This window comes from Poecilia mexicana, unplaced genomic scaffold (genome assembly GCF_051168715.1).
Source record: "Poecilia mexicana isolate PSO_F unplaced genomic scaffold, ASM5116871v1 scaffold_20, whole genome shotgun sequence".
NCBI lineage: Eukaryota > Metazoa > Chordata > Actinopteri > Cyprinodontiformes > Poeciliidae > Poecilia > Poecilia mexicana.
Window position 1 is genome coordinate 12,357,573 of NW_028263389.1, and position 129,496 is coordinate 12,487,068.

The 129,496-nt window shown below is 40.1% G+C and overlaps 5 protein-coding genes, 1 long non-coding RNA gene and 1 other non-coding gene across 10 annotated transcripts; 3 read left to right on the forward strand and 4 right to left on the reverse strand.

Moving 5' to 3' along the window:
* Positions 1–36,383: 36,383 nt before the first annotated feature.
* On the reverse strand, positions 36,384–45,860 carry armc1 (armadillo repeat containing 1). The gene is made up of 7 exons (XM_014967012.2): positions 45,565–45,860; positions 44,246–44,457; positions 43,570–43,661; positions 42,277–42,469; positions 41,684–41,800; positions 41,478–41,552; positions 36,384–39,607 (listed from the first exon to the last, which is right to left on the reverse strand). Exons 2-7 carry the CDS (start codon positions 44,405–44,407, stop codon positions 39,416–39,418), a joined length of 831 nt encoding a protein of 276 aa, XP_014822498.1. The 5' UTR covers positions 44,408–44,457; positions 45,565–45,860; the 3' UTR covers positions 36,384–39,415.
* Positions 45,861–48,267: 2,407 nt separating this feature from the next.
* mtfr1 (mitochondrial fission regulator 1) lies at positions 48,268–54,378 on the forward strand. 2 transcript variants are annotated; one of them, XM_014966982.2, is made up of 8 exons: positions 48,268–48,362; positions 49,044–49,159; positions 50,321–50,419; positions 51,814–51,947; positions 52,323–52,561; positions 52,690–52,933; positions 53,027–53,213; positions 53,450–54,378. In XM_014966982.2, exons 2-8 carry the CDS (start codon positions 49,124–49,126, stop codon positions 53,495–53,497), a joined length of 987 nt encoding a protein of 328 aa, XP_014822468.2. In that variant the 5' UTR covers positions 48,268–48,362; positions 49,044–49,123; the 3' UTR covers positions 53,498–54,378. The 2 variants fall into 2 exon arrangements, with proteins under 2 accessions (XP_014822468.2, XP_014822485.2); XM_014966999.2 differs by having other exon boundaries at positions 52,326–52,561.
* Positions 54,379–55,401: 1,023 nt separating this feature from the next.
* pde7a (phosphodiesterase 7A) lies at positions 55,402–87,417 on the reverse strand. Of its 3 annotated transcripts, none has more exons than XM_014966963.2 (12): positions 86,286–87,417; positions 69,304–69,364; positions 62,899–62,985; positions 60,387–60,550; positions 60,210–60,273; positions 58,982–59,178; positions 58,761–58,892; positions 58,559–58,650; positions 58,330–58,474; positions 58,148–58,244; positions 57,938–58,018; positions 55,402–57,316 (listed from the first exon to the last, which is right to left on the reverse strand). In XM_014966963.2, the coding sequence occupies exons 1-12, from the start codon at positions 86,421–86,423 to the stop codon at positions 57,090–57,092; spliced, it is 1,485 nt and encodes a 494-aa protein (XP_014822449.1). In that variant the 5' UTR covers positions 86,424–87,417; the 3' UTR covers positions 55,402–57,089. The 3 variants fall into 3 exon arrangements, with proteins under 3 accessions (XP_014822449.1, XP_014822440.1, XP_014822458.1); XM_014966954.2 differs by having other exon boundaries at positions 62,899–62,988; XM_014966972.2 differs by lacking the exon at positions 62,899–62,985.
* LOC148153389 (uncharacterized) lies at positions 86,958–92,716 on the forward strand. The gene is made up of 2 exons (XR_015761687.1): positions 86,958–87,076; positions 88,392–92,716. It is a non-coding gene; the product is annotated as an uncharacterized LOC148153389 (long non-coding RNA).
* Positions 92,717–97,499: 4,783 nt separating this feature from the next.
* On the reverse strand, positions 97,500–97,585 carry trnay-gua (transfer RNA tyrosine (anticodon GUA)). The gene is given in 2 exon segments: positions 97,500–97,535; positions 97,549–97,585. It is a non-coding gene; the product is annotated as a tRNA-Tyr (tRNA).
* A 1,180-nt stretch (positions 97,586–98,765) lies between these two features.
* On the forward strand, positions 98,766–106,360 carry trim55b (tripartite motif containing 55b). The gene is made up of 8 exons (XM_014966918.2): positions 98,766–99,240; positions 99,704–99,873; positions 101,574–101,754; positions 102,892–102,987; positions 104,727–104,960; positions 105,049–105,071; positions 105,436–105,560; positions 105,655–106,360. The coding sequence occupies exons 1-8, from the start codon at positions 99,121–99,123 to the stop codon at positions 105,813–105,815; spliced, it is 1,110 nt and encodes a 369-aa protein (XP_014822404.2). The 5' UTR covers positions 98,766–99,120; the 3' UTR covers positions 105,816–106,360.
* Positions 106,361–107,967: 1,607 nt separating this feature from the next.
* On the reverse strand, positions 107,968–109,068 carry crhb (corticotropin releasing hormone b). Its single transcript, XM_014966905.2, has one exon. The coding sequence runs from the start codon at positions 108,841–108,843 to the stop codon at positions 108,304–108,306; it is 540 nt and encodes a 179-aa protein (XP_014822391.2). The 5' UTR covers positions 108,844–109,068; the 3' UTR covers positions 107,968–108,303.
* Positions 109,069–129,496: the final 20,428 nt, after the last annotated feature.

Below are 129,496 nucleotides of genomic sequence, written 5' to 3' on the forward strand. Positions count from 1 at the left end.
AATATAAAAAGTTCCATTTTAGTCTCATTGAACCAGAACATTTTAGCAGTAGCTTATTTCTTGCCGACTTTCCAGCATGACTTTCCAGTGAACAACTAACAGATGAGATTCTCCCATCCAATTTGTGGACCTTTGCAGGTACAAAATTACTATAGGCTCTTGCCTGCTTGTCTAATTCTTGACCTCCTAATGTTTGCCGGCCTGTTAGCTTCGGTGGGCAGCCATGACTTGGCAGATGTTTAATCCTGCTATACTCGCTCCGTGTTTGGATGATGGAATGACCAGTGCTTGACAAAATATTCAAGTTTAGAATATTGTCTGAAAAACCAACTTTCATACATTCCGAGTCCATGTCAGGCCCGTCTCCTGGTCAATCAAGTAGAGTGATATCAGGGTCTTGAAAGCAGGTAGGTAGCGGTACTTTTGACAGTGGGAACAGATGCCACACCCTGTTGAAAAATAAAATAAACATCTCCATAAAGCTCGTCAAGAGAGGGAAACATGAAGTGCTCTAACATTTTATAGATGGCTTCGTTGACTTTGGACTTGATAAAACACAGCGGACCAACACTGGCAGATGTCGTGGCTCCCAGAATCACCCATGAAATAAACTAACTTTATGTTTCGGATTTATAGAGTTGTGCCATATGTACCTTATTTTAATGACTGCAGTTTTAAAAGTCAACAAGTAATTGTTCTGCTATGATAAATCAACAAATGCAAAAAAATTATGTTTGTTTGCATTTACTTATTTTTGATTCCCCGTTGTCTAATTGCACTGGGACAAGGTAATTCAACGCATAAAACCATTGAGAGGACGAGATTTTATCCTAGATTACACAGGCTAAAAAAAACATAAATGCATTCATAAAGCAGTTCTAGGTTCTTCACTGTGAGTCTATTTTTTATGTTTTTATGTCTTGCTCCAGCAGCTTAGACAATCTGCACAGTAGGACTGGAGTGGACAGGTTGCTTTGTAATGCCGGTGGCAAATAATATGCTCTAAAATTGGGGCAAAGTAAGTTTCCCCTGTGGCAACGGTCTTTGGTATGATAGGTTCTTACATTGCTGTTCCTAAACTCATTAGTTCAAGTGACGAGAGATGCAACAGCTGTGTAAAACCCACCGTGCAACTGTACGGTTCCAGTAAACATTTCCCTTCTTAGCAGACACACAGCAGATGAGATGAGGGGTCTTCTACATTTTTTGTCATCATGCTCATGGTCGCCAGCTCTATGTGGCCTCATTTCATATGCAGATTCATCTGGCTCGGAGCAGCAGTGGCCCTTGCTGCAGAGTGCCCCTAATCGTCCCCAGGGTCAGGCCCTCTGTTTAGTGTCCCCATGGGCCAACCTCCCCCTTCGCCCCGTTTTACCTGCTTCAGCTCATATGAGCAACTATGGCTGCCATATGTGAGGCCACAGGAAAGCAGATGCTGTTTTTCCATTTGTGAAATCAAGCTTTTGGAAAGCACGCAGCATTTTGATGGTCCAAGAGAAGTCACTGAGAGAGTGCAAAGGGGAGAGGGCAGTAGAGAGACGGTAGTCGCATCCATTTGGTGCCAACACTGCCAAGTTCTGATCAAAACTGTGAGGATGTTGTTCTGACTAATCTGGAGCACGGATGTAGTTTTGTACGTGTACGAACATGGATACTTACATCCATGTTAGTACTAAGACTTCCAAGACAGTCAGTACACTAATGTCTGTCCGCGTGTGAGCAGTTCCTGCTGATACTTACAGACAATACGGGGGTGAAGGTGTGTGTCATGAAAGGAAAAGCCTGAATGAAATGACAGACTCTCGCAATCGTCCACCTCTCACTGTCTCCAAACGTCCACCATCACCCGGAGCAGCCGGAGGAGCTATGACAAGCCTGACACCCGTCAGTCATGCACTCAAGAGACAGGATGGGGAGGACAGCAGCAGTCACTGTTCCACATGTTACAGCAGAGTTCTTCTGCATAAATCCAGAGTCACAGTGCCCCGCAGAAGTATTCACACCCATTTAGTCAAGTTATCAGACTTTTGAGATTGTATCGTCATTTGCTCTGCTCTGCGACAGCCTCAGAAGCTTGCTAAAGAACGTTAGTGAATAAACAGGATCATGAACATGAAGGAATGTTGGAGGCAAGTTAAAGAAATTTAAAACAGGTTTATGTTATAAAACAATGTCCCATTCTAGAGCACTGTTCAATCAATAATCTGGAAATGGAAAGAGTGTTGGACAGCTGTAAACTTACTAAAACCACTTAAACCTACAGGCGAGGCCAGCAGGTTTTGGAGAGATCATGGAATAAAACCTATTAGAGGGCAAATCAGATGGAGCTTGACCCATTTTGAAAAATAAAATGGCTGATTGCAGAGAAAGTTGGTCCAATAAAGTAGTGGCTCAGGGAGGTTACACACTTCTTTTTTTTTTCTTCTTCTACTTCTGAGAAGTTTTTAATTGTCATTGTCTGTGAATTAGCCTGGTAAAAATCAGCCCCTTGGACTCTGTTAAAGAATAAAATTTTACCTAATCGCTAACTTTTGTTCGTGACATAAGTTAGGCTCAGTTAGCTTACCGGAAATGTCAGACGTACCGAGCAGAACAAGATGGCTGTTAATATTAATTTAATATTTGAAAGAACACAGATTGAATGGCTTGGTTCACTTCCTCCGCTACCATTGCTAAAACTACTATAATTCTAAAACAGAAAAGGAACTCATCGTCGTTCGCAACTTTTTCTTCTGTTTGCTGATTGGCTCAGTAAAAACATCTGCTGGAGAAATCCCCTTCAATGGGAGAAAACACAGACGGAGCAGTGAAGCAAGATTTGAATCAAGAGGAATTGCATGGGAAGGCAATGGCCAGGCTATTCCATGATGATTAAAAACATAGAATCTTGAATAAATCGAATAAATGTGTTCAAGTTTGTGGCAAAATGTGAAATATTTTGCAAAGCACAGTAAACCATTGCTTCCCATTCAGATTTTAATCTTAAGGAACTTAAATATAACATTAGCTGTTTTATTTTATATATTTTTCAACAGTCTGAAAGCAACAGACCATCAAGTTTTACATCGCTGAATGTTTTGATGTGGATGACATTAACGCCACAATTAAAGTTGTGCTGACTTGAAGTTTGAAAGGTTAGATTTCCCACAATTATGTGTCAAAGCATTGAACGACTTGCCGCCGCCCACTCCCTCCTGGCGACAAATTTCATTACCAAACCTGATGTATACAGCAAACGCAGGCACAGTTCAAATGGAGGACATAAATTTCAGCCTGTGGGGTACAGCAGTCACATTACAACCAATCAACTTTGCTCTCCCTGTACCCGTCGTCCATTCACACGAGTGAGGGGAGATGAAAGGGATATACAGTGTGATGTGTTATTTCTAATCAGCATAAATTACCAGCATACATCAGGTGAGGCTCAAATTAAAATCCTCATCTGACAAAGCAAGGGGAAATGTGCAACTTCAATCATGGATCTGTTGATTTAATGCGGTCACGTGAGCCCCCAAAGAAAAAGAGTCCACCCAGTGGCCCTGATGCAGATTTTTCCATTAAAAAGGGAGGGCCACATGATGAGGGTCAGCCGAGTAGATACACGATCCTGGGATTGAAAAGAAAAGTCTTTGCATAGATTGGCAAATGCAGACATTATTGATTCTGTGAGGGACATTGTGTCAGTATAAAATCTTTATCATGATTCACGAGAAGGAAAAAGAAGCATTTTTTTTCTGAAAGGTAGAGTGCTTTATATAAAACATCAGGAAGTGTGTTTTAGAGAAGCATGATATTAACATGTTTTGCTGTATATTAATGTAAAAAAAACATTTAGGGTAAATCGACTGAATTTATCTCCCTCTTTTTCAGTCATACTGATCACTCAAATGGCTTTATCTCCCAATTACACTCACAAATGCACACACATTTATTCACATATCTGTAGGCAACTTGGCCTACAGATCAATATACCCAGAGGCATATTGACATGTGACAGGAGGAAGCTAGAATTGAATCTACAACCTTCTTATTGCAAAACCCAAAATCCCACTGAGCCATCTGTGGTTGGGTTTTGGTTTTCAATCATTTCCTTGTACTTTTGGTTCTTGCCATATTGTGCTCATGTCTCTGTGTCCATTTTATGTTCTAGTTAGACTTCCCCATCCCATATTCGTTCATTCCACTGTTCTGTAAGGAAGGTTAAACTATTTATTAGACTATAAGCTTGGTTTTGTATTTTTATTTTAGTTTTCCGAGCCTATGTTAGGTCAGTAAATGCCCTGGAGACAATGTTAGTATCGCGAGATTCATAGTTTCATGTTCTGGTGTTAGTTACGGCTCTCTCTGCTCACTGCCGTCTCTGTGCCAGAGCTAGAGGCTGGAAATGACACAGTTCTTACATTAGAACAACTCAGTTGCCATTCTAACTCACCTGTTACTGGAAGAAGTAGAGTTCATGCAAGAGACCCTTTTTTCTTGTCGCGTATCTTCACCTACCGACACCTCCATCACACCGGAAAGCAAAAGCACGACAGTATTTTGTTTTTTAGTTTACTCTTGTGAATTTAGACTTAGTTTCTTTCACTAAATGTTGTTCCTTTCCTTTTGATTTGTGCTTTCTTTGATTCCTAGCTCAGGTCTTTTCCCCCAACCCGCCTGTTTGCTACCTTTCACAGCTGCTCCCAATCACTTGGTTTCCTCACCTGCGTCTAACGTTGTTCTCCTCTAGTGTTGTTTGGAAAAGTTTAATCAGCAACATTTTAGGAAAGTGTACGCTATCTGTCAAGTAGTGTACATGTTTAGCCTCTTATAAAAAGAGGCTAGGCGAATCTTATTTGTGCTTTGTATGGCAACAGTCACTTAGCATTGGCCCATGAATTTGGAAGTGGTTATTCTTCCTGTGTATAAAACACAGGAAAATAGAACATGTGTTGATTTTGGTCAGTACATTCACACTGGACTTGGATTCTGAGTTAAATCAAATTTGCGTGTAAAAAATCAATGAATGACATCGCTTTCCACACTTTTCTTGAGAAAGAGACCCATCTTATCTTCTTCCCCCCAAATTTAGTGCCTGATCCACTGCCAGCAAGAACTCAGTCACAACTTCCTAATCATCTGATTATCCGATCAGCTGTCCATCTGTTCAATCTGCTGCCAAAAGAAGGACAAATGTCCAGCCTTGATAGTTACCAGACAGAATGATATTACTTCCTCTTCCCCTCAATCTGGCTGCTACAGATCCTGTCCTAACTGGTTTTAATTTATAATGACATCATATCCTGTTAGTCTTTCATTATAAATACATTGACACACAGCATGCTTTTTCACAAAATTAGCACCCCTTTTTTTTTGTTGCAGCAGCATGATCTCACACTGGTTTATTTATATATATCCAGCATGAAGACCAAAACTGACACCTTTAATAAACTGGAACATGCTGGAAAACCAGTGTTGCGGACCACAGTAAAGTCAGTTTTACATGACCTTGAACTGAGAGGAAGCTGTCCAAGAAAGAGGTTTCTACCCAGAACAACCACCGTCTAGCATGAATAAGGTTTATGTCTTCCTACATGAATTAATCAGCTGTCCTCTGAAGAAAAGTATCATGACTGGAAGAGACAAAGATCAAACTGTTTGGCCATATTATAAATGTGTTTGAATGGTACAAGATGATGTTTTTAAACCGAAGATCACTGAAAGGCATAGTAGTACTCGGGTTGTTTAGGTTACAGATGGAGGCACGAGAGAAAGAACTGTCAAGACATTAGCAGAAAGCCACCAAGTCTTTTTTGACAACTGAACTCGTGAAGCTGATTGGCACAATTAATCTAATTATTAATAAAAGTGCACATATTTAATATTTGTATAATGTTTAAAAGTGGATGATTGAGAGTTCTTGGAAACGTCCCAATACAACATGGAGGTAAAGGGAGACAATGGGAAGTCCAATTATTCAAATAAGTGTGGTAATTACCTAAGTGAGAGCTGAGGGGCTGCAGTGAATGAGGACAGATATTTCTTTTCCTGAAAGTACTACTTATGATCACTTATTTTGAAGATGGGCAAGAGGCTAAATTCAGATGTTCAGTGTGAAATAAAGGTGCTTGCAGCCAAATTTACAATGTTAAGGATGCTTACTGTAGGAAGAATGTAAAGAGACACATTCGTGACTTTTCAACCAACAACGTTAATTTATTTTGTATCGCTTATTATAGTGTCAACAGTGAAGTTGGAAAGAAAAAGAAAAAGAAAATTCATGCCTTGCCAGCTTTAGTCCATCCTCTAAATATCTCAAGCTCACTTGAATGAATGAAAACTGTCTGCAACCAACTTTTAAGTCTTGCCACAGAGTTCAGGTTTGTTTTCTTGCCACACATACTGTTTTGCTTGTAAGCCAAGAAGCTCAAGTTTGGTCTCATTTGATCAGACCAACTTCTTCAGTTCATGTTAAAAATAATTGTTTTATAATCTAATCCTGCTTTAGATCATTGAGCAGCTGTATTCCTGACTTGTTTGGCATGTTCCTTGGACTTATGTTTAAGTTTCTTACACATTAATTCAACTTAGGAAACCCCAGAAGTCAATTAGCTGCTCTGGATTTATGGGTATCAGAGTAGATGGGGTTGAGTACAAATTCAAGGCACTTTGAAAAGCAGATGACCTTTTAACAATCACACACTTACCCCATCGCAATCTATTCTGTAAAGAAAATACACTACAATTGGGCATGTGATTAAGCAAAATGTGTCAAATTTTAAAGCATTTGAAAACGTTTGCATGATAGATATGACCAGAAAACCCACTTCCTGTCTTTTGCAAATGAAAAATAATACTATTTCTGAACCTTGTGATATTGGGTTTAGAGGCAAGAAACAAATGCAATGAGGACGGTCTTGGAACCGGCTCTCTGTGCCTAGATTAGTTTTATTGAACAGATGGCATTTCAATTTTGAACTTTTGCACTGGTGCAAAAAAAAAAAGCTTGGAGAGTCAGGCTGTTTTTCTCACATCACTGACAGAAGCTGCGCATCAGATGAAGGGGATGTGTGAAATAGCGTTCCCAAGCATTTGTGTCTCCATGCTCAGGACACAAACACTCAGACAGAGACGGTGCGGAGGCTGGACCATGCTGCTCTATCAGATGTTAAATGGAAAAATCCATCAAAGGCAGGAAAACCAAGACAAACTTTCCTCAAATGCTGCTGCCCATTCCATTCTCCTACGTTGTACCATTGAAGGGAAATACTGTTATATACCGAATGTGCTGGGTTTTGTGAGGTTGTACGCAATTATGTAAATGTGTAATGAAATAAACAAAGAGAGCCAAATCGTTGGGGTTCCTGTCACATCAAGAACTGATAACCAGTCGCTGATTTAATGTCTGTCCTCCACCGTCCGCTGATATTGCCCCACATTAGCGGCATCATGTTCTCAATTTTCCCCCAGCAGCATTGCCCGTCCTGGCAGCCAGCTTGCCCACGCAGGCACGAGTCGAGAGGACAACTGGAGAAAGATCACAGTTCAGGCGCAGTCAGATGGAAAATATGGAAATCAGGCGGCGGATGGACGGACCGCTGTGTGTTCCCCCTGTTTCAGCAAGCTGCCACAGTTTGACTGACAAACTGACTTTTTGAGGGTCCTGTGCCCATTCCAGTCAGAGTTTATTGAAGGTGATTTTGATCTCCTCCATGAGGCCACAGCAGTGGTGCCGCCATCTGTCACCTTGATTGCATGGCGGCCTCTCTGGGGGGAGCGCCATGGCTCCTGATCGTTTACAGATTGTGCTGCTTTCGCCTCCATAAGGGCCACATGCACAGGGCCAGATGGTGAGCATACACGCTTATTATGAGTCTTTATCTCTGTGCAGGAAGGAGTGGAACCATTAGGCCTCCCTCAGGATCTCCGCTCCTCTCTACAGCCATGCTGTTCCTCCACAAATACAGTCCTCTTCCTCAGCTGTCACTGGCCCGCGACAATACTCTCACACGCGCGAGCAAGTGCATAACACACAGGACCACTTGTCAAAGAAAAGCAAACACAGATCTACTCAGGACACGTGAGAGCCGTGTTAATCCAACAGCACACACCAAAAACAGACACCTGTTCAAAATGCTAAATAAAGGGAGTATACGACATGTAGTGAGGCGGTGGAGGGGTGAGCGTTGTTCCTCATGACGTGTGTGACATGTAGGACTCTTGACATATGCTGAGAATGTCACATCTCTACGTGTTACGTTATGGCATCCTGCTGGATCATTGGATGCAGAAGCTGGGGTCAGGTGTGACTAAAGACACATCGGTGTATGTCAGGAAACCAGGAAGAATGGGTGTCGCGTGACCGCCGTGATCTTACGTCAGTGTCACTGCCATGTTGACAATTTCATTTAGACACATGCAAAAAGCTGTGCAAGCTAGTTCTGTTCCAAGCATTTCAAGTCATGCTGTGTGACCTCATGGTCAGCTGTGATGTTATCGCATAATACAATGCAAAATAAAAAAGAGGGTGTGTTGAAACTTTCCTCAATTTCAGAAGCTTACATACATTTGCTTAGTGTTTAGTTGAATTACTTTTTGACTTGTGTTCGTTGTCAATCCAGTGGCTTCTGGCCATAGTTTGCTACAATTTGAGCCCATCCTCCGTGGCAAAACTGGTGTTAGTGGGTCACTTATGTAGGTCAATTAGTAATACAAATCTAAGCTTTTATTACAAATTTCCAATGGGATTGAGATCATGGCTTTGTGATGTGACTTCCAAACATTGTTACATCAGAGCAATGTTTTGGAGCTAAGCTACTTTAGAGTCATTGTTCCTTTGAAATATCTGTTTGTGTCCAAGCTTCACCTTCCTGTCTGATGTCTTCCGCTGCTCTTTCAATTTTCCACACACTGCAGCAAATAGCTACACCATATTTCACTGTTGGAACTGTGTTCCCAGGCTTATAGGCATTCAAATGTTTCCTTCAAATGTAACAATGGTTATTATGGCTAAACAATTCCATTCATTTTCATCAGACCACAGGACCTGTCTCCAAATTTGAAAATATTTGTCCCTGTATGTATTTGCAAACTGCAGTACTAAAAAAGAGCCACTACTTTTTTGGAGCAGTGGCCTTTCGGTCCATGTTGTTGCAGGATATAAAGGTTCTTCTGTTGATTTGCACACTTCCAACCGAAACTCGTTCATCTCTGGGACACAGAATTTGTCTCCTTCCTAAGCGGTATGATGATTGGACATATGTCTATACTTGCATATTTGAACAGATGAATGCCACGTCTTCAAGCATCTGAAAATTGTTCCCAAGAATGAACCAGACTCCAGAACTCTCTTCCTTTCTTTTCACATTCCCATCATGTCAAACAAGACGTGACAGGAAGCTGGAAATGAACCTGCAACCAGTAGAAATCATTCTGTACGTAAACTTCTGCTATTCAAGACATCAAGAAATAAATCTAAGGCATGTTCTCTCTATCATTACTGTGGTATTTAGCAAATAGAAGTAATTCTGGCGAGTCTACCATGTCTTGCCACTCTTTATAGTGGGCTACCTGATGTATTATTTCTGTTGGACAATGAAGCAAATCCACCTTCCACTCTTCCTTGTCTATATCTGGAAAATATCATCAGGCACTGAGCGCACTTTGCTGAGCAACTGTGTTAGAGTGCACAAATGTCCATTCATGTGTGACCGTGATTCACAAAGATCAGGCCCAGTATGAGACTCTGGCAGGAGGCTGCTGTCCCAATCCTTGACATATGCACAGCATGACCAGGAGGGTAAGAAGTATGTTCAGGATTTAAAACCGACATGTGTGACGTCAACATGCATTTGTTATGCTCCTGCGGAGGCCCAAAGTTTGTATGCTTTAATGGCACTCACTGTTTAGTAAAGTGGGGGATTTTACTGCTACATGCTTCAATCGATGTCGTATTGAGCATTACTAACATCTTCAAATTTCAATTGCTCCAAGATAACAAAAAAGCATTTTAGTGCACAATGTGGCATTAAAGGCTTAACTGCTCACAGATTAGTTTCATTTCTCTCAATTACATCTAATCCAGTGTTTGAAATGCCTCAGCAAAGATACACCACTCAAGCAAAAACATGATCTAATGTGAAGAGGTACTCAGCTCCATAAAAAGCTTCTCAAAGTCTTCACAGATGCAAACTAAAAAAAATATATTATTCCTATGTGCAAGAGCCAACATTTCGTTAAATTGTTGTTTGTTTATTTAACAGGGATGGACATTAACCGCGCGCTCCATTGTCCTTTGCTGTCCCTGATTTTCTACCCTCAGGCGATGCGGCAGCGTGTTGCACTTTTAGGACAACAGCCGGCTTTCTGTGAGGGTAAGTCCCCTCGTCACTCTCCTACACGCTGCACAAACTGACATACTGTTTGCCAGCCTGTGGTCATATTTTTGCTCCGAGCAAAGCAGAGATACGCTCTGCGTCCGCAGACTGCACCATGACTTTGGTCAGGCAGAGGACCGGAAACCTTAAAATATGTTAAAAGTACAATCCTTGATTCATCATCTGGTTTATTTGATAGTGCAATCCTAAATTTAATGGTTGGTTCAATGACACCTGGACAACATTTAAAACACGCTCCATACATATTCAGTAACGTTGAGATGAGGGTCTTTCCAGAAGCTTAATGTTAGCCTGCTTTATTCTTTTCAGAACCAGTTTTGATAAGATTTAGATCATCTTGTTTGTTTTTAAGTTTCAATCATCTCACCCAAGCTGTGATGCTCAGATGAAAGTAAATTTGTCAGTTTATCCAAAGTCACGTCCCAAGCCACCAAGCCTCAAACCAAACCTAAATCAGACGATACTGAGACACCAAAGGGACTTTCACATCAACATGAACTGAGAGGTTAGCAACAAGGAAGAAGTGTCTCCTTTAAAATCAACACCTTTGAACTCATTTTAGATTCATACTTATGTGGTCATTTATGATCTGAGGAGACCAAGACTGAGCTCTTTGGCTCTGAAGAGAAGAAACATGTTGTGAAAGGTTGAGGGAAAGCCTTCAAACTTAAAAACATTGTAAAAACTTCTGATGTCGAGTATGATGGACAAGCTTCAAATTCTTCAATTTAACCTCATATCAACAAGTATCACCTTATATGAAATTGAGTCATTCAGCAGGATGTGGTGCACAAAAATAAATGCGCCTGAACAGGGTGTGTATATCTACATTGAATTCTGAAAAGCTTCAATTTAATGACAACCAGTGCCGATGGGTGTATGCAAAATGTTTAACACACTGGTTTATCTTGTTGCATTTATCACAAAATATGGCAAAACATAAGCTGCACAGTTACAAAAAGCCGATAAGAGAAATGTGTACCTGATCATCAAAGAAGGTCAACTGAGCCTTTAGGGTTGCTGGGCTGTTCTAAGCAGCACCTGAACGGGACCCAAGTGCAGATCAGTCGGGTATCGTTGGGAAGTGCCACAAGCAGTTGACCCTTGCCGTCCTATCACCCGCTGATGGTTTTAACCCAGGAAACAGCAGTTAAATTAACCTCTGCGAGCTGCGACTCAACACAGCCTGCGGCATGCCAGCAAAGTCCAACCGAGCTCTTTCTCAGTCACTGCCTGGTCCCCGGAAGCAAGGGACGAAGGGTAGCAGTCCCAAAAACGAAATTTTCTTTGACAGTAATCAAAATTTTTCTGAATATAAAGGTTCAGCAGAAAGTTTAGCACCCAGATTTAAAAGATGATTTGATTTGGTAAACGTACAGACCTGTGCTGTTGGACTAGAAAACTCCTTCAGTGACAATGAGTCTTTGGCTTTCCAATCAAATGAAGAGTCTGTTTATACTGAACACACAGTAATGTCATACGGATTTCAGTTCATGTAAAATTGGACAAAGAAATAAATTACAACTGATGATAATTGAACAAGGAAGTTGATTATTTTCTCAAGTAGGACAAAGTTGGTGTGGTTTGTTTTCTATTTCTAATGCTAACTTTTGTTTGACAATCAGCTTGGTTTAAAAGAGTAATATTATTAGTGCAAATGCTACTTTGAGGGGTGAACATGTCCTGCACTGGGATTCAGTGGAAACAAACGTCCTCAGTTTTGAAATAAGTTGGTAAATGAAGGTTCTGACACAAGAACCAATCATTCTATGAGTCCGTAACAGTTGCTGTTTGGACATATTAATTGGACTCTTTAGTATACAGTAATGATTAACGTCATAAAAATGCTAAAGAAGCAACAGCAGTCAAGCAGGTAAAGGTAACTGCAGCAATATTTGTTCCCTGTAGGACCTGTTGAAGTGTTTTAGACACAAACGCCAAGTTTCAGATTGAGAGAGATCATTTAAAAAAAATAAAATGATGCTACTCAAATATACTGCCTGTGTTTTTGTAGAGGATTTGGTGGCCAAACGACTATGTAACTGAGGAATCTTTTTTAGACTCCAGTGAAGACATACCATTGGAGAACAGCAGATCTGAGTTGCTTAGAGAAAGCTTCGTCTTGTTTGCGTTGGCATTGGCTCAGGGAGCAAATCTACACATACACACAAATTCAGTACGCACACTTGCTCTCAGCCTTTTTCACCCCTCTGCATCAATCTGTTCCCAAGCTGTTCCCACATTTTGGTGAAATTCCCAGGCTTATTCCTTGGCAGACAGGGACACTGGGGCTGATTACTTTAGCATGAACCCACCAAGACTGCCCAGTCTGCATGCTCAAGAATGAAAAAAATAAAAAAAAGCAACAACCTTGAGCTTTTTAAAGCAATCTAAATGTTATGAATGCTAAATCACAAAGTACAACCTCGTTTAATTTTAGCACAGACACTTAAACGCTATCGTTTCCGTGCTTCACTTTGACGCAGAAAGGCAAATTCAGACTTCACCGAGCAACAGAAATTCAAAATCTGACCTGGCACCAAATCAAATGCATATTTTCTCCCCATCTTTATGTCTCATAAATTACAGTTCTGGTGTGCTGCGCAAATATTACCAAGCTGTAAGACAGCTGTGCCCCATTAAAATGTGTTATGGTTGCTGATTTCCTACAGCACACGGTCATCTCGCCAAATCTACGGCTAGTAATTAGAGGAGATGAAATGTTTAATTGTGCCTTAATTTTGATAAAATTTGACTGTCATCCATCCTATAATCAGGCATTATGCTTGCAAATCAACTTCAGCAGATGTAGGCAGGGAGACATGTGCTGACCTGACAGACATGTCTAGATGTCACAGCCGCACTCAGACTGCATAGACCCCTGGAAACAGGTTGGTGCATTAATACTGATTAGCACACTGAGAGGTTCTAATGATTTACAATCACAGATAACAAGACTGTGTGCTAGTCAACAGTCCTAGTTAACACTCTGATGCAATCTGATGTTGAGAAGTGTCTTGCGAGGCATTTTGTAACAATTTTGTTAGATTTTATGACAAGCAAGTGCATGATTTGGAAATATAAGAAAAAAGAAATCTTTCTTATGAATAATAATCTGAAAAGTGTGGCGTACATTTCTAGCCCACCCCACTATTCAGCATATTTCTATATTTGGTTGCACCTTTCTGATCCTTCCTTGCTGAAGAAAAGTCTCCCCACAGCATGATGCTGCCACCACCATGTTTCACAGCAGATATTATGTGCTCCATAAGATATGTGGGGTTTGTTTTCACAAGTTAAGCATTTAATACAAAAACTTTTATTTGACCTTATCTGACCTTGTCCCACATGTTTGCTGTGTTCCCTGCATGACTTGTTGTAAATTGCAAATATGTCTTCTTACGGTTTTGTTTTGTTTTCACCACTGCAACCCCCATAGCATGATACTGCCACCGCCATGCCACATTTCATCGTTTGTTTGTTTTTTTGTTTGTTTTTTTAATAAAAGAATTTTTAAAAAAGTGCATCATTTGTTTTACTTCACAATTCTGCATCACCTTGCGTTGGTTCGTCTCATAAAATTCCATATTCAGAAAATTGGTTTGCAAATGGAAATGAAAGAGGTTTGAATAATTCTCCAAGGCACAGATATGGGGAGTGCTAATAACCCGATTACTTCGCAGCTTTGCGAACAATCGCGGTCCAACCGGAGAGGCGCACGCGGGTGATCGTGTCAGAATCGCAGGACAACAGGGAGGAAGCATTCTCTGACAGATGGATGACAGGAGTGCAGGAGTGGGAGAAGGTCAAGATGGGAGAGATGTACACAAAGCCTTCCTCGCTGACGGCCAGAGAGCGTGTGATTTCTCAGGGTGCTAAACCGCGCAGCTCTGCCAAAGCACGACGCAGGCGAACTGACAAGGGCCGCTTCGTGGGGATGAAAGGACTCAAGATGACGCGGAGGAGAGGAGCCATGATAATGGCGTAATGCAACAAAAGGCTGGACTGTTGGGTCAATATCCGACTGCTCTCGAAAACACTAAGAAAGAGCGTGTTGGGGTTTATTTATTAATTTTTTTTTCATGAAAGAGTCGACCTGTGAAGGAAATTTGCATATTTATGATCAACGTCCTCTGTCGAGAGAGTCCGCCCCCTCCCCTCGAGACATTAGGGGTGATTATTGTCATCCCAGAGCAAGTCAGTTTCCCCCAACATCACAGCATAAAACATATCATTACAAAGGGCCACGACAGGAAATGAGACGCAGGGCAGGGCTCCAGGAGCAGCCCATCCTAATCGCAGCGGCCAACTGTCACCCCCTCCCCCCCCCACCTCCCACCGTCCATATCGGCTCGTCTGCCACAGCTTTAAGCGGCAAGCGTGGAAGGATTTCACTGCAAACTTCTGAGTGGATCTGCAGTGGTAGGACATCCTGCCTAACATGTGGCACCCACAATAATTACGGCAGAATTAACACAGGCGGGTTTATAGCCCTTCTGCCGCCGGGAGACGGCTGCCAGATAGACACAGGCCTCATGTTTGAGCAGCCGTACTCGGGTCCAGACGCCCACCCGTCTCCAACACTTCTCACAGCAACAACTGTTCCGCAGGAGAGGACCACTTTCAGCAGAGCTGCCTGTCACAAGCCCTCTCATCCTCGCTGCAAAGGCTGCATAAATCGAGGGAAATGGCAAACTACAACGTGAGAGGAGCCAAATGAATATTGTTAGTGGTAGACTTATTCTCATCTCAACCACCTGCTTCGATCGTTGTCAATCCCTTACACCACTGCCATCTCAATAGTGGCCATTTTGCTTTTAAATATGGAATAATAGTTAGTAGTTACTAACCACATTGACAGAGCATGTTGCTGGTAACATGCACTGCTCGTATTTTGTCTTTTTGACTTGAAAATTTAAACCAGTGATGTCCAAACTTTTACCATGTTGACGAGAAATATTGTGTCGAAAGTACGCAAAAATAAGTTTCTAGTGAAATGATTTTTTTTTTTAATATACCTGCTCAAAAATAAACTAAACAGGCAATATTTTAATAAAACATTGGCAAAAATAAATGTCTTCTATTATTTTATCTTGGGATAGAAAAATTGTTTACTCTATCCTTTTCAACAATAAAAGTTTTTTTTAGAAATATTCTTTATTGTCCCACAGTGGGGAAACTGAGGTGTCACAGCAGCAGAGTGACAGGGAATCAAGGCATGTTGCTTCACAGAAATTTAAAAAGCATAAACAATATGTAAACAAGAAAAGGACCTGAGTCACTTCTCTATAAAAGTGCTCCATTTTGTCAAATTTAATTAAAGGGTGGCTTTGAGCGAACGCTGCTATGTTATGTTCACTTAAAGTGAGAGCAAAACACATGGTTAATGACAGATAATTTGCTCGTCTTGTACGTATTTTTTTTTTTTTTTTTTTACTTTTAAGGATAATTTTACTTTCAAAGTGAAAATATTAACATAAATTTAAAAACAAAACTGCCCATCAAATGGCCTCACTGGTTTAAACTCACTGAGGAATTAATTCATGCAATAGCTTTAATGGAATCAGATCTTCTTGTCTACAAACAGAGGAGTTTGTTTTGTAGATAACAGAACAAACTACAAACTCTTGTATATATGGTGAGTGAATCGGGCATCCAGACCCTTTAAAGCACATATGTCAGAGTCAAGGCCCGCGGGCCACATCCGGCCCGCGAGAAGGTTTTTTACGGCCCCTGGGATGATCTTGATTTATTATTAGAACAGGCCCGCAGACCGCAGCAAGCCGGCACCCCGTCTGAAAAAAAATATCTTCCTTATTTGAACTGTAAGTAGTTCTTTAAATGTTCTGTGAGATGATGTACTTACCCATGTATCCATAACAACCGGAACCTTCAATATCCACCATGTTATTGCCGAAATATACCGTCTATTAAACGAGTGCCCCCCGGATTAATTACACTCTGCAGCTGCAGCTGCGAAGTTACCGTATTAACCCGATACTTGCTGGAAAGTGCAACGTCTCCCCTTTCAGAAACCGTTGGAATTTTTCCACTTAGCGCTACGTGTGGCGGAATTACGGTACTGCAAATTTAGATGTGTCGCCGGCGACACATCTAAATGCCTTGACTCTGACATATGTGGATTAATAGATTTTTGCACTTTATTTTATTGTATTTCAATCCAATTATATTTTAAAAATATTTCAGTTGTGTCTGTTGAAAATTAAAGATTACTGACAGAGCCATAAGAAAATATTGCTTTATTTATCTGATCATATTGGAATATATTTGTTAGGTTTTCAGTAGGTTCAATTAGGTTCACTAGACTATATGCGTCATTTAAAAAAATTTCAATGAACATTCGATCAGTCCGGCCCTCGGCTTGTAGCTAAATTTTTAATTTGGCCCTCCATCCATTTGACTTTGACACCCCTGCTTTAAAGCCTTTGAGTTTCCCCCCGTCCTTATCTGTGAAGTGCCACCAGGGATGGGACATCAATAAAAAAAGAAGAGGCAGCCACCCTCTTGTCCTTGATTTCCTTTTTTTGTTGTTCCAGGATTAAAGAAGAACATTTGCATTTTGAAATGCCATGATCAAAAACAATTACCCTCCTCCATCTGTATTTTTCTCACAGCAAACGAAGCGGATTACAAGCTTTGCGGAGCACCGGTTCCTTCCCTGCCTCTTTCTCGCCGGCGATATTTGAAGTTTCCTGCAGTAACTTCATTAGCTGTATTTTGTCCAGAATTAGTGGAGCGTGCTGAAAATTGCTAATGACAGATGTTTCTCCACACTGTCACACTCCTTGTATCATTTGATTTGGGAAGCAGCATACGGTGTTCTGCTCCATCAGTATGTCACAGACTGTCTGCAAACAGCTGGTCATAACTCAGTTCAGTGAAAACCATTACTTTCCAATGAGGAGCTGGATGGGGTCCAAATTGGGGTTCTGGCATGGCCCCGGCGGCACCCGTGACGCACTGCAGCCCTGCATATCGCAGGTATACATGAAGGAGTGGCGAAGAGGTTCTCTATGAGCACGCTGCCTGCTCTGCAGATAACAGGGTCCCTTAGAGATGGGTATTATGAGAGCAGCCAAAGGGGATGAAACCCAGACGAAATTTAAGATGCAAAGAGCCTTATATTTACACCGGTTGTACCTTTATACGCTTTGGTTTGCTACGACTACAGATTTCATTGTATTTTATTTAAATTGCCCGTGAAAGACCAACGCAAAGCGGCAGAGGATTGGTTGAGATTGGATTTATGTTGCAAAACCACAAAAAGTGTTTTGCTCCAGTTTTTAGTGGACACGTCTTAGTGCACTTGAAATAAGACAAAACTAACTTACAAGTAACTTATCAGCAAGAAAAACAAGCTTGTTTTGAGTAAATATTAATATTGATGAAACAGTATTGGTTCCATTATTCCACTTATAACATGAGAAAAATGTCTTATGAGTGAAATAAATCTGGACTTTAACTAGGCCGTTCAACCACATTGGTATGTTTTGATCTGAACCATTCTGTTGTATTTTTGGCTTTATGTTTTAGGTTGTGTTCTTCCTCTCTCCACCAGTATCAATATTCATCTGACCAGTTTTCCTGTCCATTTAGCAAAACGAATCACCTCAGTATGATGCTGCCATCACCATATTTCACCTTTGAGATGGTGTGTTAAAAGTAATGCACCGTCTTCCTGACATAGCACCTTCTATATACGTCAAAACATTTTATTTGGTCTTATCTGACCAGAGCTCTGGTAAGGTCAGAGTTTGCTGGAAAAGCAAAGTAAAACCTTGAAACTTGTGGCTCAAGATGCGTCAAATGATGTTGTAAACTCTGGTTCGTTGGAAGCAAATCACCCAAAAATGAAGGATAATCCAGTCGTTTATTTTACAGCAAAATACCCCCGAATTAATAAATGGATTTTGCTTTAAAGTCTGTTTCATATGATTGCTGTTGTGAAAATATCTCCATATTGAGTCATTCTTGACTCTTCATCCTGAGGCTTCATTTGCAATGAAAAGTATTAAAAAGAGCATGCAACTTTTACCAAACATCATTATATTACACTCAGTAGCAATGTGAGACTCTTTTTATTTGCCAAAGGCAGCAATATATGTTGTTTTACATGGTTGAACGTTTCACATTATTCTGAGTAAATATGCTGATGATTAATGATCACGGTGAGACAATTTTCCATCTTAAGGCTTAAAATTATGTTCCTTCTAAAACCTTTTGCTTACTGTAAAGCAATGGTACGCTGTAATGATGTAAAAGGAAGCCTTATGATGAAAGGCTACCTTTCATCATAAAGGAAGCCTTTAAATTTACTACATTTAATTTTTTTTTTTTTTTTTTTACAGAAATCAAAAATGCAGAAATTGTAAAACATGAATTTTATGCAATTAATGTAAAAACTAATGTAAAGTTGCAGTATAATTTAATTTTTTTCATTGAGATTTATTTATTTATTTATTTATTTTGTGAGGCTAAAAGCTCTGGCCACCAAGCGCGGACTGTGTGCCAGGACATCTCACAGCTCAGCTGCTGCCTGCATTCAGCAGAAGTGTCATTGACACCTCGCTCCATCTCTAAAGATAAGGCAGCTATGACGTTCAGTGTTCCCAGGCTCTGTGTGTGTGTTAGTCATTATTGGGTCCAACTGGTAAAGAGGCTCTGCAGCAAATTACCATGCTGACAGCATATGGCAAAATAATCAAAAATCATTCATTTTAGACACAGCTTCCTCCTTTTCAAAGGATTATATTGTTAGAAAATGTGAATTAAATTGTTTCAAAAGGTCCATTAGTCAGTGATTCATTCACTACAGTGTAATGCAACCGTACTTATAGTAATTTTATTGTCATTTATTTCATAAAGCAATAGCGATCCAAATGAAAATAGCCTAACATTATTTACTAATAAAAATCTGAAAAATGGGATGTGCTGATGCAGTTCCTTCCTCTTCAGCACTTTATAAAAAATTATCTTTCTTTTGTTGAAATTACTCCTCCAAGCATTAAAACTGAAAATTCATCCCAGTTCCAGCTCAGTCAGGTTGGCTGGAGATCGACACCTTGTTGAGAAATTCCAATTGGATTTGGGGATGGACTTTGACTGAGCCGCTCTAATACATGAATGCACTTTGATCTAAATCATTTCACTGTTGCTTTGGTTCTATTTTTTTTAGGAGTGTTGCATGTAAATGTCTTCTGCAGCCTCAACCAGGTTTTCTTCCAAGACTGACCTGCTTCTTGTTCCCATTAGCTCTTATAAGTGCCACAGTCTTTGTAAAAACAAAGAAGTATGCCCACAGAGGGTACTACAGAGTTACCATACCCTAACAACACAGAGATGTCATATTTACATTATCGGTCAATATCAGGTTGTTTTGTCTCTTCTGTTGGTGAACAAACTGACAAAAAGGGAGAAGAATTGAAATAACGAAGACGAATGTGTTGACTCGGTTCTATGAACGCCGTCCTTTCCGCTCCCTGTGGATTGAATCTGCTCTGCAGAAGGTCGTCCTCTCAATCACTGTAATAAGGCTGATCCCAGTCGGAGCTGTGACGGCTCCGGGAGGAGGATGTCCTCATTCTGGTTTGCACAAAGGGATTCTGCTAACAAACTGGAATCCTTCCATTACTGCCCAGTAAACTGTATACAGACCATTTAAGGAAACAATATCATACCAATTTAAGGTCCCAAGCTTTGAGGTGTTGATGATTTATTAAAAGAGGCATTGTAGTTCTGAGTCAGAGATGCTGCCAAGAGGCTAATGGTAACTCTGGAGGAGCTGCAAAGATCCAGAGCTCAGTTCAAGGAATCTGTTGATATGTCAATTCAACAGCAATCCTAATAACTACTTTTGTAATTATTTACAGTAAATATATTCGTGTGTTACAATGGTCCACGTAAATCCAGGCCTAAGCTTGAAATCTTGTGTTTACAGATTCTCCTTTTGTATGTGAAGCTTAACATCTTTCTCCTATAAAGAAAATAAACATAGGGATTTATCAGTGGAAAAGTCAAGATTCACTTTTAAAAAAAGAAATAATTCACATTGTAGCTCTACACTTTATTTGAAGGGGTGAGTATAAGACTGACAAGACAGTGTCATAAGCAATACGTATCACCTTACATGAAAGGTTTACTCTTTTAATTGACTTTTTATGCACATTTTAATAGAACTTTGCATTAAAATGATCATTATTGACCAAATAAAGCAAAGCTTTTGCTTTTAATGAACTTTTAACACAACTTTTAGAGCAAATTTGCATTAAAAGTGTCATTATTTACCAAGTGACACTTCACGACAACAGTCCCAAACATTCATGAACACTCCTTTATTTGTCATGTTTATGACAGTGTCATGTCAGTCTTATGCATGCCCCTTCAAATAATGTGCCACTAAAGTGTCAACTAAAATGTGAATTGTTTGTCAACTAGACAAGCAATTGTCTAGTTGTTTCATGAGTTTCTTTCCCACAAGAAACAAAAAGCTGTTGTGTTCCCTCTTTAGCTCCGGTGTGTTGTCATCGGATCAGCCAGAGCAATCTGGAGGAATATCGTCCATGATGCTGCAAAGTTGTCTCTGCAAGGTTAGACTCGTTTATTTCTCACATCCGTGTCGCTTTCTGTGCAGAACAGTGAAGCGGCGCTATTTAGTCATGAACATTATTTGTGCTTTCATGGTCACGTAAGCAGACAATGCTTGGGATGTCCCTGCTTTTAATGGGATGTTTTCTTTTTTAAGTGAGCTGTAAAGAAGCATGTCTAATGGAGTCCTACCTCACATTCCTCTCGTTGTGGTGCAGCGATGCGGTCGGCCTCTCGTGCTTTATACAGTAGGTGTCAAATTAAGGCAAAAGTGACAGCATTAATACCTTTAACGCAACTAATTGCTGTTAATAAATGAGATATCTTACCGTTTTTCTTCGCTGATCGTTGTCTTCAGTCCCCTGACCCAAAACTGACAATTGTGTTAATTACGTCTGATGAGGTTAGGTGACACAAATTTACATTTAACTATGTTACAGTGAGAGGAAGAGGATGTCGCACCCTCCGAGTCATCAGCTCAGTCAGCACTAATGACTCTAATGCTTCCTTGAATTTAGTATTTAACACAAATGTATTTGAGGCTCAACCCAGAAAAACAAGACTGGAGAAAATTATGTGAAAAGGACAAGAGGCTGACGTTTTACAATTTTTGACCAAGCATACGGTCAGTTAAAAGAGCCTAAATAAAATAATAATGAGACATGTCATAACTCCTACAGGAGAAAATACTTAAATGTATCCAGAGATATTTAAACGTGTCATTTCTGATTGTATTGATAAATAATTAATCATGAAATATGAGATCATTTTTTGACATTTTGAATTTATGATGCGTTCTGAATGTGATAGTATTTCAGTGATTCTTGAGAATAGGGACAAAATGGGTTTTAATTTTCCCATATTTTTTTTTATTATTTCTCAACCTTATGTATGCAAATATGACAAATAATGTTTAGAAAATATGAAGATGCTAAGGTACAGGCTCCCAGATGCGAATTTTTTTTTAAAAATTACATTTTTAATCGACCTGACCCAAAACTTTGTCATCACCATCTGACAAAAATAAATCTAAAATGATTTTTAAAATACCCCATTAGTGATATTTTTACTCAATTTACAGACAAATGCTTCTCAAGAAATGAAATAAATATTATTTAAAACAAAAAACAAGAAAAAGTCCATCTGATGGAGTTGACAGTGCATGACGGAGTTGACACAGAACTGAAGGTGGTGACAAACTAGTGAGTAAAATGAAAAACGTGGTACATGTGAAGTAATGCAATTCATGTAAAATACATTAAAATGAATTAGTTGCACAATTAAGTGAGATTTGACAACAATTTCCCTGAAAGAGTCAGAAAAACTCTGATGGAGTTGACATCTGACGGAGTTGACGAAATGCCAAACTACCTCAATTTATATGATGTTATTCTGAAGGAGGCCGTATTGTAGCTCGTCAGGTCCATGAAATCTTTACAGTTTACCAAAATTAAGCTTTTATTTCGCAAAATTTCATCAAAGTTTTGTAAATTGTCAGTTATGGAGTTGACACATCATGGTTGTGACAAACAACTTAGGAATAAAACAGAAGAAAAAACTAAAGAATAACTTAAGCTAACCGGAGCTAACTAGCCCTCCTAGCAAAGGAAGAGAAAAGACAACGTCATGGGGTCCTCAGAAGTTCTGGTGCCCCCCAATAATGCCTGATTTTTTTTACATTCTTTTCATTTCTGACGGTGTTGACAAAAACTAAGGACAAATTTCAACGGAGTTGGAAAATATCTAAAAATTATTTTTAATTCAATTTATCGATACTTTTATAATTATTTATATGACTACTTATACTTAATTGTCATAATATATAATTTAGTATTTCTTTAATTGTTTTAAACTATAAGAATGTATTGAGTTCTGCTCCTGGACAAGGGCTTTTACAGGCATCATCCACCGACTACAATGTTTAAAATAAAAAAATATTCAGCAAAAAAAAGAAAAATATACATTGTTGTGCTCACATGACCCAGGTTAGTTTAGTTAGATATTTGAAAAAAATATATTTTGTGTATATTTTATTCAAATTTCATGCTTTATCCATAGGACCTGTTTTGTCCCTATTCTCAAGAATCACTGATTTGATTATTTTAAAGTTCCTTTGTCCCCACCCACTGACACTGATGGGTAAAGCATAGAAATAAATTCATGATTTGCTTCAGCACATTACCACAACAGATTCAAAAGTAATTATAAGATTTTGAGGGGTAAAAACAAATAAAAATATTTTTAAAATTTAATTTATGTACAAAGGCTGAACAGATGGACAGATAGATTTATCTATTTAATCACTGAATATATTTTGCATGTATTTATCTTCAATTTGTATTATTTACTGACACATTAAGTGATTATTTAATTATTTATAGCAAGTGAAATTAATTTTGAATGTGCTTTATATGTATACTTTTAACGTTTATCACTTAATTACATTTATAATTAATATATACACATACAATGCTATGTACTCATTTATTTATTGTACATTTTTCAAAATTTATAATTTTACAGACTATATAAAACACTTATTTATTGAATGGAAGCATCTTTATTACTTGGTGCTATGATACCTCCTTAATATATTTTGTTTTTTAATACTAGAGAAAAAATCTAATACGGTGAAAACTAAAACGAGTCTTATAGTTTTTATATAAATGGAGACTTTTTAAATGACATTTCCTGTTTTATTGTGTCCGTCTGAATCTCCCGTCCTCCAATACGTGTCTGTCGACGTCTCCCTTGTCGTTTCTCGGCCATTGCTTCAATGAAAAGCATCTCTCAGCTCAATCTGGCATGCACTGAAGCTCCACTTCGATTTCTTCAAGAATCCCCTTCCAAACAAAAGCTCACATTTATCTCCATAATTGGTCGCAGCATTTAGGTGGATAAAGTGGTTATTACTGCATTCCTTCGTTCACTTTTTCCTCTCCACTGCTCATTTCATCCTCTCTCTGTTTATTTATTTATTTATTTATTTTTTTTTGAGACTGTTGAGCTGGTAAGTTCAATGCAGAGGCACGTATGCACTCTGGAAAGGTAATCTAGCAGCCAGTTGAGCCATGACAAATAGGGACAGCTGGCCTAATTGAATCATTTGAGCTAAGACAGCTCAACTTGGTTATCCCCTCTGCAGCCCGCGCTGATATTAGTGTGGGAATCATTAGCCATGAAATCATGTCTGCTCTCTTCGACTGCATCTTTTATGACATGACAGCCAGCCCGGCTTGTCTCTTTCGCTCTTGCGCCGAAAGGAGCCGTTCATCATAAACAGGCAGAGGAGAAGGCAACCGGGGCTGAGTGGGATGTCTTTTTGTCTATTTCTGGGTGCTTGTGCTTATTAGGCTGTTTCGCCAGATGACAAGAGCAGTGCATTGTAGTTAACAGCAGAGCCCGAGTGCAACCAAATGATATTCTCCTCTGTCGGATTCGGAATATTGCTTTAGCAGATACTGTCTTTCTTTTTTCGGTTAACCCTTTTTAGTCCTTTTCTGTCGGCCTTTAATGAGGCACAATTACATCGATTGAGGCCACTCAAGAGTAATGCAATTGGGTTGAGCATGATGGGCTCCGGCGGAGGACTAGTGGGCCCCTAGGTGGAGGAAAACAGGGGTACCGCATGTTGTGAGAGCTCTCTGGTGTCACAGCCTGTTTTCTGTGCTTCTCGCTGCAGGTGCTCACACAGCATTCCGGGCAAACGTCAGAGACGAGAGGGAGAGAAAAACCACAACAAGGAGAACAAGGGAGCAAATACGTACGGAACAAATGGGAAATTAGTCAATTGTTTGAATTTTATATGGATAGAGCAATGGCTTCTTATAGCATTTGTTGCAATGAGATGAAATGTGGAAAAAGTTCACCGGTACAGTGAGATTATCCCCTCAATGGATGGTCCTTGCGCTCTACCTAATAATGGACATCCATTCCAGAGAGATCATGCCTGGTTTAATGGAGCTCATACTGGGGGTACTGTGCAATGTTCAGGCCCATTTCCTTTTGACTCACATTGCAAAGGGGGTGGCATGACCCCAATGAGACGCCTGCTTTCCCCAGGTGTCAGTGAGCGATGCTCTTCTGCAGAGGAGGAGCAGGTGACCGAGGAGACCCCTCTTCACCCAGCCGGGTTGGGCTGAAGAAATAGACGTCCACGTGGGCTTACCAAGTCTCAGCGGCACCCTTCGGCCCCCTCGGGGGTCTCCTGCCCACTTTCAAGGAAATTTTGACATCAGCAATTATTGAGCGTTAGGAAGTGACAGGTCTTGTTCTAGGTTTCAAGCAAGCGGACTGACGGCTACCACTCCAGTTAAGCCAGTCCACCGAACTAACTGAGCTGTGTGTCTGTTTTCTTCCCCTCAGGGCTTTTTAGATGAGGTTCCTTCCCCCCCTCTCTCTCTTTCTCTCTCTCTGGATGTTTACACATCATTAGGGTCTCTGTCTCATCTCTACTCCATGTAGTCCATGGTGAAGCAAACAGCAGAAAGGAAACAATGCCGCAGAGGAGGCAGCAGGAAGTGAGAAAACACTTGACTTTGTGTCGATCAGCTTGTGCACTGTCAAAACGTTCTTGAGATAAAGTTCCACCCTATCATTGTGATTTTAAATTATTTTATTTTGCAATTAGGAGCCGTCGTGCCAGCTACCGCAAACGTCTCTACCGAAAAATCTTTCACAAACGAAAGTCTGAAAAATGCAGCCCGTGTTTGTAATCGGTGAGGTCTATTACCTGCAAATAAAATCCAGCCCATCTACATGCCTTCATAAGTCACATAATTAACAAATAGAGCCCATCTGTGGGCAATTTAATCTAAGTATGAATCCAGCTGTTCTGCGAAGGCCACGGAGCTTTGTTAGAGCACATTAGCGGGCAAATAGTTTGAAGACCAGGCAGATGGGTCAGGGATAAATTGGTGGAAATGTTTAAAGCAGTGGCAGGTTATAAAAGAATATTTCAAGCTTTGCGTTCATCACAGAGCAATGTTTAATATGCCATCCTAAAATGACAAGGGCATTACACAATGCAAGCTTCAAGGCATGGCCGTCCATCCAAACTGGCCGGCCGCAGACAGACCTTTCGGACCCATCGTAGCTCTGGAGATGGGAGGATCAAAGTCCAAAGTACAATGACCTCAAGAAGAGTGATGCAGTTTCTTCAACAGATACAGGACAACTTGTAAGACCTAAAAATAAAAGTTAAAAACTGTTGGAGGCTACAGAAGACTTGAGATTGGTCAAGGTCAAGATAACTACCCAAAACATGCAGCTGGTGACGCAATCCGATTGTTTAGAGCAAAACGTTTTCATCCAATCTGACTGGCATGCAGTTATTTAGCCAATAAAACCTAAACATTTCCAATAAAAACTTTTTTACATCTCCAGAAATGTAAGGCTGGACGAGACATTTTCCAGAAGAACTGCACCTCCTGAAAAGCCGGCTCTAAAGTATCGTCTCAGGTGGACTGAATAGAAATCATCAGTACTATTTTATATTTTTATAGGTAAACGGATTTTTGAATGCATTTTGAAGGGATTCACTACTTTGTGTCGGTCACAAAACTTCGACAAATTTTCTTGAAGCTTGTGGCTGAAACTGCAACAAAACCAAAAGAGCTATACTTTTATATTATATTTTGTGAGTACCATATATGAATTTCCGCTAACATTTTTTTTAGAAAATTATGCATTTAATATGTTTTAATTCCAATAACCTGGACGTCATTCTAAAGTACTTCTGCGTGTTTCTTTAGACTTTGTCTATTTGAAAGGAAAGTCTGTCTCCTTAAAGAGAAGCCAAAGCATCTTAAAAGAAACGTGAAAATCTGACTTCTGAAAGGAAAAAAGTAGCAGCAGGAAAGTGTGTTGTGTGGCAGACACGTTAGACAACACTGGTAATGAAGCATTGGCAGAAAGCGATAATTATTTTAATTAATGATAATGATTTTAATGATTCAACATTTTGGCTAATTGATTATGATTGATTGCACATTACCAAACAAGGAAAGTGAATCAGGGAGGTAATCAGGGAGATGACAGCACGGGTCAACACTACAGCGTGACGGAACATACACTACACATGCTAATCAGACCCAGGGAGACGGAGAGAGGGAGCCGCAGAGACGGGCAGATGGAGGCGGGGAGGATGAGTGGAGCAGGGAAGTGGATTAAACGAACTTAAAGGTAAAAATGCCAGACAACAGGAAACATTTGAAAAACTTTCTCTCTCTCTCTCTCTCTCTCTCTCTCTCTTTCTTTGTCGGTTATTTGCGCGGGATTTTACATGCTCTTCAAATGCTGAAGTACCTCAGTGTCGGGAAGGAGGTCCTCCATCTCCTGCTTCCTCATCACATCATACAGGACTGTTGACCTCTGACCCAGACAGTGATTAACGTTTGAGGCTGGAGTTCCTCTTCTCCGTCTCCCCTTCCTGTACTTGTCACAAGGATTTTATCACTTCTCAGGCTCCCCACTCCACCTCCATCATCAGCTCCTATTGTCTAAACCTTTACACCTCTCTTATAGCCGGTGGAGTTTGTAACATGCAAATTTCATGCCGAGGTGGTGCATGGCACGGTGGAGTGTCCTGGCCTTTGAACTTCCACCCCCGCCCCCCGCACAGTTTTCTGTCCATGGGTGGACAGGGTTTGAGTTTAATTAATGAAATGTATGATAATGTGATTTCTTTAATAGAATGACAAAGTCTAATGGTGTTTTGTGATTATGATTAATATGGCTCTCTGGTGGGAGAGAGCATCAGCCAGCCGCTAAATGAGGACCTCAGCTCCCCTCGGTTCCAGTGCTGGACACATTTCAGCTTCGCCTTGGATCTCTTAGCTCAGACAGTGCAGAGCGTCTTGCAGCTCAGTGCTTTCTAAAGACAGTTTAAGATTTTTGGAGAGTACCTGTTCTGATAACTCACAATACATGGATCAGTGCAAAGGTACTTTAACAAAGAGATTCCTCCTATTGGACATGTAAGGCTGGTTCATGGGGCAAGATTGTAGAGCAATGTTGAGTTTTTGTCTTGTTTCATCACATTCACTTCTTGTTTTTTTTTTTCCCTGTCAGCAGGTAGGACGTCCCCAGCCACCAGTTGCCTTCATCGTTACAGCTGGTGTCTATAGCTACATTTGTTTGATTTAAAATATAACAAAAAAAAAATCAAAATCCAAACAAATCTGCAATTTTTTTCATGGCACAGTTTGTGTGTTCTCTCCTGAAAAACTTAAGCTTTAGCTTTAGCTTTGCGACCAAGAGGTAACACGTATCTTTACCGGGTAATTAGACGCTCTTGATCAAAACGCTCTTCTCCTGACACTTTAAATCACCACCTGTCTGAAGGTTGCTTGAAGGACTCATGTGCAGCCATTGTCTGGAGAGACAGTAGGCCTAAAGGAAGCGATTCGCCACAATCGTTTGTCACACTGATATTTGGTAAATGTGATAATTAATACTGTAATTTCGCTAAACCCACTCTGTGAGGGCCGTAATTAAAACTGATGTACCTACTTAGCGCACCAAGCATCACAGGTGGGCCCAAATTAATCTGCAAATAGAGCTAAATTGCCTGTGCTTAGCATTTTCGTCAACATCCCTCACTTTGGGGGGAAGAATCGGTAATTAATTCTGATATAACAAAGCCATAAATTTGAGGTTAAACGCAGCCTTGACAACAGACGCGATGACAGCGAGAGACCTCATCTAGACATCCCAGATGGGATCCAAGAGTCCGCTTTCTCCCAAGAACTTGGCTGAGACTTCTTTTGACAACTGTTAGCTGCAGTAAACACAAGAGCAGACATTCGGAGGCAGAATCTCTTCTTACTTCCCTGTTCAAGTCTTTTGGGGGACATTTACATAAATTGAATTGAAAGCCACCTTTGGGGATGCAGAGTAAAAACTGAAATGATTGCGTCCGGATGGAAGCCAAATGAGTGAGTGCTTTTTTTTATTTCGGCATGCCGGGAAGTGAAGTTGCATTCACACAGTGGTGGAAAAGGAAAAGTACATGCAGTTACAGGTTTTTCATACTCCTGCAGTACCTCAACAATAAGCCAGAGGTTGTTTGACGAGTCAAACTCACATCCTGTTTTAGTAAAAAGCAAATCACTCTAAAAGGTATTTTTTTTAAGTCAGGTTTAGAAAAAAAAGTTCCCTTTTTCAATCAAAAGTTTGTTCAGCTGAAACTAGAAGACTACAGTTCAAGTATTTGATAGAAGAAAATGGAGAACAAAATGTATTTCAGATTAGTTTCATTTTGGAGAGGCAAATTATAAAATAGTCATTGTTATGAACTGTGAAAATCTCAACAGGTGTGAAATGATTAACAAAAGTAAGTAACATATGTCAGTGTTAAAACTTCGTATGGCTTTATGTCTGCTGCGTCGCAGTAGGGACTGTTATGGAGAAACGGAGAAAGCAGAAGTTTGCAGAAGTTTCTGAATAATCCCAGAAACACATCCGGCCTCACTTTCATCACTCAAAATAAGAGTCTATGATTCAGTCATTGCAGACCCTGCAAAAAGAAATTTCCTTCACAGTGAAATAAAAGTGCCAGTTATTGCAAATGCTTGATGAATGTTCTTTGCTGTCCAGGGTGGCAGAAGCTCTTAGGAGGCAATTACTTTTTCACATGTTGCCAGGATAGTGTGGATAGATTTTTCCTTCAATAAATATTTATCCGATATTCCACAAGTTTGATTATGTGAAACATTTTAATGAGACAACAAAAGAATTGCAATTGTTTTTTTTCACATAACTGTTTTTAGTTTTGCAAATTATCCAAATAAAAATATAGACGACAAGCACAAAGTTAAACGAAAGTGGAAGAACTCTCACTATCAGAGATTCCCTTTGTTTGTTTGTTTTGGACAGAGCAGAAACTGGCTCCTGTAGGTATTGTTGAGGGGAAACGCCGAATTAAACTAAACGACAGTCAAATCAGAGAAATAATCACATATTTATGAATATTTAATGCGGTCATGGCAAATAAGGCGAGTAATTAGGACTTTCCGTGATTTAGTAAATTGTTATTTCATGTTAATGAGAGATCTTCAGCTTTTTCCCGATGAATAATTCATAAAAGAAGCCCAGAAAGTTTTTTTTTTGTGTGTGTGTGCGTGTGTGTAGAACGAATCAGGAAGTTTTCTGTTGATCAGACGTGCACACGTGTGCAGAGACGCACGACTGCACAGCTTTTGTTTCACTTCTTATTGCTTTTGTTCAGCTTGATCCTTGATACTTCTGGAAATGGCAACATTTTTTATGTACAAGGCAGCCGGCTCTGAGTAGTTTTGGAAGAAGAGGTGATACTGGCATCACACACAAGCGCCTGTTCATGGCCGTTTTTGCTCAACAAGTATCCAAAGAGGAATAGTTTATAAATTCAAAAAGAGGGGAGGGGGATAAGCTGGTGAGATGGAAGACAAACGCGCCACTGGCTGTCAAACATTTCCGGAGCGCCAGGATTTTGTAAGTGATCGGTGGACAGAGGAGATCCTGGCTGACTCGAGGGGGTTGAGGGGGGCGGGAGGGGATCTCCTTCTAAAGGGGTTAATGTGAAGGCGGGGGGAGAGGATGTGGGTGGGGCAGGAAGGGCAGCGAGTCAGAAAACAAGAGCAAAACAAATCTGTGATCTGGAACTCTGAGAGCAGCCACTCAGGAGGGATTAATGAGAAGTAGGAGGCTGTGAAATTATGTGGCCTTTGAGTGGGGAGAATGGCCCTACCGGAGCGTGGCCCTGAAATGAGGTGAGACAAACTTCACCTGATCCACAATTAATGGCATCATGCGGATGGGTGACACTGAGGAAGGAGGAGGGGGAAGAAACGCACAGTTCACTTTGTGGAAATTATCACCCCTCGGAAAGAGGCAGCCATTGGAAACCGGGGGCTTAGCGAGGAGGGGAAAGGATTTTATGCGTTTTTTTTTTTCGTTTTTTTTTTTTTTTTTTCTAGAAATGTACACAATGACGAAAGCGTGGAAAGATTTAGACGAAACGAGGGCAGAAGATAATTTTAAGACAAATAACAGAATGGAAAAATATAAATAAGGAGCAAAGGAGTGAGAGACAGAAGGGGGGGAAATGAGGTAGAGTTGATTGCACACAGGGTGAAGAGCAATAACAGGAGCCCGAATGATTAAGTGGTGTTAGGGACCAGGAACACTTGTTTGCAAGGACAATCTTTGTGTGCTTTTGTTGTCTGCCGGCCGCCTTTATCTTTGTGTAATTCTCCGTCTGATGAAATGTGTTTAAAGAGATGAATTGGGATCGGAGGAGCCGTCCTGACATGATTATGAGGGATTCATCTGCAGCCATCTGCCACCGTTATGAAGGGAGGGTTGGAGGTGGAGGGGGGGGGGTTGTGGAGAGATAGAAAGGGAGGGAGGGAAGTGCAGACCTTCTGTTCGGGAGCCTTGCCACAGAACCACCATTACACAAGCCTCTGGCTTCCAGTTTATCATGGAGACTTCCTTTATCCTCGTATGTGAAGGTGAGATTCAGATCAAATAATAAACAGGAAGTCTTCCATTTGTCAGCAGAGCACATTAAACCACAAGCTTTAATATAGAGAGGGATTGTAGGTCCTTATATGAAATGTTGCCTTTTTGTCATATTGTATAGCTGGTACTCAGTCTGCAACATGGCAGTCAAAAGGGCCCTGTGGAGGACAGTGAGGGGAGCTGAGTTTAATAGTATTATCACTGCTAACTATAAAATTAAATATCCTTCTATAATCATATTTAATATTGACTTGATAGACAAAAAGAGCCTTTTAGAAGATGGTCAGGGAAGCCATGATTATTAATGTTAGCATGATTCATTGTAAAACCAAACATTGGTGCAGACCAGGCCAGGAAAAAAAAAGAACATCTATTTATTGGGTTTTACATTTATGTCTTGATTAAACGAGATGATTCTGTGTGCCTGGAGGCGCCATTGAAAACGAATCTTGCTTCTTTCTTTATCTCGTCGTATTGTGGCCGACCACCAGTGGGCTTGATTTAAATATGGCGCTTGCCATCTCCGTTGTTATCAGCTGGAGTGGAGTGTACGAGTGATGTTTTATTCTGTTATACTCTTCCACAATTTTGTATATCATTAGTTGGATTGGATTGGATAGCATAGCATATTGGCACATCCGGTCCAGTTGCTAAATGGCAGGCAAGAGGTCCCTGCAGAGGATTGTGAGGGAAACTGCGAATATTAGCTTTAGCATTAGCTTTATGGTCATAATTAGCTCAGATGAACCAAATAGTGTCCCTTTTTTCGTATTGCATATCATCTTATAGTGTTCTGCAGCTGGTATTCCAGCTGCAATGTCACAAACAAAAGGGCCCTGCAGAGGGTAGTGGGGGAGTAGATATTATTAGCATAATAATTAGCATTATGGGTGCTAACCCTTAAATCAGTGCATATCATCGAGTATTTTGCAGCGACTACACCAACTGCAACGTGATTAGACAGAAGGCCAGTGCCCTACTAAAGCTATATTTCTGTAAGATTAAATGTAGTTTAAGAGGGAGCCGTCAATATGACGAACCAATGTATTTTATCAACTATTTATCTAAAGGTTTCACTATATATGTTATCCATCCAAGAGAACTGCTGTGTTGTTAACTGTTGTAGTACATAATAAGCAATGAAACATGAAATTGATTTGAGTCGATATTTTCCAGGTACTACTTGTATTAACTGTGTTCCCACCGTGAGATGAAAATAGCACCTTCAGACTCAGTCCTGTTCACACACCAGTTGGAGAAGAGGGCACAGCAGATGGGTCCGTTGCTCATCACAATGTCCACTTGTTCTAAAGGGGAAAGCGGGGGCCTCAGACAGCATGTCTTAAGTTGTGTAATCGGCTCTTAGTGTCACAAATAATAATCACGCTTGCTTTTTTTTTTTTTCTCAGGTTGTTTCTTTTTCTTTGCCATCTTGTTTAAACTGAGACATTTTGTGGCATCACTGAATGTAAAAAAAAAAATTGCATTTCACAGACCAATGTGGTGTCATGAGAAAATAAATCGCTTCTTCTTACAGTGTTGCTGCTTTAACAGCATCTGGCTCCCAGTTTGTCACAGAATCATCTTTGTGAATTGACAGCTGTTCTGATTTTTTTTTTCCTTTCACAAAAAAAAAAGAAAAGAAAAATCAAGTAGTTCTCCTGTGTTTTAACAAAGCAGCCTCATTTCATTCTCTCCCACTTTACAACTCAACCATCTCTTCATATTACAGGTCAGCGCGGCGGTGCTTAATTATGTGCCGGCTGCTTGGGGGCCTCTAATAACCTGTCATTGAGGGGAATTTGAATGTCACACCATTTTGTTGGGCCCTAATGGCAGCAGGCAGATCCACTGATGAGCCGTTTTGGGACAATTACAGAGGATATTCAAATCACAGGTCCTGGATGTGTGGCGAAGAAACGCTCGCGCGCACAGCCTTGATCGGGGCTCAGTCCAAACCCAGTACGCGCACAAACACGTGCACGTCCACACTTGTTGTATCTTGACCCTGCAATCCACGTCCTTTGACACACATAGATGCTGCCCCCCTCCATCCCATCCCACCCCCATCACTGCTGCAGCTCAAACTGTTTCACTGTAGCTTGAAAGCTTTTATTATCCATCTAATCCAGCGATGTCATCAAGCCGGGAAGATATGCATATCATGAATTATTTTGACACTGGGACCTTTTAATTTTCACCGGCAATATTTCATCCCACCAATCAGCGCCTGGAGTGGTTGTCGCCAGGCGGACCACTATGTCACCCCCCCCCCCACACACACACACACACACACCGCCCCACCCATCACTGCCACAGAGAGGATCCAAATCATCCAGGGGACTGTAATGAGTTAGGGCCACAATTGTGTGAGTGTGCGTGCATCTCATCAAGGCCCCACGCAAGCTGCAGGAGGCAATGCACAATATGAGGAATGACATGTTATGATAAAGACTCAAATACTTTGACATAATTTTAAAAAGGAAGACAGCCAAACTCATAAGCTACTGGCTCAAGTTGCACTTCAATATTTCAAAGTCAAACTGTATCAAGTCGCTGGAAACTAAATATGCTGAGTTACAAGTCGGTGTCAGACTCTACAGACGTTCGCCTCTGCAGGGTTTTGTTATCCAGTTTTTAACTTTGAAGCTGAATTACATAAACTGAACTCAGTGAAGTTCAAAAAGGCCACAGAGTTAATCTCACAGCTTCAGTCTATGTTGTTTGAAATCAAGCACAAAGGTTATGGTGATGAGTTTGATTTTGGCCGCTTTAGGTGCTTCTTCAGAAATCATTGTTGGGATAAAGAGGTTACTCTGAAAAATAAAAGAAAAAACCCCAGAAAACTGGTTCATGTTTGTATTTTCAGTAGGTTTGATCATCACCATGGTGATTTTTCTTGTCTCTTTAAAAAAAGTGGACATCATCAGCAGCAGCAGCAGATTATTCAAGATGCTGCTGCCTGAATCCTGACCAGCACCAGGAAAAATTGATCAAAGCACACCAGTTCTTACATAATTTCAATAGCTTTATCTTTGTTGAAGGATGAACTTTTAAATTCTTCTATTAACCTGTAAATCACCAAAGGTTTGTGGGTCAAAATATGTTTCGTGAGTTTTAATTTTGGATTTCATTTACTCAAATGCTTGAATTGTTTGGTGATATTCTAATTCATTGCACTCCATCTGTATTTAACGTTAAGGTTAAGGCTATCTAGCTGTAAACTCAGAGGCATGGCATTCCCTCACCGCCGCCTGCAGTGTGAATGTGCGGAGTGCTCTGTGTAACTCACCCAGCTCCCAGTAGAGCGGGTATTATGTGAGCAAATTGGATGCTCAAACAGTCAGTCCGTGACCTTCCCTCATCCCGGATGTTGACCCCCGTATAAAGAGAGACATTACATCTCGTTACACAACAACACGGCCCCGGCGCCTTGCCGCAGATAAAGAAAAATGTCTCAATTAAATCTTCACCGGGGCCCCTCCGTCGAAGAGTTATCGCCGCTCCGGCAGGGCTGATCGCTTACACTCACACATCCTCAAAAGTTATTTGACATAAATTGCAGGAGTCACATCATTTCCTGCCACAGTCTGAGCGGGATTTACGGCTGATCCCATTGACTGGGAGCTGAACCTTCAATAAAACTCCTCAGGAGACTCACCTTATCTCCTCTCCATCAGAGCCCCATCTTTCTCTCCCCCCACCCCAAGAGCAGATTAAACATGCAAATGCACGCAGGCGGGAGGGTGATGCCGAAAACACGTTTATGCACACAGAGCTTTCTGCATGCAAGTGGCCTGATATGGGGTGGAGGCACGAGGCTGATTGAGTTTTATCAGCAGCAGGGAGAGTGAGAAGGAGGCTCTGCATCGCTGCTTATCGGAGATTCGGAGAGGAGGGAAATTATATGAAGGTTTTATTTGAAGGTAAGAGGCAAGGCCTGCATGTGCCTTGTGTGAACATCGTTGGAAACCTTTAAGAGAGAATGAAGGACTGAAACAATCAAAGCGCTGAGGAGAACATTAACCCCTGAAGCACTGTGATTGAGAACAAAGTCAGAAAATGGCTACAACTTGGCCATTCTTTTAATGGAGGTTAAAAACCTATAGCCAAGCCCTGGGCCGGACAGTCATAAACAAGTCCTCCTTTATACGCGATGAGTTTGGTCTGGATGGCTCACTTTCTCCTCTGCCGTCTTTCTGTCTCTCTCTAGTGGTGGAGTGCAGGAAATAAATTTCAGAGAAGTGTTTGAGTACACTGGTTCATTTATGCTTCATGCTAATAAATACCTTAAGGATTCTGGAGGTATTATCACTGGCACTGCTGATAATACTAGTACATTCATCTTTTATTGCATATAGTGAACATTCACATTTACTTTGAAGGGAAAAAGTGACCAAATTCTTAAGTTTTTGGTTAGTTTCAGGAAAAAAAAAACTCTTCTGGAAGTCCAGAGGGGTCAGATTTGAAACTAAACAAACATCCAGATGATGCGGAAACTGAGTAAAGGCCTTCTCCACAGCTTGGCACAGGATTTCATTGGAGCCTCAGCATCAGCAGCATCAGTGGCTCCAGGGCTTCCAGCTGGACTTGGCACCTACCTCTGCCTGCCTGCCTACCAGCACCTCGGCTGTGTGGTGTGTGTGTGTGTGTGTGTGTGTGTTGGTGGGGAGTGGTAGGCAGGATTGCCCCGAGGCACCAGGATTATGCACCAGCAAAGAAAACTGAATTTTTTCTCCGCTCTCTCTCTCTCGCTGCCTGGGGAACGCTCCCCACGCTCAGCACTCTGATTTGAGACGTAGAGGACGACCGGACGGCAGCGATGTGAGGTCAAAGTACGCCAGACAAACACAACAAAAGATCAACAGCGACAACAGAAATGAGAAGCCGGCACCGTTTCTCTTATTTCAATGTTTATCATCGTTCGCATCAACAGTGTACAGGAATCTACAGCTTTTAAAATCTGCACAGGTTATATTACATCTGCCAAGTTTGTACACAAGAGGTTACATTTTCGAGGATTTTGTCAGAGGCTCTTTCTCGATATTACCGCTGAGGCAAATGACGAAAAAGAAAAAAGAAAGAAATCTGAACAGGTTTCAAGTATTTTCTTTTGCAAAATGAGCTGAAATACTAAAAACAAACATGCAACAAAGATTAACTGCAACGTGGACAAATAAAGAAGAGAGTAATACTGCTGACATATGCAAGTCGCGCTGACGTTAGTCTGCGAGGTGTTGTTGACCTATGATGACATCAAACAGAAAAAAAATATTGCTTTTCAAAAACATGGCCACCGCCAGTTTTGCTTTTCTCTGCCGTTTTCCCAGTTTGAACCCAACCAAACGTGACGTCTCCGTACCATGAAAGACGGAAAGTGGCTCGCTCAGCACTGGATGTAATAACTGTTAATGACACAAGTCAGAATAATTAAACCTGAGGTGAAATTCAGGAGATTAAAAAGAAACATCAGCTGCTACGAGCTCTTGTCGTAATTTGTGACCTATAATAAAATCCAGAATTATTAAAACTAAAAGTAAGATAAAAAAAAAAAAAAAAAATCCTTCATGTCAGGGAATGAGGCACCATTTACAAAATATACATCTCCTCCACGGCGTTTGTGTGAGTCCTTCGAATGTGAGAGTGTGCTCCAACATGATCGCTGCTTTAAGGACACTGCTGGCTAAGCTGTCATGACAATACTGCGAAGAAATGGCCGAGGAATTCAAGGAAACGCGGGGGGAATATTTACCAAGCAGGCGGCTTCATCATGCAGAGCTGTGGTGTTACTGACAGAAGATCACAGCCCAGGTTGACGTGAAGGGCGAGGCTGAGAGCAGAGGTAGCATCGTCAATGAAGGACCGCTAACAGAGGAGCTGACCTCAGAGAGGCTACCTGCAGAAGGTTACCTTGGATGGATTTAAGTTTTCTAAAGCAATCAAACACATTAAAAAGGGTGTAATGAACGGCACCTAAACACATGAAAAATCACCCAAAAGCTTAAATATTTCAGTAAGTCAAGTTAAAAAGTGAAGTACATTGTGTCATATCTGGATTCGTCACACAAAGGGTGAAATATTTTGAGCTTTCATTTCTGTTCATTGTGATGACGGCTTACACGTAGTAAAAACCCAAACTTCAGTTTGTCTGACAATTTTTATAGCACATAGGATCAATAAAGCATTAATTTTGATGCAGATATTAAGTGCTACAACCTAAACCAGGCGAAGGCCCTCAGTCAAGTCAAATAAAACTTGTCTGGAGCCGCAAATATTAAATGAACTGTCATTTGAATTTGTTACTTTTATAAATATCAATATATGTATTGATATATATATACTATCATAGATACATTTTCTTCAGTGGGATGTTGATGTTTGTTGAAAAAATCCTGTAAAGCACAAAGTTTCTAACCAAGTTTGTTTAAGTTAAAACAAACTTGTGCAGCTTCGCCTCATTCTGTAGTGGAAATTTAATGTGACTAATTATTACTTGAAAAAAACCCACAGAAGGGCTGAAACCTGAATTCATTAGTTAAAACTTTACTAAGAGTCATGTAGAAGATCCAAAGAGCCACATGTGGGCTGCAAACCCCTTGACCTAAATCGGTTGGCCCAGATGGACATCGACGTTCTCCACAGGCGTTCGAAATAAGCTGGTCTTCTACAGAGAGCATGTTAATGGAAAGTTGAGAGGAAGGAAAACGTATGGTGGGAGACGTTGCAGGGATATCAACAGTCTGGAGAGGATTGTAATATAAAACTCATTCCTTAGATTTGAAGCGTTACAAGGTCTGGACTGAAGTGGAGTCAGAACTTTACACAGAGACGTATCCAGGACTTGAGCTACGACAGTCAGTCGGTGATGTCATGTGCTGGTGTTGGTCCTCTGTGTTTCCTGAAGTCCTAAGTCAGCACAGACATCCACCAGAAATATTACAGCAGTTCATGCTTCCACTGCTAAGTTGATTCCATTTTAAAGCAGAACTTTCATGCTGTAATTCGCACAAGAACGAGCCATGACCAAACTGAGAGGCTAACATTTCCGTTTTAAAAGCTTTTTTTTTTTTATTAATCTAATGTAATATAATTTTCCACAGAAGTTAATTTTGGGTTTTCATCAGCTGTAAGCCAGAGTCATCAAAGCTAACAGAAATAAACATTTGAAATACAGCCGTGTGAAATGAAGCTTCACTTTTTAAAACTGAATTACTTCATTAAATTAACTCACAGATGACGTTTGGATGTATCTAGACGCCCTGCACCAATCAGTCAAAACACTCATATGAGCTGTGATTTAAAAATCACAATTCAGTCCAACGCGTGGGAGCCGGCGGCTGAATGAGCAGCGGTTTCTGCTGGTATCTACTTTTTTTTTTTCCTGTGAACTAACAGCGTTTGCTCAGAGCTCTCAAATTAATTGCGTAAAGTATGAATAAATAATTACAAACTAACTCTCAAAAACCACACAAATTATGTGTGGACGTAGGCAACGGGCGAGATTGGCACGTAGCATGCTGAGCAGAACAAACAAAACGTGACTGAAAATGTGACAAATTTAAAGGACAAAGAATTAATGAAGAAACATTGGAATCGATGGAAGGAAATGAAGAACCGAACTCGTGCACAGAAAAAGATGAAACTGACCCTCCCATTGGTGTACTAGTTCAACATAGCGCTACTCATTTCCAGGAAGCTATTTGGTTCTGTTGAGTCCTTTGGCTATGTCCTCTAGATATCTGCAGTTAGTTTATAGTTGTGAACAGACAGCCTTGTTGTGGGATTTGTAGCCTAATATTTGCACATGTTAAAGTTATTGCATGTTCCAACTGGCAGTCCAGCACATGTGCTGTTGAGAAGGGGAATCTAAAACTAGTGACGCAGGGTGAAAACCGACACTGTGCCGAGTGAGGCGCGCGGGGAAGCCGTCACCAGTAGAACGAGCGTGTCAGGAAGTTGGCGGCCGTGCTGAGCCAGCCCAGGCCGTCTGTGACCGAGCCCACCCGGGTGACGGCCTTGTCCTGCTCCTGCGATGGACTCTCGTCCTCGGGTAGGTAGTCTGGGATGTCCGTGTTCTCCTCCACCAGCACCGACGCGTCCTCCTGGAATGGTACCATCAGCTGTAGCAAAGACAGAGAGCGAAACGCACGGAACGCGGAGAGTGATTTGTTTACGATAATCAACGCAATTTACCTGAAAATAATATCAGCTCAAGTAAACAGCTGATAGCTTAATAGGGTCACAGTGAAGCCAAGAGTCCTCAAGTGTACGTACAAGATATGACTGAGGTTTGACTGACCCCTGCTGGCCACACGATGAACTGTTACAAATGTTCCCTCTGTGTGTGTTTAAACTGCAGGAACCGGCGCCAAATCAGTTTACCAGAACATTATGTCATCACTTATAATTTTAGTATCAGAGTGGACAATATTAATACCATAAAGGACTAATTGTAAAACAGTTTGTTGCCTATTACACTGGATGGATAGAGTCTAACTGAAGTACATAAGGAATTAATCAATCAATTAGATGAAAAGTTAAATAAGCTTAATAATTTCCATTCTGATGATTCATATTTTTCTTTGAAGTACAATTTTGTTTACAAAAACATCAATTGATTTTATTTATGGTTTCGGTTATGTGTACTTTTTATTTCCTTTGTATTGATTGCTTTTGGCTGTTGTGTTTTAGTTTGGGTTTTTAAAAGTTCTCTGCTGCTAAATGTTCTGTACAAAATTTAAGTTTACTTAGTCTTAGGGAGGGACAACTTGAATTGTTATGCCATTATCAATATAATTCTTGAAAATGGTCTCAAAGCAACAATACTGGTTAACTCAATAATTTCTGGGACAATTTATCGTCCAGAAACATTTGTAGGAAGCCCACTGCTGAAACTACGTCACAAAGCGGGATGGACAAAGCGGGGTGGAAGCCGATAAGTGGCAGTGTCTTCCAGTAATAAAGCCATCTCATGATTTTCATGAAGCAAAAAATGTCATGGTAGAGATCTACCCCAGAAAACAGCCCTGCTGTACTTATTCTTATGTATTTCCACAGATCCAGCTACAACATTTTCTATTCAGGGACTCATTTTCCCAAAACCCATTTTTAACCCTGACCCACAGTTTTGTTCCTTTTGGCGGTGAAGTGTAGAATCAAGATGTTTACGTAAACAGAAAACTTCTCATATTGATGCAGCAAACAGAGGGGAAACTACAACAGAAACCTCCTGAACGCAACTAAAAACCGTTTTTCCAGTTCGTGGAAAAAAGATTCCTGTGGCGGAAAAGAAACTCAAGTGTGAAGGTTTTATTGTTGAGGGTGTGCAAAACATTTCCTAATGGATGAATGTTCGCAGAATTGTTTATACCCAAAGTCTAATAGGTTCTACAGTCAAGATATTCTGTTTAAATAACAATTTTTTTGTTTTTGCTTGCAAACAACTTTTAAACTCTGTCACTGATGTTAAATGCCACAGAGCTGGGCCTCTCACTCACAAACCCACACTTGGGCACACAATTGCTTTGCAATCAATTGTTTAGAGTGACTTTACTTTGCTTTTAAACTGTAATCGCTATGAAACCATCCCAGATTAAATTTGTATTTGTCTACTTTCACTTTTTTTTGTCCCATCCTGAACTCTGATGTGACCACTGATCACCCCGAATGTGAAGCAGCGATCCTTCCGCTCTCCACAGTTTTGTGGTACAAATCCACACAACCACTGCAAAAAAAAGCAAAAAAAAAAAAAAAGACTACAAAACATAATGACACATTCAGATTTAATCTAATTCCCATAAGAGGAAGAGATGTGACAAATCATGTCAGCATGAATAAATTTGAGCCAAGACCAGTGAACTACATCTCCTGTCCACAGACTCACACCACATCTAACACACTGACTTTTCATCTAACTTCCTCTGTGGGGCGGGGTGGTAACTTTATGTAAAGCAGTTTGAATAAACAGTGCAACTTCCCAGCTGTCCTTACCTCTCCGCCGTCCTCTGTCTTCACCACCTGCTGAGCCTTCATTACTTTGGTGGAGTTAATTGCTGTTCCCAATGCCTGAGAGAAGACATTCAACGTTATAAAATTAATCTATCCAATGATATTACGCAGAGAATCAGTTTCCCCCCTGGGGCTTCCGCATAAATCGAGGGTAAACTTGAGTTGTTATCTGTTTCAAAAGGGAATACCTCAGCTTTAAGGTCGGAACGGATGCGGACGACGCATCGCTTCACGGCCATCTGGAAGGTGAAGCTGATGACTCCTCGTATCTTTAGCAAAGCCTCCTCACACAGGCTCCTTCGAGTCTGACGAGAAAGAAAGGACGCAGATAAAGAGAAGGGTTCACATCCCGAAGGCATACGAAACAATCATTTTGTTTGCGCGAGCTGTTAAACGTGGAAACGACTTTCAAACGCTGCGCAAACACCGAGTGTGTAGAGGTTCTGAGCCTCTGCAGCGTTGTGTGTTAGTGCGGCCCACCGGAGGCCGTCTGTCTGCGGTAATGCAATCTGGCTCGATGCGCGTTTCCTGCTGAGCAACATTCAGGTTCAATCTCAGCATCCTGCTGTTCAATGGCTGACATTTACAACCTGCGCCCTTAACCTTCTTATAAGCCGCGCAGACGCACCTAGGATGATGTGGCATATCTGTCAATATGACAGCAGCAAACATGTTGATCTGAAGTGGATATTTGCACGTCGACCGACACCGGGTGTGTGTGTGTGTGTGTCGATGTGACAGGGGCAGGGTAAAAGTCCCGACGCGTCGTTTGAACGCTTACAGAGTCGTCCAGTCCGTCGATGTGCAAAACTACAGTTTTGGCCCTCTTGTTGTTGGAGCCGAGGAAGAAGTGGGCTTTACGGCGGCAGGAGGCGGCGGCTGCCTCGGCCTGCTCGGCCTCTTCTTTACCGGCAGACTGCAGAATCTCATATATCTCAGACGCCAGCAGTTTGGTCTCCCCGGGCGACGTGCTCCTTCACGGTCAGAGAGAACAAAAAGAAACGCAATTAGAAACACAGTCGTGTGAAAATGAAGTGAAATGATTGGTGCTGATCAACTGAATGGAGGTGTGGATCTATAAATATGAGAGTCAGGATAAGATTTTCTTTTTTTTTTTTACAAAAATAAAATCTGAATGTTAGAGGAATACAGTCAAAGTGAGATGAGAACAATGTCTTAATATTAACAGAATAAAGTTGTAATATTAGGAAAATGAATTTTATGAGAACTCCAATATGAAAAATAAGAAATTAATTATCCTGTTTAAAATGTTTTTTTCCTGCTTATATTATGACTATTCTCTTGTAATGAAACAATAAAAAATCTCGTTGCCAAGTCCTAACTCTCTGTCATGCAACTCACAGAAGGGATGAGTGAAATAAGTCACATTTCGAAAATATTTCCTGTCGTTTGTAATTTCCTTTTTAGAAAATAAAGTGAGGAAAAAAAAATCAATTAAAATTGGAAATTGAATCTGGTATTTAAAAAATGTGAGATTTTATTTTTAAGCCACACTGCCCAGCCCTAGTTTTTTAAACAAATCCAGATTACAAAATTCAACCAGGTATCAAAAATTGTAAGGCAAACATTTCATGAAGTTATTAGGTATTTTGCTGAACTTGTACTTAATACATCCCATTAAATCCTGACTAAATAAAGGGACTGTCACCACAAACCCTTAAATAAAACTGTTATGTCTGGCACCTCCACAGACTACACTTCCATTTAACAAACAACTGGCCATCATTTGTATTGTTTTATTTTTATTGGTTTTTAAAAGTTTTAATTGAAAAATAATTAAATTCATCTCCACATCAGTTAACAGTGAGAAACATGCATGTCGACTGCGTCCGCAGGCAGCGTTTTACATGACCGGCCCTCTGCAGTAATTCAGCTTTAATAACACTCAGCCTGAGATGACAAGTAAAATCCAACATTGCCCAGAAATATTGCAGAAACTGTCCAAGCAAAAAAAATAAAATAAAATAAAATAAAAAATAAAAAAAATCTAAGGTCTATAAAACAAAGTGCACCGTAAGCATGCATTTCTGACATGCTGCAGACAGAGACTTACTTCTGCATGACATTCTGCAAGCTCAGCATCATGCCCAGCTCGCTCTTCAGCTTCTCCCTGTTGGCCCGACATTCTGCCAGGTAGCGCACAGCCTGCAAGGGAGAGGGGCAGCTTTTATCCGTCTACTGCTAAACGTCACAGAGACGCGTTTTAAAAAAAGGCACCCGTGGTCAGCTGCACATACATTACCAAAGCTCTTGACTTTGTGTTCGTAATTAATAGATCTCTTACATCAAACCAACTAAACGCGTAGCAGCAGTAACACGTGGTGTCGCGCAAAAGTGTTTCAGTGAATTAAAATGCGAGGATGAGACGAAGCCTGGACTGCATTTGCATCACAACAGGCAGCAGCACAAAAGAACGAGGCTGTTTTTGTGCCACAAATAACTTTACAGCTGCAACTAAAATCTGCTTCTATCCAGTAAAGGTGGGAAGGAGCAAAAAAAAAAAACACAAACACTTCAACAGCAAATGAATGAATACACTTTATTAATACCAGAGAGAAATTCACATATTTCAGAAACCACTAGAAAACATAGTCAGGACACATTTTGCGTAACACCATTTATGTTGCTAGTTTATTCATATAAATCGGAACAATCTCCATCTTTACATGATGGTAAAAACCAAAAAAAAAAAAAAAAAAAAAACTTTATAGGTTTTAGGTAGTGCTTACCAATAGTGCAGAGTAGACAACCTGTGGGTTAGGATGGTCGAAAAAAAGGATGAGCCCCGGCAGGCAACCCTGGTCCTCAACTATGGCTCTTCGATTCAGGGGGTCCGCAGCGAGATCTCTCAGCTGGTTTACCACAGTCAGTGCATCCACCTCCGCACTCATGGTGCCTCCAGCTTTGATGGCACGTGCATCAAACCAACCTGTTCTCTTTACTGGAAAAAGAAAAATGCGGTAACATCTGGAATCCGACTTTCTGAAATTAAGGTGAAGGGAAAATCATATTTTTCTTGTGCCAATTATCGTGTTAGGAATTGTCAAAACTGAAGTCTTAAAAACAGTCAGGTGACTTTAGCAAAGTTAAAAGACCTGTTGCGTGCAAAAAAGTAATATTAGAAACCCCATAGTAGAAGGTTTTTTTTTCTAAAAAAAAAAAAAAAAAAAAAAGATATAATTTTACAACAAACTTCAGCTCAGGTGTATCAATTTTCCACTAATTATTCAGATATTTCTACAACTTAGTTGGATTAAAACGGTGAACATGACTTGGAATGCAACAAACTCGTCTTTATTAAGGTCTCACAGTAGACAGTGATTTTTAGAGCACAAACCAAACACTGAACCTAAAGGAATCATCTGTGGACCTTTAAGGGCCACTTGCATAAAAGCATAAAACAGATGAAGGATTAGAACTAAGGGTAACAAAAGCATGTGGTTTCCATTATTTGTAAAAAGTTTGGAACCATTTCTACATCTGGATAAAGAGTACTGAAACCAAATACACGTCACTTATAGAAACACGCCAAAGAAGAATTTAGATTGTGAAATGAAATAAATATATATTGCATAAAAATAAACCTATATGTAATTTATGTTATCAAATATACACTAACACCAAGCTACTACAGGTCATAACTCGTGCTACATGACATGCAATATACCATGATAATTCAATATTAGCTATATATGTTGTGTTATACTTTCGTATTAAATTAAATTACACATTGAATTAGAGTTAAAACCACCTAAAATATGTTAATAAATATACTTAGCTTGTTTGAAACCTACAGATAGGTGTCTGATAGGATTTCTATGAGCCCCAATCGTTGTGATATTACACCAGCTGGCAGGACATAGATTGATTTTATTGACACACACTAAAAAATACCCGCAGTTGTCATATGCAACAAAATATATTTTTGTATGTGGTTGGAGGAATATTTCAAAAATAAATCCGTTCACGACAGCACATTAAGGCTTACGTATTAAAAGGTTTATAACAATGAACGTATAGGCTCGGGTTTTTTTGTCCCCAGGCTCACCTTAAATCACGCCCTGTGGTACACAGCCGATTCAGCAGCGGCTAGGCTAAGCTAACAATCCGTACTCCAAAGCTAGCTTTATGTCAGTTGGTCATGAAAGTCCCAAGCCAAATCCGGATCGACTCAGCCACTACGAATACAAAATTGACACCCGAACCAATAGCTATGTTACGAAACTACCTAAAATAAATAGTATCAAAAACAATTTCACCACCCCTTGGCCTGTGTCCCCTTTCTTCCCCTGCGCTTCTTTAGCTAGCAGCTGTGCACAGTGTTTGGGTTTTGAAGCACACCGACAGGGTGCAGCTGTTTTGTTATCAAGGACATTCCAGTGCCACCGATGGGATGTCAGTAATTTTAAGTGTCATTTTTCCACCGGGATGTGCGGGAATATAAAACAAACGTTGAAAGCTTCCCTGAAATCTGATTGGACGGGGAAACTTGAGCGACTGTACATGCCGTACGATACGTCATAGCGTTTGCCATATTGTGAATGGCATTTTCACTTTAGGAAAAAGTTTTGCTAATATTTTGTGCGATTGATTTTTTATATTTAGTCGCTTCTATATATAAAATAAAGCTGGAGATGCTCCATAGATCCAAACTTGTTCGGCTGACCCGAACAAAATATGTACCTTTTGAGCTAAGGCCAGAAAGTGATTGGTTTATAAGCAGTGCTTTTCATTTCAGCTATCACTGATCATATTTCTGCATTTCTGCTTTCTACTTTCCATTTACTATTACTTACTTTCAAATATTAAACAGGTGAGCCACCAGGGGTAAAAGTAGTTTTAATTTCTTGGGGGTACTATGGCAATATGCCCTCCGGCTGCAATGTTGACATGTTGAGATGCCATGAGACCTAAATTCTGAACATCATGGCATGGAGTGCACCAGTTTTCCATGTCTGGCATATAACCATTCATTTTAGCGTTTAAACTGGTTATATTGATCCTGTGTCCAGACAGAGGGATAATCAGTAGCCTAGCATCATGACCTGTTTGTTCTGAAGATCCTGCAGCTTCCACTTCCTCTTCCTAACATGGCGCCTCCTCACCCTGACTCTCATACTGATAGGAGGAACCACAGAGCACTGATAAGTTAAAAGCATATCTTCTGAAATTGGGATATTTTTCCTCCAACAGGTTCCAGAGGAATCACCTCAAACCAGATGTTGGACTGGATTTTATTTCAATGTCATTTGTGAATGTTAGAGCCTCATTTTCAACAGTGGAGCTATAAAGGTTGGAAAAGGTTATCATTTTGGAGAAAGTCTCATCAACATCAATATTTCCACTAAATAAGAAGTAAAAAATAAAATAAAATAAAAAGTAGTTTGATACAGGGAAAGAGCCTCATTTTCAACAGTGGAGCTATAAAGGTTGAAAAAGGTTATCATTTTGGAGAAAGTCTCATCAACATCAATATTTCCACTAAATAAGAAGTAAAAAAATAAAAAAAATAAAAAGTAGTTTGATACAGGGAAAGCCTCTCAGACTCTGAGCCCTACAGCCCCAAACTATTTTTTTTAAATTAGACAATTAATTTAAGTTCACGTACTTATCGAGGTAGAAGCCATTTGTTTATGAAACATATTTACCGTGTTTGATGTTTGTTGTAAATGACGTATACTCACAAAGAACGAGGTAATTAGTCCACGTTTGTCGTTTATTGAATGTTCAGAAACTACAGTGGCTGTGATGAGCTACAGCAAAGGTAAACAAAGATAAAATAAACCGAACAGGTGATCAACTCTAAACCACTCACACATTTTGACTCTCCGTCTCTCTCTTTGTCGTTTAAGCACACCCGTTGCCATGCCAACCTCCTGCGCTCCACAAGCCGACCAGAGATTACGTTAAAAACATAACATTCAGTCCGTCACGATATTAGGTTTGCAGGCTTGATATTTATTTTTGCGATCATTAATAAGCCTCTCATGAACACAGCGGTGGTTGATTAGTTAATTTTAAACTCCTGCTCTGCTAGTTATTTTGGTAATGGAACCGAAACGCACAGAATTGCAACACCTTGTTGAAACAATAATTACTGAGATTATTATTGTTGTTGGGTCATTAATTTGAACACGTTTTGTTGATTTGTTGTTGTTGTTCTTTAGTTACGAACGTTTTAAGCCAATCAGTGGAGGAAGTGCTGGCCTCAGCCTCCTGGCGGTGGTCAGTTTGTCTCCTAATGCCGAGATCTACTCAAAACTTTAAGCGATCGACGTGTTGCAGTCCTGCTCTAACAAAGCACGAACTGTTCAGAAACAATATGAAATGGGGAAAAAGTTATTTATTAACTGATTAAGTCGTGTTTTAGATTGTTCTTGAAAAACTAATCACTCACGGCTGATTAATGGGTGCACATAGAACCCATTGTTTTTTTGTTGTTGTTTTTTTTTGTTTTTACAGCTGACAGCCGCTCCTCTCTTTTGCAGGTACTGCGTACCCCCGCTTAATCTTTTAGGGGTACGAAGTACCCTACCGTACCCCCCTACATTCACCCCTGTGAGCCACACAAACTACACAATCACAAAGTTTAAGCGAAAGAATCTAATGCCACACAAAATATGGAGGTAATTTGGTAATCTATCCATCTCACGGTAAAGTAGTGGGATGGTCTATTACTGATTGGTGAAATGGTTAGTCACTCAACACAAACAACCAATCCGTGCTCTGTAAATCCAATAATCCAATTGGTTAAGAATGCAATCCTAAAGTTCTTCCCACATTATTTATCCCTACATGCTCGGCGTCGTGTTTGGAAGGTGCCTAAACTAGCGACAGCGGCTTTCAGTAAGTTTAACTTTATGCAGCTGATTTTCGGCCACATATATAGCGGTAAAAATCAAATGGTCAATAACACTTCCACATTTAACTTAATTAAGACTTGAGCTTAAATCTTGAGGAGCGTAAAGTGTGGATTAGCCAAGAACCTCTGCTATCGTTAGCCTTAGTTAGCATTGTGACCCGCTAATCGAAGGTCTGGAAAGTCCAGCTAACTAAAGAATAATGTCACTAAAAGTATGGCTGCCTGCTGTCGCCCTCTTTGAACTGAGGTATTTCTGTTGATTTTTAAAGTGGCCAAATATCGAAACAAACCTCGGTGTTGGGTAACTTTCATTATGCAGCTTTGCCCTGCGTGTTTATTTCCACGGATACAGACAAGGTTACATTGGGAAAATTTGATACGTTCTAAGAAATGAGAAAATTGAGAAACGAGCACAAGCATTGCTATCAGAAGTATGTTTGCTTGTACTTTCTTTGTTAGATCCCTTTTTTTCCTTTCACAGTTGTACGACTTGCACCACTTCTTGGAAGGATTTGTAAAGAAATGCTTTTTTTTGGATCAAAATTTACTTTAATGATAGCATTGGAGGACAAAACTAACATCATAGCAAGGGTTGGCATAGAGTATATTGCATAAAGCATTTTCAGTTTGTGTATTCTGTTTTTCTCTCTCTCTCTCTCTTCCAGCTCCTCTTTTCAGGCTCTGTCTGTGGATCATGCTGATGTGGAGACATGTTCCTATGTGTTTTTGAAACTGATCAACAGAAATGAGTAAAGAACATGCAAAGATCGAAATGGACCTGGTGGGTGACTGTTTTATTTATTTATTTATTTATTTATTTAAGCGCTGTACAATATGTGAAATTGCAATATCAAGAGTCTTGACGTCTCAGTCGCCGAGACCTGATCCCTACAGCACAGGACAAAGATTTGGAAGCAAGATTATATTCATATTGTTTTCAATATACTTTGTTTAAAAAAAACACTTGTTAAAAAAAACCCTGCGTATCAGAATACATTAGAGTATTTCCTTCAAATTTATTCAAATAAGTTGCCTGGTTTTAACAGCACGGAAGAGATGCAATATTCAAGCTTTTGTTACTTTTGGAATTGAGTAACTACTTTTACTGATCTTCTAGCGGTTGTGTTGTTGCTAATGTGTAGTCTAATGATTTGGCAACATGGAAGTATATCTAGAGGTAAACCAGTGCTAGTCATAGTTTGATTTATACAGTTAATGGATATCAAAATCCACAGATATCATGTGACAAAAACACATTTTGTACGACAATAAATTGTCCCAGACGTTATTGTGATAAATGATAACGTTGTTGTTTCAAACCATTGTCATGTAATGGCGATGGCATAATAATGCAAGAACAAATTCTCAAATATCAATAAACTAATGAACATTTAACAGTGGAACTGGACGACATTTTAAACATCCAAAATAAATAAACAAAAGAGACAAAAATGGGCCAGTTCAGACCAAAATCACCAGACTGAAGACTTTTGTCATCCAGTGTTCGGTAGACAGAAAAAGAGAAAAACAATAAATCATTCAAATGTAAATTATCATGCTGATAATTGATCTATTGCGGCAGGCCTAGTCATGCTCGTATTATTATTATTATTATTGTTGTTGTACTGGCTGATTTTGCAGACCTTATGGCCAGAGATGGGGAAAGCTCAGTTAGAGTGGTGGGAACTTTGTGATTATGGAAGAGAATATTGGTGAGAAAAATTTGACGCCAACCAATACTGTGATTTTATTATATTGTTTTAGCAACAGCTCTACGTTTTATTCATATCCAAACCAGGAACCGCCACCCTGTTTGTTCCAGTGAACATATAAAGTGTCCTTTGATGCCATATTGGTGGGAATAGTCATCTTGTGTCCCCTAAGTAAACAGGAGTCCCTGTCACAGACATGTTGATGCTTGTATTTTATTTTCCCCTTGCAGGCTTTTGGCTCAGGGAAGCCTTATGGTTCTTCCAGAAGCTTGGTAAGGAGAATCGCGTCCAGTCTTCCCATTAAGCCATGCCCCCGGGTTCATTTTCAGGTATGGCCTTTTTATTTTTATCCAAATCTTAACATTTCTGAGGGGATTTGAAGTTCTTTCAAGTTATCAGTGGCTGCTTCGGCCGTGTTTTTCACCGTTTTTCCATCCATTTGTTCAAACTCATGTCAAATCCGTGTACCAACGAAGCTCACGCCCTCATCAGTGTTTGTTTTTGGGTTTTTTTTTCTTCTTCTTCTTTGGCTGTTTTCACTTATGAACCATAAACAGAGAGCGTCACTGAACTCATGATCACACGTAGGATTTTACCAATGAATGCTGACTGTTGGGATACAAGACTTTGGAGATTTGATTGACATCTGATTTCCTTTCCTTTCTGCTTTTTCCTCTTTTCAAAACTGTGCCCTTTCTTCTTTTTCTCTTCTTTCTACAGCTGCCCTCCCTTTCTCTGAGGAATGCAGTCTGTCTGCTTTAGGTCAGTCTTGCTCAGCAACCGTCAACAACCTTGAGCTTATTGAAGACTTACTGAGTCACTGATGCATGTAGTCAGGCTGTAGACCTTCTTCTGCGCTTTCTGTATTTAACTGTATGTATGAGACTGAATAGCACACAAATGGACTAGGTTTTCTAATGATTGACTTCTATATGGAATCCTTTGCACAGGTTTTTTATAGGGACACCAAAATAATGGAAGCTGAAAATAAATGCGTGCAACATGCCAAATTAAGATTTTATTTATTTATTTATTTATTGAAAAGAAAGCAAAAATATTTTCTTAGTACTATAAAATGTATAACATTCATTAAAGGTTGTGATTCTTATGAGATAAAATATGAAAAAGTTCAAGTGTTGTGAATACTTTTGATATTTGTGATTTAATCCCAGAACCATGCTTTAAAAAAAAAAAAAAAAGTTAAAGTTTCTCCTCTTGCTCATCACTTCTAATATTATTTCTAATATAATGTTTGAAGCATTTGTGATTTTTTTTTTTTATTCTTGGGAGTGTGGTAGCATTTGGTGTAATTTTAATTCTCGCAGCCCAAACAGTATCTGCTAAGCTCTGCTAACGTGTTTGTCCATGTCTGGTTGCTCTGATCATTTTAATAATCCAATGATCAGTGTGTAAATGTGGTGTACTTTGGAGCACGTCACACAGTTTTGATGTGACAGGTTACATCAAAATACATGTGCTTTACTCACATTTTGCCATTCCGGTGTGGCTTAATGATTCATCAGCACGCTTAAATATGACATAACCAGAAAATACCTCTTCCTATGAGTGAAGAAATATACAAATGTATTGATTACACAGTGAAATGGTGATTTGGTCTGTTGCCTTTGTGCAGTGTTGGAGTTGCATTGATTTCCAAATACTTCATTTTGTTTTCATTTTCATACATGACTGTATGGATAAACGGTTTTCCTCATCCCTGCAGCTTTACCCGTACACTGAGGAGGCTGGAGTTCTCATCAGAGCCAAGAGGCAGACCAACCCGGTCGCCTCCCTCGCCGACGTTGCCTGGATAGAAGGGGACGAAGAGGATGATGAAGGCTACTTTGGCAGATCCAGGTGAAGGCACTGAACAAAAAAGTCTTCCTATGTTTGCATATTTCCACATATGTAGGGGAAACGTGGGAAAAACGCTGGTGATTTTAGAAAATGCAGAGCACACCGTCCCTGAAGTGGAACACGGTAGTGGCAGTGTCATGCTGTGCAGCTCTAGAGCAGGGACAGGGAAGCTTGTTATTTGTGAAGACGGATGGAGATGAATACAGGGCGATCCTGCAAGAAGACTTCACGGTTGAAAAAGACTTTCTGGTGCTGTTGCAGTGAAAGTCTAATAAAGTGCATCCTAATTTGTGACTAAATGTGAAAAAGCCGAAGGAGTAAAACGAAGTTTGTGAAGCTCTGTATTTAAGCGTTGAAACTGCGGTCTGGTTGAAGCAGGCCAGGAGTCCCGCCGGGCTTCATGTTTCGGGCCCAGCAGCCTCGTCCTCAGAGGAAACCGGTCGCCCGCCGGCGCTCCCTGCCCACTCTGCACGAGGACGCACCTGACCCGCGTGGACCAACAGCCGCAAACGACGAGGCGATCCAGAAGATCAGCGCGCTGGAGACCGAACTTGCCAAACTCAGAGCGCAGATAGCTCAGATCGTCTTGGCTCAGGAAAGGACGGCGCAGTCGGGTAAAATGTTTATTTCTGGCCAATCTGATCGTTTGTCTTCTACTCTAATTCACCGTTGTTTCCTCTAGATGGCAGCAGACTTCTACATGACTTAAAGCTTTTATTCTTAACTTCCCATTTCTCTCCAGCTGTTGTTGCTGGGGCTCCTCCACCTTCTGGAAGCGTCCCTCCTCCTCCTCCTCCGCCGCCACCTCCTCCTCCACCTCCTGCACCAGCACTACAGCGAACATTTTCAGCCATCGAGCTGATAAAAGAGAGAAGGGGGAAGAAGAAAGATGAGCAGACGCCTGTGTATTCAAAGCCAGCAGATATCCCCAGCATGCTGGACATCCTGAAGGACATAGACAAAGTTAAGCTGCGGTCGGTCAAAAGGTTCGTCTTGCACCTTCAGGCTCGGTTTTGATGCACCGATTGTTTTATTCATTGATTCAGAATTTTTTTTCTTTTTGTAACTTTTTTTTATAGTCGCTTAGAGAACGTTGAAGACAAAACGAAGTCCAACGAGCCGGCCGACCCTGCGGGTCTCATCGCCGAAGCTCTCAAACGCAAGTTCGCCCATCGGTTTCGAAAAAACAGCGGACAAGAAGGAAGCGACAGAGAAGACGTGAAGGTCGCCGACCCAGAAGACAAACCTCAAAGTGAAGCCCCTCTGGTGAGACGGATACTTTTGTCCATCAGATTTCCAAGAGGATTAGCGCCACTGGGAAGAAAAAAAAAATAAGGAAATAAAATTACTTGAATCTCAGAATTCTGACTTTCATTCACAGAATTGGCTTCTTTTTTTTTTTTTTTTTTCATATAATTCTGACATTAAACTCAGATTTAACTCTGTTAATCTGTCAAAAATCCAAATAACCAAACGCACTTCTTGTCTTGTCTCCTCATCAGTTTGGGCAGCACATGCTGAAACCAACTGGAAGGAAAAAGCTGCTTTGACCGGAGGAGCCTGAACTGCTCATCCAGAGAATCTGTAGCTTCTCTCTGCTGACCTGGCTGGACCGATTTTTAATCATCTCAGTCCAAAGTTATGGATTGCTCTTTTGTTGCTGTTGTTGCACTTTTATAACTTATATCAGCTTTATATTTTAAACTATGGTTGTCATGTGACCACAAACACTAGACAATTATTATTATTATTATTAACCTTATTTTGTAATTATTTGTTTTAACTTGTTGCACATGGAAGAGGAGAAAAGCTGGAGAAGCTCATTTAACATGGAAGGGAGAAAAAAAAGCACTTTCAGACATTTGGTGCAGTATTGTTGAAGAACATGTTTAAATTGTAGTTTAATTTGAGTGGGAGGAGATTATTTATATCGCAGCTCAGGTAGGTGCTGCAGTTTGTTTTTAGCAGTGAATGATGTGACGGACTCGTCCATGGTTCGTTTCTAAGGTACTCAACCAAACGTGGATGGACATTTGAAAGAATTTCGTCTTCTGTCAGGATCACCAGTTCCAGTAAAATGTGTTTTTAGTTTATAGAATTTTGTTTTATTGTCTTCCAAAAGCCAAAGACATTCATTCCACTGATGTCCTGCAGGATTCTGCATTTTGTTCCCGTTTTTCTTAAACTGTACGGAAAGTTAATATCTCTTTAAAATTGCTGCAGTGTTCAGTAATGGTTATGCGTCCAAGAAAACAATCTTATGTTATGATTCCTGATGTTTTGAGCCATCATAAGTCTTTTATCATTTCACTTCACAACTGCTTATTTATAAGGGAAGGCGGACAAGTTGTCAGTAATGTTTTTATTGTTGGTTTTGCAGAAGAGTTCTCCAAGAAACTGTAAATCATTTTAATAAAAGTTGGTCTCTCGACCTTTTGGTGTTGATTCATTCTTCGCAAATGTTTGAGAAATTACTTCCATTGAACAGTTTCTAGGAAGACTAATGAATATTTAATAGTCATATTTTCTGTGTAGATAATTTCACATACGGGGCCGTGAAAAAGCTACTATTTTTACTGTTTATAACTTCAATTTGATGTATTTTTACAGGATTTTAAACCTGCAATTTAAGTTTGTAGAAGTGGCATTAAAGTGATCAGGGAAATCTCCAACTATGGAGAAAACTGGCTCATTGGAGTCCCTCACTTCATCCATTATGGCTGAGCTTCAGCTGTCTAATACTTCTGCAACCACTTGTACAAATGCACCTAGATGTCGCACGGCAAAATAAGTACTTATTTTACAACTATTAAATTGAACATAAGTGAAAAGCTGTGCCAATAAAAAATGGAGAAATGTTACATCAGAACCATGAAGCACATCATGAAAACTGTCCACAGGACTCATGTAGTTTGGAGGTTTACATTAATTGCATTTCAATTTAACCGTTTGTCAAGGTGCGATCATATTAAAAATACATCTTAAAGCCGAAAGCAGGTTGCGAAGGTTATCTTCATCTGAAAGATCACTTATTTATTAAATTTGGTAAAATATCATTGTTCACTCGACTCCCCTGGTTTGGAAGAAGCTGCAGAATGACTGAAAAATGAGAGAATGAATGCTTCTAAATCAAAATTAAATCTTTGAGGCCAACTCCGTAACATGAAACTAATAATTTAGATTGCTTGCAATCTTAAATCAAATTTTAATCCATTTTGTTCATGGTTTGATTGTGTTTAACTTTGTAACTGATACTTGCATGTCTTTCTTGGCCAAATTTCCCTCGGAAAGGGAGTTTTCTAGTCTGGGATCTTGCTGCATAAATAAAGGTTACATAAAACAGCTTAAGAAGTCAGAGCAAAGGAGGACAAAAAACAAAGTTTGTTTAAAGAAAAAAGTTGGAAGGATCTCTAAGAACCTCTGTGAGGCAGAAGTATTAAACTGAATACTCATGGAAAATTCATCAACAGGATTTATTATTCAAATTGTAACTGCAACAAGCATGTATCAAAAAGGTCAATACAGCAAAGCCTTTACAAAAATCTGGCTCGACACTGAAGTCTTCCCAAAAATGGCTGTCGCAACAAATTGTAAACAGTTGTATCAACAGTCTTACAGCACTTTACAGCAAAATACAAATCAGCTAAAGTAAGAAAAGCACCTGTTATCGTTCCAAACGCTTCAACACAAACACAACCTGTGCCACTGTACAGAATCAAAACGGACAAACCCAAAACAAACAAAAAAAAAGGAATGGAATGTTTTTGATTCACTCGACTGGTTCCGTATCCATACAAAAAGGAGGGGGTGGGGGGGGAAGAAGAGAGAAAAAGCTGGAGTTATTCCTCACAACAGGAAAAAAAAAGAAAAAAAGCAAAGGGCGTCAGACAGTGCATTCACAAACAAGCACACCATGAACTTGATGGGAACAGGAGTTGGTTTGGTCACTTAGCATAGTTTGTGCATAGTTATAAGGCATCAGTCGAGCAGTCCGTCAGGTTTCATGTGGCCGTGAGAGACATTCTTTGCCGAGGGAGTCTCCTTCGGTTTATCCAAACCAACAGGGGAAAGAAAAAAAAAAAAAAAAAAAAAAAAAAGAAAACCCTGCATCGTCTGTAGCCACCTCCGTCTCCCTCCCCCCTCATTCGCTGGATAAAATAAAAGACTGGTAAAAACCCTGAGCGAGTGGAGTTGCATGGAGTGGCGATCCAGGTGAGATCTGGGAGAGTCTGAGCCCTCTCCGGTAGGCGGGGGGGGGGGGGGGGGCACCGGGGTGATGCAGAAACACGGTCGGCGCCTCGCTTCACCAGGAGAGAGTCAGGGAGACGACGTGCAGGAACACACGCTAGCACAGGTGAAGTTAATATGGCATCTGGTTTGTTTTGAATAAAGTTCAGCTCATGGCTTCAACAGTGGGACAACAGTTCAATCGAGTGGTTCGCTTCTTTTCGTATGCCTGTGCTTCGAAGGCAAACTGTGGAGCCGACGGGAGTCGCTTCAGTTCAAAAGGAAAAAAAGACAAAAAGTACAACAAATATGGAGATGCGTAAACAGTCTTCTCAGAGGCAGCAGAAGGACTGGGCTTGTCACATTTCTTTTTTTCTCTCTCGTTTTTTTGTACATAAGGAAGAATCTTCAGTACAAATGCAACACGGCAAACTGAAAAAGTCTCAGGAGGGTCTCCGAATACTCCAGTTGTCCGTCAAATTTTTTTTATTTTATTTTATTTTTTTGTTTTCAAATGGCACTTCAAAAAAAAAAAACGAAATTAAGTTTTCAGTTTATACTGCTTTCACCTTAACGTTCCACGACAACAAAAAAAGTGGCATATTTAGTCGTTAATGCCTCAAAAATACAGTCCTCAAATAAATAAAACAAAGCAAATAAGAGAAAATACAGCAGTTGCCAAATGAGGTATCTATGTATTGCTCTATGCCAATTTTTTTTTTCATTAAATAAATTAAATAAAAAGAAAAAAAAAATCAGTGGTTTATTGTGATGGGAGGCCAAAGCAACAACATATCAACAAGGTGTTCAAATTAGGCCGGGCCGGCGGTGGGAGCTCCACTTGCCCTCAGTGTGTGGATGAGGCCCCTGGGGTCAGGGGTCAGGAGGTTGAAGTGAAAGGGCAAACAAGGAGTGTCAGGATTCTCTGCTTCCCTGAGGTATTTCTTTGGAGCGGCTTCCTCCTGCGTCGGCGCCGGCCGCGCTCGGCTCCGTCTCCTCGGAGACGGCGGTTTGCTCCGGCTGCAGGCCGCCCCAGCTGGCCTTGTTCAGCCCCATGTGACCCAGCATGGTCTGAGACAGGCGCGTGTCCGAGAACCGGGCCCACTCTCCGAACAGCGGCTCTGCCACGTACGTCATGAAGCCTGGAGGCGACAGATCGGCAGAGGCTTTAGCTAGGACATTTACGGACCCCCCCGTTTATACGCACTCATCATCAGAACGGACATTACGGATGCATTTGACTTCTCGCCTCATGACAGCTGGATGGATTTGAGCAGGTCTTTATTTTATGGGTGAATTATTTTAAATTTACTGCGGATTTTCTCTAATCAACACAAGCATGTAAATATGCTTCCAATGTTTCAGTTAGACAGCTCAGGCATTAAGATGCTGACACATTCAGTCAGAATTATGCTAGAAGTTTGTTAGCTTCCTTGCAACTTGCTGAGGCACATTTACCAAATATTCGTAGGGATGGATGCAAACCTTTGAGTCTGCTATGATTTTGGACTAAACATCGATGACAGAAAATTTACAAATTCAAATTTTGAGAAAGAACCGATTCAAAATGAATCATTAAAATCCCCAGATTAATATGACATGCTGGTGGGGCATCGGCTGGGATAATGCTGCCAACTAACAAACGTTTTCTCTCTCCTGACATCAACTTTCTGTAAAACGTTTTAAAACGACATTTGTTGTGGATAGACGTGACACAAATAAACTTAACTGAATTAAACATCACTCGTATCCACCACCCTTACCTATCTGGATGTTGCCGACGGTGTTCGTCTCTCTGTCGCAGAGCGGGCTGACTTGAAGTTTGTGTTTCTTCTCGATGTCTCCTGCACGAGTCAAGCAACAAGTCAAAAGTCAAACCATCTACGTGCGAACAGTTTCAGAGTTAGAACAAAGTAAAGCTAAAAGCACAAAGTTTAAGTGGCCAAACACAACACATGCCATGCAACAGATACCCTGTTCGAAGAACTCCTCCGTCACTTTCTCGCTCCACTGCTTGCTCAGCTCCCAGGGTCTGCAGGGGTTACAGATGTCTGCACACTTCAGAGCCATCTGCACAGGAGACGGAGAGAAAAGCGGGATAAGAACTCGCCCGTCTGCCGACAGGCTAGAGACTGCGTGCATGTGTGTATCCAACCTGCAGGACAAAGTGACGATGGCTGGCGTTGCTCAAGCACAGGCTCTCCTGGTCCAGGTGGGTGCGAAATCTGGACAGGTAGTCGTTCTGTCTGCTGATGTCGGTAGCCAGGATTAAAGAGCCCAGTTCCCTCTCCATGTTCATGCTGTGGTTAAAGAGACAAACGCACGATCAGACATTCGTCTTAGTGCTACAGCCGAGAGGCCTGAGTATTTGTTGCCCAGGTTACCTGTCCTCAGGCGGCAGGTGAGAGAACAGTCCGGTCTCTCTGAGGAGACCCACTGCCGACTTCCAGTGGTGGTTTTCCAGAACCGAGGTATTCTGTTTAATCGAGAAAAAAAAAAAAAAAAAGGAAAGTTGCAACCATTTCAGTTCCGATTTCCTGAACGGCAACTAAGGCGGGTTAGTTCGTAACGTTTACGGCATCTTACTCTATAGAGTGTGGCTAAATAGTGGTCAGTCTTAATGAGGAAGGGCTGATTGACCCCAGGATGGTCCAGGTCGTGTGTGGCAGCCGCAAGAAGTCCCAGCAGGATGTCGTACGACGTTAGAGACTTCGACAGCTGACGGGACAACGGCAACACAGGCATCTTTGTTTTGGCGCGTTTTCCTTAGCAAATAAAACGTGAAAGGCTTCGGCTGCTTGTCTCACCATGGGCTCCTGCAGGTAGCAGTACATGGCCTGTGTCACGTCTGCAGCATGAACGGAGTTGTGATATGGGTTGTCGTTGTGGTAGTCTTCCTGCACCAGGACCAGGAACCTCCAAAGCTTGACCATGTCCAGCTGGAAGAGGTCCACCAGGCCGTACTGGTTGAGCAGGTGGAGAGTCAGGGTGATCAGGCTGTTTCCTGTGCAGAAAGAGTTGCAGTTAGCTTCTGGTTTTTGTGAGCATTCAGTCTTTATTTGATTAACTGCTAGATTTAATGTCTCTGTAAGTAATTGGATCTCTGCATCTCCTCCAGAGTAACCACAGGCTGCTTCTCTTATTAATCCTGTCCCTGCCGGGTCTGTCTGCCGAGTTCGTTGGTCTTCATGATGCTGTTTGTTCACTAATATTCTTTAACAAACCTCTCAGACATTCACAGAACACCTGGATTCATACTGAGATTAAATTAAACGCGACTTCTGTATGTGACACCCTTCTAATATGAAACCCACACATTGTATTACCATTTCAAAATTATGCACTGCTTTGTGTTGACCTGTCACGTTGCATCCCAATAAAAACCCATCCTGCACATCATATATTATCTAGTGATTTAATTTGAGACTAGAAACCGACTGTTTATTCACTCGGGCTGATTTAATCACTCAAAGAAAGTTGACTTTAATCTACTGCTGGAAGATTACCTCTAACAAAGTTATCTGGACTAAAATAGACGACATGAACAAAGGAGAGATTTGATTGTTTTACAAATCTTCAAAAAAAAAAAAAAAAAAAGTTCCCATCATAAAAATATAGCCCATTATTGTCTTAAATTATTGCTGTTAAAATTATTCTTACAATGTTAACTACAGTAAACTTTTTATCTTTTCTGGGGACATTTCTCTAAATTACCTGCACACATTTGAAAGAACTGCATGTCACTGTATTTTCGGAGATGGTTTAGCAAAGTGTGAAATTTTCAGAAAAGACCAAAAAAAAAAAAAAAAAAAAAAAAAAAAAAACTTCGCTTTTAGACCAGTGTCTAAACAAATTACCTTAAAAAAAATTGTTAAAGATTTTTTAAAATGTTTTCCATGTTCAATCTGGGACTTATATGGAGGTTAATCTTAAAACAAGATTAATTGATAAACACAATGTCCACTAGATGGCAGCATTGGTAGCGGTTCTTAAACAGCCTCTTTATTTTTATGCGACCTCACATCTTCTACTCACCATTTGTCAGCTTGTCAAAGAGGAAAATGTCAAAATTCCAGTTGCCAACTTTTTCCAACATGCACTGAAAGACAAAGAAGAGAAGGCATAACGTTAAAGATGCTGGGGGGGAAAAAACCCCCCAAAAAACTTCTTTACGTTGTATTGAGTTATTCTACTGAACGGTGGGCATCGTACTCTAGCCTGTCCGCTGTAGTCTTCGTCGAGGATGTGGAGGGGGATCTGCTGGGGGATTCCCCGCAGCAGGCGGGACGAGTGCAGGTATCGCTGGAAGCTGAGCAGCCTGTGGACCCTCTTTTCAGTACCAGAGTCAGCCGGCGAGGATCCGCAGCTCAGCCGCGCTGCACACAGAAATATTATTCAAACGATGCAACATATGAATGAAACTGTTGGTGTGTCCCCCCCCCTCCCCCAACCCTCCAGAAGCTCATTAGGCTTGGAGAAGCATTTGGCTGGGCACGGCCTCGGTGGGGATCCGACACCAACACAGCGATATCCAAACAGTCGCTGCTGACACAGCCGCCTACTCGTAAGCCTTTCGTCTGGGATCACACGGCAGACATGCTTTGTCAGTGGTCTCTCCCTTTTCATGCACACACAAACACGCACTGTGCAAAGGCGAAGGGTCTGTGCAAACTGCGGCTGTGCTCTGGAAATATGTCAGCGGGAGGTGGGATTACTTTGGGGGTCAAAATGTCAGCAGGAGAAAAATAATAATAATAATAATAATAATAATAATAATAAATCTAAATGAATTTTAATAACATTTAATAGCATTAAACAAAGACACACCTAACTAAGACTTCCAGAAGAGGAACCAACCAACGCCTCTTGTTATCAGAGGCTGGCTTGATCAGTCAATATGCCATAATGGACCTAATGCTAGGTTATGCTTGAATGACCAGTTGAAAGGCTTGGATCATTTAAAGCAACACGCATTGAAGACATATAGGTCGGTTGGAAGTTTATATACACTAATCCGACTGATTTTGTTAGAAATGAGTTTGAATTTATCTTCTCTAGTCCAAATGGGGTCAAAATTAAGCAAACTGGTTTCAATATAGCCGTTCACCTCACCAACGTTTGGTTAACCACATGCTTTTTATAGAAATTAACAGGCTGCAGCCATCGTTCTGGCTCTGAATTAGACCAATCCTCTTGGCAGGAATAGTAGCGCTAATTTATGCAGATTCACTTCCAGGCTGAGAACCGGCGTTTATGTGTAGCGTATACATTTTCTGAAGGACCGAGGAGAGGGCTTTAACAGAAACCCAATGCTAACCTGATGCGTGTTTAGGATTATTTTTCTGCTACTAGAAAAATCCTACAACGTCCAGGTTTCACTCATCAGACCAAAACCATCACATCAGAAGAAAAGGAATTAGAGCTGCAACAAACAATTATTTTAGGAATCGATTAATCTATCGATTGTTTTGACGATTAATCTGATTTTTTTTTTTTTAAATGGCACATTCTGCAGATATTTCTTTGACCACCAGAATCGTTTTTTTATACAATATTAGAAATATGCTAAAAGACGCAAATGAACAAATAACTCAGTTCCTTTTTAAAATAATAATAAAAAATAAACATTTTACTGCCTAGAATGCAATAACGGCATTCTTTTAGTGAACACTTCATCGTTTGTAGCAAAGGATACATCTGCAGATAAATACACACTTCTGACATCAACATGTGAAAAACACAACCCTTTTTCACTTAGGGTGCAAGACTGACCTTTTGATTATGTTTTTGGGGTTAACCAGTTAATAATTAGATAGTGGAATGTGGTTCTTTTTATCTTTAATGCAAAATGTGAATATTTTTACACAGTTTTGGCTTAATTACTGCTCTGAAAATGGCTTCTTTTTTGAGTCTGGATACTCCAGTTAACAGCTGACTACTAAATTATTTGGCAATTATTTCAACTATCAAGTCACCATGATTAACCTGAACAATTATTTCAGACCAAGTCATGATGTCAAACCCTCTACGAGCTGAAAACAATTGGATCACCGGCGTCATCCTCCACACAGTTAATCGAGATTTAAATCACTGTGGACTCAGAGTAGCACCTCCTCCACAACTAAAACCGTAAAGTTTCTGGAGAAACTTAGTTTGGACTTGACGTTTCTGGAGAAAAAGACTGAGAAGTCAAGACGACACTTTAAAACCAAAAAGATTACACCAACTGCAAGGCACGGTGGAAGTAGCATCATGCTGAGTGGACGTTTTGGACCAACTCCTTCCCCTCCAATCAGTAGCTTGAGGAACTTGGACACAGTTGGGTGTTTAAACTGGACAGTGGTGCTTAGCACATCGATGTTGGTTTTAACGCGAGTCCTCTGGTGCGACCCAGACCCGTATGCACATTTATGACCTTGTGTGCATCAAAGGACATTAATAATTCAAACCTGTGCACAAATTATTTTTTCGCAAAAAGCGGTGAAGTTTATCGAGCGTTAGTAATTCTGCCTCACAATGTTTACATTTATCACCAAAAAAAAAAAAAAAAAAAATCAAAAATAATTATGGCATCCATGGCGATGATGAGTGTATGTAAACTTTTGACCGGTCCTATGTGGCTTGGCTGGTTAAATGCATGGGAAACATATTTTCTAGGTGTTCAGTCATGGGTTTGATCTAGTGGGGAAAGATTTAAAGACACTGGACTGAGGTCCATACTCACTGTGAAGAGTTCGGAAGTCTATGCAAAGGTAGGGGTGGGAGCTTCGGCGTTCCGGTTCAAATCCAACCTGACTTCGTACTCTCACATCTCCTAGAAGAAATTAACACTCGTTTCCTCAAGATTTGTACCGTGCAAAAAAAAAAAAAAATACATAAATAAAAGTATCATTGTTCTAAAAACAAAACAAAAAAAAGAACTACTTAGAAGTTATATTTCAAGACTGATCTGATTTACATGATTTTATCCCTTTTTTTTTTTTTTTAAGTGCCATGAGGACGGGCTTGACCACATGATGATGTACGGAGCAGGAGAACAAACCAAGCGCTCACTAAATTTAAACGACAAAAATCAGTGGGATGTTAAACCTTTTCAGTGCCATTTAAAAGAGCTCCTTAAGGAAAGCCAAACTAAATGATCCTGGGTTTCTGGCAACATCCAAAGAAAAGCTCAGAGTTGTTAAATAACTATTTTTCCGTTTTATTTGTTTTTAGAATATGCACATAATAGTTTACAAACACCTAAAAATAAATATTGTAACAATCCCCTCACTACTTTTGTTGCATCTTGCCAGGATAAACTCGACTCCATTTTGTTTTCCCTTTTTGAAGAGTGGCAAGAAAAACTGTGGGACGCACTGTAGTTGTGTGTACATAGCAAATTTTAAATGGCCATAATCATTGTTTTTAATTTAGAGTTTAGAAGGAACTCTAAACTCGGGTAAGATCTTTGACATTATGCCGAACTAGGCTGCAGTCTGGGGCTGTCTACCAAATGGCGTTTTTTAAAACTGCACTCCACACACGTATATAAATCTGTAAGCTTTGTTATTCTGCAGATGTTTGCGTTCAAATGTCTATTGAATGTGTTAATGAAAAGGAAAAATGTGTGAATAGCTTAATTTGAAGTTTGACACATTTTTGGGGTGGGGGGGGGAAATGCAAATAAAAATGAATTAAAAAGTTGCCTTTCGATTCTTGTCAGAAAATAGTTTTCCTTTACTTTGGAGATTTGACAGAAAACCCTTCGAATAAGAAGAAGAATTTTAACGTATCTGTTTATTGGAATAGCTACAACCAGGTCAATAATATGGTAAAACCCATCACGCTGGCATTCTCAGAAAATTAAGAAACAAGCAGAAGCTGCGATTTCAGAAAGTACGATTTGACCCAGGTCTAGCGGGTGCTATTCATATGCAGGAACAGTCGCACACAAACACACACTCCCATGTCCCAGAAGAGGAAACAGACAGATAAGTGAACAGCTGAGCATGCAGTGCCATATCAGGACAGTCTGCTCTACTATTAGTACCCAGAGCCACTGAGGGCGACCTGGAGTCGAACTACGACCGGTTTTAGTAGTCAGGCGGAGGAGCGGGCTCCGAAGCTGGACCCCACGGACGGCGGACGGATCAGCATGTAGACTGCAGTCAGGAGCGAGATTATAGTGAGGTGGCAGAACGATGCTGTGACGCTGATGCAGCAAAATGCCAGAGTGTTGATTCCAGGCAAGGCTCTACAGAGCCTCCCAAAAGTATCCATGCCCCTAAACCTTTCCACGTTTTGTCAGGTAAAAAAAAAAACAAAATAAAAAACAACCAATTGAAGTTTTGTGCGATAGACCAACACAAGGAAGCACGTACTTGCAAATAAGTGCAAAAAAAAAAAAAAAATCTTTTTAAAAAACGGCCATGTACTGTTGATCCACCCTTTGCTGCAACAACAGATGCGAGTGTTTTGAGGCAGATCTCTTCCAGCTTTACTCGTTTTGAGATGGAACTGACTCAATTATTTGCAAAATAGCTCAGATTCAGTCAGATAGCATAAGTGTGAATACCAAGTTTCAAATCCTGCTACAAATTGGGGATAAGATCAAGTTTCAATGCATTCAATTTCCAGCTTGATCAAAGGTTGATACTCGATTACGTTAATGGCCTATGAGCTAAGTTTGAGAAAGCCAGAGGGTGGAAATTAGGAGCAAACTTTCGATAAGGACATGAGGTCATGTGTACCACATCCTGTGCCCTCTGTGCCAAAGGAAGAGCGAGTTGAAAAGGAGCCACACCACATGTAGGCTTAGTAAGACGGAGAGGAAATATGTCAAAATTAGAAAAATATGAGGAACTGTAAAAGACGTTTCAACCAGAACCTGCAGCAGTAGGCTAGTGCAGCAACCTGCAGCAGAGCATCAAACTAGTACTGTCAAATCTTCGCCTTAGCTCTGAGTCGCTGATTTTTACTGTGTAGCTCTCGAGACTCGTTAAGAACCAGGGCTTTTGCGCTCTGGAGCCATCTTTGGCTCAATATCCCACTTAAAGGTTTGTCACTGCTTTGCAATCTATGTGGAAAAACTGACCAACTTCCTTGTCGCTTGCAGTAGAAAGCATTCCCTCAGCCTGATGGTGCCAAGCCCCACGTTTCGCCATGAGGATGGTGCGCATTGAGCAGAGTCGAGCTTTTGTCATCTGATGGAGAAATCGTTTCCCACGTTTGCCGTGTCTCGTACGAGGTCAGTAGAGATCCACAAACAAGATATCACTCCTCCCTTAAAAAGAAACAGCCAACCGATTCACCCACCCGAGTTGTGGATCTCTGCAACTCCTCGGGAATGACTATGGGCCTCGACTGTTCCTCTAGTTAATGTTCTCCATTTTAGGTTTGTGCCATACTTTTATCATCTTCCTACGGTTCATAAAAAGTGCTTCGGTTTAAAACTTGACACATTGTTTTATAGAAAGAGATTAGATCCTTACTCGTAAAACCGTTTACAATCACGCATCTCTCTTCTTCATCGTCAGTAATTTACTGGTGTGTGTTGGTCTATCACAAGAAACCCCAGTAAAAACATTGATGTTTGTGGTTGTGACCAATTGTGGAAATAGCTTAAGGGGTATTTCTTTTCACAAGGCTCTGCACATGGAAGTTAACTGATCAAGGAGCTAGACATCGAAATGTTACGTTCCCAGCATGGCACGTCAGATTGTCATGTGTGCATCGAAATTAAAGAGCAAAGTCGCACGCATGTGAACCCACAACCGGCACGTTACTTACTTGCAAACAGCTGTTTGAACACTACACAAGCTCCTATCAAAATACCAAAAACTTTGAATTACAATTCAAGGCATAAACAATGCTTCACAATTTGTTGAGAAGGACTTTGATCTGGGGGGAAAAAAAAAGAAAAAGAAACGATGGATAACTAAAAACACAAGAGTGCATGCATTCCTGGGCACTGAGTGTGTGTTTGTATGTATAAACATCTGTCACATGTGCAGATACATGTGCTTCGGGTCAACATCGAGTGTGTGTGTGTGAGATTAGTGTGTTTTTGAGAGTCACAGAGTCCATGTTTCCCCCCCACCCCCAATGGTGCATTAGTGCCGGTACTCTGGGGTGGATGTAGGTCAGGTCATTATAACTGATGTGGCAAAAGCTCTGAGTGCTGCTATTTGAAAGCACATCAGCATTAAGTTAGCCGGCTAAAGCCGGGCACAGGCAAACACCAGTCTGCATTAGCGTGCTTCTCCTGCGCACACGCCACTTAATCTAAAAAAAATAAAAATAAAAAAATCCTGCAGACACAGATGCTTTATGCCAATGACGTACGAGACTGCCGTCATACTTGGCCATGGAAAATGATTAAAAACCCCCTTCAGTCAGCTCAGCCAAGGCTCTGAGTGGCCGTTTCGTGCATGAATTATGACAGACTCACTAGGATTAAGTGGATTAAATCATCCACAGGAATGATTTTTATTTTATTTCTTTTTTTTTTAAATAATATTTGCCTTTCGAAGAGTTTTTCACACGTCCACCAAGGTGGTCAACATAAACTTAGACTTTGAAATACAAATTGATATTTTATACTGAGTGAGCAGAAAACAAGCCCAAATCTAAGACTCTAAGGAAAATGTGACCTCGTCTCTGACTCCTGAGCTCTCTGTGCTTCTCCTTCTCATTCTTCTCGTTTTGCTTTTTGTTGCTCAACGGTGTATTTCAACAACGCGCATTCCCCACAAAAACAACAGTGACACGGCTGAGCGTCGTCATCAGTAAACTCAATTGGAGGTATACAGATCTAGGGTGCACACACCAGTCCTATTTGGTCTACTTTAACCAAACACTGGTTTGTTTGTCTAGAAAGTTTGGTTCGGTTTGACCAGGCAAACTCTGGTCCACCTGCAAACCCAAGTCTCGGTTCGGTTGAAGTGAACTCTGACGCGGTTCCAATGCATATGTGGATGGCAAATGTACTGAATATCATTCCAAAAGCAGAACAGACTCTGTAACGTAGGACATCCTGGTTAAATACAACCTAAACAAACGTACGAGTCTGGCTCTAATAGGAGAAATGCCTTGTGGTCTTTTGCCAAAGACAAAAGAGAAATCCTACAACCACTAAAATCCGACGCCACTCCATTTTTGTTACATTATGTAAAGAAGGCAGTTGTGCTCCGTGTCTTCTTCAGCGGTTTTCATGTTGTTTCCTTTCGGGGTTCGTGGTGGAGCGCCGCCACAGGCAAAAGGGAGAACCTGGTTTATTTGACAGTGCAGTGTGAAAGTGAACCGCACCAGCTGAAACTGTAACAAATGTTGCAACTTTGGTCCTGATAGAACCAAGTTTACTGTACTGTCTGATTTTAAAACACCCTAAGAATCCACTTACAACTCGTATATTGCAGTTTTTCCCTTTCTTGAGAGACATTCAGAGGCCCCGTCTAACATCATCTCCATTTAGATATTAGCTCCACTACACTATATGACGGTCTCTGATTTATATCAGTTCAGCCTTTTAAACTAAAATGACACGAGCTGTGTTAAAAGTTTTTACACTTTTTAATGTGTAAATAAAAAATTTTACCTGATTCTTCTCTGCTGTTATTTTTTATAATATTCTGGTCATTTGAGTAAAATATTAGCATCCTTTATCTACATAGTACACAAAGTAGAATCCCTAAAATTTGCTTCTGATTTGCTTTTTCGGGATCTAGGCTAACTTAATTACAACAAATTAAAATGATAAATCAACTTTTTTTGGACTAAAATAAGGACTGAAATATTCTACATTAAGTGCTGATTGTCTATATGGTTTCTAAAAACAGTTTACAGTTTAGTGTTTTAGTGCATTTTAAAATCAAATCAATTTTGGTGCAACCTCTATTTTACGTTGACTTGAGACCAAAAACAGTTGTGAAATTGTTGCTTTTTTAGTTTAGTTTTTTTTGAATGAGTGTCCAAAAGCAAAACCAAATACTGATGGGTGAAATGTTAAAATCAAGTTGTGATTAGATGAACCAAAGACAGGGCACATAATTGATAACCTTTAAGCCTAACATTTATGGGTTCGAACAGAGAGAGGGAGCCGGAGGTCCCAGAAAAAAACACCACAAAGAAGAGAAATGCCTTGGTCAGGATTCGAAGAGCTTCCAGGTTAATCTCTTCCTATTAAAGGGCTGGTTAGATATTTATGTAATATTCAACATTTACAAAAGACTACTGGCAGGGTATATTTGAAGAAGAATACCTTGCCAGTACGTGCAGCTACACTGGTCGGCTAGAAGGCGGCAGAGTAAGGAGTAACAAACCACACACACACACGTACACAGCTTTTCAATAGCCATCTACGGCAGTGACCACTGTGCAAGAAGGCGTTTGACTTACAAGGAAGTAGTTAAATCATGATGGAGCCGGAGGAGAATAAAAGTATAAAAGTATATGGATCTTATGATTAAATAAAAAAGTTAAACAGTTTTCAATTTTATTGTTTCCCGGTAAGATCCTTCTACAGTTTGAACTTCGCAGGTCAGCATTTGAGCGACTCTTCTCCGATTATTCCCTTGCTTCCACTCAAAAAAGTGTTTGTACTAAGGGACAGAAGCTGCCTTCACACTCCCACATCAACGATAAATAGACAGCCCGCAGTGGTATAACCAGCCTCTAATCACATCCATCCCCAATAACCTTATTGATTAGGAAGCAGCTGCTGATCCAGCTCCTTCCGAGACGCATTTCGCTCCATCTGACTGGCAGATCTATCAGTCCTCCATCCTCTCTTCCATTTTCTAAACTGCTTACTCTGGTTGGAGTCACTCAGGGCAAATGGATGGTGCTACACACATACAGTATGTACACAACGGCACGTGGAAAAACACCAGTCAGCCCAGCTACACACCAGCTCTTACTCTGGCGAGGGCGGAAAGTCTGTACTTTAAATCTGATAAAACCCAAAAGACTCCCGGTGTTGCAAACCAAACTTGGTGTGACGGAGATAAAAACAAAAGCAGGGATCAAGTTATTTAAAATATAAACTGTATAAACTAGCCACTGGGAATACACAACAACCACTAAACATTTCTAACATCTGCAAAGTGTTCATGTGTGTGTCTGAGGGTGAGGACAGGGAAACACTTACCTAGCATACGAATGTACAGCGCCGTCTGATCAGAGCTGTCATAGGAGATGGCCCCTCGTCTCTGCAAAGAGAGAGATGTAATCAGATGTAATCGGCAGTTCATGTTAAAAAAAAATAAGATAACACTTTGCTTGTTTTCTCCAGAAATGACTATGACCCTTTTCAAACTGACTCATATCAGTGTCACATCGTCTGCTGCTTTTTGAGATATTTTAGCCTACTTCATGCTGTCGAACAGGTTCTATTAAAGTGACTTCTAGCCTTGTGGCTAAGCGAAACTGCTTTACTACTGTTAATTTACAAATTAAAGTAAAAATGGCGTCATTTTAAAACTAATTTGTTTTTACGTCAACATTTTTAATGATTTGAAATCATTTAAAATGTGGGAAAACACAGAACAAACTTAAAGCACTTTTTCACAGAACGATACAGGCATCATTTTCAGATGGATGTACTTAGTATCTGCTCCGTTTGCTGCTAATCTGTGTGCAGATGAGCGTGCGCATACATCACTGCTACACTGATAAACATGTTCCTGCTTCGTATCACCAGCCTGATACGGCGCTGCTATCAGTCATGCGAAAAACACATGTGCAACGAGGAAACGCACACACACACACACACACACAAGTATAAATGCGACCACAAACACGCGGTGTTGTACAAGAAGGTAATTATAAACACCGGTCCCAATTGGACCCCACCCAGGACGCTTGGATTTACTTCCCTTTGAAAGCCTGTCAAAAAGCTCTGCTGCAAATGCACAGATGGTAACGTGTAGATTAAAAAGGGAATAAATAAATAACTCTTCCCTTTTCTGACGTCAGCCGGTGATGCGAGATAGTCAGGAAAATTAGCCTCTGGCTACAATCTTGTGTGTTTACATTTACACCGTAAATGTTCCTCAGCACACAGGCCATTCCTGTTTCAATGTAAATGACACTGAAATTAATAGTTAAATGCATCCAAGTCTGTTTACATCAAGTAAACACTAATAACCAATAGGACATTAAATAGTTTTAATGATTTAAACATTGTAAATATCCATCGAATGTGACCAAAAGTTATGTTAATTGTTAAGATATATAAAAAGCTAGTCTAAATCTACCGTAGCTTTAGACTTTTTTAGCACATTTGTCCCAATCCTGTTCAGGGCCCTGAGAAAGTGTCGGCCCCACTAAGTCAGGCAGTCAGTGTTAGCCAGGCAGCTATAGCGTTAGCCAACCTAACTATCATTTTTCCAATCTTTACCATGACACAGACCGTAAAAAAGACTGTAATAGTTGCTGCAACTTTCTTTCAGTGCCGCATGATCTGCTCTGCGTGCTGGGAGCTGAAATATTCCTCCAGGACTTATGGAGATGGGGTCAGGAAATCGGTCGCCAACGTCTCTGCAGATCCCACACATCCTGGACACGAGTTGTTCAGACCTTTGCCTGAGAGTTGGTGCTGCTTGCAAAAACCAGTCCCAACACTTTACAGAGTGCTCGGCTAATCTGTTTACATGTGCAATATTCTAGCCCATCTTGGAAAAAAAACGACTGAGTGAACACGGTGAGCATATGAAACCAAAGTTAAATGCATCAAAGTTAAATGTGTTTTTGCACAAAAACAAAATGGATTCCGAAAATTTAACAGCATTCAAAACTAAGCATTTCATTTTAGATTAATTTCTGGACATGAAGTGAAATGCAATACAAGCTAAATTATCAACCAGACTTTATCAAAACAGAGTTTGCAGCATTGGTCTTCTGCAAACTAATCCAGATGAAAATAAAGTCAGTGGGAGAAAGACATGAGTGAACTGACAACTGCAGAGCTCTGTGTGGCGAGTCTTATCTTTAGAAACAAGCAATTAAGACTGTACGGGTTTTAGGTGACAGTTTTCTTTACCTCACTAACCTCAATAGCAGCTTATTAAAGCCGAGATGCAGAAACTGCTGGTGTGATAAATTCTCTTTAGCTTTTAAAGAAAAAAAAAGAAAAAAACACACACTGGCTACGTACAGAGCTATGGGGCGTTTTACCCTGACACATAATAAAAATGGTACATTTACAAGCATGGGAATGGAGGCTTGTGTTCTACCTTGTGTTCTCAGTCTAGTTTCATTTAGATTATTTAAAAAGATTTTTGTCTTTTCTTCACAACTTACCAAGAGAAATGCTTATAATGGTGCAAAGTTTCTCTGTTAATTTTAAATGCTAACTTTTAAAATTGCTGTATTTTCTTAAACATAATTAAAAAAAACAACAGTTTTTAAAATGAACATTGAAACTGAATCTCATTGCCGCACTTCACAACTAAAACTCTAGATCTGTTTGATTTTCTGTCAAAATAAAGAGATGTCAGTTCAACTGGAAATGCTGTGTCTGTGTTGTGGACTTTATAAATGTGCAGGAAATGTTTTGATGATGCGCGTCATTGCTTCATGCAAAAGTTATCCTCTTAATCTCGCAGCTTCAACCTACTAGGTGGCCAGTAAAAGTCATTTAACTTTTGCTTCAGTCAGAATAGTTTTCTTGGCTTAAGTTGTTTCCAGCCTTGTATCAGTGGCTGCTTGAACTTGTTTACAAAAAAATAATAATAAATAATGAGGCATTCTGCTCGAAGCAGTTCAATGAGAGTCTGTTTTATAGCATCAATGACAGACGAACTGATAAAACCCTCCCTCAAGTCTTCACAATAAAAGTTTTCACCACACACACTGTGTTCTGAACATCATTTAAGCTGGCAGTGAGAGTATTAGTTGTGGTAATAATATTTATACTGAAGATAAACTGACAACTGTGAAGGATTTTTGCATGATAAACAGAAGATTTCCATCCCGGTACATCCTCCTCTTGAAAAAGCAGAATTTTAATATCTTGTCGTTTCCCCTTGGAGCGAGCTAAAACTGTAAGGCAAAGCCGTTTAAAATCTGTCCCGTTTTGTGCTAAATGCGCCGTTATGTCTTTTCATGATAAACTAAAACTTGCGATTTAAAAAACCTGATCTTTTAGCCACATTTCCCAGCCTTGCTCTTTATCTAAACCAGTATCTAGAGCCAGCTGGTCCTTCCAGGCCAGAGGCATCTGCAGCAGGAGAGTCACAATCAGAGTGGGAGCCGTGGCTGGCTTCACTGCTCTAAATGTATATTTGCTCTGTCGACAACCAGCTGCTTGGAGCTGCACTGAGGTGTTGGCTCACCTCATTTTGCACTCTGCATATGCTGGCGCCCCTCCAGGCCGCCACTTCGCTCTTCTTTCTGGGGCGTCCCTTGCATACAGTTAAGAGGAATGACATGTTTAATGGATGGCTGAGTTAATGGATGTTTGAGTGAGCAACGAGAGTCCGGCTGGACTTGCAGCTCTTAGAAAAGGTCTGCCAACTTAAAAACAAAATTAGCTTTAAACTTGTGTTTTGGCTAAAAGTAAAAGGAAAGTAACTTTTAAGAAAGAAAAAAAGCGATAAAACCTGACAGCACAGTGACATCTTGTTCATTCTGTCTGTTTACTATGATAATTTGAAGACAACTGTCTGGTCAAACCTCAAACACAGACAAACACAAATGATCCTGCTCGTATGCTCATGACTTCGTATCCTTGGGCTTAACCGTGGCTCCACTTCACACACACACACACACACACACCTAACAGCGCCTGTCCGATGAGCTCATGACAGCCGCCAATCCAAAGCTAATATTTTACCAGCTAGCAAACACCTCGAGTCAGGGTGTGCAAAGCTGTATTTTAGTGTCAACAAGACTCTGTATTTACACACAGTGCAAGTGTTTAGTTTTGGCATTATATATTGTGTGCATGTATGCATGGGTTCGTGTGCGCATGAGTGCAAGACGGCGGTAAACGTAAAGTGTGGGAACGACACGATGCAGTCTCGGGGGGGATTTAGAGTCGAGAACGGTCTGTGTGGAAAAACCAAAGGTTTTCGTCAGAATTTGAACGGGAACAAAAAAATCTAAACAATGCGTATGTGCAGTCACGGTGTTGCGAACAGATTTATGTCCTGAACAAACGGGAAAGTTTAGTCTTACTGTCAAAGTGGCAGAAAGCAGACACCCCTGTCTTTCACCCGCCCATCACGCTGTCTGGGTTCAGCAGGAAATAGTGCTGATTTGTAGGAGCGGCGCATTAGAGCGGAAGGTTTCATGTTGGTCAGCTAAAGACAAAGGAAACTTCTTCACAGCTCCTATTTGGGGCCCACTGCTGTGCACGTTTCAGCTGAAATGATGCAGATGTCACATACGCGTGCAATGCATGACATGTTTACACCGAGTGGAGCAGCAGACGCATTTAACGAGGAGGACAAAGACTTCTGAGTTATCAGAATCAAGAATAATTTAAATGTTTTACATTCAAAAGTTTGTGTTGATGTCTTTAAAATGAATTTTTTAATTTAAATGAAGCACTAATAGTGACACATTTATAGGGCTGCAGCTTTTTTAGTAGGCATGCCCTCACTTAAAAAAAAAAAAAAAATTAATACAAAAATGTCTAAAATGAACAATAACAAAATTTTTAAAAATACTCCAACATATTGATTTTACAGTTACATTGCTATAAATAAAATGCATGTGTTTATTTTTATTTTATAAAAATATTAAAGCAGAAATGTAGCATGCATATTAAACTTAGTTTTCAAATCCACATTGCTCTATAGGTGTATCTCAGTCAAAATATGACCTGAAAGTTCATTAATTTGTTAATAAAACACTAAATGAAACTCCTTAGTTGTTATTCAAAACTTTTGATTCCACTGATTTTGATCATTATTGCTTAATGTTCATAAAAACCCACAATTCAGTTCATCAGAATAATAAAACATAACAGAAATGTTATGTCATTGCATATCAGTCATGCAATCATAAGCAAGACTGCTAATGTTCTCTACAAGAAAGGTAAGACAAAAATGTCTTAGCTGTAGGAACTGGATGTTTGTAGAGCGCCATACACAAGCATATTATTGGAAAGGTTAGTGGAAGGAAAAAGTGCGGCACAAGCAACAGCGAAACCCAACCTCAGCCTTAAACTATGATTGTGAAGCAAAGAGTTTGTAGTAGATTCAGTAAAACTTCCTTTTCCGTGATATGTACATTTTTATTACATCTCATGATCGAAGAGAACGTACCCAGCAAAGATCAGAGGTTTTAAGTAAAAAAAAAAAGATTTTTCAAAAGAAATTTACACTTTACAGAGCTAGTACCTGGAAAAGCCATCCATTGCCAACATCAGATATGTGATGTTTTCACTACGAAGCAACTAGAATGTTTTCATTTCATGACCGCTTTCTCTTAAAGCTCAGTCTTTGTCCTCAGGCTTGTTGTCTTGGGAGGAAATATGGGTGGTACAGTCCCTATATCTCGGCGTTTGATCAGTGACGCTAACCAGAGTGTCATAGCAAAGCTAATCTGCCGGCTGATCACAGGCTGAAAAACAAAAACGGATAGGGGCTTTCTGTTAACTTTTATTTCATCACAACCTTTGTTAGTCAATTAGCCACAGGAGCACACAAAGACAGGGCTTGACTCACTGAAGAAAGGGAAACGTAAAAATATTTGATGTTTTTAGCACTGGTTTTATTACACTTGGGTGGATTAAGGAGATCGTCGGCGAAAGAGTCAAGAGATAAACCAGCAGAGAGCAACACAAAACAAATGTGGCAGGCAAAATATGTGGATGCTGTTGCAGTTTTTAAAAATAAAGTCACAAGAAAGCACGAAAGATGTAGGAAGCCATTTTGAAACAAATGTGTTTCTCTTACAATTTCATGACTGTTTTCTAAATTCATTACGTCTAAAGATAATAAAAAAGAAAATGTTTTACCACTGAACACTATAAAAGAAAAAAAAACAGTCAACCGAAGTTGGAATAGGTAAGACCAGGTGGGGAATTGGGATTTAAACAGGACAAATTAGTAAAAATATCATATAATTTTAGTAATATTAACATTTTCAGGCACTCCAACCAGAATCCAAACATGGATCCGACAGAAATCCGCAGAGCGAGCTAAAGGTAATACTCATTCATGCCAGTGCATACGTGCAGAAAGCTAAACAAATACAAAGAGCTACATCACTGCTTTTATATCCCAAATAATGAACACGTACTATAAAAAGGTAAAACTGATGTTTAACTAACTACACACCAGATATTTCAAAGTGTAACTTCAAACACCGAAGCCCAGTTGTTATAAAATAACCACCAAGAAATCAGCGCACACAGACAACACGGGAAAACAAAAGACTAAATCGTTACCGATCTGCATTTAATACTTCCCTTTACGGTCGTCAGGTTCAGCATTTTTGATACGTCAAACCTCCCGGGTATATTTATTATGTAGAGTTAAATCAGCTGACTGGACCGCTTTTTTTTATGTCGTTTTGAAAAATGGCATCAAATGCCGACTCTGACCTCAAGAACTGCAAAGCTTTTCTAAATTGGAAAAGTATTTATATGCAATCAGGTGACTCATGTACACAGTTTATAAATGCCAAATTAAAAGTGATTGTTTGAAATCTGCACTAAAGCTGTGCCTCCAGGTGACCTAGTTCACCTTTGTAGACTTTAAAAAAAAATGCCACGTGATCTGATCACAGGTCTGGTTTCCTTTTTCTCCACTTTCCCTGAGAATTTCAGTGAAACCACAAATCTCCACAGCTGCAGAGTTCAAAACAGCTCGCGATATCAACAATGTTCTCATGTGAGCAGAAGACTCAATTCAGGCCGGGCCTGCACGAGCATGCGGCTGAAATGCGTCCCGCGTACATATCCGTAAGCAGGAACAATAATGCCAGTTTCTGCTTTTGAGTGCATTTTGCCTTGCAGCCCTCGGCGTTCGCCGCGTTTGATTCGCCTGGCCCCCAGAGTTGCACTTAGCTGGTGTTCCCCCCGCAGCACTTTGAACACAAACTAAACACCGCTTTGTTTGGAGTGTGCTGCGAGCGTAACAATCTGCTCATTGTGCTCTGCAATGTAAGCTCGTTTACATACGTCTCCGCTCCTTATCTCGGCTTAGTCCAACAGCCTGAGGTCAGAACGCTCAGGTTTCTGAGGTCAGGACCTAGTGTCAAAAATTCCTGATAGAGTAAGCAGCCCGGGGCTTTGGTGTCTGTCATTTTCTGACTCCTCTAGTCCCAGAGATAGTAGAGGAGAAAAAAAAGGGAACAAAAGGTTCATGTATATGAACTCAAATTGACCTTACAGGCAATTGGTGAGATTTTAAAAGTTTTATTTCAGAAAGAGAACATAAAACACACTAGAGGGGTTTAAGCTAAAACGAAGACAAAAAAAAAAAAAAAACGTGTAGCTTAGCTTTGTGTTTGATCTCCTCTTTCAGTCCACTGCCTTTCAAATGCTATCAGAGCCATACAGCTTCCTTGTATCAAAGATAGGTGTAAAACCTGCTTTTATTGTGTTATTACACTTTAAACATGGGGTGTAACCGAGGATAGAATGGCTACAGACAGCCAGCGGAGGCTAAGCAAATGAGCCCCAGCACTAACCTCATAAACCGACATATCACAAACAAAGGAAAAACACACACACACACACACACACACGCAAATCCCCCCTCCGAGATAAAAGCAACAGACTCAATGCCGTTTCATAAACTAAACGTTTCCTTCCGAGTTGTGACCCAGCGCGGAGCTTTGCTGTGTGGGACAGCACATTCCAGCAACCGAGCGCTAAGCCATAAACACGGGCAGACTTGGAGAGAGGGCGAGTGACTCCATCTGTGTGTGTGTGTGTGTGTGTGTGTGTGTGTGTGTGAGCTTCAGCAGCTACACGCACAAGAAGTCCTCCATGGAGTCTACCTGGTGGAGGAGTGGTTTAAGAGCGCCGCGATCAGTCTGACACACTTCAGCTGCTGTGAATTTTAAGAGCAGGCCGCTGGATTGATGAAGGGGGGGAACTGACCCTTGATATCTCAGCAAACCAAGTGACAATGAGCACGGCTGCAGGACAAAGCTGCACGCTCGTAAGGCAACTTATGATTTTTTTTTTTTAATTTTTTTTTACTGGCAGGGAAAGTGCCATAAAATAATTCACTTTACACAGAGTGCTCCATCTGCCCTTTGTGTACCTGGGCTTTTAGCGTTGCTGTATGAAACGAGCAGAGTAACGAGGAGATGCTTCAGATTCTCTCCGGCCGTCTAACACTGTGCAGGAATTTCATTCATTTAAATGTCATCCCCCGACTCTGATTGCCTCTCGGGATCAACTAACTGCCCCCTCTTTTCTTAACCTTCAGGGCAAACAAAACCGTGGCTCTCATTGTAGGTGAAAGCTGCAAGAATAAAACCTATGATTCACATTGTCCGTCTTCCTTCTTTGGATCCAATGCTTCAAATGTATGTTTGCAGGTACCGGAGAAATATGGGTAATATTTACATTTGTGCTGTTTTACTTTATTAAAAAATAAATAAATAAATCAAACCTGAATGCAGCTGCTGTTTTGACAACAACCTTGCTGCATTGCAATACAGTTTCTTGTTGATTTTACCAAAACATCTGCATGCCCCCCTAAAAAAAAAATAAAAAACAGTTTCACAATACATATACCCTTTACTAGTAGCATTCCACAACCCTCTAATGGCTGCTGTTTGTGCACTTTTCCACCGAATTTTCTTTTCTTCCACTAAACTTTTCATTAACTTGCGGCTCTGAATAGCAAGCCTATTTAGTTAAGATCTTTTTGGCTTGCCCTTCTTGTGGAGGACGGGTCAGCAGTGTGCTCCTTTATCGTATAAAGCAGTGGTCCCCAACCCCCGGTCCGAGGACCAATTGGTACCGGGCCGCGCAAGAAATAATTAAATATTTCCGTTTTATGTATTATTTGAGTCTGGAGGATCTTTTATTTTGAAAATCATTTAACCGGATTCTCTGTTACTTGTGCGCCAACACTGAGCCCACAAGCAGCAAAATGAGTAAGAAACGGATCAGATGTCTTTGTAAAGTTTCTTTGCAAAGGGGAAAAGGCCCAGAGAAGAGACGGGAGGATGGATTTATCCCGGACCGGTAGGTGAGTCAAACATTACAAGCCGCTCTGCGTAACATGCGGCGACCGGCTGCTAATGAGGCAACGAAGCTTCAAACTGCTTCGCCACGTAGAGACCCAGCAGGCTGTGGATATAAGCAACACTTCGGATGTTATTGTCTCCATCACTCCCAGATGGGACCGTCAGAGAAACAAGCTCAGGGCTCCCGTTAGTCATTATCGTGAGCTAAAATTTTCACGAAAGTAAAATGCTCGTTTTTGTGGCGCATCTGTACCTTATTTTGAAGGGATATGTAAACGTTACCATAGCAACCAGAGTCAGAGACCGTTTGGGCAGTGGTCGAGACGAGATGAGTAGAGCTTGTCTGGTTTAGACGGCAAGATTTAAGGATTGTCGGCCGATTCTCCAAACCTCTGTGATCACAGAGCTGATAAAAGTACAACAGGTTCAATCGGTTCGTGTCTCATGGCAGGAGCAACACGAACCGATTCCAGTCAAGAACATCGCGATTCCAGAGAATAATCCATAAAACCCCCAACATAGCATACGGGAATTTAGAATGACCAAACGCGGATGACGATGTAGAAGCAATAGTGACAGTTTGTGGACTTATTTTAAGAGATAAAAGAAACAAAAAGAAAAGGCGGTGGATAATAGACGACGGGAGCAGCCGCTCTATTTGCTGCACTATGATTTGGAAGCGACTATGTTTTTTCATAGTTAACATTTTTAACTTAATAAACATAATAATAAACATTTCCACATATCATCTCCGATATCCACCGTACTCTCAGTTGCGCGATATGTCAGCTGTTTGGGATTCCCGTCTGTTCTTACATCGCCACGCTTTCTGATTGGCTACCCGTCTTCAGCAGGTTGTATTATCGTTCCCAGTCAGGGAAAACCCCACAGGCTGCGATAAAAGGGCCAAGACAACCCAAATTGGGCATATTCAAGATTTAGCGGGAACACCAACATGCAGAAGCCTTATCTGACAGTTCACGACTTAATTTAACGCATATTTTTGTGCATCAATTATGTGGCTACAAGCAATTTTATGATGACGTGTCTCACTGGAGCTGCTTGTGTAAAGTTGTTGATTTTACTCAAGAATTGTGAAACATTTTCTAAGTCACATGTTAATATTTCAGCCATTTAAGAAAATTATATTTTATCAATTTGAATTAGACTAAGAATCATAAATATAAAAGTGGCATGCACCTTTTGATACATTGCGATAAATGCAAGTTATTTTTAGGGCCAATGACAAAAAGGATGTAAAACAAAAATAATTGAGGGTTAAAATCAAACCAATAGTTTTTAAAAAAAATCTACCAAAACTTTAAAGATGTGCATTACATTAGTCAGCTTGGGTAGTTATTGTGTGTCTGAAAGTGTGTCAATGTGTAAAACCACTTTTGCTTGGTTGATTGCACTCATCGTTGCAGCACAAAAACATCGCGGTCATGTGACATCAGCACCCCCCCTTCCTCACAGACAGAGACAAACGTGATGTGAATCATGAAAAGTGTCTCGGTGAAAACAGGATGTTGTCCATTTACCACAAAATAAACATTCTGAAAAGCCCTCCAGGTCATTTCAGCAAAGCTGGTTTAAAACCTATGTTTCGGTGCAGCGGGGGTTAAAAGTTTGCGAAAGATTTTGAAACGCCCGGCTCAGTCAGAGTCTGAGCAGCTCCTCTAGCATTCTTACCACATCCTGAAACGACGTCAATCTGATGGCAGTTTGAATCAACAAAGTAACTCCCAGAAGAAGAAACCGCTGCCTCGTGTTCCCTTATCAAATCTGTGCAGAGACGAATCTACGCTGCGTGGAACAAACACACCCATCTCTTACCCTCATGCACAAAGCTTATCGTCTCCCTAAGCATCTCAAATTTGAAGGGGGTTATCTGCAATCGGATGACAAAACAATCTTGACGGCCCGTCTGACGGTGACGTAACAGACTGAGTAGATCACGGTGTACAGCCCCGAGCTGCTTTCCTGCCATTATCACCCAAAACAACGTGACAACACAGAACAAATCAATGCCATTTGTTTACCAGTGTTTTCACCAGAATTGTTGGTATGTGGATGTGAATGAATGCAGCTATTGAAAAAACTGGGGAGCAAAATGTCTTTTCATCAAGTTGCTGGATTTAGATTTTACAATTCTGTCGCGCAAAAGTACTCGTATGGCGTAAACTTTTAACATTCGGTCATGAATTTATTCGTATGTTATACGAGTTTAACAATAAGTGGCATATAGCTGCAAATCTCACAGTGGCCTCCTGGTATTCCTGGAAGATAGAGACCACAGCTGCTAATGAAAAACTAAAAATACACAGATACTTTAGACTCCCTATTAAAATGCTTATAAACTGTCTATTTTCATAGTTCAAACACAGCTTAATGTATATTAATTCGCCCACTGGAAACCGTCTTAGCTCTACCGCAGAAGTTGGCATCTATGGTTTCCTTATCTCTGCTTTTAGGCATACAGCCAATCAGCACCAAGGAAAATGAATGGCACTCCTGGATTGGCTGCTTTGCAAACAGCAGCCAGTAGCATATAAAATAGCAGCTAGCTATTGCAGCTTCCACAAACTGCATTTTCTTTCAACTATTTTAGAGAAAAAATCTGCAGACAAATTTATCACAAATAACTTAGAACTAAATTCCACAAAAAAAAATACACACAAATTTAATTTTTCTCTCTTCAGCCTTGTAAAAAAAAGTCGGATATGGGTTGCAAATGGGAAGAAAAAAAAATTGGATTTGTGTCGCCTGCTGTGTGAGCGTTGCCTAAGCACTGCTTATATTTGTAAAAAAAAAAAGAAACTGTAAACTTCGTTTTTACACATTACTTGCTACTTTGAGTTGGTAAGTAGCATAAAATCCAAATAATACACAAGTTTTTTGGATGCATTTTGACAAAACTGCAAAAAAAAAGTTCTACGGTTCCGAATACTTTTTCAAGTCACTGTCGGTAAAAATGTGTGCAGCAATGCAGAGCAGAGGAATCAGTGTTTCATAGTTTATAGGAGAACCACATGACCTGTTCCTGCATCCTTCTCCCTGCATGTCGCTTCTAGACTTTCCAATTTGCACCAATTTAATTAGTCGCTGGCTCGTGTTTACCTGTCGTTTTTCTTCAAAGAAAGAATATTTCAGGGGAACCAGCTTTCCTGAATGCATTCTGGCAAAAAACTCACTTTATCTTCCAACAATTCAGGACGCCAACATGTGTCACATGGATACAAAGACAACAGAAGAAGAAAAATCTATTCATTGGCGAAGGTCTTCCCCCCACCCCCTTCGACCAAATCATAAGCATTCCACAGCCACTAAGGGAGATATCCTTCTGAGACAGAGTTGTGTCTTCAACCCAACTCTTTTGTCCACTGTTTACAAGAGGAAATGTCTTCATCTGCGAGGGAAGGGGCGGCGGGAAGGGGTAGAGGAGGAAGAAAGAGGGGAGCTTGTGAGTGAGCGGAACAAGATAGCCGGAGAAAGAAGAGAGACTGAGACTCCGGCCATCTGTGAATGTGGAAGCGAGCCAAACCACTGCCCACAGAGCACAGGCACATGCCTAACTGCCTCTTTCTGCCATGGCAGTCCTGCCCTGCTTCCACAAACAACAGGCTTGTTGAACCACACACAAAAACACAGCAGCCACCAAGGACAAACGCACCCTTGTGGTCATAAATAAGGCCTAAACATAATATTTGTGGAAGTGTAATTGCTCTGTAGCAACGGCTGAATGACACCACTGCATGCATACATGCAGGTTCACCCATTTTTGTTAATGTTTGCAAGAGGAGAGGTGAAGCATTTCAGCTGCAGGTCTTAATGTTTCTAATTTAGTTGTTTTGTTTTTTTACTTTTTATGGCAAAAAAAAAATAGGTAAAATGCCAGAACTGCAACAGAAAGACTAGAAAGGAAAAAGCAATGTAGCTCAAACTGGAAGGATAGTGTAGCAACTTGTGTTTGTTAGCAGATGAGCAGCACAGAAATTGAACCACAATGTCAACTCAGAGGCGTCGCGACCTTTCCAGGGAACTCTCCCTGGTTTTGGTCCGAGATCCAAGTTCCAAGAATCACAGTGAAAAAAAGCGATTTAAGGTCTTATAGCTGCTGGAGGCAGAGTGTTGAGACGGAGCAAAGGGAGAATTTTACTGCACTGACCGAAACCATTTCACCAGAAACCCTTGGAGATCTACTAAACGTCTGACATCAACATAAATGCATCCAAAACAGCTCAAGAATGGTAACCGACCTCTTCACTTGCATGTTGTTTAAATTATCCTAAAGAGATGAAACCTTTTAGCTTTTAGTGGTCTGTAAAGGTTATTCTATGAACAAGGTGTTAAATAAAGTTCTCCAAGTTCAGAAAAAAATATCTGGGTACACCAAGGAAAAGCAAACCCAAGAACCAGAAATCCTGCAACGTGTCTGAAGGTGTTAAAAGTTCTTAAATAAGTGAGAAGTTTACCCAATACAGGTTTGTGCAAACAAAGCATACCAGTGCGGTTGTCTCGTTTGGCTCAGTTACAGTTTAAATTATAAAGTACAACAGTGGAAATCTACACAACGGAATCAGATGTTAAAGTTAAAAAGGAGCGTTACACTGAATCTAATCTGAAGGTTCTGGAAAATAAATAAAATCTATTCAATTTATCACAATGTTGTTCCACATGACATCCAAAATGGAAACCATTTTCAATTCGTGGAAACTCAATTTCTTATTCCTGAATGCATCTTCACCGCCATCTCCTGAAACAAATTCTTGACCAGATCAGATGGGTTTGTGGGAAAAGCAAAAGAGTTAAAGAGTTTTCAGTAGATGTTAAATGAATAGACTTTATTTGAAATGGAAAGCACACTATGGCTCAATTACTGGTTTTGAGGAAGAAATGGTAAAAAAAAGTCGGACATTTTACGCTGCCAAACTTTCTGCACAAGAGAGACTGCAGCTTGAAGCCATCAGAATTGCTTAGATTTTGTGAAAGCTACACTTTGGCTGATAATCCTTTGAAACACGGAAGGAAATTTTGAAAACCAAGCAGACTATAGCTGAAAGACTCGTGGAGACGTACAAAACAGACTATCACTGTGCAGATAACATATTTAGCATAGCTAAAAAGTATCCTGTAGTGACTAACAGACCAAAGTTTAAGTTCACAGGCCGTTTAGTCATTCTTTACTAAACTTAGCTCTAGTGTATTGGTTTCTTTCTGCGCCATATTTTTGTCAGATATTATGATGTTAATTTGTCCTCTAGTCAGTATTTAAGGCCTGTGTGACATTATTAATGCAGTTTTTCTCTTATTTTCATCCTCCTAAAGTAATGGCCCAACTCATTTGGGGTTTTTTTTGCAAAGAAATGAATTAAATCACTTTTGACAAAAATGATTTGTAGGCCATTATTTTAGGAAGATGACAATATGATGTACTATGGCTTGTTTTTGCAGAATTATTCACATATCTCATCAACAATTTTTACACTTAGCAACCAAATTGTTCCTTAACTAAACTGGTTAAAATTCCTTCTACTTTTGGATTGTGTGGAAGGACAGCTGGTTGCAGCAGCACGAACATATATATTGTGACCAGTTATCAATAATGAAAAATACAGATCAACTATATTTAACCCCATTTCAATAAAACCCTACAAACTTTTTCATATAAGGTTATCGTCCAGGTAAAAATCAAATTATGTATAGATGCTCTGTCAATGGAGTTTTATCCTTGATAGACATCAACATTTTCTGAAATATGAAAGTATGGCGTCATCTGCATAAAGTTGCATGCCACCTACTGACATGGTCTTCTAACGGTTTTTACTTCATAACTGAAACTAAAATATGACGGCTGAACTGTTCTAAAAGTGCTGTTAAACCAACTTCTACGACATTTCACAACATCAGCCGGTAGATGTCATTACAGACATGAATACAAGCTTAATTTCTCAACACCATACATTGGGTCTTGACACCCTCTGAGCATGAATAAAAAAAGTTATCAGTAGGAACTGCTGCATATAGCTTAAACAGACATCCATCTAAAACGGTCACAAGTACACAGTAGAGGTTTGCACAAAAGCTAGAAGTCAAAAATGACAAACAAAACTTGCAATGCAATTGTAAGATGACAAGAAAACCAACAAAATTAAGAAAAATCAAAAAATCCTCAGCAGGGAGTATTTAAAAAAAAAAAAAAAAGGTAAAAGCATATAAATACCTGATGACTTGTCTCTAAAACATCTTTCCTGAGCACACAGGGAATACCTAGCACCCATTATTCTTCTGCACAAAGAACTAATGGGCGCCACGTCAAAGACAAACGCTTCAAATGACTCAGTACAAGCTAACGCAAGGAAGACATCATAAAAGGCAGAAATGTGACCTTACAACTTGAAGATGGTTGTTTCTGCCTACACTTTTTATCTTTACCCACACAGCAGGTGAAATAAATAGAGGCATGCAAACCAGAGGGATATTTTCAATGCGCTACAAGAAAAAAAAAAAAGGAAGTTCACGTCTTACTCAAAAATTTATGCTATGTCAATGTGTCAGTGTATGATAACATAAATAACAGAGTGGCACGTTCCTTCTGATAAATCCCAGGAGGAAACTCCAGCATCGTGTTAGCGCCCGCTGAAAGAGGGGCCTTTTATCTGAGGTCAACATGCACAAATACAAAAAGTTGGGAGACAGCTTCTTGTCTGCTGTAAAAGGTCCAACTGATAAGAACATGGTGAGGACTTCTGTGCAACTGAAAGCTCATTTTATGTGTTTGCATTTGTGTGTGTGTGTGAATGTGTGTGTGTGGACTAGTACCAGTACTACAATACAAAGGCTCTAAAAAGTCAAAAATGTTAATTATTCATCATACCATTCCTTTTTAATGAACTGCTAAATTTTTAATGAACTGCTAAATGCTTGAAACTGTTAAATTATAGTTTGAGATCTGGAATCTTCAGTTTTTCACAGCTTTTAATGCCTAAACTTTTACATTTTAACTACATTTAACACACATTTAATGTACGGGTTAGTGGTAAGAAGTGACAAGTTGTAGCCTATACAACTTGTAGTCAATGTCAATTTAATGTTCTAGTAGGAACAGAAATACAAACTTTTGTGTGTTCAAAAATGTTAATACCCAGCAACCACCTGCAAGATTTTTGCAGATTATGCATTCTGTGGAAAGATGTTTGTTAGGGGCCTGTGTGAGCACAAACATGACCGTACAGTTGTTATTGAAGATATTTAGATTAACTGTGACACCTGTTATGGATCTGGGGCCCCGTTACGTGGAGGCTTTAATATAAACATTCAACAAACAATATTTTCTTTCTTAACAAGATTCTGGCATACTTTTGGACATTTAGATGGCCTCTCCTCTATAGGCAGACTAACTAGAGCTTATTAGATTCCACCGACAGACTCTGTTTTTAGGCATTAACCAAACATTTGAGATTTGATTTGGGTAAGGGTCCTTCCAGAAGCTTAATATTTGTGATATCTGATCTGCCCACTTTTGTGTTTGGGATGGACACACCCAATCGTGTCCACTTTTCAAGCACCCCGCTGTTGTGACACCAACTCTCTGGCAGTAAAACAGACCTTCAGCATGATGCTGCCACCACCATGCTTGACAGATAGAAGGTGTCTGAAAGCTTCCCATCTGCATACTAAAAAACTGGATTCAGCTAAATGTCCTCATAAGGATGGAGATACTAATTAGTTTGCGTGTGTGTGCAGAAACCTCTAACAACCACCTGCACGATTCCTGCAAATTATTAATGCACTTGCTGTGAAATTCCTCATTGCAGACGAGTGCATGCCCTACTGTAAAAGTAAAATTGATATATATATATATATATATATATATATATATATATATATATATATATATATATATATATATATATATATATATATATATATATACATACATTATTGTCTTTTTTTTTTTTTTACCTGTGACAGCTGTCTTGGATCAGGAGCCCCGAAAAGGGAAGAGCTGGAGCTGAAACTAATGGCCCCCCTCCGGCTGAGGACATGCTTGGGAACCGGCCTGTCTAGAGGCAAAACCGGCAACTGATAACATACTTCCATTGAACAGTCAGGGCTGGTTCCGGATCAAAAATATAAAAGAAAAAATAAATAAAACATGCAATGTTAAAAAAAAAAGGAGAGAGAGAGAGAGATATGACTGATGAATTGGAAAAATTTCCAAAAAAGGCGAAAGGAAATAGCTTTCAGTATGGTGAAAACGATCTGACACGAAGCTGTGAAGTGTTTCTGTTCATTATGAGCGACTCAAAACTTGTCCAGATCGCCTTCATCGATGCTGCGTCTCGTCTACCTCCGCCGTTTTACATCCCTCGGTGTCATTCTGTGGGAAACTATTCATGCCGTCGCTGTTGCGTTCGCCCCTTTCTTTCTCATTTTGCTCAAATCCGGGCCCACGGACGACGAGACCTTCTTGCCATTTTCTGGGTCTTTATGAAATCGCTTCCTCATTTTTCAAAGCAGAGCAAAAACGTCCGCTCGTCCGGGCTCCGTGGCGTCCCCGCGGATCCGCATATCGCAAACCCCGAGATGAAAACAAAAGGCACGACCGCTTCCAGAAAATATCATCAACATATCATTTTCTGGTGCCAACACCGGCGGGCGAAGGAGAACAGAGGCAGCTCCGGGAATGGGGGGGATCCTGACGGCGGCCGCGGTCGTGAAGGACTCCTCTCTCATTCAGGACTCGGCCGGTGGTGAGATATATTCAACATGTAGGGGCTTTTCCGTCTTTTTTCTGAGGCTGCATGTTGAAGGAGCTGTTGTCTAATTCACCGCTGGTTGTAAAACACAAAGTGTCTGGCTCAGAGAGAGGAGAGAGGGGAACCCCGACGTTCCTCTCATTCACCGCCGCTCCGCTGGGGTCCGCAGCGACTTCAGTGGCACAAACATAAACGCGTAAAACAAAAAAAAGAACAAAAAAGAACCTAAAGAGAGCTTAATTCTCTACAACTACCTGCCTATCGTCCTAAAAATTACCCTACTGTGTGGTTTTAAAGCGCACAACACCTGCCAGAGATGGTGCTGTTGGAGCGAGCACCCCAAAAAACGCCCTTGTTTACGGTTAGCCAATAGCGTGAAGGAAGTGTTTGTAAAACAGACGGTGATTGGATAATGCTTTCAGGGCTGTATGCAACGACACACGTGAGTGGCTGCGGAGCCAGGGCGATCCCTAGAATTATATGAGCAGTCATTTGCAGACGGCGTGGACTTTCTCAAGGGTATTCCTCCACAACGGGGCTTGCCCTGCAGCGGTCCACATTATTGCCTGTGATTACCTTTCTCTCATGAGTCATACTACTTGGGAGCTGAAATACAGCTTAGCAAACGTTTCAAAATGTTGCATCTCTGTTAAGCTATGGCAATTTTGCTGCATGTGTGTGGTGACTAAAAATGTCAAATTTAACCACACAGACGCATTTAGAAGGAAGAATATCATCAAAAAGTTCACTACCTTTTCAATAAATCAAACCTCACATATTGTATGCATTCATTCCACATAGAGTGCAACATTTCAAGCCTTAATATTTGTTAATGTAAATGTTAATAATTATGGCTTACAGAAAACGAATACCTCAAATTTAGTGTCTCTGAAAGTATGAATAAAACATAGGATACATTTTAAAAAGGATATTTTAAACTGAAATGTCAGACTTCCTAACAGCATGTTGATTTCTATGCACGAAATACTCTCCTTTTGCAGAATTATTGCGTTAATGCAGCATGCCTTGGAGGTTATCAGCCTGTGGTTCTGCTGAGGTGTGATGGAAGCCCAGATGTTTTTTTAATGGTGGCCTTCAGGTCATCTGCACTGTTAGATCTGGTGTTTCTTCTCTTCTTCTCCAATACCTTCTAGGTTCTGTGTGGGGTGTATGTCAGGCGGGTTTGCTGGCCAATTAAGCTCAGTAACACCATGGTTATTGAACCAGCTGTTAGTACCTTTGGCAGTGTGTGAAGGTGTCAAGTCCTGCTGGAAAGTGAAATCATCCCTTCCATAAATTTTGTCTGCAGAGGAAAGACGGCTGCTCTGACTGTGGACTCCAGTAGATGACATAGCACCTGAATCATCACTGAATGTGGAAACTTCACACAGGACTTCAAGCGATGTGAATTGCTCCACTCTTTCTCCAGACTACATAGTTTTCCCAATTAAATGCAAACTTTACTTTCATCTGGAAAGAGGACTTTGGATCACTGAGCAACAGGTCAGTTCTTTTTCTCCTCAAGCCAGATAAGAAGCGTCTGACGTCTCTGGTTCAGGATTGTAGCTCTTCATGCGCTGACTCTGGCCTCAGCCCACTCTTTGTGAAGCTTCTTAAATTGATTTTGCTTGACAATCCTCTCAAGGCTGCACTTCTCTCTGTTGCTGATGCGGGATTGCCTACCAAACGTTTTTCCTTCCACTCGACTTTTTTCAAATATTCTCGGATACGGCATTCTGTGAGCAACCAGTCTCTTTAGCAGTTACTTTTTGTGGCTTGCTCTCCTTGTTGATGGTGTCAATGAGACACCTCTACAGCCTAAAGCAGTCTTCCCCAGGATAAGTGATCTTCTGACCCAGAATGAGAAACTATTTGTAGGCTCAGGAAAGCATCGCAGATGTTTAGAGATTATTAGCTTATTAGGATGTGACACTTGGAGATGCCAGTATTTAACTTTTTAGGATACTCTAATGTTCTGATACTCTAAATGTTGGGTTTTCATTAAGAGTAAGCCATAAAATATTTAACTAAATGTGTAATTGCTCTATATTCACTTTCTGAAATAAGAGACATAAAAAACACGTTTTTCATGATATCCTAATTTCTCCAAATTAGGATATCAACTGGTAAACATTATAGTGTTTTCGATAAATAAAATGATCCTACATTGTTTTCAGGACACTGATGTATTGGAACACCACCTATCACTCTTGTTGAAGTAATTATGTTTTAAAAATGCAGCTTGAATGCTATGAGTCTTTGGTCTTTCTTTTTTCAGTAGGAGCTGCCACTCAGCTGCCTAATACACTTTTCCTTTACTTAAATGAAAAACTGAAACTGAAGAAAACCACATAATCAAATCATATTAAGCACTTTTTTTTGTTTAAAATTGTTGTGTAAATGCCTTTATATTGTACTATTTTTACTCAAGGTTATCATACTGTTTTAATTTTATACCTACCTATACTTTTTTTTTTACATATACCCTTTTGATTTAAATAATTATCTGTTTCACCAGAGAAATAGCTGCCTTCCTGTACTATCCAAGTATCACCAGTATTGCATTAGTCATGCAGAATATGCCCATTTTCACTCAAGGTTTCTCCTGCCATATCCATGTGTTGGGGGACAATGAGTGCACCATGGCAACAGCCATCCAGGGCCAATGTCAGCACAAGCATAAGCCTCATGCTCCCTATTTCCATGGCCCTGAACATGGCTGTCGGCCATCATCCTCCCAAGTGAACTGCACTCCACATTTAAGGGCAAGTAAAGTAAAATAATGCATTTGTCCATTCTTGCATGATTTTATTTATAGAGGATCTTGTCCTTACAACATCCAACAACAATTATTTCAATTAAGTTTGTTGTTGTTGTTTTTGTTTTTTGAGACTTTTACCTTTAGGTAAAACATGTGTGTTGCTAAAAATATCAAATAAATTATCTTATTATTATTATTATTATTATTATTATTATTATTATTATTATTATTATTATTATTATTATATATTTATCTAGGTTAAAAAGATAAATAAAGTTGAGTAAAATACTCAATTTACTCAAATACTTGAACATGCTGATAAATTTTCTTTCTTTGGAGCTAACAGTTGGGTAAAATGCATGAAAAGTTGGTGTATTTCAATAAACCCAGGCTAAAATTATGTTTCTGGAACCTCCTCAGATACTCTAAAAGTCTATGAACCATGTCTAAAAGCCGAGTACAATCTAGAAAACCAGGCAATTTAGGTGAAGTCCAAGACCTGGCTGACGGCTACACAAAAACATGTGGCTTGTCTGCAACTTGCTGAGGAACATTTATGAAAAATATTTTGATGATTAGGAATATTTGTAGATTTGAGAAAATCCAGCTAAAAATTTTGAAGTTGTGGAACAATATTTTTGTAAAAAAACAAAAAATAAATAAAGTTGCATGCAAAATAAGGTTGCTGCAGTGGAAAAAGAGAGGGTTAAGCATATCTTTAAAGCTCAAATATGCACAAAATTTATTCTGATGATGAAGTGTTTTTTTTTATTAAAAAGAAGATTTTCAATTTCTAAAACTTGACCTCCTAAAACATTTTCTTGTCATATGAGAAAAGTAAGTTTTTATTTGTATTAGATTAATAAATAGTACTACAATAAAGAAGCATATATGGAAGTAACAAAGGATTCGGGATGCCTAACTGCTTATTTACTGCATACCCTGTAAAAGTGGAATAGCCTTGAATTGTTTAAATGGAAAAAAATTATTAAAAAGGAACACTCTTAGTTACCCAGCAGAGATCAGGGGTTTTCACTCAGACAGCACTTTATTAATTCTTTTAAGATGGAGAATAACAAGCAGTCTTTGTACAGTCTGTCTGTTCTAACTAGACAGAGAGTCACTACCTTGTTGAGGTTTCTCACAGGGAGTCTGGGAATCAGCCTTTCTGGCTCCGATCAGCAGCAGCGTAACTCTTAGGATGTTGACAAGACCTTCAAAACCTTGAAAATAGTGGAGCGCTTCGTTCTTATCTCTAAACCCTCCCTAAGTTCCAGCAGAGTGAAAATACGGTAAATACTTCTTTTCAGGTTATACAAACAGTTAAGAAGAAGCTTTTTTCAAAATTCCTGGGAAAAAAAATCATGAGATCCTCAAATCTAATGTTAACGAGCCTAATCTGAAGTTGCACTTTCAGATATCTGTTGTACCCTACTGAGAATCTGCAATCCGGCTGTTGCCTGACGACAGGTTTAATCAGTATTACACCTGTCTCAGTGTGTGCACACAGCGCAGTATATATTTTACACCATCTACATCAAGTTCTCATGGGGGAAATTGTTTAGGAAGCCGTTGAGTTAATTAATTTACCCCACAGTCTGTTTTTGCCTTTCACAGTAGTGCAGACACACAGAACATGCCAAGGGGAACACATTTGCAGCAGGTATGATGAGCTCTTGAGTAACGGTCTCCAGAGCTTAAATACAAGTGAGCTGCTAATTTCCTTCACAGGTTCAGTACCTGCTTGCACTGCTCCCCAGTGCAATCCTCACATTGGCTCTACTTCTACTTACAAGTAATTGATTTATGTTAAGGTAATTCACAAACTATCGTTCTCCCTAAATTCCAATATTTTTCATGGAGAAGCATATTTGTTCTTTAAATCTTGTCACATCATTTTAGGAGTCTATATTTGCATTATTGTCAGGTTTTATTCGAAGCAAAGAAGAAGAAAAAAGAGAACATGGTTACTCTTTGCTTGCAGAGCCATCTTGTGGAAGAAAGGTGTAATTACAATAGCAGTCTGTTAAACGTATGCCATGGGTGTCAAGCTAATATTCATTTTGGGCCACATCAAGGTCATGAAGTCAGTCATCATTGGGCGGCTCTCTTTGCATTATTAATAAGTTTTTAATTTTTAATTTGACGTGTGCCTCAAGTTATTGTTGTTACCATTTTTTTTAATAATCTGTATGCCCCATAAAATTATTGAAAGCAAACTTTGACTTTGACTAGATCTTAATTTTGACAAGCAACCCCTCAACATGATTCTGCCAGCACCGTGTGTCACCATGGCAAGTTTGTATTTTGTGACAAACAGCAGTTGGGATTTCCTAAAACAGTTTTTAAATGATAGCTTTCTTCTTCCACTCTTCAATTAAGGAAGGATTAGCTACATGCGTGACTTACAGGAGTGTCAGCAGATTTTCCCACCTGAGCTGCCTATGTGTGCTCCTTGTGAACCTTGACGTCCCAGGTTCACGTTCTTCCTCCCCAGAGGTTGGATTTATTTTGCTACCTAAGGGACCCACCTGGATCCTCACCTGCTTTCCTGGCCTTCTGAGGACACCAACCACCTGTAAGGTTGGATCTGAGCTGTAGAGCTGCTTGCTCCTTCAAGTAGACCTACCTGGATTCTTTCATGGTTCTCCTTCACACCTCCTTTTTCCTTACCCAACACCATTTTGCTTGCTCTCTGATGCGTGCCTGCACCCACGTTTGGAGTAATACACTGGGGGACCTCAACCAACAACTCCATGCGGTCTTCCAGCACCACGGAGAGACAACCAGGACTCCCCTCATGACGTAAGATTAACCAACCTATTTCAACCCAAACCTGAGGATGACAAATTAAAAAAAAAACAAAAAAAAAACAGGACGATAGTAAGGAGGTGAAAACTGCCATAAATTCCGTATAAAGTTGTGGCCTTGCTTGAAAAAGCTAGCTTTTTTTCTGCCACTAGATGGCATCCTTTTTCCATGTTAAAACCTTATTAGGTTTTATGTATGTTTGACCTGCCTAATAATTTTAATCTTCTGCAAAACCATAAGTTTATTTTTTGAACAACTCTTAATTGAGACTTATCTTACAAATTTTCTAATTAATTTTGCTTTGCTGCAGATATCTGATCATCTGGAACCGTTCTTTGTTAGGAAAAGGAAACAAACATCACTTCCTACCAGCATCCTGATTTTCTGCAGGTTGCTGCAGTTAAAATAGTGAAATACAGCATTACAGTGTAGTACTCTTATTGCAACAGGGCCCTGCAAAGGATGGTGAAGGGAGCTGAGAAGGTGATTAAACTATCCCAACCCTCTATTCAAATTCAAAGTCAAATTCAAAAACACTTTACTAATCTCAATGGGACATTAAATAAAATTAAATTCAAGGTCTGTTTCAAAGTTGCTGCAGAAACGAGGCTCTGCACATAAAAAAAAAAACATCTGGAAAGTTTGATGTGTGTTTGTATTCAGTCCCATTTACTCTGATAACGCTAAATAAAATTCTGTACAGCCATTTGCTTTCAGAGGTTAACAGAGCCCACATGTGTGTAATTTAATTTTACTGTAGCTGTTCTGTGAACTGCAGCCATCCTGTTAACTGTACCTTCAGCCTATCCGGCTGCATAGTGATAATAAAATCCCTCTATCACTTTCCTGTGAAGTAAAGGACCGAACATCTTGTGGTTTAAATGAAATTAAGTTTAAGACGATCTGCTGAGTGCATCTTGGTTTTCTCCCAGGAGTTGCACTGGTGCCCCTTACGGCAGAATGACGTCTTCTTTTACGTCACCTCACGGACGACGATGTTACATAAACTTCCATGCAGGAGTTCAACTTTGTTAAAATCAAGTTTTCATATGTTAAATATGATGTTGGCTGTCTAACGTAACTCAGGGCACATGTATTATTCATAGTAAACTCAATCTGCATATCCGTCTGTAGTTAAGCTGAATTAAATCTGAGGAAGTCTGCTGGATTCTCACACCACTATGGGAAACAGAACCGCTGGATTTGCACTTTGCTGTTAGGAAAATCTGATGTTTTCTCAATCTACTGTATTAGCATAATATATATACATATATATATGTAATTGGTTTAATATATCGTATAAAACAACAAGAATAAAATAGTAGTAGTAATCATAGTTTAGTGCACTGCACTTTTTAGTAAACAAACTTTCTATTTGTATTTTGCTTTTATTGTTTTATCAACTCAATTTCGTAATATTTTAAATATGAACACAAAACTATTCAATATACTTTTTTTCAGACTTATCCAGATCTCAAAAATGCATAAATCAAACTCTATATTGTATAAGAAACATAGTTCAGGTGGGATAATCTGTTGACATGACAACAAGTAGTCATGTGCTTCACTTGTTGAACTTTTATGGAAACGTGGCAAGAAGAAATTTATTGTTGAAGACACCATAGGTTCTGTTTATGGTTTGTTGCACGCAATGTGTCTCTGCGAACCTAGAGGGAGGGAGGTACTCCTATTAAATGTGACCACATTTAACTTTTTAAAGTGGTACGTATGAAGGGAAACGAACATCTCACATCACCCTGAACACATCATCCCCAATGTGAAACTGGAAGAAACCCTGTCAGTATCCAGAGGACTTAAAAGTGGAGCGGAGGATCACCTCCCAGCAGGACAGTGAACCTAACCGCTAATGTCGTACATGTTACACACAAGTGGATTCTACTTATTCATTTTGAAGGGAATCTAATTTTGGGGGTATTCAAATAATAATAGTAAAAAAGGCTAAATACAACCGCTTCGAGCATAAAATGTGCACAAGTTAAAACCAGCTCCCATCCTATCATCTCTAATATCTGTGAGGAAAACATGTAGAGATCCAGGTTTAATTCAAAGCCAATTTCCAGAATCGAAACTGAGCTTCTGCAAATTCGGACAGAAAGATCCTGTTTCTCTCTGTCTCTTGTACAAAGACTTTTTAAATTGCTTGCCATCTGACTTCCTCTTAACTGAAATATTCATACAAGAGAACAGATGGCACCCTTTGCTTTTGCTTCCTTTTCTCGTCCCGTGTGCACTTTTATGTTGTGAGCGAGCGTCTTGTGCGCCGCTACACATGTGTAACCTCCACTCGTGTAACTTGGAAGTGCCTGCAGACCCTTTTGCTATGCATCCTCAAATTACCGCTGAGCAAGGAGTTTCACACTGCGCTCTTTAAAGCGGCATCTTTCAGCTTCAAAGGCAGCAGTGTCTGGCTTTTATATTAGCCTTTCATCTTTTAAAGAAATCTCCATACTGCTCTTAATTTGTCAATCTTTATTGGAGTTTTACCAGCCGGCGCTGCAATATTATGAGTCAGTCAGTAATGGCTTTAGAGTTATGAATTCACTTTAGTCACACAAACACAACCCAGAACATCTCCCTAATTGATCTCATCTGAATTCACTTTTAGGCGTCAGCTAAATGGTGAGGACCGGAGCAGTCCTCGCTCGTTAATGAATACGTAATCAGACCAGTTCAGGCTTTTTAAAGATTAATGATTAAAACTGAATAAACTGGCGTTCCCACAGCTTCACAAAAATAACACAAAAAGAAACTTAATGTGTAATCGTGCATCATAAGAGAAGCACTCAAGCTGAAGAGAGGACTTGGATGAAATGGCAAACATTAAGAAGACAGCTTAAAAAAAAAACAAAAATCATTTCAATAGATTTACAGATCAGACAAGGCAGTGCTAGATTTTTATGCTCAAGAGCCACACGTAAAAGTGGTGCTTTTTCTGTTTTTCTGCCTTTTCCCACCTTTAAGGCATTAACTGGGTACATGCTCGGAGCTGTGGTTCCACACCTGCATTCTGGTGTCCCTGGATGAATTCATGCAAACAAAGGGAAAGAAATTAGAGGGAGTGAGAGAGAGAAGGGGGGGGAGGAGAAAAAGACGTTCATTATTTTCAACAACATCTGTCTAAAATGGTTAAACATGATTCACTGACTCTGATGCGTCTGTGTGAAAAGCACTGCATACATTTCCATGCGGCCTTACTATAAAGGGAACAGAGGTGCAACATGAGGGTGTCGTATTATATTAGTCAGAGAAAAATGGCATATTAGGTATGCACCAGTGGGTCAAAAACAGGTGAATAAAATCAGCCTGTCCTGTAAGGCGATTAACCTTTGATATAAAAGATTTAAAAAAAAAAACTATATCTGACATAAATTGCTGAACAAAGGTTAACAAAAAACAATAGCTAAAAACACTTAAAACATATATATTGAATAGTTGTTTCCAAACTTTAGGTGTTTATTTTTAAATATATCTCATGAGGAAAAAACAAACTGAAATATATATGTAATATTTTCCTCATCTTGCCAAACTAATGCATCTGCAGAAGCAAGAGTTTCAGGATATGTATCTACTTGCTTTGCAGACCTGTTGAAATTATCGCAAATTCCTCCATACAAAATAGCTTAGGTTTAATCATGTAGACCAAAGAGGAACATACATAATTAAAATGTTCAAGAATTTGTCATGAATTCTCAAAAGGATTTAGCTCAGGACTTTAATTAGGCAACTCTAACAACTGTATTTGGTTTGATCTACAAACATATGACATATGGGTACACTTCAGTCATTAAATTAAAGCATAGATATACTACTTTAAGCACTCACTTACAATTCTGAACATGTATCTACACAGAGTACTTAATAGGTGACAGAGAAATGACAAATAACAATAAGCATAGTACAAAAAAACCCTCCAAACAACTGTGATGCACGCCACTGTCCTCTCCACAACTGATAATTATCACCACTGAGTCATCCATCAAATAATGATAATGTTTGTTGTCAGCACAAGTAGCAAGCATATCAGGCAAGAAGTTTTGCTAAATTAGATTTTCGTAGGGGTGCTTACAGCAGGGATCATTTGTCAGTTAACATGCTGATCAACAATGCAGAACATGTTGCATCCCCTTACTGAGATGAGCCATGCTGTAATTATCCAGGTTAGTGTTTGCAATAAAAGTTGGTTTGGAGATTAAAACTGTTTACTTTGCTCCCTTCCTAAAATCTGAGGGGTTGAAATGTTGTGCATTATTGCAAGGTTTAAAAGTATTTGCACTGAGAAATCGGCTGGTTTGAGTGACAGTTATTGCGTGAAGACACCCTGTTATTTACAGGATGAGAGAAGTTTTTAAAATAAGGTACATGGGAGCAGAATTCCCACTTCGGCTCTAATAGGAAAACATTTTGATGGAGATATTTTAGATGTTCTTCCGGGCTGCAATGTGAGAAAATAATGGAAGTCAAATGACAGAAAAGTTTTTGTGTTTATTTTTTAGATTAGTAAAAATCCAAGCCATAATGGGACATCCTGGACTAGGAAATGTGTCTTTTAGAAATCTCATCCTTAAAAAAGGGTCAACTACTCTGCAGGAAATACATACTGCACTTTATTAGCATTGTTAACCGTGCCTGGTCTATTGTTGGGGTTCTTAGAAATAAATCATGAATTTTCATACAACACTGCTAAAACATTGGCATTAAACTAATTAAAAATAAAGTTTGGCTTTACAGTAAACATCAAATACGCTAATCCTGGTTTGTAAAATGTTGACAAATGCATACTTCAGCATTTTAAACGAATGTTAAGTTTAAGAAAAGAAAGTCCTCTCCTTCGAGCCGGATTCGAACCAGCGACCTAAGGATTCCCGTGAAACCACTACAGTCCTCCGCTCTACCAACTGAGCTATCGAAGGGAGATGCAGAAATTAAAAAAATTTACAATATTGAGAGCGGAAAAGGGTGGTCGCTGTATATGATTTTTGAGTTCTGTTAGCTTTATCGCTCTCATTATAATACATTTCAAAGAGATAATTACGGATTTCCGAGTTGAAATTGTCAGTACGCTTTTGCTAACCAGTCTTCTGTGTATCGCTATCATAAATTAGCATGAGCTAATTCGCTGTCTAATTCTTCACGAATCCCGCGGACAGCTAACACAGTTTCTTTAAGGATTATTGTCAGGAAAATGTTCACATTTAAACAGATCTAAATACCTATTTGATTATTTTATTCATGAAGGAAAACAGTTATATCTAGCTTTTGCTGCTTTGTCAACCGCTGTATTGTAAATAAAGGTTTTTTTCTTTAAATGGAAGACCTCTCCCTTAGTATGCGAGAGGTAGCGGAATCGATGCCCGCATTCTGCAAGTCTTTCTTTATTATTAATCTAAATTCCATGTTCACGGCAACTTGAAATGTAAGAATAACAGCTAAGACACGTTTTAGACTTTAACTGGATGCTTAACTTAAATTGCCAACATTTAGGTAATCTTCTAGAGAAAGACTAGAAGGGGCAAAGACTAGAACGTTCCTTAAATGTTCCATGCTGTAAGAAATATTTTAATCCAGACTTTTATTCATACTCTAACAAAATATTTTAAATGTGTTCATTTATTTCACAGCTTAAATAGTTTTTTGTAGCAGTTGTACCAATTTAACCTCCCTTTTCATTTGTTCAGAATGCATAGTCATATCTGTGAAAACGTAATTTAGCATCCTTTTCTTTTGCCTTTCGACTGAACCAAAGACAATAACAAATATAACTCTAAATATCAGCAGTGGAATTACTTTTACTATTGTCTTCATCTGCTCCAACTTCTTCTCCTTCTTTTGAGATATACTGTTTTTGTGAAAACAAGTCATCTGGTATAAACCTTGTTTTTCTCTTCTTTTTAAACTTTCCCACAGTTTCTGAGCAAGACTTGGCCGATCCCTCTTGTTTTCTACTCTGAGATTTGCAGCTACTTCATCTGAATTAATCTGTTTTCTGAAAAACCTGTTTCTCCAACACTACTGATTATCTTGTGTGACCTCAATTTTCTCTGTCTGTTTATTGCTCCAATATTCACAACCAAGTTCTTGTTTAAACAAAAACAAAAAAAAGATATATGGAGATTAAATCTTAAATTGTGAGCTTAGAGATGGGGCAAAGTTATTCTATAACGAAGAAAGTTAACTTCAGCATCATTTTGTCACCCTCTATAGGGAGTGTTTGGAAGCTGTTAGACAGCTGTTAAATACTGACCTGCTCTGTTTCAAATATGGGCAAGGTAAAAATGGCAAGCCGAACTAAAAAAAGAACTGACTCCAACTGGGTTGGACTGAACACCCTCTTCTCTAGACCGTGTGACTCAGCGTCTGACCGTGTTTTTCTTTGTTACGCAAACCTTTAGCTGTGGTTTGATTGAGTTTAGGTGCAGTTTAAAATTGTTTCCCCAAGGCTCGCGTCATGGACAACTTGGAGAAGCAGCTGATATGTCCCATATGCTTGGAAATGTTTACAAAGCCTGTGGTCATCCTACCCTGCCAGCATAACCTGTGCAGAAAATGTGCCAATGATGTTTTTCAGGTAAGCAAACAAATAAAATCAACTTATTTTTGCTTTAAATCGGACTAAAAGACAGCTATGAAACATTGTTATTTATGTTTGCCATTTGAATATTAATATTTTAAAGTTCTTTCCTAAAAAATTTAAGATATTAGCAAATGAACAAGCTGGTGTTTTAATGACAAATTAACTGCCAGATTAGAAACACTTAAATATTTATATGCTTTGTTGGAACATTATTAATGTAATAAATGAAAGGTACAAGTTCTTTAAAGTTGTTCCAAAGTATTATTTGTTTGCATTTACTCTTCTCAAAATGTATGAACGAATTAGCAGTTTTACACAGCATGGATTCCACATTGGTATTGCTTTCCTGTGAATCTCTTAGATTAACATTTCATAACTGTTTATCGAAGAGATCTATTTATCCATCACAGTCCTGTTAAGACACTAAAAATAAATTCTGAATTGCTTTTGCTTTCAGGCTGCAAACCCATATCTCCCAACCAGAAGTGGTTCGCTGACGTCTGGAGGCCGTTTCCGATGCCCGTCCTGCAGACACGAGGTGGTTCTGGACAGGCATGGTGTGTACGGCCTGCAGAGAAACCTGCTGGTTGAGAATATTATTGATATGTTCAAGCAGGAGTCAAGCAGGTGAGCCCAAGCAGATACAGGACCTGTCGTCATGCAACAACCACAAATCTGAGTGTATTTTGTTGTGATTTTATGGTAGATTTACACAAGTTTGCACTCAGTGGCGCAAAAAGTGGGTATGCACTGTATGCAACGCATATGGGCGCTGCGCTGCACTAGAGGGGGCGCAAAAAACGATGAGAGGAATCTTTTTTCTCGTCAGCATTTTATGTACTTAACAGCCGTTTGTGTATGAAATGATCAATAACAGAGGAATAACAATGATTAGGCGCCCCTCCCCTTCTGCCAGCCGCTCTCTCCTCCCATACAGGTAGCTTGGTTCTCCCTTAGAGAACGAGCCGAGGCGCGTTTTTTTTCTTTTAAATTTGAATTGTAATGAACTCGACAACAGGGAGCTAAAGATGGGGCGGCAGAAAAAACAACAACTCCGGGGCATAAAACAAAAAACGGAAGAGGGGGAAGGATAAATATGTTGGAGAGACGAAGAAAAGCTTTTCAAAGTGGTTGAAAGACAGTAGGTAAGTTTTGTCAGTGTATCAACAAGAAAGTTGTAAATATTCAACTAGCTTAAGCTAGCCTGAAATGGCTGTTGTCTGATAGACACACCTATATCACCACGAGGCGGGTACGGTCGGGTACTGCGTACCCCTAAAAGATTTAGCGGGGGTACGCAGTACCTGCAAGAGAGAGGAGCGGCTGACTGCTGTAAAGAATCAACGAGTTCACTGTGCAGCCGTGAGTGATTAGTTTTTCAAGAACAATCTAAAACACGACTTAATCAGTTAATAAATAGCTTCTTTTTTCCCATTTCATATTGTTTCTGAACTGTTCGTGCTTTGCTAGAGCAGCGGTGCAATACGTGGATCGCGGAAGGTTTTGAGTCGATCTCGGTATTAGGTGACAAACTGAACGCCGCCTGGACGCTGAAACCAGCACGTCCTCCTCTGACTCCTTATCACAAAGTTCGTAACTTTATTAAAGAACAACAACAAAAAAATCAGCAAAACGTGTTCAAATTAATGACCCAACAAAAATAATGATCATTATTGTTTCAACAAAGTGTTGCGCAATTCTGTGCGTTTCGGTTCCATTACCAAAATAACGAGCAGGAGTTTAAAATTAACTAATCAACCACCGCTGTGTTCATGAAAGCACTTATTAATAATCGCAAAATAAATGTCAAGCCTGAAAAGCTAATATCTTAACGGATTGAATGTTATGTTTTTAACCTAATCTCTGGTGGGCTTGCGGAGGGCAGGCGGTTGCCACGGCAACGGGTGTGCTTAAACGACAAAGAGAGAGAGTAAAACAGCGAGTGGTTTTGAGTTGATCACCTGTTCGGGTTATGTTTAATTAAGTATTTAACAAACAAATGGCTTCTACCGCGATATTTCTGTGAAATTAAATAAATATTTAGAAAAAAAATAGTTTAGTGCTCTCTGGCATCTCACTTTGAGCTCAGAGTCTGAGAGGCTTTTCCTCTACCCTATCACATCCACTCCTGTGCACTGATCAGCATCCAGCTACATCGATTACCTTGTTGACATTGCATGCGTTCACCGGGAAAAAAAAGTGGCTGACGGCTCGTCAATAATCTGCCAAGGTGTGTAATAGTGACATTACCAAAGCAACGTCACATGTCACATCATTATGCAGTGAAATGACAGAAAGGTGTTGCTGTTTTCCTCACACCTCAACAGCAGCAGCAGGCCAACACAGGAGAGGAAGGAAGAAACGCCCATGTGCGACGTTCACGAGGACGAAAAGATCAACATTTACTGTGTAACCCACGGCGTGCCCACGTGTTCGATGTGTAAGGTGTTCGGAGCCCACAAGGACTGCGAGGTGGCCCCCCTCGGCACTGTCTACCAGACAAAGAGGGTGAGAGCTTAGAGGTTTGAGATAATGGTCTTCCTCCATCACAGTAATTGCTATGAAACGAGAAATGTACATACACGCTATGAAGTTACATAAAATATTTAGATATGTATTCCTTTCTTCAAATTCTGAAGATTACGTCGCCTCAATATTTTCTACTTGGGTGAAAGTAATACAGAACTCTGTGAACCACATTTCTCTGGTCACACCTGGTTGCTCCAAAACATTGACTTTGTTGTTCTAGGTTACTTTCTAACTAATTCGGAGCAATATTTAGGGTCACCCTCCATTTTGAGGACTCATTTGGTCACAAGTTTGACTGAGACAAAGACGGATCTTCAATATTTCCAAAGTATTACCTTACCTCGTGTTATTTATTTTATGAAGTCTCTCTTTCAGTAAAACACTCTTTAAACATGACGTCGCCGCCGGCGTGCTTCTAATTTGGGATGGTGTTGTTAGGCTTGTGACCTTCCCCCCTTTTTCTTCAAAATGTAACATAAGTCATTAGAGCCAAATTTCAGTTTTATGATTATAGGACCAAATGACGAGTCTCCAAACATGTTCTTCCAGAGAGCATTTTGAAATCTTAATCCGATTTTTTCATGCTTCTTCTTTGCCAAGCGGCCCTTTCAGCCAGTGTCGGGACAGGACACAGTTTTCTCTGGATGATGTCTGTCTCACCAACTTCAGGCAGCAACTCGCTCTTGTTCTGGAGTGGATGCAGACATTGTGCACAAATCCCACGTTCATCCCTGAGACACAGACTGTCACTCCTTACCTGAAACCTATTATTGTTGGACAATTCTATGATTGCACATAGTTGTTGGAACTGATAGATGAGGAACCTTCCAGGAGTTTGGATTTTATCAATGATGAACCAGGCTTCTGAAGGTTCATAGTCTAGGTGTTCTTTTGACACCTAAACTGGTTTCTTTTGACTTTTTCGTGATGTTATATACAGGGTAGGAGAGTCACAGGTGTGCCTCCACTTAACAACTTCGGCTTTAGGAAATTATTTAAAGGCATATTAACCCCATTTTGTGTAAAAGAGTCATTTTATGCTGCGTTTATCAGCATCTGTTTTCAAGTGTCCCTGATTTCAGTCGACAATCCCTCCCGTCTTGCCTTTGTGTCCAGTCCGAGCTGAGTGACGGGATAGCCATGATGGTTGGGAACAACGACAGGATCCAAGGCATCATTAGTCAGCTCGATGAAGCCTGCCGTGTCATAGAGGTCAGTGTTGAGCGACTGCAGTGTCCAGCTGCTCACAGTGGGCTTCAACCTGTGCATGCACTAACCCACCTGTAGAGACTTACAAACTGGTGTAATGTGCCCTTGTCACTGGCACTCTTTTCGCTTTTTTCAGCATGCCTCCGTGGGCTTTACACAAAAGGAGAGAGAGGAAAATTGGTATTTTTGGTGCCTCTGTGTTCTGTTCCCTCCCTCCCTCCATTCATTCTTTTTCCTTTTTCCCCACCCCCCTTACCTCAAACACCTGATTTCTGGTCTGCTCCTGTAGCATGGACAACAAAACAAGCAGGGTCATAGATGGGGAGGAGGACAGGCAGCTTTCCTTTGGTTTATGCGTGACAGTCAGATTTAGCTCAGAGAAAGCTGGATTGGTTCCAGTTTCCCATGTGTCATCTTTCGCGTTCAGATAGCGCGTAAGAAAGGAGGTTTACCGTCTTTTCAGCGCCTTACAAAACTAATCGCACTGCTGAAACCCTTCCACAGCCTTCATTATGTTTTACTGGGATTTTATGTAATAAACCATAGTAAACTTCTGGTTAAGCTAATAAAACTCTGAAATGCATGATGTGCATTTGTATTCAGCCCATTTCACTCTAATATGATGAAGTCAAAGCCAGTAGAGCCTATTACTTTCAGGTTGTTGGCAACTATGAATCAATACAAAGAGTGGTAGTCTTCCATTCATAAACTTGTCAGCTTAAATTTCGCCGTTCTCGTCTGCAACATGTTGATGTGCCCCTTGGCAAGGCTCTTTACCTCAAATTGCCTTTTACTCTGCAGATTTGGCTGTATTTAAAAAAAAAGTGCTTTGAGGGGTTAGTCTGAGTTCAAAAGCACAGTCTGAATTCATTCCACCTACCATTCAGAAACACACATGATGAGGACAAAAGAGTCCACCTGTTAATAATTTGTTATTTGTACAAATACATCTGTTCCTTAAAGGCTTTAAATATGTGTTAGAGAATGTTAGTGAACGTGTCACTGAGTAATGCTCAGTCCATCATCCAAAAATAGAAAGAGTGTTACACAACGACAAACTTACCAAGACATGGAGAAATTCAAACTTGTGTCATTAAATACATGTTATTAGGAATACATGTAAACAAAATATAAAATAAGGCATAAAATTATGTATTTTGAACACATTTAATGAGCCAAATGTGTTCATAAAGTTAAAAGTTCTGCAGTTTGTGCAAAAATAACAGAGTTTGTTTGTGTCAGTGGCATCGCTAAGCTATCACATTTGTTTTTAAATTGATGTTTAAAATAAAAACATGAAACTAAATTTAGCCAACAAACTCACTCCGCTGTTAACATCCAAATTACTGCGAAAAAGAAACTAATAAACTCTTAAAAGGTCCAAACTAACATGACTCGATCTACAGGAAGCAACATTTTGGTCTCTACGTGTGTAAAAAGAAAAATTAAATAAATAAATAAAACATTAATGTTGGACAAACTATAACAAGGTTGAAAGAGAATAAATACTTTTGCAAGGTAATGTAAATAAAAAAAAAACACTAAATAATATTTAAAATAAACCTAGCTGCAAGCGTCTTTGATTTTCAATATTTAAAGCTGTTTTCTCCCACAAATTACATTTGCATACACTCACTCGGCTAACCTGAATTATTAATGTGGATTGAATTTCCCATCTTTCCCGCACATGTTCCAATATCTCTTTTTTTTTTTCTCCCCTCATCTCCCTCTCCTAACCCCAGGAGAACGGTCGGAGGCAGAAGACGAAGGTGTGCGAGAAGTTTGACCAGCTTTACTCCGTGCTGGAGGAGAAGAAGAGGCAGATGAGTCAGAAAGTGACGACCGAGCAGGAAGAGAAGATGAACTACATCCAGGGCCTCACAAAGAAGTACGGAGACCATCTTGAGGAGAGCTGCAAGGTCGTGGAGAGGGGGTTTCAGACCATGGAGGAGACAGAAATGGCTCTTTTCCTTCAGGTCAGGACAATAAGTTGACTTTAACCTTTCCAGTTTAAAATAAACTCTGCCTTTATCATCTAACAATGTGAATTTTTGTTTCTTCCAGAATGCAAGGGATCTCCTTAAAAAGTGAGTACTTGCTTACATCCACATTGTAATACTACTGCAAGGCCAACAACTTCGTTTCGTTACGTTTCGTTTTGTGTGCTCCTGTGGTTTTCAAACTTTTTCATTGATTTCCTCGTGAATGATTCATCACATCCACATCTGCTCTTGCACCCAAAACGCAGCTTAATTCACACCTTCTCTCTGATGCGAAAAATAATTCTGCGAAATGTTGCAAATCACTATCCAGAGCTGAGGCGTCCTGAAATAATCCGCGGGAAGGCGCCGGAAATCACAAATGTATAAATACACTTCGAGACGTGTTACTTTGAACGCTTGACGCTGGAGTCTAGTCAATGGGTGTGCTGTTTTAAATAACTGCCCTCAGAATCGAAGACGCTTCCAGCACAGTGCACTTGGACAAAGTTGAGCGCGGCTACGAGAAAATGGATCACTACAAAGTCGACTTCAGAAGAGAACGCAAGGCTCTCGGCAGCCTCGACTTCATCCGAGGTGAAGGGATGTAGATTATTTACGAGGTGCGTCTGTTTTCTTTTTCTCTACTTACCTGCGATTTGTCTGAACGCTGCTCGCTTTGTTTACGCAGACGATGACGACGAGAATGAAGAAGAAGGAGACGGAGAGGCAGGGGAAGGTGCGCGGACTGTTTCTGGAGGGGCTGCGGTTTCAGCCCCCCCTGCACAGCCCAGTGCCCCCCAGCAAATAAACCCCTCCCTGAGCCCAACCAGGAGCTCTCCTTCCACCTAACTGGTACAAAACATGCATCTTAACGAGCAGCTGGAGAGCTGCTGCTGCTGCTGCTGCTCAATGTTGATTTCTGATCAGTTGTGATCGGGCGAATAAATGCAAGAGAAATTCTAGATCTGTAAGAAAGGAAACGTCTGAACCATCAGGAAAATTAGTCTTATTTCTTTGCATCATATTTATGTTTTAATTCCTCTGTTCTGCTCATTTTTGATAGGCGTCGTGTTGCTATTGGCTATGTCCAGAAATGAGATACATTTTTAAAGCCGCTGACCTTTAACAACTCAATGTTAAAGTACGTAATTAGACTCAAGAGGAAAATTGGTTTTCTCTCCTTTTTGCTCCTTCCATGTTGTTTTTATGGCAGATATAACTTTATATGGGCAGCAGAAAAGTGAAGAAAAATATCAGTGACATCTCAGTGTTTTACTGCCCATTTATTCATTTTTTTGTCACATAGCACATGGATGTTTTAATATATTTAATGTAATTTTGCCATTTTGTTATACATATATATATTGTGAGATTAAAATGTATTCAACACTTTACTGCTGACACTGTACTTTCATAAATCACATCCAAACACATTTGCACTCTTTACACACAGAGTGATATATTTCAAGCAATTTGTGTCAATTTTCATAATTTTAGCTTTCAGCAAAAATAAAAAATACAAATAAAAAAATCTTTCTTAAGACCAAAAGAGAAAAGTATTACATATATATAATTGATAATTGTTGTGGTTTGCTGAAGAATGAGGCTGTTCAGAGTCTTGCTTCCAAAGAAATTAACGGGAAACTGAGTGGAAGGAAAAAGTGAGGAAGGAAAAAGTTGCATAAGCAACAAGAATAACTGCAGTTTTAACTGTGAAGAAAAGCCTCTACTCAGATATACCCATGATATGAGCTGCAGCTGTTACAATTTATTTGTTAAGCCCCCCCAGAAAGAAATCAGGGTCCAAGAGTTTTGCGGAAGAGTAAAGCGTCACAAAATCTAAATTGCTTGAGGTTCAGTGTGGCGTTTCCACAACTAGGGATGATTTGGTGTGCTGATGGTATTTGTTTGTGTTTTTGAGTTCATGTTTTCCTCTGCTGATAAGCTATATGTAGATGCTGATTTAATTTTCCAGCAGGATTTGGAACCTGCAGGTACCAGCGGGCTCAGCTGACCTTCACCCAAATTCACGCTAATGCAGACACCACCAGATATTGATGGTTTATAATGTGCAGCACACAGGTTTACTTTCAGCAGGCCAACATTTATGTATTAAAAATCCTTCATTTGTTCCAATTTCGAAACGAAACTGGGTTTTAAGCCTCGATAAACAATTTAGAAAAAATAAACACTTTTTTACATTTCGCTCTTCATAATAAGTGAAACCTTTTGAATTGCAATATTAAAAATAACTTTTTCACGATGTTCTGATTTACTGAGCTACACCTGCATTTCTTATTTGATTGTTTTTGTCTGTCGCTGCGTAAGCTTGTTCAGCTGGAGTTTCTGTCTGAATTCTCTCGTTTCCCACCTTGTGCTCACGTCTCAAGACCGCAAAGGCTCTTTGTGGTCTCACCTTGACATGGCTTCACTTCCGAGAGTCCATCACTGAGTCCCATCTAATCACTGCACAGCATCAGTCAGTCAGTGAGTTGGATGCTTTTCAAATGGGCCCAGTGCAGCACTACGGGCTCTTAGTGGACACGTTAGCTGTAAGGGATGAGTCACTCAGTGCACAGATCTTGTTCAGTGTGTCTTTAAGGTCAGAGATCAACACAGAGGCTCACATATTGTGCTTAGCATTCATCAGTGGTACATATCTGAGCTAAGGTTGCTTCTTGATGGTGTAATGAGAAGTGCCTCTTGAGGTTGCAGAGGGAATTACTCTACTGTTTCCACCTGCAGGAGCTCCCGCATCCGAAAATTGTTGCCTTTTGTTTGTGTTTTTGCTTTTACTATTTAATCCGTATAATTTAGATTTATCGTTCAAGCTACACGTGTCTTAAAGTCTTGAAAATAGATTTGACTCCCACATTTGGTTGGAGCTTCGGTTTACTCCTGCAAGGATATCGACAGAGAAGTGTAAGCTTTGCATTTGTTCATTTTTTTATTTAAAAAATATAAATATAAGACGTGTCGTTGCACAACAGAAAAAAAAATGTCTGGTTGCACATAAGTTTATTAACAAACATAAATATCATAAATACAGCGGTTCATGATCTAAAACAAAATACAAATTTATGTTTGAACGAAAAGAAAAGTGCGTCTTCTGAAACTCTACAAATTCGACACCAACATCAAAATGGCAAGGTATAACCGGACCGGTCCAGCCCGTTTACGCTCCATCGTTTTTAGGTTAAAGCTATAAATTATCGAGTGATAAAGCAGCACTATATTGCACACAGCATGTTTTTGTGCTAATAAATGCAGAACAAATAAAATAAAATAAAAGATAAACAGAGGGAACTGAGATCTTTGGCGGGCTGGAGAGATGGTTTCATTTCCCAAACAGCTCCATCATCCTTCTGTTGTTCTGCGCCTGCTGGGCCAGCTGTTCCGCCTTGGACATCTCCATCATCTCCCGCAGCAGGTGGAAGGTCAGGTCCAGGGATATCGGTGGGTCTTCGGACCTCCTCTCCCTCTCCATCGACTCGTCCCCGCGGTCGGCGAAGCCACCTATGAGCGCTCTGATGTTGCCAACTTTCCCCTGCAAGAGGCGCCGCGTCAGCTGGAGCTGCTGCGCTCTGTTGAAGATGGATGGGGATCCGCCGGGATAGTACAAGGATGGGAAAGAGTTAGAGTCCCCGTTTCCCAGCCGGATGAAGTACTCCTCTCCGAGGCGCTCCAGAATGGGACCAGACTGCTGCTGCTGCTGCTGCTGCTCCTGCTGCTGCCGCCGCTGCTGCTGTTCGGAGTTTTGGCTTTGGAGAGCGGGGATGCGCAGGGGACCGCCTGGGCTCTCAATAGCCCGACATTCGTAGCGCGGTAAGAAGGCAACGAGCAGAATAACGGTGGTGCCGAATAAATTGAGCTTCATGTCAGGATTTCAGCTGGAAATCTGGGAAGAGGGGGAAGGTGAAAAAAAACGCACTTAGGATTCATGTTTGCTGCGTAAAGAGACAATTACGCACGGAAAACACACCTGAAAACAGCCATTGGTGTTCCAATTAATGTACCTATCATTAATGAATAAATTCTATCTAAATAATAATCATACCTTCTCATGTTAGAGTTAATAAAAATGATAAACTATTTTTTTTTAAAAATCTTTGCGTATCTTGGTTAAGATTTTCTACTGAGATGTTAAAAATTCAAAAAGAACCAAACAAAATCAGCAGTAATGAGTTGATAGGCATCTATCTTTGTTTTAAATGAGAAAACATACCAAGTTAAGTACTAAGCAGAAAAGAAAGAAAAAAAAAACTGAAGAATTTCCTTACCTTCAGTACAGGTAGTCCAGGAGTCTACAGCCGCGTAGATTGCCAGGTACAGTTGGCGAGGTGCCGCCCTCCTTCACTTCTCCGAAGAGACAAGTATATAGTTACTTAAAGGCAGAAGAGATGCTGAATGGACTTATATATAGCCGCCGTCACTACAAGCGCGTTGCTGCGAGCCCCAGATTGATTCTGCGCGTCCTCGCAGGGGTTGAACGTGAATGGACGCCTCTGACAAAGTGCTTTAGTTCGGATGGGATGAGTCATACGTGAGCATGCGCGCGCGCACACGAGCGCCTACCTCCCCCCTCTGCGCCTGAAGATCAGGCCTAAATAGGTGCCACACCTACAGGCATTTTTCACTGGAAAGGGATAGTTGGAAATTCTAAGAGCGCTTTGCTTAGAAGTTAATGGAAATGTTGGATCAATAGAAGCTCTAAATTGTGTGTGTGTGTGTGTGTTTTTAATAACCATCTAATTAAATCAACGTTTAGTTAGCTGGTTGCTGCTTTTTATTTTTGCATGGATAGAAATATTCTGAAAACGAACACCTGCTATATAACAGGTGCATTCAAATTGAGTTATTTCTGCGTGTTGCACTAAAATAATGACTCTAAAGCAGTTCCTCAATTGACCTGAGCTGCAATTAATGAATGTGCATTTGCAAACACCTCAGGCTCACAGAGAGACATTGGCTCCAGTGATTCATTGCTGCTGCACATATGTACGTCACCGCCTCTCCACCTTACTGACTCGGCCACTTTGTTTTAGAGGGGGGGGGGGGGGCTGCCACCAAAACTCGCTTTCAAGACGTGAAGCTTTGTCTTGAATGTTAAATAATTTCAATCTGGAGTGTTGCTGTTTCATCCTTCTTCTTCTTCTTCTTCTCGATTCAGCAGTAGGTGTTGTAATACCTACTGCTGATTCGACCCGGTTGCTAATGGTGAAGCGTGAGGCTGCGAAAGAGTTGGAAAAAGTTGGCACTTTTAATCCTTTTAGTAAGTCACCTTAACAGTGTCATCTAACTTTTCCCATTATTCGTAAAGAAAAACCCAGACATTTTGATCAGGAAAATTATGTTCCAGACATATATGCAGGGGTTAAAGTGATTCAATGGATTCTGTGCTTTCAAGGAGGAGCAGCCAATATGTGACAAAATTGTGGAGGAAATATGATTTTTTTTTCTTTGTACGTGTTGCACAAGACCAGATTTTTATGTGAAAGATCAACACAAAGTACTGCATAATTTTGCAAATCAAGCCTTTGTGAAAGAGTGTCAGTAAGAGTTAGGAGACCCATTTACAGTTTACTGATAATTCATTGAACATGTGGTACGTGGTACAGAACAACCTGCTTGGCTCCACGCTGACAATGCAAATCACCTGCAACTCTCCAACCTTACAGCTAAACATGGTGGTGGCAGCATTATGCTGTGGAGAAGGTTAGAGTTGATGGGAAGCTTAAATAGGCTTAATACAGGGCAATGACGGAGGCTTCAGATTAAAGTTTGTTCATTGATTTGAATGGCCTAGTCAAAGTGAATACAGGGTGTGGGCGTCTTTTTGGAGCTTCATGAACCACCGTTGCTGGGAACTGATAGCAGCTAATCAGTACCTGGATTAGCTGCTATCACAGCTAATGCAGGTACTGATTGTACAGAAATCATTCTGCGCAATCCGCCGTTTTCTTGTTGCTCTGTTTCGTTGGCGCCGTTCCAGAATTAGAAATATCACATCATTAAACCTGCGTTGAATCTGCTGCTTTTGACCTTCAAAATGGGTTTGCAATTGTAATAACAGTTTCCCTTCCTGGGTTTGTGATCGTTTCTGTCCAATAGGAGCAATGGTTGTCACCTGCGTGGCTTTGTTTACAGATTACAGTCTGCTTGCAAAAAAAAAAAAAAAAGCACAATGTGAAAGGATAAAGTGCACTTTCAGTCCAGACCAAAAAAGTGGACCAAAATAAGGCCTGGTCCACTTTGAACAAGACTTTAAAACAGATTTTTACTGATGTTGTTTCATCCAATCTGACTGAGCGTGAGCTGCTTTAAAAGGAGGAATGTGCGTAAATGTTAGTCTCCAGTTGTGCAACGCTGGTAAAAAGACATGCAAATATGAGATTTGATTGCACAAAATATTTACTTGCAGGGGTTGAATTCATATTGGTTCTATGTTTTTCAAACTTTTTCCAAACCACACCCCACAAGCAGGTACTAATGAAACTAATAATAATCTCCTGGCTGGTTTACTGGGACGTTAACTCCTTCTGATATCCTACAAGTTTCCTGATCGTGAATAATGTTTCTCTTCATGAAGTGACACATTTGGGATTGTTTAGAAATTGGCTTTCCCTGCTGCAGAGATTGACGGAGAGCAAAACTTTGCTCGTCTAATGTCGCTCCTGCTGTTTTTCCTTGTTAGACTTGTTTACTCAGACCTCTGTGCTTCGGTCCGGCAAATAGACAAAACTCTTGCTTTTATGTAAAGCTGTTTTTCATACAGTTTCCCCACTTTGTCAATCTACGTGCTCAAGGGGTTGTTGTCAAGTCCCATCAGGAGAAAAAACACATGTTCCCTGACACAAATAAAACACCGGCAGAGGAGGGAGGGGCTGCTTGTGGACATCTCATGTCACCTCATTTTCAAATCACTGTCCATGGACCGATCGCTGCGACAAAAATCCTCTCCTGTGACACCCTGTGCCGGAAAGTCAGGATTAAATTTTTATCCCTTTGTTTCCTCAGTTAGAGGGAGTCTCTTAGATGATTGTGTTACAAAAAATGCTTTAGTGAATTCTGGGAGGAATCGTGGGAAATAGGGATGTTTTTTTTTTGTTTTTTTAGCTTAATTTATTCCTAACCCAATCAAGTTACTTGTTTGGGTTTAATCAAATTTACAAAGGAAAATCTCCAAATTCAGTTTCCCAAAGCGACTGATTTATTAATCGGTCATTTGCCTTTCTGTGTCTGATTTAATGCAAGAACAAGTGCTTTTCACTTTGAAAGCATTCCCGCCTGAATTCAGTCGTGTTTCACTGAATATTTCCAACGCTGCGCTCGACTTTTTCTAACATAACTTTAATTAACCAGTCGCTCTTCGTGCTGAAGTGCATGTGGCGCCTGTGACAGCAGCGTTGATGCTTGACACCACCTGACCTGAGGCCTTTAGCTCAGGTGTCCCTCTGGTTTATAGGCCAGTCATATAAGTTTTAGCAAAACACTTGACCTTTTTTTTTTTTACACACAAAAACACACATGAAGCATTTTCCAGAAATAAAATTTACTGTTATAAACCTGGTTATAAACCAAACCCCTAAACTGTCACATACAAACAGTTTTAGACTAATTTAATTCATTTTAAACTACAATGATTCAAGTGAAGCATGAACTAATCACTGGCGATTAAAAATTGAACCAGTCTCATAATCTGTCAATAATAAGACTTTAATTGATTAATATAAGTCTAAGGAAAATTAACAATTTACTAAAAATTAAATGAAACAAAATCCCACACCACGCTAGTCTACATCTACTCGTTCCTAATTGACCAAATTAAAAAAAAATAGATTAATATAGAAGGTCAAACAAAGCAAAGCGAGCTTGGGACACACTGCGCGAACAGTAAAAAGTTAGTGCCTACCTAACTTGTGGTGCACTAACTTGTAAGTGGTTATTTTCTAGGAACCACTTGCATTCCTGATTTATGGTTCTTCCTCCTCAGTCAGTCTTTGTTCAGCTCCAAAGACTGCTCAGCTCACTTCTAAACCAGGAAACCTGCTGGAAAACAGCAAATGTGTTTTTTTCTTTACACACTAGAAGCTTTAAGGGAATACAAAAAAAAAAAAAAAAACTTTAAAGGAACCTCATCCCAAAATTAGATTAAGGTTAAATATGATAATAATTAGCAAAAAGATGCTAGTAGATGCTTTATTAATTCAATTCTTAATCTCAATATCGACTGAGTGTTTGTCTGTGTTGAATAAACTTTGTGATACTTCTAAATAAATTCTAATGCAGACAAATATCTCGATTCTTCTTTCAGTAATGATAATAATAATATCACAAAAAGTCGTCCGTAAGACTGATTTTGACGGTTTATTAAACTGATGGATTTTTTTTAACATAATATATTGTTACAGAGCTTAATAGTGCAAAGAGGATTTCAAACTAAATAGTTTTGCAGCAGCGCATTTTGTTTTGCTCCTCTTGTAAATTTGCACACAGCTCAGCAGTTTGTGCACATCCCTTATCAGAACCAGAACTGTCTATGGCGAGTCAATATTACTGCAGGCTGTCCAGCCTCTATCATGTAGGTCAGGTGTCTGAGGTTTCCTTGACATTTTGTCAAGAATACCAATTGCCTATCCTGTCGCACAAAGGTTGTAAAAATAAAATAACTTGTTTCCACTTAAAACCAGCAGTTTATAGTCTAATTATAAGTTTTGAATTATTTCACATTAACACCCAGAGGAGGCATTGATGATTTAATGTAAGGAGTGCAAGAATTGTTTCATTTTAGAATCTAAGTGAAAGTTTAAAAAGTAAACATCAATTTTTAGTTTAAATAAAAGGGATTTTTTTTAAAAAGGAGAGATTGTAAGCGAGTACACTCATTCTCATTTTTCAGAGCCGTTTTTAAAATAAAAACCAAACAAAGCCAAGATGCCTTTTGTCTATACCATTTTTGCTACATGTGTTTTGGTGTTTTCCATCTTCCGGCTCCCAAAAAGACAATGATCTTTTTTTTGTTTAAAGCCTTAAACTGGTGGTTTTTATTTTATAAAGGTTGCAGTGATTTTAAGACCATATGTGTCGGTTTTATAAAAGGTTACTGACAAAGGATTAAGTGTTGTAGTCTTTCGGGACCAGTTTTATTGTGTACAACACGAGGATGGTGTCTGTGGTAAATGCGGTCGCTTTAACAAGGGAACATGTTGCACAGGGAAACAGTGTATCCTCGTCTTGTGGAGGTAATTTCCTCCACAAGAGCTATACAGGTATTGGATGCAGGTACATCTAAAAAGTGTACTTCAGAGTTAAAGTAATAGGTTTCAAGTCTTCTGTTTCGATCATTTTGCCTGGCAGCCGATGAAAAACCCTAATTCAGTCTTTAGAAACAATATGCAAGATGAATGATAGATTCTTTACATAGAAATGTGATGGTAAAGCCTTTAAAATCATGTGGAAGACTCAAGACAGACAAAGTCATTGTTTGTTATGAGAGCTGTTTATGTTAAAGGAATGTTGAGTGGATGGAAAAACTCTGAAAAAGGCGAAAAATTCACAGCTTTAGGAGAATTTCTCAGCAAAGCGCATTTAGAAATTCCTTGTATGAAGCCGCTTCTGAACACCATCAGAAACATCTGAGGAGCAAACAGACGGGAATGTTTGTCAGTGGTCCAAAATTCTCTTTTTAGATGAACATGAATTTACCGTTTCAGTTGAAAATCGAGATCCTAGAGTCTGCAGGAAGCCAGGAGAGACACAGAATCCCCACAGCTAACGTGTGACGTTTCCACAGTGAATGGAGCCCTGAGTTCTCAGCCAAAGTTTCGAGCGCCTCATGCTTTCCTCTGCTAACGACTTTAATGACAACCTGATTTTAATTTTCCATCAGGAGCCAGCATCGCCTGCACTGATAAAAGCACCAACCCGTATTAATAACCGTGGGACACCCAGTTTGTTACCAAGCATCGTCAAGAGGACGTGCAGAAACATCGGACTCAATGATGCACACGACGTCCTGAAACAAGCCAGGCGTCACTTCCTCTCTCAAAGATGGGTCGAGTTTCACAATTAAGTTTTTTTTTCTTGTTCTGTACTGCTGTAATGCAGCCTAACAATGTCAAATCAGATTTGCATGATCACAGTTTTGTGTGCTGGATCTTTAATGAACTCCATTTTGCTCTAATAAAGGGGGAGAATGTGAACATTTTGCTCACCGTGTGCAAAAGTCCTTTTCCTCTGCTAGATCCTTTTAAACTGGATTCTTATGAACCAAAAATTACCACATGTTCCATGCATGATTTCATTAGAAATATATCATAACTTCTAGGAAATATATTAGTGAGATGTCTTATGTTCTTTTGTATTTAAACTGGTTTAGTGTGTGTGTGGGGGGGGTTTGGGGGAATCAGTCTACATAGAAATATAGGCCAAAGCCATTCTACCAAAAACTGTAACCTAGTTTTCTTCTTTATAAAAACCATAACTGTATAATTCTGGATGCCTAAATAGCCTTCATGGTTCCCCCTCTTTATATCATTATCCTTATTCATAGTGGATAATTCAATCAAATGTATCCAGCCGTACAGAGAGAAAAAGAGGAAGAAAGGAAGGAAAAACTTTTGTCCTCCTTTCAAAATTAAAGAGAAAACATATTTATCGACGGGGACAGGACCATGTGGTTCAAAATGATAGAAAATTGCCAGAGAACAAGAAATCTTTTCAAACAACTTTGTTCTAAACTTAGCTTTCTCCGAGCATCGGTGACCTTAAAGACGTTGGCTTCCCTTCAACACGCTGATCCTCGTTCACGTAACAGACGTGTGAAGGCTGTAATGACTGAGTGGGTTTTCTCCTGTCTTTGTGAATGTTTGTCACACTGATCTGACTTACAGCAATCTGCAGCCCGCTCAGAAGGAGAAGTTATGTAAGGGCAAACAAGATCAACAGACAAGACGCGGCCGTGTCTGCATTTAGTACTTTTCTTTAGTTAAATTTAAGTTTCCACGGCAATGGGGGCATTTTTAAGATTAATTTATTCTTGGGAAATAGAGGCTTTATGTAACTCTACCAAGTGTGAGAGGGAAATCTGAACATAACGTTGCAGTAGTGGTTCAACACTTTTAAGTTACATTAGCATGAGGATGTAGCTAACGATATAAACCCATAACCCGGGTCAGCATTAGCACCGCATCTCAGCTACTGTCTCAGTTTGTATCGTATGATTAGCGGTCATCTTCTAAGACCAGCATCCATTATTGTATAGCATTATTATAAATAAAAATAACAGACTCTCTGTTTTGTTTTATATCAAAGTGTGTGTTAGCACTACAGCACAGGTAGATGGAATCAGACGTTGAGAAGCGTACGTTATCTCCCAAAACATTGACTAGTTTGGTCAAAACATTAAAAAAACGAGAACAACCAAGTCAGAGTAATCTTTATAGCCTTAGGAACTGACTGAAAGTTTACACGCTTCTCATTCAATGCATGAGCGTGAGCAGAAGGGTTCGCTTCCTCGTTTTTATGTTGTGTTCACCAAACATTAAGACTGCCAAGACGACCTCGGTGGGCATTTGCCTCATTGCCTTTTAAATGAATGCATGTCCATCGCAGTGTAGCTCAAGATGCAGCCCAGTGAAGATGCAGTGGCCTCTGCAATAACTGCGATGGATTAGATGCACTCTGGTTTTTGTATTTTTACAATAGCATAATGAGGATGAAACTACGGAGTGGCGGACTAGGTTGAAAGTCATTTTTTTGAGAGCTGAAGTGCAGATAATACACTCTTTATTTTGCCGTTTATGACATTAGAGGGTAATTGGGATGGCGGCTGTCCAACGAAGAGACGCTGTACATAACTAACCTCCTCGTCTGTGCATGTTTCAATCATGGGTAAAGCGAATGACTCACACTTTGCCAGCTTTTTTTTTTTTTTTTGGTCTGTTTATCTGGTTGAGATCAGATGATGGGTGAGAGTCTTCTACTGTAAGCTGAGAAGTATATTTCTCTTCTATAATTGCTTGTGTAGGTGTCACTCTTCCTGCTTTGGTTTGTCTCTGATCCTACATAAGGTGCTAGCAGGCACTGATCGCACAACAGCAGTGGGCCAAAATCAAAGATGAGAAGATTGCACTTGACAAGCAGCAGTCTGAGGCAGATCCCCCACTTTCTTTTACAGAAACCACGCAAAGCACCATCAAAACTCTGAAATACTCTAAAGGAATTATTGCCAGGAAACACGATTTACAGCGAAATCAAAATGTGCTTTAAATAATCTTGTGCAACAAATATGTTTTTTTTTTTATATAAACGTACTCAGGTGCTGAGAGCATTAACTGCGTCAGAGCGTCATCGTTGGAGCGCACCTTGTTCTTTGTGATTAATTCAATTGAGTGGTTGTAATTTAAAAGCTCTGAGGGCTCAGCGTCAATCTACCGAACCAGCTGAATGAAACTAATGTAATGAATCAATCATCAAAGATACACACATTAATCTAAGGGTTGTCTCTGTCAGAAACCGTTAAGCGACAGGTTAAGCCCTGCAGGGGGTCGGTGGTGTGTGGATGCAGCGAGGGGCTGTGTGATTCGAGGCGGAAAAGACGCAGAAAGACATCAAGCCGGTGCAGGAAGTTCGTCAGGGGAAGGGATTGGCTGACTGAGGAGTGACATCGTTTATTGGGATGAGCAGATGCAGCTACCACATATAGGTGATGTGCCAGGAGCTCCAGTGTCCTTCACTTCCCCCACCTTCGTCAAGCAGCGATGAAAGGTCGTCCAAACATTTAGCAGTACAGCACATCCGATGTGTTTGTAGCACCAGTAATGTAGACAGAAGGCACAACCTGATGTCGTCAGGAGGCAGAAACAAGCAAAACGAGACCAATTTAAAGGAAAACGGGCATTTTAAGCAAATATTTATAAACATTCTTAATAGCAGATGTTTGAGATTTTGGCATCATCAGGGATCAAATTAGTCATCTGCCTTTTGGGGAACACATTTCCACTTTTACACAATTCCCAGTGCGGTACCGTTAAACATTTTTCCAATGTGGAAAATAAGTTTATATGTTACAAAAGGCATAAATCTGCTGAAAGTCTTTTTTTTTTCTACCCATGAACCCATTTGCAGTTCACTAAGAACAATCTGCTCCCCTCTATTTCCAGCCTTTATACACTTCTTGTTTATTGTTCACTCCACAAGTCTGGTCTTTATAGAAGAGGGCTTTTAGGAGAGGAAAGGCATTACTGAATGAAAGCCCAGAAGTCCCGTTAATAGTTTTCTTCAAGAATAGCATAGCAAAGACAGAGGAAGAAGGCGTAGATGTAAGGTGAGAGGTGAACTGAACTTTTTGACCTAGAGGCAAAAATGTAATGTGTGGCCAAAAATACCAAAAACTATAACATTCTCCTCTGTTCAGTGAAACATGGTGGTGGCATCATCATGCTGGAAGATGCTGGAAGAAAAAGAAAGGTTCGCAGACACATACTGTAAAGAGACATGGTTGAAAGCATCAATCTCTGGTTGTGTAACAGGTATTATTAGAGATGTACAACAAGTTCTTGCAGCTGTAGTTAGTTCTTGACTCAGGAAATGAAATGTTTAAAACTTTGGAGGAGATCAGGGCCGTTTCTCAATATGCGTTCTTGTCTGTACTTGTGTTCTCGCGTCTTCGACAGCGGCCCAAGTACTGTTCCAATCATAGACATCATCTGTACACATCCGGGCAAGAGCGCTCAAAGTAACCGGATGTGTTCTTGCTCCGCCCATTTTATCAAGGACGCGTCAACGAATCCTTCTGCGGACTTGAGGCAGCAAGATATCCCACAATGCAATGCGCCACCAGCAGCGGTAAATAAAGAAGGTCAGTACAGAAATGTATTGCATTTTTACCACCATTAATTGCCACGAAAACTCATTTAAATTTGTTTTTAGGCGAGAAAGTAGACCTTATAGCTTCATCTATCCACTCAGTTCATCCAGAATATTCATACTTTAATATTTGCTCAGGAGTTTTTCGGAGTAGCATAGCTCCGCTAACAGACCCCGGAGGAGCTGCCAGTTTAACGGGCGCTAACCGCAGCCTGATTTCAGCAAGTCACTGTCGTTTTCCGCTGCTTGTTATCTGTTCGTAGCGGCTGAAAGTTAGATACAAAGTGAGCTGCAAGTAGCAGAATAGGAAATATATTTTCTCTTAGCTTATTTTTTATATTTATTTAGTTAATATTGGTATTTTATAAATTGTGTTGACACAGACTTTCAAAACCAATTACTTTCATTCGCTAATTAACTTTTTTTGGGCATTTAAATTCGTAGTAAGAAAAATATTTTAATACAATGTCCCTTCATGATCAGAGAACTTTAATTTGTAAATTAAAAAAAACAACATTTCCCTAGGATTATCATTTCATGTATTAGAGTGAACTCTTATTTTTCACTGTTTTATGCAGGCAGCTCTTCAGGTGAGCAGACTGCAGTTCCAGGTTTACTTCCAGCTTCCCAAAAACTCCTGGAGATTCTCTTCATCCCCGTGTCCTGCCAATGTCCTCTTCACTGTTACCTCATCTTCTTAGAAAAAAACTATTAAATTATGGTAATATTTGCTTTTGACAGTCTCAGTGTGAATTTCTTGGAGTTATTGACTAATTATCTGCTTGTTTTTGTTTATTTTTTTGTTATTCTAATAAAGACATTCCTACAAAAATTATGTTTCTCTTTCTAAGCTGGTATCTTACTAGAGTATGATAACAAAGGAAACATAAGTTTGTTAATAAGTGTTTAGTAGTTATTATAAAATAACCATCCAGTTGTGCGACAGGAACTCTGGCCAGATGCAGGTTGGTAAAACATTAAATATTAAATAATTGTTTTACCTTTCCCTGTTTATGAATCCCCTGCAAACCTGGGGAATAAGGAAGAAATCAGTGAACTGCATGACAGGCTGGCCATCATCTACTATGATTTGTCATTTGAGATAAATATTTTATAAGCAAATAATCTGGTGAAGGTGGCAAACAAGACTCAAGCTTTACTGGTAACAGAATTCTGAAAAAGTAAGTTGAGGTGATAAATTGTTTTCTATTAAGCTTTTTTCAATCAGTAATAAAAAACTTAATCCTGTTAATTTGAAAGTGTTTCTACTTAGAAATTACTTTTCATTAATTATGTATATTTGTTAATATTTGTCTCAATTATAAAATTGTCCAGTCCCAATTGTTAAATTGTTCAGTTTAACGTTTACTGAAATTTACGGAGGTTGAGTGACGTCATCAAGAACGCCCTGTTCCAATTGGCGAACTAGCATACTGCGTCCTTGTGAACTCGGTAAGAACGGACTTTCAACTGTTCTTGCGGGTACGTACTTGCCAAGAACGTACTTGCGTTCTTGAGTATTGAGAAACGGCCCCTGTCCCCACTCCGTCACTTCTTCTCTGCTTCAGCTGCGTTTGCAGACGCGGTGACGTCATGCTGATGACGCGCCGATGTTTTTCTGCATACATTAGCTCCTCTGCAGCCCTTTGCTCCACAGGCTGCATCTTTCTGCTAAGTCGGTCTATTTTTACATCTACTCACCCCACTTTTGGCTCTTCTTGGTCGAGTTTTGCGCTTTTGAATCACATGCCGAATAAATTAAGTAACCACCAATCTCTTCGTTTAACAGTTTCACTTAGCTTGCAAACACTGACCTCTGTGTGCGACATAAGCTGCTTAGCGCATCCTGCCTCAACGTCTAAATCTGCTTTTTGTTGTAAGGTCCAAAATCTACAACATTCCTAATCTTTGAAAATGCCTCTCCGGTTTCTCTGCAGTAAGTTTTCTTTTAATATTTTCTAAAATAAGATAAAATAAATTCCTCTCACCAGTACATCTTTAAGTGTCTTAACTTTAATTCAGGATATTTTCTATTAATACTGATGTAAATCTGCAAAGTAAAATAAGTTTTGTTGCCACTTTTTCCATTTTAATGGCAATTTTTGCACTCTTGACAGGCAGAGACATCGTTTGCCTTATTAGTTCTTTTGAAAATAAAAATGGAAATAATATATGTCAGATGCGCTAAAGGTTGCCTTTGTTGTCTCGCCCCTCTGAGACAGCAATTTACATTACCTTTCATGAGTCCCTGCAATTAAAATTACAGTGCTGCTTTGAAAAAACTCACAAAGTGCTCGACTATGGGAGATTTTATTTTCTCATACTAGATCCTCTGGGGGAAAAAAACAAAACATTAAATTAATATTGGACCATTATATTAGAGTACCTGCTAATTATTGTTCCAACTTACTAATGCTCGGTTAATTATATTTTAAAACTTCTTACATATATACATATGTGTTTTTAGAAAATTATTGTTTTAATTGCTACTTAAATTGGTCAAGATGCAGCAAGCAAATATTCAGTGATCAACAGTGGAAGTTTTTATTTAAAAAAACAACTTATAATTTGATTACTGAGCTGCTCCCTGACCAGCATTTTGTAATTAGATTGTTTTTTCCCCCTCTCAGTCCCTCCTGATGTGTTTGGCTCACTGGGCCGAACACATCACTCCCACACAGGCGACGGTCCACTCAGATGGGCTTCCCCAAGCTCCTTGACCCCTTTCAGCATCACAGAGCATGAATTTCATTACCTGCACTTATGTAAATGTCAATTAGTTGAGAGAATTAGAAACTGGCAACACACCGATCTTTTATCCCTCAACAAGCTGGAAGTCATCATCCCCTCTGTGATTTTCAAGTTTTTGCAAACCGCACAAGAGTCTCGAGGAAAGAAACCTCTTTAATTTAATTCTCGCTGAAAAGTGCGTCCCAGCAAGGCATTACATGTTAGCTGCGTTTTTTTCTTTCTTTCATTAAACATACAATGCCTTTGGAAAAAAGTATATTGCTGGATCCTTCTCACATTTTATCATTCACACCCACAACGCTCACTAAATTTTACTGGGATTTTATGTAGCATATCACAAAGTGGTTCAAAATTGCAGTGTAGAAAAAACAATATACATATGGTTTTAAACTAAAAAAAAAACCCTGAAAATTATGGTGTGGATATGTGTTCAGCCTATTTTCTCTACTCTAATATCCTTAACTTCCAATCAGTTTGCCTTCATTTGACTAATCTGATTAATTAACAGTGCATTTGTATGTAATTTAATCTCAACATAAACATATAATTGAGTTATTTTGCAAATATAAATTGGTATAAATTTCACACTCTAGATGTGAAAACATATCCTCAAAGACTTTTCCCTACAAATACATTTTATTTATTTATTTTTTGTTTGTTTGTTTGTTTGTTTTCAGATACTGACTTTGGTGGGTTGGATAAAAAATTTTATTTAGAAAATTGTGTCAAAATCATGTATCAATTTTCTTTTACTTTTGCTGTGCTGCTTAGTGTTGGTCTTTCACCCAAAATACAGAAAAAAGAGAATAAAAGACTGCAAATTATACTACAACTAAATATTTAATTCCCAACATGAGTTGCACAAAAGTTAGTTTTCTAGGATTTAAAGCTTTAGGAATAGGTAAAACACAACATTTCAACACAAACAATTTTATCTGTTACACAAAACATTTAAAGGATACATCTAAAGTAAATTCAGCACTGAACGGCAGCATGAAATCCCCTGATGGGAAATTGAAAACCGTCTTTTCATTTTATGAGTCAAACCGTTTCCGTCCTGTTCCTTCTGCATTGAAAATAATAACCAAATAGCTTCTTAGAGCATATTGTAAGAGCCAGCCATCCATAATGAAATTGGTGTGAATTTTGTATCAGTAAATGCACCACTGGTGCAGAACAATTTGTTCACATATGCTGCTATCCAGATCGTTATTTACGCATAACACGTTAGCATTGCTAAAGAATCCCAGGGTGAAAATATCTCGTCCCATGAAACAGAAATATTCAAACCCTCCCTATACGCTACCCGGGATACTTTTTAGATCAATATTTTTCCTCCTTCTTGTACAAAGATCTCTTTCTCTGTGAGGGCTCCTTCAAAAACACAAACAAATCAATACAGCACAAGCAGGAAGCCCTCGCATCGACATGCTGCGGCTGGTTAAGCAGTCCGGGTTTAAAGATTATCCCAAAACGAGTGCTGCTCATGTTTCCTTTGACACCATTTACCAGTTCCAGTCAGTCATTGTCTTTTTCAGCCCACTTTTTAAAGGAACCATAGACACAGTCGGTGTTTATGTCAATGTTTTGCAGACGCATTCACAACCCCTGGAACTGGGTCACATCTTTGCCACGTTACAACCACAAACCTCGAAGTGCTTTATTGGGATTCTAAGCGATTTTGGTGCATGATTGTGAAGTGGAGGGAACCGGAGACACGGTTTTCAAAATGAGTACAAATCTGAAAAGTGTGGCATGCTTTTGCATTTACCTCCTGAAGGGTCAACGTTGCTTAGAGTAAAAGGACAAAAAGGAGTGTCTTTACTTTCTTTTGGTTTCTTTGCTACCAAAAACAAAAAACAAAACAAAAAAATAGACTATTTGCTTGATTATATATATTTAATTTTAATAATACTTTTGACTTGACAATTCGGCCCAAGCTCCAAAATGTTTGGACACTAAATTGCTCCACTTCATCTCTATGCAAATGTTTTGAGGCTCCTTTCCTTCTGGAAGATGGACTGAAGTCCTCTGCAGCCTCTAGCAGGTTTCCATCCAAGACTGGAGAAAAGCATTCCCCACAGCATCATGCTGCCACCACCACGTTTCTCTGATATGCAGTGACGGATTCCCCCGCCCCCCCTCACCCCCCTTCACAAATGGTGTCTTGATTGTTGGCCAAAAAGCTGAATTGGTGGTTTTATCTGTCCAGATCTTGCAACAAAAAAAGGCCATATTATTCTGTTTCTTATGTCATCCCACAATTTTGTTTTTCTTTGTGTCGGTTTTATCTCCTAAAATCCAAATGGAATTACGTCAAAGTTTGCAGTCACATAGTAAACATTTTTCAAGTGATATGAATACTTTTTGCAAGGCGGTCTGCCTGACTGAGCTTTGCAGCACAACAAACAACCGCGGGGCGGACAGTGTTCACTTTAACCTGGTTAGACAATGATTTCCAAACAACGCAGAGCGAGCAGGAGCCCAACCAACCACAAGTAGCGACTGTAGCCTGAGGTGTTTCACACAACCGTATCAGGAAGCTGCTTTGTTGCGCTCCTTCTCCCTGGCTGCGAGAAAACGTAAAGAATCATGAAACGATCCGCTGCAAGTTTGAAATCATGTGAAACTGACTCGTCTTGTTGTACTTTTGAAGCAGCCGTGGGTTTTCGCTCCACATAACTCTCTGCCGAGAGAGAAAATGAAACAGAGGTGTAAATTACACTCCCCCCAGATCTGCGCTCAGTGGAGAGATTCCCCCCCCAAAATAACTCGGAGAATTAACACGACCGTTTTGACTTTTGCTTTATTTGTTGAAACGCTTATTTAAAGTAAACCTCGGAGGAACCACCGACTGGATTGTCGGTGCGATCAAAGTCGAGCTTTGTGACTTTTCCTCACTCCTTCCTGGTGAATCCGAAATGGGAGCAAAACAGCAGGAGAGCCACCTTCTGAAACGTCTCGTCTTACCTGGCAGACGTGCCGCAGAATGAGACCCAATAAAACGGAGAGCGCTTTCTTAAAAAAAAAAACGACTCGAGCCTTTTTGAGATGCTGTATCAGTTTGAAATTGTGTTATCCGCTGGAAGAAGTGCTGCCTTTGAAGGGTGAGGGTGTTGGAAATCTGCTTTGCACGGCGAGATCCAAAGCTCCAAAAGAAAGGTCTGTTGACGGCCACTGCTTGGAGGGCCAAGTTTGAGCTTCTTAACGCCTGGTTTAGAGATGCTTCCTGAAAGACCTCGCTCCTAAACATCGGATCTTTGAGCGTGAAAAGGTCACAACCCGCATTTCTCTTGAGAATGACTGACAGAGAGGCGCAGGATCCGCTTAGCGATTTCACACAAGTCAGCATATTCGAGGCACACGACCACTTATCTTTAATGGGGTTTTTTTCCCTAATGCCCGCTAGGGAACAGCGAGGAGATGAGATCTGCACATCAAAGCAGCCACTCTCAGACCCGAGGGCCTGCGGCTCAGATGAATGTGACCCATATTATTTATGTCTTAGGAGCGTCCCCTATGAGATCAAGACGCCGTTCGGCCTCTGTCAAGCTACAAGTGAGGGACAGGTGGGAGCAACGCTGCTTGCAATTTACAAGCTGCTGCGGGGAGTCGAGGCAGCGGGGCGAGCTGTGCGTGAGCAACATTTAATCAGAAACATTTTATGGAGAACAAAGCAAAATAGTCTGTCAAAGATCTCTTTGAGGGACGCATGAAGAAGGGTTCACATCGTCCTCATTGCGGACTCCCCCCTTGCGTCGGATCATCCGGGGACGCTTAGCATGCCGGGGCGACACCAGCGAGCTGCGAGAAATGTGTGACAGTGGCCCTGAGGGTGAGTGGAGCAAGGTGACTTCTGCCCTTTAGCTAATGAGCAGCTTTCGTCTGCCTCGTTCAGCTCCCGTTGACTGATCTGTGAGTTGTTCTGCTGAATGGCAGGGGAACAAAGTTACTTCCCCACCTCCCCCTTTCTCATGGATCTCTTCACAATCTATTCAGGGTGCGTGGAGTGCTCTACATCAGATGGAACACGGCGCTTCAGTGAATGAAAGCCAAACAGTGCGAAAGCACTTCCTGCTGGAGACGTAGAAAGACGGCAAGTGTAATAGTGTGTAATCAACTAAGCTATTTTCTCATCTGAGTGATGGGAAATAATATATACACACACAGTACTTTGCACCACCTTTTACTGCAATCAGCTGCAAGTCTTCTGGGATCTGTCTCTTCTAGCTCGGCTCATCTGCAGACTGCATTTTTTTTTCTTCTTCTTTGCAGAGTAGCTCAAGCTTAGTCAGTTTGGTTGGGGATCATCTGTGAATTTCCATCCATCCATCTTCTTTACACCCTTGTCCCTTGGTGAGGTCGGGAGGGGTGCTGGTGCCCATCTCCAGCTAACGTTCCGGGTAAGGGGTACACCCTGGAGAGGTCGCCAGTCTGTCACAGGGCAACACAGAGACAAACAACCACGCACTCACACCTAGGGGCAATTTGGAGAGGCCAATTAACCTGACATGTTTTTGGACTGTGGGAGGAAACCAGAGTACCTGGAGAAAACCCACAGGGAGAACATGCAAACTCCATGCAGAAAGACTGGGGCCGGGAATCAAACCCAGAACCTTCTTGCTGCAAGGCAACAGCTCTACCAACTGCGCCACTGTGCAGCCCCATCTGTAAATTTGATTTTTTTTTTTTTTTTTTTTAGCATTGGCACAGATTCCCAAGCTTTGGTTAGGTCTGGAGTTTGAGTTTCCCAACAGACTTTGTTCCTCACATGTTCAAATTTTAAAGTTCAAAGTGCTCCTGGATTCCATCCATCCATCCATCCATCCATCCATCCATCCATCCATCCATCCATCCATCCATCCATCCATCCATCCATCCATCCATCCATCCATCCATCCATCCATCCATTTTCTGCCGCTTATCCGGGGTCGTACAACTAAATTTATTGTATATTGTTTACTTTTACCTGTTCAACAAGTAATGGATACTTTTCAAAGTTCAATAGACAAGTAAATTAAGGTTTTTGTATGACCTTTTTTCCAGATTCCCTGCAGTTTAATTGATGTCTACAGAGACTAAAAGCACTCGGTGATAAAATTTATCACAGATAGCTGATCGAAGCTGCTTTGTTTAAATTAAATGTCTTCACAAGCTCTGATTGGCTCTCAATAAGCTTCAGGTGAAACAAAAAAAAAATAGATTTACCTAATACTGAATAAATCCTTAAGCACATTGTGTTGTTTCTCCTGTCTCAAATATTCTTTAAAGGGAATCCCACATCCTTCCTGAAGGGAAATTTCACTCATGGGATTAGTGACTCTCCACTTTCATTAAGCTGCTGCTTGGTCTCATTACGCACCAATGTGCATCTACAGACTAATTAACAGCAGATCAATAGGGGCCCTGGATGCTTCTCGCACAAGGGGCCCAGTGCTCAGACAAACCAGCCCTCATTATTGGAGGCTTCAAAGAGGATTTCTCAGGATCTACCGGAGGGACCGGATGACACATCAGCCTGCAGGCTTGGCGAAAGTTTGAGAGTTTCCCTGTTCTTCTCTCTGTGTGCACATGGAGGGCTGATGATTATATAAGGAAAACAAATATTTATTTCGAGTAAAGTCCTAACAAGATCAATACTATTTATGCATGTGTTCTGATAACATCTGTTGCAAATGTACCAGTATTTCAGAAAACCACATGACGCCGTCGGTCATCAGGTGGCTGTGCGATGGTTTGGGGCCACATTGCCTCTCCAGAACCTGGATGACTTGGCATAATTGATTGAACCATTTTATTGTGCTCTCTATCAGGAAATCCTAAAGATGAATGTCCGGCCGTCAGCTCACGACCTCGGGTCGTGATGCAAACTCGGGTTTTGCACAAGGACAAGAATCCAAAGCACACAGGAAGCACACAAAGTGAAAATTCTGGAGTGGCGTAGTCAAAGTTTGGACCTAAATCCAATTAAGCTGTTGTGGTGAAACCCTAAAACATGCAGTCCATGCGTAGAAACCCTCCAGTGTCGCTGAATTACAACAATTATCAGAAGAAAACGGGACAACATTCCTGCTTACGGATACAAAAGACTATCAACTATCACAAACACCCAATGGCAACCGTTGCTGCCAAGAGTTGCCGAACTAGTTAGGCTCACTTTTGTTGCACACAGAGACAGGCTGGTGTGGAAAAGTTTTTCCTGTCACTAAATCAAATCATTGGAAAGCTATTTGAAAGTTTTTTTGTTTTTGTTTTATTATGCTGGTAGTTTTCATCAATCAAAATTCCTTTGATCTGTAACATGTAAGTGACAACAAAGGATTTAGGTCAAACCTGGTATTATTATTGTTATTATTTTTCTTTGAGTTTGCATTATTTATATGTTGAAGTACTAAAACTGATGTCTTTATTTGTGTCCTGTATGTTCCTGTACTTTAATAATGCCTGCACATCATTGTTTTTTTTGTTGTTGTTGTTTTTCCTCCAGGTTCCGGAGTTGTGATAAACCTTATAACCCGATTGCTGTAGGTGTCGTTATGAGAGATTAAATTCCCTGAATTATTAATATCCCCACTCCCTACCACACATCTTGCATTGTGCATGGGTTTCTCCCAAAGATCCGGCGCCATAATGACTCTATTTTTATCCCCGTCTTCTCTCATTTGGAGGAGGAAGGGGCGGTGGGGCTCTACAACAATTGGTCTGCATGGCGACCGGTGGCTCGGAGACGTCGATGTTATTATTTTGGGCTCCAATAATCACATTCATCGCCACACTTGCCATGTGAATGCTAACACTCTGCCGGACACAGAGATAAGGTCACAACTGATGTTTCGGCTTGGAGATGCGAGGAAGAAAAGCGTAATTAGTGGCCCAAAGCCTCGGGTGTGATTAAGTGAGGTCTATAAGGTCCTTGGTGACGCGGACAGATGTCGTCTGAAATCACCCAATTTAAATATGGTCCTCTTGTTAGCCAGCCGCCCTCGTCTGGTGGTGTCATCTTCTCCCTGGCTTTTTATCCGGGGGTGAATTCAGCTAAGCAGGATTAGTTCTCCGTGGTTTTTCTTGTCGCAACGGATGCACGGCAACACCCCCGAAGGATGAAGTTTTGTTTTGTGCGAGCCGTGACCGTAGAGTGAAGACGTTCTCCAGAGCTTTAGAGGATAAGGCTCAGAACGAGTCCCTTTCTATGATGTTTTGCGGCTTTCGCCGAACAAGCACATGCAGCTTTTAGATTAGTTCAATTCAGCGCGAGGAGTTCAAACCTAAATTCTTTGTATTGTGTTTTTTTTTTTTACTTAAAAGTAGATCATTTGAACTGAAGACACAGTTTTCAGAGCAGTAATAGAAAGATGTTAGTGTCTTGCGAAATAACTCATGTCATTAGTTACGACTGTAAGTCTCAACGTATTTTAATGCTACTTTATGTTATATGACATCAAAAAGGAGCATAGCTTTCTAAAGTGGAAGGAAAATGGAACATCTTTCAAAACCATTCACATAAATCTGAGGTGCATGTCCACATGTAGGCCTTGTAGTCTTGAATTGTAGAACCGCTTTGCTCTTTTGGAGTCAGACTGGATTGAGTTTGTCAATTGTATTCGGATTTTTCTTATATTTCTTAAACCAAATGATTCAGTTGCAGCTCTGGCTGGGTCTTTAGGGTCATTGTCCTGCTGGAAGGTGAACCCCAGTCTCCAGTCTTTAGCAGTTTCTAACAGGTTTTTTTTCCATAATAGTCCTATATCACCTCCTCTCATTCCTTCTGCTAACTCTGACCAGTTTCCCTGCATCTTCCAAAGAGATGCATCCCTACATCACAATGTTACATGTTCATGGTGATGCCTGTGTTTTCCACACAGACCAGGGAGTTCATTTTTGGTCTTACTTGACCAGACCTCCTTCCATTT

Coding starts and splice junctions, on each gene's coding strand:
- crhb (XM_014966905.2), bottom strand. CDS start 108,843: ATGAAGCTCAATTTATTCGGCACCACCGTTATTCTGCTCGTTGCCTTC.
- armc1 (XM_014967012.2), bottom strand. CDS start 44,407: ATGAGTGCGGAGGTGGATGCACTGACTGTGGTAAACCAGCTGAGAGAT. Junction 41,801..42,276: donor TCGACGGACTGGACGACTCT/GTAAGCGTTCAA, acceptor CTTTCTCGTCAG/ACTCGAAGGAGCCTGTGTGA. Junction 39,608..41,477: donor AGACAGAGGACGGCGGAGAG/GTAAGGACAGCT, acceptor TCTTTGCTACAG/CTGATGGTACCATTCCAGGA.
- pde7a (XM_014966954.2), bottom strand. CDS start 86,423: ATGGAAGTATGTTATCAGTTGCCGGTTTTGCCTCTAGACAGGCCGGTT. Junction 60,551..62,898: donor AGACTTCCGAACTCTTCACA/GTGAGTATGGAC, acceptor TTCTGTGTGCAG/CGCGGCTGAGCTGCGGATCC. Junction 58,019..58,147: donor GGAGGAGTTCTTCGAACAGG/GTATCTGTTGCA, acceptor TGACTCGTGCAG/GAGACATCGAGAAGAAACAC.
- trim55b (XM_014966918.2), top strand. CDS start 99,121: ATGGACAACTTGGAGAAGCAGCTGATATGTCCCATATGCTTGGAAATG. Junction 101,755..102,891: donor CTGTCTACCAGACAAAGAGG/GTGAGAGCTTAG, acceptor CTTTGTGTCCAG/TCCGAGCTGAGTGACGGGAT. Junction 102,988..104,726: donor AAGCCTGCCGTGTCATAGAG/GTCAGTGTTGAG, acceptor TCCTAACCCCAG/GAGAACGGTCGGAGGCAGAA.
- mtfr1 (XM_014966982.2), top strand. CDS start 49,124: ATGAGTAAAGAACATGCAAAGATCGAAATGGACCTG. Junction 52,562..52,689: donor GGAAAGGACGGCGCAGTCGG/GTAAAATGTTTA, acceptor ATTTCTCTCCAG/CTGTTGTTGCTGGGGCTCCT. Junction 53,214..53,449: donor CTCAAAGTGAAGCCCCTCTG/GTGAGACGGATA, acceptor TCTCCTCATCAG/TTTGGGCAGCACATGCTGAA.